Raw genomic sequence first — 120710 nt, forward strand, 5'->3', positions numbered from 1 at the left:
ATGACCCCCAGATCCCTTTCTGCCTCCGTGCTGACAAGGGGAGTTCCCTAACCTGTAGGTATGGTGCCGGTTGTTCCTCCTGAGGTGCATCACCTTGCACTTGTCTGTGTTGAAACCCATCCTATTCTCATCCGCCCACCCTTGTAACCTGTCTAGGTCTGATTGTAGTCTGTTGCATCCTTCCAGTGTACCCACGTCCCCCCACATCTTAGTGTCATCAGCAAATTTGAACAGGATGCTTTTTACCCCCTCATCCAAATCACTGATGAAGATGTTGAACAGTGTGGGCCCGAGGACTGAGCCTTGCGGAACCCCACTGCCCACGTCCCTCCAGGTTGAGAAGGACCCATCCACTACTACCCTCTGGGTGCGGCCCACCAGCTAGTTGGCGACCCATTTGACTATGTGGGTGTCTACACCACAGCCCCCCATCTTCTTTAATGAGAACGGGGTGAGAGACAGTGTCAAAAGCCTTCCGGAAGTCCAGGAAGACTATATCCACTGCTACCCCTGCATCTAATGATCTGGTGATCTGATTGTAAAAGGCCATCAGGTTGGTCTGACAGGACCTGCCACTGATGAACCCATGTTGGTTGCCCCTAAGCATGCAGTCCCCTGCTGGCCCCTCCTGGATGTGTGCCAGCATAATTTTCTCGAACAGCTTGCCTAGGATCGAGGTAAGACTAACCGGCCTATAGTTTCCCGGGTCCTCCTCCTGCCTTTTTTGAAGATGGGGACCATGTTGGCCCTCTTCCAGTCCTCCGGTACCTCACCAGAACACCACGAGTGCTCGTAAAGTTGTGCCAGGGGACTTGCAATGACCTCGGTCAGTTCCTTTAGAACTCTAGGGTGGAGATCATCCGGGCCGGCTGACTTGAATACGTCCAACCCCTCCAGAAGCTCCCTAACTAAATCCTCGCTAACCCGTGGCCCAGGTGTGCCTCCCCCGGGGCCCGAGGGGGGCCCAGCAGGGAGGTGGTTGTTCTGGTCCCTACTTAGGAAGACGGAGGCAAAGAAATCGTTAAACATGTTAGCTTTGCCATCTGGTGTGATGACCAAGTTTCCCATGGCGTTCTGCAAGCCCCACATTACCCAGGACCTTCTTTTTACATCCTACGTATTTAAAAAAGGACTTCTTATTGTCCTTAATCTGGGAAGCTAGTCCCAGTTCCATCTCTACCTTGGCCTTCCTAACTACCCCCCTACATCCCTGAGCAACTACAGAATAGTCCTCCCTGGTGATGACCCCTTCTTTCCATTGGGTGTAAGCCTCCTTTTTAGCAAGGAGACATTCTCGGATACTTTTGGTGAGCCACGGAGGCTTGTGTGCTCTCCTGCTCCCTTTGATCCTCATTGGGATTACCTTCCTTTGGGCTTGGAGGATCGTCTCCTTAAGAAGCGACCACTCTCCTTGGACACCTGGCTCCCTTCCCCTCCCCTCTGGGACCTCAGCACTTCTCCAACTATCCTCCTTAACTTGTTGAAGTCTGCCCTCCTAAAATCTAGGGCCGCTACCTTACTGCATGACTTTGCCACTTTGCGCTGGATGGTGAATTCCAGCAGGTGATGATCGCTGTCGCCCAGGTGGTCGAGCACCCGCAGCCCCCTCACCAGGTCATCACCCGTGGCCAGCACTAGGTCCAACAAGGTGTCCCCCCTGGTGGGGCTGTGCACATCCTGGGTTAGATGGAGGTCCTGCACTCTGGCCAAGAACCTACATGAGCGTTCAGACCTGGCTGACTTCTTCCCAGCAGATGTCTGGGAAGTTCAGGTCCCCCATGACTACCACATCCTTAGCCTTCACTACCTCTGTGAGCTGACCCAAGAATTCCTGGTCAAGCTCTTCTCCCTGGTTGGAGATCTGTAGTAGACTCCCACCGTTAAGTCCCTTTCCCCTCAACTGCCTTGTACTCTAACCCAAAGCACCTCAGAGTGCCCCGCCCCTGACTCCTTGCTAATTAACGAGGATGTGTATTCCTCCTTAATATAGAGTGCCACGCCCCCACCTCTCTTTCCTATCCTGTCCCTCCTGTACAGCCTATAGCCCTTGACATTCACTGCCCAATCATGCGTTGCGTCCCACCATGTTTCTGTAATCCCCACTATGTTCGGGCTGGTGTCAGCCAGCAGGAGGGTGAGTTCCTCCTGCCTGTTGCCCATACTATGAGTGTTTGTGTAGAGGCATTTGAGGCCTCCTGTGGGTGTGTGTACTGACCCCCTAGTCCTAGCGTTACCCTGGCCCCTATCTCTTACCTGTTTATTTGCTTCGCTCGTTGGGCTGGGCTGGGCTGTAGTTGTGGGTGCTGTTTGGTCTGGCAGTCTGATGTTCCCTCCGTCCTCATCTTCCCCTTCCCCTGACAAGCCTAGTTTAAAGCCCGCCGGAGGAGGTCCGCCAACCTAGAAGAGAACACACGTTTACCTTTAGGGGAAAGGTGGAGCCCATCCTATCCCAGCATGTCTCTCATCATGATGTGCCGGTCATGGCTGAGGAAGCCAAAGCCCTCCTCGAAGCACCATTCCTGTAGCCGCCAGTTGGTCTCCATGATGCACGTTTCATGCCGTCTGCCTCGTCCACTCACTGGCAGGATAGAAGAGAAAACCACCTGTGCGCCCGTCTCCTTCAGCACGCACCCCAGAGCATGGTAGTCCTTCATCAGGCGATCAGGGCTCCTCCTGGTCGCATCGTTAGTGCCCGCATGGACTAGGACAATGGGGTAATAATCGGTGGGCTGGATTACGGTCTGGAGCATCCCTTTCATGTCCTGAATCCTCGCTCCAGGTAGGCAGTATACCTCATGTGTCGAGGGGTCCCGGCGACAGATGGGGCCCTCCGTACCTCTCAGGATGGAGTCACCAATGACTATCACGCGACGCTTCTTCCTCCTGGCCTTCTTGCCTGTTGATGGAAACCAAACAAGATAGTAGTTAACCTGGTGTCAGGGAATACCCATGTGTGTGGAAATAGTGTACCCCAAAATGAACTACTACAGATTTAGGTATCTTGACACACCCACTTTTTAAATTCTCAAGAAGTGCTTTTTCCATCCTAAATATTATGGGTAAAACTGACATCACACACAATCTGAAAGGTTTTCTGACTTCTGTTGCACAGTATGAGACACTTAAGATGTTGTGAGGAAATAGGTAACCGTTTCAGCACTGCAAATTACATTAGCCATTTGCCAAAATCCCACTGATTTAAGTGTCAAAGACACCACTTAAATAGTTTTAGGAGTTTCTGCTAATTTCTTTGGGAACAGCATGCATTCCTAAAATGTCACTCAGCTGTTCACATCTCATTAAAGCTCCTTATCTTGCAAACAACAGTTTTGACAGAACCTAGCAAATTTCTGAGCCTAATCTATAGCCTGGGTTTTTGGTACTCTCCTAGAAGTGGAGGACTGAGGAAGGCCTAGATCCCAAGACTCCCAGTTCCTGGTTGATTGCTCTCACCATTTGGTTAGTACGAAAAGGTAGACACCACTACACTATTACTTCCTTCTTCTGTTTCTCCAGCTGCATTTTAAGTGAACATAGCTGTGGTTACTGTGCTCTATACTGACATACCCTGTCAGTGTGTGCCCCAGAACACACTTACAAAATCAAGACCCTCTGGGGATTTAGGCACAGGATCACCTAGCTGGTGAATCCCAACCAGGTTTAGGCAGAAGATGGGTCTAAGATGCTCATTCTGGACAAGATGGCCATGCCTCTGGGCCAGTGCAGCAGCAGAACTTTAGGCACCTGAGTATCTCTACTAATAAAAAATTATGCACTTCCAGCTCCCAGGCACCTAAGGAGTTAGGCAGGGATTTTCTGGATCATGCTATTATTGGCCAGAGGTACTTAAATTCTAGTTAAATTGTGCTTTATGTTCTTTTTTTTTAATTTGCCCCTGAGCTGCTCTCTGCCTCAGTTTTTCATTTGTAAAACAGGAATTTCGTAAATGTATTAGAAGTACAATAAAGACTGAGAGAGACACAGATACAATGGACTCCAGTACCAAAGTAAGTATCTAAGATAGATGGATCTATGGTAAAAGAAAGTAGTTGTTTCCCTGTAAATGTTGGCTACCCTGGGTTGTTAGTGCTTGCTGAGGACTCTATTAACTGCTATCTTAATGGTTACTTGTGGAGAAATAGTGTGTTTCAGGGCTCTATGATCAAAATGAAAAAGAATTGCTCTGAGATGTTGAAATATGGGATTCCTGAAGTAGGCTAGAACTATTTCTAGGACCACATTACACCCCGCAGCCCAGCTGATCCAAGATTAAATTAATGAAAAATGTGACCTTTCCATTCCTGTCCAAGCCCTCGGGGATTGCTGTGAATGTTCCTTGATGTTTATGTAAGATGAAACATTGGCAATTAAAAAGAAATAAAAGAACCCCCACCTTCCCAAGCTGTAGATTTTTCCAGTGTGAATGCACACACTCTTTTCATCCCTTATTGATATGAATGGCGGACTTGAAACTGCTTGGTGATCCAGTGTGCCCAGACTCAAGAATCTATATCTTAGTAGAATATATTCATACAGATGCTGATTTAGAAACCACTGAGCTATTTGACAGTGCACCTTAAGGTGAGGACATGTTTATCAATATGGGTCATCAATAAAGTGGCTATTTCCACCCCCTTCCTCTCCCCACTCCACACACAATCCCTTATCCGCCTATTGTATCCTGGACTGTGTCTGTGGGAGGTTGACGTAAATCAGTACAGCTATCTGGTAAGAATATACATCAGATCACAGTTGCTCTGTGCATATTTTGCAAGTGCTAGGTGAGCACAAGTAGTGCATATGCCTAATATAGACTGAGGTAAATCTCAGCACTTTGGGAAATTCACTATTATTTCCTCTGAGGACAGATTTCCTATTTTTTGCTGTAGGTATGATGACCTGTGTATGTTAACTATTCTAGACCAAGTCTTTCAAAGTAATTAGTGAGCTGGGGTGGCCAGTATGGGTCACGTTCTTTCTCTACAAATTGCTAGTTTCTCTAGAAAAAACTTCGTCTATAAGTCTAGGAGAGGAAAACCATGTAGTAAGTGAAGTAGGGATGTGTCCATAAGATAAAATATGCATGAATTATACTAGAACCAAGATTAAATATCAATTGACTTTATTAATCACACACCCACAGATCGGCTACAATAAATAGTAATTATAAGAGGCAGGGGGAAGGTTAGGAAATGAGGATACATGTTTTCAAATCATGAATAAGGACTTGAAATACATGTCTTAGAGGTACTAGTTTTCTTTAACCTGCTCTTCATTAAAAATGGTATAGCAGGCACATGCACAGGATTTTAAAAATTATGAGAATGGTACTGTCCATCGTACTGTGTGGACTTGAAACTGGCATTGGCTCTGTTATCCTGCTTCTGCTTCTTGGCACCTTTCTCAATTGGAGCCACGGAAGTAGCACTTTCTTTTTTCCTCCTTGCCCTCAAAACCATGGTAAAGTACACCTGTATCTTGACCTGTACTGATGGATAACCCCTTTGAATATGATCCAGTCCCAGCAGAGGTTTTCTTTCCTAATCCAGTCTGGATGTTATTTCAAGACAATAGATTTGCATCCATTTATTTTTATGAAATTGCTTCATAGATTCCAAGTGCAGCAAACGAATCAGACACAGAGATATAAACTGGGTGTTTTAAATACTATTTCAGCAGTCATTGGATCTCCTTGTCACTCAGAAGTCCACAGGTATCTGTCTTGGGCCAGCTGACCTCATTCTTAAAGGGGACTTCTTTGAACACATGCTAAGAAATCAACTTGTTAAAATACAGTGATGCAGTTGATGCTGAAGGAAATATCTGAAAATGAATTTAATACCACATGCTGCATTGTCAGTACTGATAAGAGGCTTCTGGAAAACTTGGCCCCAGGCTCACAGAATACAGAAATTAAGGAGACAAGCCACATAATCAGTAACAAGTGTTTTGTGGTATGATAGGAAAGACTACTTTTACTGTTAAGCAACAATGAGTTGTATATATAGCCTTATAGCAGCATTTACATCTACAGAGATTGTCATGGAGGCCAACACCTTGGTTAGACATTTTTAAAGAAAGTCTGCTAGTCTAAATAGTACCTCCTCACTGTTTTGAGCAATTTGTTTGTGGATACATGGTGTGTAAGAGACATGTTAAAAGGGCTAAATAGTGGCTGTTGCATCAAATTTCTCTGATACAGAAAAACGTCTGATGGGGGGATGCTATGGCTATAGTGTTGATAACTGTTAAAAAAGGCACTTGTAGCAACAGTCATGTTATGTGGTGTTATTTGCAGAAGCTTTATGGTAGTAAATTGCTCTGGGTATGTCTTTCATTGTTAGAGTAAAACTTTCATCGTTATGTGTGTCCTTGGTTGTGTGACACAGTGAGAACAGGGTTATGACTAAGCTGATTTTAAAAGTGCACTCAATTTAAAATGCATTTCCCAGGCTAGACTCAGGCTTGTACTAGAATGGTTTGCTGGTATACCTATCTGTCGACAAAACACTACTAATATAGATACTAGTTATGCTGGGATGTTTTATACTAGCTCCCTAAGCAAAATAAGCTATATTGACAAAAGCACCTGTGTTAGGATGCTAGCTGGTACATAAATTTATTTAAAATCAACATTACTATGCCAGCTTGTAACAGGGCCCCTGCCCCATTACTGAGAAAAGGTAGAAAAACCTGGGGCCTGCTGGCCAGCCAAGCCCTTGGCGACAAACTTGAGGATGGAAGGGATTGAGTAAGCACTCATCACAGAACCAGTGATGGCAGCAGCATCAGGGACCAGAGGCTTGTGCAGAAGCACTGCAGGGCCCAACAGTAGTGAGCTCTCCTGAGCCTGAGCTGGCAAGATGAATCAGAAAGCACCTGTGGAAGCTCAGCAAGGTAGATGACCATCAGGGAGCAGGGTGGGGGGGATTATATATAAATACTGGCCCTGCATCAAAGGAGGACAGTCTGGTCCTGGAGGCTGAAGGTATAGGAACCCCATGGCAGACAGGTTGAAGAGGAAAGCCTGAGAGACATCCTACTATCTCAGACAGAGGCCAGTAAGGAGCTGAGAGGGCTATCAGGGGATGAGACTTGGTATGGATGCAGGGTTTCAGACAGCCAGTATGCTGAAGAATTAAGTTGGAGCCATGGTGGGGAAGGCGCTTGGGGCAGTGCAACCCTGGCCCCTTCCCTGCCATCTGCCTGGGGTGTGCATGCACCCACTGCCAGCAAAAAGGATCAGGTCCCTCATGGCTTCTCCGCCTTCTACTTCTGGCATGCCAAATTGAGGTGTGGGTTGAGGTTGAAGTATTTTTGATACTCCAGCCAAAAACATTGCCGACCCCTGACCTACAGGCTGTTTCTGAGAAACAAACCTCACCCTGTCTCAACAAAATCATCGTAGCATGGGCTGTAGCTACCATTAGTTCCTATTTGGGATAACGCTATCCATAATTGTTGGTGAATTTGGGGATACCCTAATTTATGCATGCTTGAATGTTCACCTGGGATATATGAATGAATAAATATATTGGTTTAGGTTTAGTTTTAAGAGTGGATTTTTGTGTGAGGAAAGAAATAAGGTAAAGAATGGCTCAAGGAAAGCCACCTGTCCATAAATACTTAACAGCCGATAAAAGATAATGCTGAAACTTACTAATACTGAAGAATGAGAGAACTATTGCTGAGCTTAACATGGAGCCTTTTTTTAAGAGAAAGAACAGTTGTTAAAAAGAACCAGAATGAGATTGCATGCTTCTGAGGCTGTCTGGAGAAGGTAGGTCTACCTACATTACCATCTGGGAATAGTAAGTCATTAGGTAAAATAAACACACATGCAGACTGCTTCTTGTTCTAAAAGACACTTATATTTTGTTCACAGTGGGCACATCTACACAGTGCCCTGCCGGAACTTTGTTACTTCCAAAAGGAAGTACTAAAACACAGCTCAGTAACTGCCCATTCTATGCTCTATGCGTGCTGCACAGTTATTTTTAGCTGCTACTTCGCCATAGTGGCACGCTATAATGGAGGCATGTGTTACTATGGTGAAGTAGCTACTGGTCACCAATAGATGCATGTGGTTGCTACATTGCTGTGTACACACACCTATTGTAAAATAAACATTTGTGTTTTTAGAAGGTCAGTTGGTCACTGAGTGTGCCACTAGTCACAGCCTTCCAAAGCACCCCAGATGCCCAAACTCAGTTGGATTTCAGCTCTGGAGCCAAGAGCCAGGTCTAGAAAAGGGAGAATTGTGAATTCTACCATGAGACAGGCAACCTAACACAAGAGGGGGAGCACTCTAAAAAAGGCGTAAGGAGACAAGGATGTATCTATCCTTGTAGCCAAGACAGATGCATCACAAGGATATACCATTCAGCAGTGTTATGAACTCTTGCTTTTTTGTGTACAAATGGACCAACGCATAACTTTTCCATCCTCAACATTACAGCTCAGTCTTGTGACAAGTAAGGGTGGATGGTTTTCCTAACCACATAAATTAAATTAAGCTGCCTCTGTGTACCCTTCAAGACCTTCCCCTTTGGAACAGGAAATTGAGAACATGAAATGGCTTCATATTTTAAATTGTTCAAGTGGTGAGAGGCCAATACCTGTGGATGTCCACTATTATTTAGGAGTTAACTAAATACCAAGGTACAGGGCCTTACTTTTTACTGTTGCAGTTGTGAAATATTTGCTCAACCTTTTACAAGCTGTTTTCACAATTAGTCCTGGCTTGCACTCGTATAAATACAAGTGGAATCAGGCCCACTATGTTTTCGCATTAATGTTCTTTCAGATTTGGAAATCATGAGGCTGTAGTATACCCTATATTTTCATTTATAGGTGTCTCCCTATTATAACCGCTTTAGTGTGTGAGGCGACAAGATGGCGGGAGTCCCCACCCTTCATGTCACGGGACCAAGGAGGGGAAAGTTGCAGCGTGCAGTTTTTGAAAAATCAGACAGGTGATAGGGTGAACTTATCGCTCATCATCACGTGCGTCACCTAGGTAATATAAAAGTGCGCCTAGCTGCACCCAAGCGAGGTCATTTGTTACCTGCTCCATTATTACAAGGGAGACTAGCATGATCATCTAGCTTCCGCCTCCCGTCTGTGATTAGCAACCACCAGACGCCGTTTGTTATCACCGTGACATGTCAGCACATACTGCCGGTTGTATTCTTCTCGTCTGCTTCTGTCTTCTCTCTCCCGCGGCTGCCACTGTAAGTAATTGAAACCCTTCGATTTTTCATCACCCCACCCGCTCCTTGTCAATTGTTTAATCGCAGCAACGTGCAAGCTGGACTTGCACGACCCCACCGTCCGCTAAAAGTCCCGAAAACTTTATCTCCGGTCCTCACATACAGCAAGTAGCAGTATGACATGGCGTCATGAACAGGATCGGGACTTTTTAGGCTCACTGATCACCGCATGTCCGTGGGGCAGGGGATGCCGGCCCACCGAAGATGACACCAATTGTGGGCACACATGAACTACCACTCTGCCAGTTCAGCCCCCAAAGCTTGCTGGGGCTACATGTTCTTTAAGAAAGGCCAAAAGGAATGGGCTTTTGAGGGGTTGCCCTCAGCCTTGGGATGCCTGTTGAGGGACCCCAGAACTTTGTTCTGTCCACTCAATGAGGGGCAGACAGTGTCTCTGAAGAAAGTTAAGGGGTACGGGATAGGAGACCCCACCCCAGCACAAACCCGGGCGAGGGGGCTGCGGCACTTAAAGAGCCTTGGGGTTGATACGCCCGCAGATAACTACCGCTGCCCACCCTTGAAGGAGGGCTCCATGGGACGTGATATGGTGGCAGATCTGATAAGTGACTTAGAAATGCATGGAAAAACCGCACACAAGTGGATGGGGCCCATGTGGGATAAGACAAAATGCCTGAGTATTCTGTATCAGCACTTTGTAAATACTGTGCAGTCATACACTAATTTGGAGTCTCAACTCCATGCTGCGGTGCAACGGGCGGCCGATGAAGGCTGAGAGAAAGTGAAGCAGGTGCCGGAGGCGCCATCGCCAGGGAAGCCTGTGGCTCCGCCCTCAGCACCGCCCCCTGCATACAACTGTCCGGAGGGTGGGCCGGTAGAGGAAGCTCCATCTGCCCTTTACCCGAAACTGCCAGCTTTGCCTGACGTGCCACAGTCCATGCCCTTAACGACACCTGCTACATCTGCGGCCTACCCGATAAGTACCACTAAGATCACCATTGGGCCTGCAGGATAGCCAGTGACGAGCACCTCCTGGCGAAGTAAGTCGCGAACGGAGATACATGACCTAATCACCACCATGTCCCACCACCCGGGGGAGCTGCTGTTAGTTTGGCTGGGCCGCATGGTCATAGATTTTGGTTATGATCGAGTGGACCAAGAAGAAAGCACGATGATGCTCCGTAGCCCCACCTGGGCCTCCGGATTAGGAGGTGTTAATGCTGCCATTCACAATCATGACTGGCCAATTCCCCTCCCGGCGCTAGTAGTTATTGCTGTATCCATGACGCTGCATACGGTCTATAAGGGGCCCAAGTCCGCCACCGGCAGAGGACGTGACCAACTGATGAACTATATAGTAGGGTTCACTTATTATCACTGGGACCCAAATATTAATGCAAGAGGGAATCTTACCCCAGAACAACAGGTGGCCCTATACCCTCAGCGATACCTCTCCGATCCGGCATCAGTCCTGATACTACTGGCGGGAGTAACTGCGGCCTGTGACTTTTATTGGCCTAATGATCTGACCTCTCGCCTGTGGCTACAAACATTCTTCAGACAGCCAGTCAGTAGTATGCCTGAGGCCCTCCATAAACTGCCCATCGACCTCCCCCCCCCCGCCCCTCCTCCCCGTCTGGCGACCTCACTTCGGCTGTTATGGCCATGTCCTCAGGTGGCTCCAATTGCTACACTATTAGCCAACTGAAAGACCCCCGCGGTGCACACCAAAAGACCGTGCCATGTTCAGGTTCCTCCTCAATCAGGAAGGAATGAGTAAGCAGCAAATCTGCCGACTGGACCAGGAGACGCAAGAGAATCTAGCCGCCACCCTAGGATTCCATTGGAACAATGAATACCAGGATGGACTAGAAGCAAGAGAGAGGCACCCAAAAAACGAATAGTGGTGGCTGGCTCCGGAGCCCCACCTGGGGATGAGTGGCCATACGCTACAATATGGTACCACCACCCTTCCGACCCGGCAGCTGTCCCTACGCCCCACCGTACACTGCTGGACACAGGAGCAGAAGTCAATGTTATCACTCCCACGTTGCCCCATGTTAGTATGGGGGCCAATATCTTTGTCCAAGGACTGAATGCAACGGAAAGTGTCAAGTAGTCAAAATCCTAATCTCACTTTTCAAACCAGTGCGAGCAGCAGCGAGCTCGTTCCGAGCCGTTTTGGGCAACCAAGTTCTGTTAGGAGTGAGCGGCATAAGACAACTTCATCTTGGAAGATCCGTGTTACAAGCCCTCCCGATTAGAGAGCCCTCCATCGTGCTGCCCACCGTCAAGGTTCACCCGCACCGCCCTGAACTTCTCTGGAAAAACCTATGGAAGTTCTGGCCGATACCCACAAAAGAACCTTTAAGGGCAAGCCTTAACAATTTATTGCAGACCCTTCTTGAGAAGGGCCAAATAGAAGTCGTTACCCAATCCAAGTACCTTTCACCAGGATGGGGCATCGCGAAGCCATCAAACCCTACCCAAGCCTGACTCATTGTCGATTATAGAGCAGCCAATGATCGAATAAGAGCCCTGGCCACCCCAGCAGTGCTGTCCATCACTCAACTACTTCACGACGTACGTTTGCACACACAATCATGGGCCTACAACATTGACCTGAAAGACATGTTCTTTTCCATCCCCTTAGACGATATAGAAGGACTTCTTAATATGTGCATAAACAGAGTGATGTATAAATGGAAAGTATGTCCACAAGGCTATCGCAATTCGCCAGCAGCAGCAGTGGGGGCACTAGCACCAGTTCTCGAAAGCATAGCAACCCCAAGATCCGTATACATCTATTCATACGTAGACAACATACTAATAATTGGTGCTGACCCCACCATGGTGCAGGAAATAGGCGATCAAACTTGTGTGGCCCTCACTTAGGCCGGCTGGACAATTAATATGGAAAAATCAGTAACCAAGCCTAATAAGCAGTTCACGTTCCTAGGAATTACATTTTTACCCTCAGGAATATCAATTGGAAAGCCTGACCAGTTAGCCACCTGAAGAGAACATCATCCGAAAATGAAAAAACAGTTCCAAGAATTCTTAGGGCAACTGATGTGGGCCTGACACTTCCTGCCGCCATGCTTGCACCCCTTTGTTCGACATCTTCAAAGAAAAACATGGGGACACGCCTGGCGCTTCTGGGACAACTCTGACACAAAGAAATTTAATGAACTCGTTGAGTTTTTCTGCACGCTACCGCACCTTCAGTTTCACACCAACGGATTCCCTGTGAGTCAGCTATAACTGGTCGAAAGACCAATTATTGGTGGTAGTGTGTAATGCCCAAGGTGGTCCAATTTATTACAACTTTGCCACCATTGTGGGCGAGCAACACTGGTATGGACTTGCCCTCACCTGCCTGGCCCTCCAGTTGGCAAGCCCATTTTCAGTACAGCACGGTGTTATTTACAGGCCCGGTGCCAAGACCTTGCCTGGCCTTAACCCCAGAAGGCCATCTGCTTGCTTTGGTGGCCTACCAGTAACTTGGGCTAGGCTGGTTAATGATGTTTATGCCAAGTGGGGCAGTTGGCACTTCCAAGAAGACCCCCAGCCAGCACCGGCCTACCAGGACCGCATTCTCCTTTACAGAACAACTCAACCAGCGTGGTTAGCATGGGATGGGTGCATTAAGGGTTCCTCGAAGTACGGTGCTCCATGCCAGGCATGTGACTGGATGGAAATCCAACAGATCAACTATGATACCAATGCCCAGGCATTGGAACTTTTGGGGTTCCTTAGTGTTCTCCAACATATCTCAATGGCCCATAATCCGGCCCGACCACCGTGCATTATAGCGATTGATTCAGAGTACGTTTATAAAACCGACACCGGTGGTGCAACCCCCACTGCGCATATTCCTCTATGGGGCACTGTCTTCGAGGTTACTGATAGTCTTCACCAGCCCCCCTTAATAAAACATACTCGGTCGCACCGCACTGAGACAGAGCTGATCCATGCGAACCTCGATGCCAAGCTCCAGACGGCAACGGCCAGCGTCTCCACACCTACCGCCTCCTCGTCAGACCACCTTGTTCAGTTCTGTGGTCACCCTGGTGCTGATAGAGCATCTCGCCGATGGCAAAGACTAGGGGGCAACCCAGCTGAAGCATGAGCCCATCAGTGGGTCGCCGCCGCCACCCGGAGATGTGCCGCCTGTCAAGCCAGCAAGCCCACTGCCACAAGACACCACAAAAGAGGGGCTCTTGCCTCCATCCATTTCCGTCCCAGTAAAACCTGGCAAATCAATCTTATTGGCCCTCTACCGGGAGCAAAATCCCATCCGAAAGGGGTAGTCGCTGTCGACTTAGGAACTCGCAATGTGGCCTGTGTTCCTCTTAAACACACCACAGCAAAAGATGTGCAAGATGCACTCCAACGGATAATTCAGTGGTGGAGTGAACCTGTCGAATTGCAAGCAGACAGAGGACCCCCCTTCACTAGCAAGTTACTAACCCAGTTTGCCATGGCACAGAATATTACGCTCCACATGCATCTTCAATATCACCCAGAGAGCAATGGAGTAGCAGAAAGAGCTATAGGTCTCTTAAAACAAGCCCTTCTAACTGCAGGAAACAGCAGTTACAAAGGATGGGAGCGACACTTACCCCAAGTCCTAGCTAATCTTAACTCCGACAAACCGCACTGGGACTCTGGAGCCCCCACATCCCCTGCACCGTGGAAACCTGTTTACGCAGCAGGTGATCTTCTATGGCTCATGATTCCTAAGGGTCCCCATCCGTCAGCCCCCCTTGAAGCCACCGTATTGCAACCCGTCACTTACCCTAATACATATTGGTGTGAAGGTCCTCGTACTCACATATTAACGCACCATAATTGGCTAAGCTGACGTGACCCAAAATTGCCGTAAATCTTAGCTTGTTGTGTAGGTCTTGTTTAATTGTTATTAACGTGTTATCTTGTTGCAGGTTCTGAGCAATGACTTGCGAGAAAATTCCTTTCTGATGACATTAGCTATTGTGTCCCACAATTACGTGAATGATACGCGAGAAAATGGCACCTTCGTTGCATGTACCAATCGAGTTCCCAGTGTTCAGCAGTTAGGCCTTTCGTTTACCCCATTTACTTTTAATAATTCCTTCAAATTCACATCCTGGGCCAATTTTCCTAGTTGCCGGTCGGGGCATCCCAGCACAGTTGATGGCATTTCCCTGAATCCTATTAATTTAACAAACTCAGTGGCCCCCATAGTGTGGCTAAAAAATGGTACTGCCATAGACCAACTACTGTTATGTAACACCTCCATGAAGCAAGCAATTTTTATGTGGTGGCCAACCTTTAATAATAGCAGTTGCCACCATTCCACATGAGTTTCCCAACTTATAAGCACCCCCTGTTTCGGAAAAGTCGTTTCCCTTCCAGCAGGCCTTCAAACCTTAGTCTCGGCCTGTAAAGGAGCAGCAGTGCAGTGCAACTACCCGACTACTACCGATGTAGTCATGTACGTTGCATCAAACTTTAGCCCAGTGGCTTTCGGGCAAGTGTGTGCGCACGCTCTGAAGCTAATTCTCCACAATTATTCCAATTCTCCAGCAACCGCTCCCTGTAATAGTCGTACCCCAAAAGATGCCTTACCGCCGGGATGGGTAGGGCTTAATCTTACCACTTCTCATGCCTTTTTAGACACCCAGCCAGATCTTGACTATACATGGATGTTAGTCACCACCGCCCTCAACATGAAACAGTTTATACTTTACTGCGAGTCACCTTTTTTCCAACGCCCGCAGACTGGCTGCGGAAAACGCAGCGCATGGGATCAATTGTCCCACCTCGAACGGCTAGGCACTATATTCCCTTCAGTTGGTAACCCCCTTGCGTTAACCAAACTTGTGTATCTTAACTAAGCTTTGAGGCTTTTGGCAATTCAACAAAAACTGGCTTTGAAAAAATGGAACAAGTGATCAACGAGCTTCAACAAGCCGTTTACTTTAACTGCCTCGGGTTAGACTATCTGTTAGCCACAGAAGGCGGCTTTTGCACCACCCTAAACGACATCTACAATGGCTCTTCTCCGTCTGAAAGTGACAGTCAACTACAATGTTGTTTGTGTTTTACCCCAGCTAGCTTCAATCTCACCGATGTCCTGCAAGGAATTGATGTTGCCCTCAACCTTACTCACCAAGCCCGCGATATTAGTTCTAACTTTGACTGGATGTTTAGCTGGCTTGATGTGTTCGGACTCGGTCACTTAAAGCGCCTAGCGGTTACAGCCTTAACCGTTTGTTCTGTTGGCATTATAATATGTTGTTTATTCTGTTTTCTATTGCAGTGGCTAAAGTCGCGATTAGTACGTTTATCTGCATTTGTATACACCCACTTACCCGGTGACGAAGCAACTATGAGTTCGGCTGTACAAGAGCAGTACCCTGAAGATGAGTATGGTACCATAATCTAGAGCATCTTGCTGCCTCGCGCAAGGGGGCATGTCTCCCTATTATAACCACGTTAGTGCGCGAGGTGACAAGATGGCAGGAGTCCCCGCCCTTCATGTCACAGGACCAAGGAGGGGAAAGTTGCAGCGTGTGCTTTTTGAAAAATCAGACAGGTGACAGGGCAAACTTACCGCTCATCATCACGTGTGTCACCTAGGTAATATAAGGGAGCGCCTAGCCGCACCTGAGCGAGGTCGTTTGTTACCCGCTCCGTTATTACGAGGAGCCTGATCATCTAGCTGATTACGCTAGCTTGATCATCTAGCTTCCGCCTCCCATCCGCGATTAGCAACCGCTGGACGCCGTTTGTTATCACCGTGACATGTCAGCACATACTGCCGGTTGTATTCTTCTCGTCTGCTTCTGTCTTCTCTCTCCCATGGCTGCCGCTGTAACTAAAACCCTTCAATTTTTCATCACCCCACCCACTCCTTGTCAATTGTTTAATCGCAACAACGTGCAAGCCAGACCTGCATGACCCCACCGTCCGCTAAAAGTCCCGAAAACTTTATCTCTGGTCCTCACGCACAGCAAGTAGCAGTATGACAATAGGAAAGAGGGTTTTTGTAGCTGGAGAATAGTTTTAAGTGACGCTAACGTGCAGTAGACTAATTGTACTGCTCATTAGCATGGCTTTCATCATAACATGCTAATGCACAGTAGAATTAGTTTGCTGCACTTTTAGCATCTTATGTAGCTGCATCTAGGATTCTTTTGTATTGACACTGGGAGCCAGTATTCCAGTTTGCATGGCAACTGGAGGGGAAGAGGGATAGGAGTGGGATCTGGGGAATTTTCTCTAAAATTTAGCATTCAAAAGAAATGTTTTGTGCCTCCAAGCAAAAGGAAAGTAAGTATTCACACAGACATCTGGATCACTGAATAGTATATTACTGGCTTGACTGGCCACCCCAGTATCTGTTGACAAGGATTTTATTCTAATTTTTGGACCAATTTGTCTGGGGTATAGGAAAGGGAGAAGAATGCTGGGGTTGAATTAGGCACTAAAACAGGGCCTAAGTGACCTGGGTTCATTTCTTTGCTCTGACAAAGACTTTTTCCATGCCACTGGGGGAGTTAGGGCATTGTCACTCATTACACTGTGAACTGCTCAGTGTTGATGGGTGTTAGTGCTAGCTTGAGTCTGGAGCAGTCATACATTCAGGCCTGCAGGGGCCTGGAGGACAGAAAGGGGCTCCCCCCTGCCTCTTGGGGTTCTCCTTTGTCCCTCCCCTGCTTGTGGCTGTCCGTACTGTCTGTCTGTCCCAGGGGAGCAGGCAGGGAAGGGTTAACCTGCTTGCCTGGCTGCCACCCCAGGCTGCCCCTGCCCCACTGTGGTTGCTGCTCTTCTTTGGCTACCTAGCTCAGAGAGACATAGGGGTGGTGGCTGGGCAGGGATGTACCCTCATAGGTTACTTAAGAGTAACTATCTCAATTTTTTTCACATTTGCCTCCAATCATGGCAAAGCTTTGTTATCCAGGCAAATATACCAAGGACTACATTGCAGCCTCTTTGGCCATATCCAGATGAGCGGTTTTTTTTTTCACCCCAGGATCTCTGGGAGTTTGTCTTACTAACAGCTTGCTTACTAAGAACACTGGGGTGAAGGTGAAGCTAGGAAGAAAAGTCAAATGGCTTTTCACTGTTTCTGTTGCTTTGTGGACAGGGACAAAGCAACTCTGTAGACTCTGTTTTTTTCTCTGCTGGGAAATAAGCCAGGCTTGTCTGAATAAGGGCACCAGAATTTGTCCTTAAGCTCTACCCAGAAGACAGATAACCCTGATGATTGGTTGAAAGCTTTTGTGCATGCTGCATGATTAGTTATCTTAAATTTAGTGCAAGTCGAGGGAACTGCACTGAGCTCTCTGAGTAGTTCTGCTTGGGCAAACTGAAAACAGGATGAATTGTGGGTTTTTGGTTTTTTTTTTAAATAAACAAAAAACTTCTAGTACATGCTGACACTGGGGGAAACAATAGAGGGTTAGATAAGCCATGCAAAGACTGAATGTATTTCCATACTACATTGGTTTTTTTTCCAGGAACTAATCTTCATAGGGACAAAAGTAGTATTGTTCCTTTGTGCCAGAGCTAGTTAACCTGTTGTAGAACACCTGAAAATAGTGGAATAACTTGTCTTTGGTGCTTTTAATAAAAGTTGCTTAAAATAGTCTTACTCTTACAGGCCCAAATCAAAGCTACAACATGCTGTACCTGTGTGTGTGGCTGTGTACAGATGCATGTGTACGCTGAGATTGGGAAGCAGAGATTGGATATCTGAGCCAGTGCTGGATATGAGTGTTGTCTGCATGGTGTTCATCACCTGTCCTCATTCCAAACTTCCTGTACCTTAGGGAAGTTTTAAAATGGTGTATTGGGAGGATGGGATGACAGGACGTTGGGTAAACAAACATAAATCCACCATGTTGTAGAAAATATATTACCCCTGCACAGATTACACGGATATGAATTATCTTTCCCTGGCTAACCTATTAAGCAGGCTACACAAATGCTTGACTGGGATGGTTTAGTCAGGGATGATCCTGCCTTGAGCCAGGCATTGGACTAGATGACATCCTGAGGTCCTTTCTGTAGTGATAGAAGCTATAATTTAGTAATGCTCCCTGTCATGGGGTCTTCCCCAGGGGTGGCCATGAAGTCCCTAGACACTCCCTGCCTCCCTTAACCCTTGTTACCTCTGCTTTCTTTGGAGCCAATCTCCCCTTCAACTTTCCTGCCATGCCTTGCTGTAATTATGTCTTTATAAGAAGAGAGGCTGCCCCAGGGCTCCCCAGGCAAGGCCTCATACTGAAGAATCCAAGTGTCACTGCTTATCACCTTAAGGGCTAATTACGTGGCCTCATCTTCTCTGCCCCTACAGTCTCAATCCCTAAACCACTGGTTTTGCTTAACCGAGCTCGGTATCAGTCTGGAGCCTTGCTACAGCCCTGCTGCTTTGGAGCTCATCTCATCCTCTCCGCTATAAGTAGCCATGCCCAAGCCTCATAGATGTTACGAATCCCTCACTCACTAGCCCCTGCTGGGCTCAGGCCTCTTTCTCCTTCTACCCACACCCAGACACTTTGCCCATCTTAGCTACTCCCAGGCACTGCCATGGGTCCCTGACCCTGTTCCCACCTTTTAGAGGCCCTGGGCCACTAGCCTGTCTCCACCCTCCTTTGAGCTGTGGGTCTCTGCCTCTACCAGTCTCTGGCTGTGGCCCTCCTTAACTTTTGACCCCTCTTCCTAGGCCAGGTGAGATCTCTGAGTTCCTGGGCCCTGGCAGTCTCTGGCTATGACCTCTTCTCAATCTTTGGCCACCAAACTGGGGCCTTGACCCCACTCCTAGGCCAGTCGAGACTTCCCAGGCTATAGGCTTTCTGGCCTTACTTGTTTTTGCCCCTCACAGGCTGTGGGTCTGTGACCCTGGTTCTTGCTTCTCACAGGCTACAGATCTGTGATCCTGGCTGTGGCCCTGCTTCCTGGCCTTGGCCCCTATCCAGTGGGCCCTGGCCCCGCTTCTGGGCTAGTTGAAATCTCAACTGCCCCTACAGTCTCAATTCCTAAACCACTGGTTTTGCTTAACCAAGCTCGGTATCAGACTGGAGCCTTGCTACAGCCCTGCTGCTTCGGAGCTCATCTCTCTACAGTTCTCTGGGCCTAGATTGCCTGCCCAGCTCAAGCCCTGCTTTTATTCTGCTAGTCCAGCCCCTTTAGGTCATGTGGCTCCTAAATGCCCCCTGTCACACCTGCAGGTTGGTTTTCGCACAGCCTGCCTTCTCTTAAAGTAACAAGAGCATTAAGCCTCCTGCTGTACCCCCTAACAGAAGATCACAGAAGTTGGGAATTGGGACATACATAGTCCCTTAGCTAGCTAGTTAGTTAAGGGACATGGGTCTGCAAAGGTTGCTTACTGCTCCACAATAAAGTTCATTGTTTAGTTCTTCTCATTCATGTATGCTTGTATTTATTGAACTGGGGGATCACACAGGTCAGGAGTTGTAAATGAGACAGAACTTGAAAGGATTTGAGTTCTAAACTGAAAAGGAAGTTGCAGCCACATGGAAGGACAAGGGTCACTTAGATGATCTTTCTGCAGTTATAGTCTGCACATTTATGATCTTTCTGCACAGTGATGGTCTAAGGACTATACTTGCTACTGGTTGTGGATGAGGATGAAGTGGATCATGGGCGATGCATAGGGCGTGCATGCAGGTGCACATGCACCCCTAGTGTGGCAGTGCATCCCTGCCAACAGTGCTGGCAGCATCTGTGGGAGCTCTGCGCTTACTGCTGCTACACTCCCACCGTCACGCTCCCACCACCGCCGTGTCCCCCCAGCCACTAGGGGCTCGCGCTGTTCATGAAGTGGATTTGTGCAGCATGTTATACAAATATTGATGATGTTGGTCATAGAAGTGTTGCAACCTCTACCTGCCCTTCTACTATCAGGGAATATAGAAGAGAACTGGAGGGTCTTCAGACAAAGGTTTGAGTGGTACCTAGGAATCACAGGGGCAGAAGAGAAAACCAAAATGTAACCAAAAAATGGAGAGAGTAAAAACCAGACTTCAGAACTGGCACTAATTTTGAACTGTTAGCTTGATGCACATAAGACATGCTTATGGATTGGGCTCTGGGGCATCCAGCTCTACATGCTGGGATCAGGGGGCTGGGGACCTATGCCACCTCCTTCTGGTCCTACATGCTGGGATCAGAGTCCTCTGCCCCCTATGTCCAGTCCCACTAGCTGGGATCGGGCCCCAGGGCCTAACACTGCCTCTGCTCCATCCTACATGCTGGGATCAGGCTTTGGGGCCCTGTGTTGCTTCCACCCAGCCCCACATCCTGGTATTGGGGCCTGCACTGCCTCTATCTGGCTCCAAACACTGGATTAGGTCTCATGCTGCCTGTGTGCCCAATCTAGTGTATACAGTCATGCCCTGTGGGTCTCACCACACATCTGTGGGGAGCCCCATGGGCCAGGTGACACGGGGCCAGAGGATGAGCACCCCTATTCTAATAATTTCCAGTGTGGTAACCACCAGGGGTATGTAGTCACAGAAGGATTTTGGGTTTTTTGTATTGTAGCAGGGTATTGAAGGGTATTTGGGTAGCTGTTTCAAAGATATTGTTTATTTCTCTCCTGGAGTGTCTTATTGTATGAAGGCAGATTTTTAAGTGGGTATAACAAGTGTTCTCTTCAGAGCAGATGTGGTAGTATCTGAGGGCCTGACTGTAGATTATAGCTATTTTTGGTATGCTTGGGATGATGCTCAGTGCAGACCATGAAAATATCATCTATGTAACATGGGTACAGTGCAGATTTGATGGTGTATTTTTTTTTCTAGAAATTCCTCCTCCAGTTGCTCATGAAGAGTTTGGGGCCATCTTTGTGCCCATGGTTTGGAGGAAGTGCCAATTGTTGAAACTGAAGTTGTTGTGGGTAGGCGTGGATTAACACCAGGCCAGTGGTGATGCATATGGGGTGCACATGCACCCCCTGAGAGTGCTGGTGCACCCCCTGACAACAGCATTCCCAGGCAGGTGGGGCAGGTGAGCGCTGGCTAGGGAGTGCCCCAGGAGAAGCGGTCCCTCCATGGCTGATACCATTGACTTGGAAGTGCCAGTGGTGTGCCTGGAAGTGCCAGCACTGTGCCACTGCCAGTTGCAAGTCAGCAGGATTGGCCGCAGGGACCCCCACCACCTCAGCCTGTGGGATTGGCTCCAGGGGGACCCCCCTTCTCCAGTTGCTGACTGTATTCTGGGGGGGCAGGGGAGCAAGTGCCCCTTCCAACTCAGGAGGCACTAGTCACCCATGGCCTAGGCCCAGGAGCCTCTGCCAATCAGGAGTACACGGGGGTGCCAGGAGCAGCATTGCCCAGGAGGGCATCCTGGCTGTAGGCATATGGGGCGGGCAGCACGCACTTCCTCCTCTCTAGCTGAGCCAGGGCCAGAGGCTAGGGGCAGGCACAGGGCTCCCTGCAGGTAGTGGTGGTTTCCTGGGACCATCTGCTGCCAGGAGGCCCCATGGGCGGCCCCGCTCCCACTCCCTGCCATCTGTGGGTGGCAAGCACCAGTGCCATTGGGACAGGACGGGACAGCCTCGTCCCACCCTGTCCAGGCCAGCAGAGAGGCGGGTGGACAGCCGGGGGTGGAGCTCATACCCCCCTCTCCCCTGCCCCCACAAGCTGGCCCTGGCCCAAGCCCATTCCATAGCGCTGGGGGATGACAGCTCCAACTGTGCAACACCCACTAAGGGGAGGGGATGGGTTGGGGCTGGAGCTGTCTTCACTTCAATGGCACTTGCACCCCCTGGTTCACCCTAGATATGCCTAGGAAGCCAGGTGGGCCCAGCCACAGCCCTCTGGCAAGCACAGAGGGAACCTGCCCTTGCTTGGTGGGAGGGCCTTTAATTTTCTGTTTGCCCAGGGCCCCAGTAAATGTTAATCCACCACTGGTTGTGGGTGAGGATGAAGTGAATGATTTGTGCAACATGTTGTAAATCTGTGTGTACTCCACAGAGTGTACTCCATGTTTTTAAAGGTATTTCAGGCAGGCTGCTAGGCCTTTGTGGTGTAGAATGTTAGAGTACACGCTGGTAACATCCATCACTGGTGTGGGAATGATTTGATAATGTATTTGTTTTATGTGAGGTAAATTTACTCTTATGCAATTGGTGTGGTGGAAGCCCACAGTCAGCTGCATTGTGCAGTGCAGTGGGAGTGATTCCATAGGCAGAGGAAGAAAAAATTATATGTGGGGGCTGAGCCAAGTGGTGGCTCCTGGGCTGGGCTGTAGTGCTGGCCTCTGCAGCCTGGTCTGGTCAAGCCCTGTCAGCTGTGAGCCATGAAGCCACCTGGCAGCAGTGTTTGCAGCTCAAAACAGCTGGTGCCCTGCTTCTGGAGCTGTACCTCCCTTGGGAGCAGCGCAACACCATGTCAATACAGTCAAGGGGGTCAGTACAGTCAGTGTCTTGGGACATATCCCTATTTGTTATATTGTAAATTAGGCTCCCTTTGTGTGAATTTGAGTTATGCTTCATGTTCCAGGAACAAATGTACAGCATAAAGCGAGGGCAACCTGTATTTGGTATCATAGAATTGTTTGTTGGCCTCACTGATTTAGTTTTGAAAGCTGAAGATGAGTATAATAATGCTCCACTGTTGTTCACTGGTTTGCTTACTATTTCAAACCAGTTGGATTTTAGGGATTGTATGGCTTTTCTCTCCTGAGGGGGAGAGGTTATTGTAGTCCTGGCTTCAGTTGAGAATTTCACTGTTAGCTTTCTTGTTGAGCCTGTGCTGTACAACAGTGGTGCATGGGTTATTTGTTACTGTTGGTGCTGTGGGCATGGCAACCTCCTCTTGTATCCAAGAGAATCGAGAACTTTGGTCTAGCAACAAGATCATTATAATCCTGATTCGAGCAAAGAATGAGGAATCAAGAGCAAAGGGAATTCACATGGTGTATGGGAGGGGGTACAGGACACAACATGCAGATTTCATGCCATGTACTATCCGTAAAAGCAAGGCACTAGTTGGTGGTTGGTCTGGTCTCCCAGATTTCCAAGAATAAGATGGAAGGAGGAAGAAATGGAGCAGCATGTCTCCTGGGAGTGTAGCTTTGCAAAAGAACTGTGGGACAGAGTGTGCACCTTTATCTGTAAAGTAACAGGAGCAAAGACTTTAACCAAGGCCACTAGACCATATGGCCAAAGGGCAAGGCAACAGACTGGTTTTGCTTTCAAATGACTCTAAGTAGCTTTTGGATTGACTTATGGAAGACCAGAAACCTGCTGCCTTTTTAAAATTTTGAGTTGAGTTACAGAATGCCTGGGGACTGGGACTAGGCCCTCAGTGAACTACACTCATATTACCCCAGAGCCTGCAAGCTTAGGGAAAGAGCAGGCCAAAAGTGCATGGAAGCAGACAGACTGGTGATTATTATTTAAGAACAATTAAGACTGTTTTGTGTTATATTGCAACAGACTGAGGAAACGGTATCAGACTGGAAAGCAAAAGCATTGTAAATGAAGTTGTGCCTTTTCTGTATGAAGGGGAACAGACAAGAAGGAATGTTTAAGGGACAGGTTTGCATTAATACACAGAATGGGGTGTAAAACAAAGTTTTTTTCAGTTATGTAATTGGTGGGGGATGACAAATACATGAAATATTTTCTGTTTTTATACTTTTATAATAATAGGATGGTATTGCATCTCACCATCCAACCAAAAAGAGATAAGGCAAATCCCTTTAGTGGGTTCAGTCTGAGCCTTTTACTCAAACCAAGGAGCAGATAAATTAAAATAAGAAATATACTTGTCTTATGGGAGGGAATACATTCCAGATACATTCCTTCTAGCCAGCTTTCATATAGGATAAAACAATCTCTCTCCTGTCTTCTCTGAGAAGGAAGAACCAACCAACAGTGAAAGAGCCAGTTTTGAATAAGTTGCCCATACACCCTGGAAACCCTTGACAGAAGAGGTGGAGCTGTGTCACCAGGCTTGCTGGGCTCCCCAAGGATTCACAAATTTGTGTAGGTCCCAATCCAGGCATGTGGGGCTGGGCCTGAATGGTGCAGGGCCCAATCTGGTGCCTGATCTGGGCATCTAATTCAGTGCCAACCCTACAGGTGATGTGGCCCAGACTTGGCCCCATGCCACTCAGCAGGCCTGTGAGGCTGAGGAGCTGAGCACCACTGCTGGCAGCAATAAGTAATAATAAGTGACTTGCCACATGCAGATCTTGTCCTTTCTCTACCTCCAGAATTGTGGTGAAATGGTCTCCTTTCTTCCATGTTTTTGTTCTTAAATGGGGTCCAGGTGGTTTTTCCTCCCAGTCACAATTCAGCTTTTAAAAACATCCTAACTAATCCGTCACCACAGAATGTATTGGGTACAGAGGCATTCCCAGTCCCATTGCGCCTGCGTGTTTGCAGCAGAGTGCATGTGTGTACACAGCGGTGTGTATACGGAGCAGAATGAGTGGGAATGCAGAGCACGTATATGCAGCAGTGTCTATGTGAATGCAGAGCATATACGTATGCAACAGTATGTGTGCGAATGCAGAGCATGTGAGAATGTAGCAGTGCGTGTGTGTATATGAATGCAGCAGCGTGTGTATATGCCCACGGCTCGGGGGGGGGAAGTAGATGGTCAGCGTACACCCCGCTGCCATCTTGACTGCCTCTGTCGGCCAGACATGCCCCCGCAACCCGCATGCGCACTCCTCCCTCACCCCCAGCTCGCGGTGCTGATTTGCATGTCGCTGACGATTGGCGGAAGCTGCTGGTGCCATCACAGTGTTGGTGGGGGGAAGGATGCTCTGCCACGACCCTGGGTGCTTGCGACTACCTGAGAAGCGCCCGCGCTCCCAGTCCGCGGCAGTCGCAGCGGCGCCTGCGCTGTTGCCGGTTGCTGGCTTCGCCCGCCCGGCGCCGGGATGCTGGACGACGAGTGCGGCTGGAGCGTGTCCTTCGCGGGCTGCGGCTTCCTGGGCGTTTACCACATCGGGGCGGCCACCTGCTTGCAGGAACGGGCTCCACGCATCCTCCGTGACGCCCGCCGCATCTACGGCGCCTCGGCCGGGGCCCTCACCGGCGCCGTTCTGGTGGGCGGCGGCTCTCTCGGTGCGTCTCCCCTAGGACGGCCTTTCTGGGACCCCGCGCCGGGCTGGGGGCTCCCGTGCGGGGGACCTGATTCTTCGCCGCTTCCACCGTAGTCCGCAAGGGCTCGCCTCGCCTGTGCCTATGTGTTCAGAGCTGGGAGAGGGCTTGAGTTGGCTTTCATGGGCTCTTCTGCACTAGCCTCCGAACCCGGTGGCTCAGGGCTTCCTGGAGGAGAAGGCAGGGTTGGATGTAAATGGCCTGGTTTTACAGCTTTTTCCTTGCTGCTTGTCCTGTCCCCTGTTGCCATGGAGAAACGTGGCCTCCATCCTCTTTGGAACAGGTAGGAATGTGGTCGCCATCCTCTGGAACTGGAACTGCCAGCAGCATCTGTGGGTGGTCACCAACTGCTGGTCGGTACTCAATACCCCCCCCCAACACCCTTACGGGAGCTCCCTGCTCACCGCCACCTGCAGGCGGTTGCCATGCCCCCCCAGTCTCTGGAAGCACAGGTCATTCATGTCCCCAAGTCTTGCCTCCCAGGTTCCAAGCATTTTTGTTGCTCTGCACTGGGCTCTTTCCAACGTGTCCAAGTCTCTGAAGCGTGGGGCCCATAATTAGACACGGTGCTCCAGGTGGAAGCCTTACCGGTGCTACCTAGAATGGAAGAATTGCTTCCCTTGATTGGCTGTTCATGTAACCCAGTATGCTACTGGATTCTTTTGCAATGAGCACAGTATTGGCTCATATTCAGCTTATGGTAACTCCTGGGGGCCTTCTCTGCACGAATGCAGCCCAGCCGGTCACTCCCTAGTCTGTATTTATGCATGCAATTATTCTATCCCAGTTGTAGGACTTTGCACTTGTCCTGGTTGGTTCTCCTGTGATTGATTGTGGATGATTTTTCCCTTATAGCTGGGTCATTTGGGATCCTAGCTCCACCCTCTGAGGTGTCCTGCGGTCCCATTCATCTTGGTGTTATCCAAAAATTTGTTAAGCATGGACTCAGTCCCATAATCCAAATTATTAATGGGGACCTTATTTTCTACCTCCTCCCAACTAGACATTGAGCCACTGATAGCTGCTTGTTGAGCATGGTGATCCAACCAGTTATGTATCCACCTTGCACTGTATTTTTGTCTACCCTGTATTTCCTTTGCTTGTTAATGAGAATGTTGTAGGAGGTAGTGTCAGAGACCTTACTGAAGTCAAGTTATATCACATCCACTGCTCTCAGCTTGTCATCTCATCACAGAAAGAAATCAGGTTGATTAGGCATGACTTGATCTTGTTCTGCTTGTTCCTGATGACCTTGTTTTCTGGATGTTACACAGTGGATTCCTTGAGGACCTGCTCTGTGATCTTTCTGGATATTGAGGCTAGGCTGACTAATTCCTAGGATCCCCCTTCTTTCCTTTCTTAAAGATGGGCACTAAATTTGCCCTTTTCTCAAACATCTGGGACTTTACCTACCCTCTACAAGTTTGCAGAGAGGTTATATTCCATTTGGCCCTGCCAAGCTGAAATCATCTGACTTCTCTAAGTAATTCCTTATTTGTTCTTTTGTTCTAGCTGTTTATTTCCTTCCCTGTCTTTGCTGCCAGCTGTGCTTGTAATCTGGTTGCTGTCCTTGCTTGTGGAGATGAGTAAAAAGCATTAAATAATGCAGACTTTCCTTCATCTGTATCTAGACTGCCTTTTCATTCCGTAAGGGACTTATAGTTCCTCCTACTTCTTACATACTTGTAGAATTCCCCCCTCCTTTTCTTTTGACTCTTGTATCCCTTGTCAGTTGCATCTGAAATTGTTTCAGCCTTCCTAATTTTCTCCTTGCATGCCTGTGTGATACATTTATGATCTTCCCTAGTAGTATGACCAAGTTTCCACTTTTTTGATTGGATTCTTTTTTGAGTTTTAGTTTATTGAAGAGATTACTGTTTTGTCAAGCTGGCCTCCTTTTGCACTTCCTATTCTTCTATTTCATCAGGTTTGCTTGCTTTTATGCCCTTAAAAGAACCTCCTTAAAGTACAGCCAGCTCTCCTGAACTCCTTTTCCCTTCAGACTTGCTTCTTGGGGGACCCTGCCCACCAGTTCCCTGAATTTCCTGAAGTCTGCTTTTCTGAAATTCATTGTCTTTTTATTCTACTGCTGTGCTTCCTTCCTTCCCATAGGATCTTGAACTCCATCAGTTTGTGGTCTCTGTCCCCTGAGTTGGTTTCCATCTTCACATTCTCAACCAATTCATCTCTGTTAGAGTAGCAAGTCAAGAAAAGCTTCCCTCCTTAGTTGGCCTCTCTGCTATCTATATCAAAGTTTCCCCTAACACACTCCAAGGATTTGCTGGACTGCTTGTGCACTGCTGTGCTTCCCTTCCAGCAAATGTCCTGATAATTTAAGTCCCCCATGAGAACCAAGTCCTGCCATCTGGAAATTTCCATCAGTTATTTAAAGAAGGCTTCATCCACCTCCTTGTGTGGTGACCTGGAGCAAATGCCCACCGTGACATCCCCCCTCCTTCTCTCTCCTCTGACCTTTACCCAGAGGCTTAAATAGGTCTAATCTTCCAGCTCATACTGCACCTCTGAACACATGTATATCACTTTTTTGTGTCAGGCAGTATCTCCTCCTTTTTTCCTCTGCCCATCCTTCCTGAACAAGTACGCTTATCCATTACTGTAATCTAGTTATGTGAACTATCCTACCCTGTTTTTGTAATCTCAATTATGTCATAATTTTGTGCTTGTCCTAGGACCTCCAGTTCTTTCTGTTTTGTTCCCTATGCTTCTTGCATTAGCTCATAAACACTTTAGGTATCTAATTGCTTCTTACATTTAAGCAGTTATGTATTTCAGTATGTATTAAGTCTCTTATCTTTACATTATACTAGAAAATGTAGAAGTCACATTTCTAATTTACTAGATTAATGCTGTATTTTCTTACATGTTACCCACACCTTTTTCTCCAAACCCAGCTTCTGCAAATTGGGATGAGCATTATATGTGAGAAAATGGCTCCAGAAATTTGGTACTGTGAGTGGTGGTAGTGTTAATTGCAGAGTCTTGGGGGAGACAGCTCTCTCTCCCCTGCTGCCAAGTTTTCAGACTCATAGGGAGCTGGATGATATGGCTCTACAGGCTGAATCAGGTCAGGGTATGAGGTTGGCCCATTGTCAGACCTAGCATGTGGCCCCATATCCAGCCTACAAGGTCTGATCTGGCACATGGATCCAGAACCAAAGCATGGCCCTAGACCTGGCACACAGGGTCAAACTCGGCATGTGGCCCTGGACCTGGCATGGGGGGGCGGGGTCTGACTCTGCATGTGGTTATCATCCTACTGTGCCAAATCAGGCCATGGCCCATCAGTCCACAGGCTCCATCTAGCATACAGGGCTGAAGCAGGCTCAAGAACAACTGATGATACTTGGATCAGCAAGGTGACATCTTTTTTTCCCCCCCCCTTTTGTGCAACCTTTAAAAACAGGGTTATTGTAGAACTGTGAATAATTTTGAGGGGAAAAATGTCAAAGTCCATTTTTCCAGGTGCCTGTTAATTCTTGTGGAGAAGGATGGGAATCACACTTCTTGTATAGTACTGCAGCTTGTTGGAAAGAAAGTGAGAAGCAGCGCAGGCTGGGAGCAAAATTGCATGTGGGGAATGACTGACAAGCAGGGTAGCAAGATCTGGCCTTAGAGTAAAGAGCATGTGGGGAAGGGAGTGATATCCTTATGCAAGAAGACCCAGTGAGGGTCCTCATTTACTTTTAAGATCTTTTTCTCCCACACAGCAAATAAGGCCTACGTTTTATGCACAGTTTTTGTAGTTTAATGTATTTAGTTTTTCACAAAACTGGGATTTTTCACTTGTTTTTTCTTCATGATGTCTCATGAAACTTTTTTTCCCCCTGTGAGTTTCCATAGATATTGGCCCATGGAATATCTAACATAGGTTTGTTAGGTGTTGTATTCAGATTCTGCTTCCTGAAGATGATGGAACATTCTTAACTTCCATTAACTTCAAAGAAACTAGCATGCACAATTGGGGAGCTAATGGATAAACAGCCCCTGTTGTGTCAGCTACGCTAGATTTTCTGTATCTGTCCTCAATCTCAAGAACATATTATTCCTGCCCCCTGTTTTGATCACAGGGTGAGGAGGTTTCAAGAGCTTTTTCCATTCCTTGTCTATTTTCATCACTCACACAAACTACTTTTTGAAATCTAGAGGCTGATCTCTGATATTTCCTTTAAAAGAGGTAGAGAAAAGTAGGGCAATGACTGGCTAAGAAGGAAGCATGGCTATTACATTCTTAACTTTTCAGATACTTAATTACAGCATGGGCCCTGTGTACCAGGAAGCTTTAGCAATCCTTTTTTAAATCCAGTCTGTGACTGCCCCTGCGGTGATCTGCATGAGGCTGATCCCTACCTGCTCCTGCCTGGGGTAGCTTGGATCATGCTCCCCACCTGTACCTGCCCTTCATCCACCAAAATCACCATCCCATCCCCAGCACTGGCCAGTGTGCACAGCTTCCTAGCAAGGCTGCCTTCCACACTGTTGCCCACAGGTGGCTGTTCATCATGCCAGGCGGGTGGAGTGGGTGGAAGACAGCTGAAGCTGGATGCCCATGTGCTGGAGCCACCCAGCTGCAGCTTTTACCCTTCCTCCCCAGCTGGCTGGGCATGTGCCTGGCATGCACCTCCATGGCTGCTGCTTCCCTGTGCTACCTGCAGCCCAGAGCAGCACAGCAGGAGCAGGAGAAGGAGGAGGAACCACTGGAGGTGGGGGGAGCTGAGCAGTATCCAGGTGGTTGCAGCAGCAGGAGCAGCCCTGCTGGGAAGCAGTGCATGGTGGCTGGGGCCAGGCTGGTGCTATTGGATGTGGGGTGGATGTAGGCAGGAGTGGGTGGGCCTCAGCCACATGCAGTGTGTCATGGGGGTAGCTGCAGGCTGGATGGGTGGGCAGGCCACACCTGCACCTGCAGCACTGCAAGGGTGAATTCTGCTGCATGCACCCCCGCCCCCAGCTGTCTCCTCAGACCTCGCATGTGGGGAAGCCCCCTCCCCGCCCCCACGCAGTATACAAGAGTATAATTATTTTTTTTTGAGCTGTTATGCAATCACCTCTATATATGGTACTCTAAAAAAATCAGGACAAAAATTATTTTTTGAAATAAAATTAAAATATAATAGATGTTTCATTTTTAGTATACGATTTGGGTGTTTTTTTAATCTGTAAGTTGTTAAAATGATACCTTTCAGAAAGATTGTGTGCAGCCTTGGACAGCTCACCAAAACATAAGTCGCCTACCAGCTGAAATAATTGCCTGACCCTGTTGTATAACTATTCAGGCTCATGGTGAAGATAAAGGGGTTTTGTTTTTGGTTTGGGTTTTTTGTTTTTTTTACTAAGTCTGTCAAGGAAGGGAAATATTTCATATACCCTAGGTACAGTGGCTAAAAAAGTTGCATTTCAAAGTGAAACAATAGTAGGACTTATTTGAATAGGTACTGCACTGGGAGGGGAGGCAGAGAGAAGAAAGGGAGCAGGGAGGAACATTAAATTGAAGAGTAAAACTGTTCCAGTCTAGGGCTTTGCTTGTCTTTTCATTCTATTAAAAGCAAATAAGAATTTGCTGATGTTCAGTCAGGATTAGTGAGTATTCTGGCACCCTGTCCAGTACTCTGACTCCCTGTCCATTTTCCCCACATATTTCTCAGAGACTTACTCACGATCGCTGGGTCTAATAGTTACACCCTATATCATTATAGCGTAGGCACCTGCTGCCACTTACTTTGCATGCGTGTCCTGGGAGGGCAGGAGGTTTCTCCGTCCACCTCTTCTGCTGCTTCTGGCTTGTCACATAGCTGCTGGTTCTCAACACTGGTCATGTCCTTTGACAAAGGTCTTCTGTAGAATTTTGATCCCCTTCCCTGCTGTGTCTGAAGAGGAGATATGCAATGAGAAGGTTGTTTCTTACTTGGCATATTCATCAGACAGTCTTGAGAGAGGAACTTAAATTTGTTTTTGAGTTCTCTGTTTATAGCTAGTTTTTCTGCCTTTTGAAACCATGGAAGCCAAAGCAAGTTAGGAATCTTGAAGCCCGCAAAGCTTTGTTGAATAAAGTGAACAGAGCTCGCACACTGAAGCAGGGCGGGCAGAATTTGGCCCACAGGCTGGATATGATCCATCAAAGGATTTTATCCAGCCTGCAGTGGGTCCTTCAGCCCAGGCACAGGGGACAGCCGAGGGGACTGCTGATTTTTGCAGTTCTGCCCCATGGCACACGTGGCTGATCCTGCCACCCCTGGCCACGCAGCAGAGTTGGGGTGGTATGGTAGCCGGACTTCCTTTCTGGCAGCGCCTGCAGCAGCCAATCCTTCAAGCTGCCATTGCCAGTCTCTACTGCCACCATTGGACTCAGCCCTCATGCTCATGCACTCCAACACGTCTGCCCAGTGGCGGTGACACAGGACAGAGCAGGTGGGCAGAGCCTCCATGGAAGACAGCAGGAAGCAGCATCTGGGAGCAAGATGGGTGAGGGGCCAGGGTTGGGAGACATTGTGGGACGGTGACAGCATGGGGCTGGGCCTGGGGCAAAGCCATAATCTGCTGCCCACATGTCCCTGCAATGGGTGCTGGTTCTGTGGGTAGCAGTGTGCCAGGGAGCTAATTTGCAGTTCTGCCCCAGGCCCTGGCCCCATGCTGTCACAGTTCCATGATCCCAATCCTGGCCTTACCTGCCTGTCCCGCTCCTGTTTGCTGCTCCCCACCTTGCCCATGGCTCCATCCTATCCATCTGACTGAGCATGCCTTGCCTGCATGGGTCCTGAACTGGTCTCCACAGAGACTCCAGGATTGCAGGGTGGTGACAGTGTGGGGCACAGCTGTGATCTGATCCCTGTATGCCCCTGCCCATGGTGCCTGTTGCAGGGGCATATGGGGAGTGGATTGTGGCTTTGCCCTAGGCCCTAGCCCTGCACTGTCACTGCCTTGCCCTCACCCTGGCCAAGCATGGGGCAGAGCTACTTAGGGAGTTTTGGGGAGCTGTTGTGGGCTGGGGGGGGAGGTGCTGACTCACTGCAGCCCAAATAATTGCCCACTCCTTCTCTAAAGTTATATTAACTGCATTATTCACTTACTGCAGAAATCCAGTAATGCAAAGGAAAAGTTGCTGTGAAAGAAGTTTGCCATTAAGCATCAGCAATTGTTTTAGAAGCTATTTTTTTAGAATGCCTTAATGGGTATTATAATATCTTCCCTATAGAATTATAGTTCATTAATACTTTTCACTGATCATATTATATTAAATAACCAGAATAAAGCACTAGTGACCAACCTTTCCTGCCCAGAGCATGGGGGCTGGACCTGATGATCTCATGAAGTCCCTTTTAGCCCTAAACATCTGTGAACCTGTGGCATGGGCAGCACGTGGTAGTTGGGGAGGAGAATAGAATCAGAGTGGTATTTGGGGTGGGTACAGGACTTCACTTGTGGCATGTCTGCCAAAAAAGTTGGCCACTACTGCCTTACATACTCTGTAGACTAAAACATGAAGTAAACCTCTAGGTCCTCCAAAGTGGGGTGTGGACACCCCAGGGGGTACACAAGATGATCCATTGGGGTGCGGGAAGAAAATATTAGAACTTCTATTTATATTTATATAAATATACGTATATTGGAGGTGCGTGCTCAAAAATTTTTTACTTATAGGGGTGCGCGATCAAAAAAGTTTGGAGACCACTGCTCTTGGTGACCAGAATAGAGTGTTGGCAAGCATACTAGCCAATTTCAAAATTATTGCATGACTTACTGTAAGTAATTTGGGTTAAGCAAAAATAGAATGGTAGGGATTTTCAGAAGGTCTTAGTTGCTCTAATTTTGCTCCTGTTTAAAATAAAGTTCCTAGGTATTTTTATTATTAATAAGACCAATGTTGAGTGCTTTCAGAAATCTCTTATGAGCCTTAATACTCATTCTCCTCTAAGTAGTAATAGTTGCTTTGACTTTATTGTACTCAAATAAGAATAACTTTGAAGCAAGTACATTATAGTCTTAGCACAGTAAAAGGTGCATGAAAATCTCAGCTAAGTGTCTTAGAAGATTAAAATCTTACCTGCTAAAATGTTGTCTTCACTTTTAATCAGAGTACCAATGAAGGAAGATACTTTCCAAATGACAAAAATACATGTATACATTGTCTTTAGACTAAAATTAGCTTCTTAAAGTTCAGTGATTGGCCGCAGGGGGGGCCCTGGTTTCCCCTCCGACCCAGGAGGGACTAGTCACTGAGCCAGGAGGGTATAGGGGGGCCCCCTGCATATTCTCCGGCAGACCCAGAAATGCACCAGAAGTGTTTTTGGCCCACTTCTGAGTGTGCTGCTGAAGGTGCTGGGGAGCCCCCTACACTCCTGTGGGACGCTTCATCCGCCTCACCATCACAGCATTTACAAACCACCTTGTACCTTGAAGTATGTAGAAAAAACATTTTAAAGCTCTGCACGCATCTGAATCGTCAAATCTCTCCGAATCGATTTTGGAAGGTTCCAATTCGATTCGGAGAAATTAAAGGGTCTCCTGATTTGATTCAGATTTGGAGATTTGGCTGCCGAATTGGGTCAGATCTCCATGGAATTGAATCGGGGACCAAAGCTTCACACAGCCCTACTATTTAAACCAAGAAACTTCTATTTTGTGAGGTAATGCAACATTGCTCTAGGGGAATAATAAATGTCTGGGAGGTTGGTAGGGTGGGGGGCTAGAAAATAGTATAGGGGCCCAGTTACTTCAACCTAATGATTTGAACTCTGATTTAGAGTTGAAGAGCTCAGCCCTCTGATCCATTACACCGGGAACAAATCCCATTTTCCAACAGAACAATTTATAGGAATGTCCATGTTGCTTCTTTTTTTTAATCCTGGATATTTTTTAGCTTAGAATAAGGGAGAAGGTAGAAACAACTTTGAAGATTCCTTTTAGTAGCTACTAAGTGTACCTTAATCTTCAGCTTCTTAGAGGTAAATACATCAAAGTAGTTGGAGTTTTTACAGGGAAAAGTTTATTGTCATTCTCTGAAACTGAAGGTATCTGTACTAGGGACTCCCAAGATTTAAAAAGAATATACAGAATTTTGAATTAACTCTTTGATTTTTTTTTTCCACTTCAAAACCCCCTCTTTTTATCATGGGGCATAATTCATAAAATTAATCATATTTTTTCATTTGGATGGAGAGGAGCAGCAGCAAAACACAATAGCCTGTATTAATGTTTAAATGGTGAGACACTTGCTAATAGGTTTCCATTATTCCTCTTCTGCATGGGACTCAGTTTTTACAAATTTCATGGAGGAGCTGAATAAACTTTTGATTTACTTCTAGGTCAAATTCCTTTTTGACGAGAGATTTTTAGCTTTCTTTTTGGAGGTAAAGCAAGGGAGAAGGGCAGATTTCACACTGGTGTTGATGAACAGCAGCCTGATAAACTGTTTGAGGTTATTAGTTTGAAGCCCTGTAATTGAGCAAGGAAGGTGAGCTGATACTCAGTCACCTTGTGATAGGCTTAGTTATTTCCTGCAGTAGACAAGACAGGGTTACTGTAGGGCATATAACTGCTTTATCTTATCTCCAAAAGAATAATGTGGGAATGGAGGCTAAAACTGAAGGTACTACCAGATTTCAAAAGTAAAGATTTAAAAAAAAAAGTTTTTTTGAATAATGCCTTGAGTCTAAAATAGTCCAGCAAGAATGCAACCAGAAATTGGTTGAGGGCCTCCGTAGCCAGCCCTATGAGGAGAGTCTGAGGGACCTGAATCTCTTCGGTCTCCGCAAGAAGAGACTGAGGGGGGATCTTGTGGCTGCCTACAACCTTATCAGGGGTCAGCAGCAGGGACTCAGGGAAAGTCTGTTCACCAGGGTCCCCCTTGGAGTCACCAGGAACAATGGCCACAAGCTGTGGGAGGATAGGTTTAGGTTAGATATTAGGAAGAACTACGTCACTGTAAGGGTGGCTAGAGCCTGGAATAGGCTTCCCAGAGAGGTGGTGCTCCCACCTTCCCTGGAAATCTTCAAGAGGAGACTGGATAGGCACCTGGCTGGGGTCTTATGACCCCTGCCACCCCCAGTGGCTCCTTCCTGCCCATGGCAGGGGGTCAGACTCAATCTGTCTAGGTCCCTTCCGGCTCATTGATTCTATGAAATCAAACAAACTTGCTAACTGGCAGAGACTCCCTTTCTTTTCTTCCTTTTGTGCTACTTTCAAAATCTTATTTCTGTCACTGGAAAAACGGAATTTATTTTTTATAACCTCCCAATGGATTTTCTTCTTGTATGAAACAATTCAAGATTCAGTTAACTGAAATAATGTTATTACTGGTTAAATGGGAAGTCTTGTGCACTTAGGATAAGATTTTCAGACATAACTAGGCACTTTTGGTGCCCTAAAGTGGGTCTGCGTTTCAGATAGTGCAGAAGACTCAATTTTTATCAAATTAGACTTCAGGAAAATTGAGGGGTCTAAAGTTGAGCGTACACAAAATGAGTTACCTAGAAATCACTTTACTTTTGAAAAATCTCAGCCAGAATGCAAATCTTAGAGCTTTTAACTCCTTAATTTTCACTGTATTAATGCAAAGAGAATGGGAGTAATGCAGTAGCATATGTTACATCTGCTGATGAAAGTAAAGTTGAATCACAACTCTCTTTGTTCTGTTGCCAGTTTAGTTGGTTCCTGTGTGCCCATTGACAGGTCATATGGAACATGATTTTCATGGGCATTGAGCAGTACAAGTTCTATGGAATATGTGGAGCAGTGTTTGACTAGCACCTCTGAAAAATCAGACCTCAACCTTATTGTATCTTTTTTGCCTTTCTTACAAAATGGTGTTTACTTTTTTCCCCCCTACCTTTTAATGGGACAATAGTTGGATCAGTGTGCACATCCTGCTAATCAGACTAGTAGAAGGCAATTAATGTGTTTGGATTGCAGCCTTTGTGATCAGAAACATTAGTCAAGTATTTATTATAACATGGTATCTCATCCTGATGTCTGTATTGGAGGAAAGCGTGCAATTGATTATATTTTCAAGTTTGTGTAATTTTGTTTTTTGGTTTGTTTTTTTTTATGGTCAAGAATGCTTTCAGTTGCTGAGAGAACTTCTTGTTTGTTTTGCTTAGGAGCCTACATTTTATAGAGGCCATATAGGCAAAATAGGCATTTACTGTCCTGAAACTGTATACTTTTTGACATTTGATGTAACTTCCTTTGTGGACAAAATGACTGGTCACACTTGTTGTGTTCAAGTGACATTTGCAAACTAAACAATGAGTTGATAATATTGCAAGTAAGACTTAAACTTAAAAAAGCATATTTCTTTGGTTTTGACATCTCTGAAATTTTACCTTAAAATAAGCACATAAAAATGCTTTTCTCAAGTATTTATTTCCTGAAAACAGTATTTTAAAATGATGGTGCCTCTTCATCTGAACTTGTATCATACAGTTACTGCACCATGACTAGTATAACTGACACCTTACCATGATCAAAAATGAATAATTTATATTTTTTAGATAAAATTTCTCTGCAACTTTTTACATGACTCAGCAGTTCCTGGAACCCAACAGTAGAAGCAGGTACAATTATACTAAACATCTTGAGGTTAGAACTATTCAGATTTTAGTGATTGTTTAAGGATATCTTAAAACTTCATTCTATGCAGCAAATCTTTGTAGACAGCAGACTTCTGTGACAGATGCATCAGAAATGGTGTGAGCTGGCTGGTCCAAACTAACTCTTGTTACTGGTATTTGGCTTCAGTGAGCCAGAATAAATATAATTAAAATTGTTGCATTTCGGGCACAAAGAATATATATGAAAATTTGTAACTTTTTTTCTCATAAATTTACCTGGTCATCAGGGTTGGGTACAAAATGCCATCAGTGCCCATTTACTTCAGTGAGGCAAGGCTGATACAGTTTTGTAAGTTCTGAAAAGTATTTCATCCTATTAGTTTGAACACATCATGTTACTCAAATTTATCATTTTTCTTTTTTCCTTTTGAGCAAATCTATTGTAAGCACTAGGAAGCTCCTTTACACAATTGAAGAACCTTAAATATTTACCATAAAGCATAGCTAAACTTGTTTGTCGTAGCTTCTAGGTAGTTTTATTTGTTAGGATTATTTACGTTACTAAAGGGTAACTTTTTTGCTGTAGTTTGATCTGATTGATGCAACTGAATGTCGTCGTACACTTCTAGGATGGGGGCGTTAAAGTCAGTTGGCCCTGCGGGCTGAATCTGGACTGTGGGTTTTCACTGGGCCAGATGACCTGTGTGGCATTAATTCTTGCAGCAGCCAGAGCTGCTGTTTCAGCAAGTGTCAGTTAACTAGGGCATTAATACTGTGGCCACCCTCCTTCCCCTTGCTGTTGATTTTTAGTTGGCAGGGGTGAGTAGAAATCTTGGGGGTTTTTTGTGGGTTTTTTTGGCAGCAGACTGGTGGGGGACGCAAGTAGTGTTATTTGCTAGCCCTGGGTTCCAGGACAGTATTGAAACAACGGGTCCAGCAGACTAAGCATCAGGTCCCATGGGCTGGATCTAACTTGTGGAGGTGTGGTTCAGCCCACAGGTAGCTCTGTAGGCAGAAGGGCTCACCTCCATGGGCCATATGTGTGACACCTCTGGTATAGTGTATATATATGATTAGTGCTTGAAACGTTTGTGGCTGTAAGATTAATCAGTTGGAAGAAATTCAGAGCAAAAGAAATTGGATCTCAGTTGAATATTTGTGAACTACATCTTTTTTGGATATGAAGATTCTATACATAAATATTTCCCAAACGGATCAGCATACAGCTGCTCCTCCCATCTACCTGCTAAAGAAAATCAGTTTCCCTAAAATTCTGTAGTATAGGCAAGCCCTTATTTTTGTGGCATCTCTTCCATCAGTGAGGATGTGCGAACTAAAATAAATAGCTGCTAACACTTCTTAAAATTTTGGTGCATATAAGGCAAGTTGTATTTTAACAAGTGTTAGATGCTTAAGGTGAACTCAGATTTCCTATTATTTTCAGCATCCCTAGTGTTTTAAACTGACATTAAAATGGCTGCCCAATCTGTGGTATGAATCTTCATTAATAATGCATAGCAGTACACAAACAGAAGGCTCTATTAACCACTTTTTCCTAATTGCTCAAAGATGAGCTAGAAATATTGGCTGTCATAGATTTTTGTAATGAAAGCATCGTAGCATTTAAGTACACTCAGTATTTTTAAATGACTGAAAATAATTGCCAGTGGTTTCAAATAAAATGATTTTTTTTTTATTTTTCAGCTGAATCTTGTGCAGATGTTTTGGTGTTAGCCAAGGAAGCCAGAAAACGAAATCTTGGTCCTCTTCATCCTTCATTTAATATAATGAAGATTATAAGAGATGGGCTCATTAAAAACCTTCCAGAAAACACTCATCAGTTGGCATCAGGCAAACTCTGTATTTCCCTAACCAGAGTGTCAGACGGTAGCAATGTGTTGGTGTCTGATTTTAATTCTAAGGAAGAAATAATTCAGGTAAGTATTGCTGCAGTTTAGCTTTCTAACTTTTTAAAATCTATTTTTACATTGAATTTCTGGTGCTTAGTCTTTTACTAGCTGTAGGATTAACCTCAGTAATGGTCAGTCAGATTTCTTATGACCTGGTTTGTGCTATTGCTTGTTAGGGAAACTAATTGCAAAGTTGGGTATATGGTTTGCTTACTTATGTTGGTATGAAAATTAACATTGTAAGGGTGGCCATTACTTGAAAACGCTGCATATCTTATGAAGTTGCGGGCTGTTTCATTTGTATGTTAATTATAGTTACATAGTTTCGTAGTTTCTAGGCTCGGAAGGAACCTGCGTAGATCATCTAGTCTGACCTCCTGCCATGGCAGGAAAGAGTACTGGGGTCAAATGACCCCAGCAAGGTGTACATCTAGCTTCCTCTTAAAGACCCCCAGGGTAGGAGCCAGCACCACTTCTCTTGGAAGTTGGTTCTAGATCCTAGCCGCCCTGACCGTGAAGTAGTGCCTCCTGATATCTAGCCGAAATCTACCCTCTGCCAGCTTCTGACTGTTATTTCTGGTCACTCCTGGCAGTGCTCGGGGGAACAGGGACTTCCCCAGTGCCTGCTGGTCCCCCCTGACTAGTTTGTAACAGGCCACTAGATCCCCCCCCTCAGCCTTCTCTTGTGGAGGCTAAACAGGTTCAGGTCCTGTAGCCTCTCCTTATAAGGCCTGGACACAGTACTCCAGCTGCGGCCTGACCAGTGCCACACAGAGGGGGAGTATCACCTCCTTGAACCTGCTTGAGATGCATCTGTTGGCCTTCCTGACTGCATCCCCACACTGCCGGCCCATGTTCATCTTGGAGTCAATGATGACTCCAAGATCCTTTTCCGCCTCTGTACTGACAAGAAGGGAGTTCCCCAACCTGTAGGTATGGTGCCGGTTGTTCTTCCCCAGGTGCATCACTTTGCACTTGTCCCATCCTATTCTCATCTGCCCACCCCTGTAACCGGTTTAGGTCTAATTGCAGCCTATTCCTCCCTTCTAGTGTGCCCACATCCCCCCACATCTTAGTGTCATAAGCAAATTTGAACAGGGTGCTTTTTACCCCCTCCTCCAAGTCACTGATGAAGATGTTGAACAGTACGGGCCTGAGGACCGAGCCCTGCGGAACCCCACTGCCCACGTCCCTCCAAGTCAAAAATGACCCATCCACTACCACTCTCTGGGTGCAGCCCTCCAGCCAGTTGGCAACCCAATTGATTGTGTGGGTGTCGACACCACAGTCCCCCAGTTTCTTAATGAGAACAGGGTGAGAGACAGTGTCGAAGGCCTTCCGAAAGTCCAGGAAGACTATGTCCACTGCTACCCCTGCATCTAATTATTTGGTGATCTGATCATAGAAGGCCACCAGGTTGTCATTATGTAATGAGCAAAATGACTGACAAATGATTAAGGAGTAATGCTTCTGTTTTGAGGACTTAATACTGTCCCCAGGGAGACAGAACAAACACACAACAACTGGATTTTCAGGATTTGTACCTAATGCTGTAACTAAAGTGTGAACAGATGTCACATTTGAAGCCCTAAAAGTGCTTCCAAGGAGCCCTGGTAATGGGACAAGACAGTGTGGAGGCCTGATGCCTGCCTCCAACCCCTACAGGCAGAGGCTAGCTTCTGGTCCCACAGGGGATGCTGGGCAGAAGCAGCCCTGCCTTCCCAGTGTCAGATGGTAGCTGGAGCTGCCCAGGCCCAAGCACAACTTGTCCAGGGCCTGTCACGTGGTGCTGGGCAAGCAGGAGGGGCCGCTTCCACCCAGCATCTCCTATAGTTCTTGGGAGATGCAGTCTGAGCCTGCAGGCCTTGGGCGCCACCAGCCAGCAGAGACCAGGGCCCAAGCACAGCTTTCCCAGTGCCTGCAGTTCCATACTGCGTTTTCCAGGTGTCACGGGGAACACTGGGTGGAAGCAGCCCAGCCTACCTTCCTGGCATTGCTTAGTAGGTCCTAGCCAAGCTGCTTTTGGGCCCTAGTAGGGGCGATGTGTAGGGGGCTTGGGCAGGGAGGTGATTGCCTAAAACCCTTTTTTTTTTTTTAAATGGGCTATGTTGCCAGAGTCCTTGAATATTGTCTCTCACTGTTGTAGTAGAATATTGGTGCATCATCATAGAATAGTTTTCAGTACTAGAGAAACTGACACAACTTACCTGTATAATCTGCTTTCTTTCTCTAGGCTTTAGTTTGTAGTGCATTTGTCCCTATCTATTGTGGCCTAATTCCACCATCATTTAGAGGTGTGGTAAGTCTGCATTGTTCTGTGCTAAATGCTAAAAATACGTTTGATTGTGTAAAATTTTGAAAGACTGTGTATGAACTTTTTGAGAATCCAAATTTAAAATGAACAGAACTTTCATCAGAGTTCATGTAATTGGAGCTATATTTGACTTCAACTTTTGAAATTAATAAGAAACATTACATACGAAATAGGAGACAATAGCTACAGGAAATATTTCCCTTTAAATTGAGTTAGGTGACAAGCTCTGGTGACTAACATAAAACACCATGTACGCCAGTGGTTCCCAATTTTAGGCTCAAGACACCCCTCCCTAACTTTTGTGAATTGAATGGCACTTTTTGAGAATCAAAACTAATTTATTACAGTGCTTACCTCCACGCAGAGGGGCTGGCCAGCAGGTGCAGGGGAATGGCCAGGCAAGAACTGAGCCTGAGCCTGCATTAACAACTTACTCCCTCACATCCTCATTTCTGGGCATCCTTCAGAGGATCTTGCATCACCCAAGGACCCCCCAACACCCTGGTTGAGAATCCCTGACTTAAAGGTGGGAGGTTACAAAGGAAAATGTTTTACTGGCAACGTCTACACTGAACTACCCACTTGACTGGTGGAGGACTAGTCCCTTAGGCTATTGCTTTGAAAAATGTCACCTGACAACAGACTACACTTGCACATCTGTGTATTTTACAGCACATATGTCTACTTTAAATGCAGATGAACTGATACAAGTTTAAATTGCATGTTTAAGAATATATGCACTGAAAAGACTTGATCCTGTTTTTCTCTGCACTAACTTTTTAGTAGAGGGAGGTTTTTAGCCACTTTGAGCAAATCTTGAAAGTAAAGATTGCAAAGTGGTTGTCTTAAAACAGCATATTTTATTACTGTAGGCTAGAAATGTGAGACTTCCCACTGAAGTATGTTTACACTAAAGCATTGTGAGTAGCCATTATTTGGACTTTATAGGGAAATGTGCAGCTTTGTCAGGCTGTGATTTGATAGAAATTAGAGGGTGTGGGTACATTCTGGCAGAGTTGATGCTACTACTTTATTTTTGTGTGTTAAACTATAATGTTGCATTAGATTAGTTTTGTGTTCAGCTGCTTTTTTTATTGGAAGATGAGGGGTTGAGAAAAGGGGAAGACACTGAAAGAAAACTCAAGCCATTTCAAGTAATGGTTCGTTGCAACACTAGTAAACATATGTTTAATGGAAGATCTCTCATTTCTAAGAGTGGCCTTGAAATATGTTGCCTTACAGTAGTTGTTTGAAACTTTTTCCCTTTAATACTGAAGTTAAAATAGCAGAGAACATTTGTGTTTATCTTGAATCACAGAAGCACATTCCAGAACTGTCTTATTTTTGTTTCTTAAACTCTTCTGTATCTTATCTTGAAATATATCTGGAACAATGTATTATGACAACAAGATGGACAAAATCTAAAATTTGGGTGAATCCATGTTAATTTGACTAATTAGTCCTTGTGCTGGGGCACTACAGGTATTGAAAAGGGCCTAGTTTGGACTAGAAAACATGAGTGTAAGTGCTGTATTTGTATGCCCCGTGTTCTAAAAGTCTGCCGCCTTTTCACCTTCCCTGCCCAATAAACTGAACTAGTTCTAAAGTAGTACTAGATTTCTTGTTTGCAGAGAAACAATCGAGAAGAGTTAGAGTAAATGACTCGGAATGAAAACTCTTGAGGGGTTGGCTTCAAATGTTCTCATTCTCTTTCTGTATATAGACTGAGATTAGTTTGTCTCTCTTTTGCCATGATGGAGGGGACTAGCCAGCTCAGTTAGGAAGTTGGATATTATAAAAAGCCCCAATCCTGCAAATGCACACGTACCTTTTGTGTTTGCTAGATTGGGCCCTGAGGCTTTAAATCTGGCTGATTTATATGGCTCATTTAGCATAAAACCTGACATTCCTCTCTGCTTGGAACTTCATACATGTGCTTTCTTGTGGGAATGTGCCTAAAAGAGATTGGGTAGGGGATGTTTTCCATGTATTGAAGATCTGGGTAATAACTTATCGGCAAAATTAAATGCTGTATACATTCCAGAATGATTCTAAAATTTTGTGCATTGGACTCTGTGAGTGGTTATTTGTATTGTCATTCGTTATGAATATTTGGTTCTTAGTAGAAATAATTAGATTTTGGCAGATCTTAAATATGAACACCATGGGCCTCATATTGTCTCAAAATTTTGCAGCATCATATATACCTGAAAGGCCAAACCAGTACATAGAATTTATTTTTAAAATGGTTAAGATAAAATGTTAGTATTTGTAATTAACGTATTCAGTAATTTGAAATAACACAATGATGTAATATTTTTAAAAACGTAAGTGTGAATGTAGGTATTTACAGTAGTGCTTGCTTGAACATATTTCCCATTAGTAATTTATTCTAAGTGTATTGTGAATCTCCTTTTTCCACCTTAAATGTGTGCAACCTGGCTAAAAAAAAGAATTTCATATCAATTAATGTTATATAGCTCTTTATGTAGAGGGCAGTCATCCTTTGATCACTCTCCAGCACAGATATGGGAGGTGGAGAATGAAAAGGCACTACTTTAAATGTAAGTCAAGTCATCCTTGGCACATGTATCTAAGCTTGGCTGAATATAGTGGATATTGGTTACCAGAGAACTGGTGGGGATATTCCTCCTCAAGTGAAACTGCCAACAATGACTAAAGAATTTGGGAAGGACAAAAGAAAAGAGATGAGACTTTAATAATGAAAAGTCTACTAACTTTTGGCAGAATGACAATGTGGAACTCCAAAAATTGGTGGTTGGGTTTACTGTGGATACAAGTGAAATCTGAAACTACTTAAATGCATTATGAAATTGGCTAGATCTCAGGTATCTGATAAGCCTTTCAAACTTCTAAGAGCAGCATTAAGGTTCACTTGTAAATGTTTGAGAGTTTTTATAATTAATATCCTGAAACAGACTTGCAGAAGAAACTAATGCCTTTTCCTTAGTTACAAAGACCAGGGAATTCAACTTAAGGTTCCAGTATGTATCATTTTTCTTCTATAGTTGGTTTTCATTTTGTGTTTCCATTTGGGTATGAGAGCCCCAGTAAATAGCTTTTTAAGAATATTGTTTCCTCTTCAACACAGGGGAAACAAGGGAGAGAGATTATCATTAATAGTATCACACTTGGTCACAAAATTTTAGATCAAAATATTTGTTTTTGAGACGCTTTAAAAATGCAAATTCGGAAGTGTCATTCTTGAGTGCATGTGCAGAGAGAAACTGTTTTAATGTTCTGTGGTAATGTCTTGGATGGTTCTTAATAAGACAAGTCTTTTTTTATAAATTGTCTGATGTTCATTTCTCTCTCTCTCTTTTCAGCGATATGTGGATGGAGGAATCAGTGATAACCTACCTCACCATGCATCTAAGAATACCATCACAGTCTCTCCTTTCTCTGGGGAGTGTGATATCTGCCCAAAGAGTAACTCCGCAAATTTTCATGAAGTGAATCTTACTAACACCAGCATTCAGTTCAGCTTAGGGAACCTATATCGTTTAACACAAGCACTTTTTCCACCAGAACCCAAGGTAATATGTTGCCCTTGTGCATGGTTCTTAGTGTAATGTTTTCTACGTAAATGCTAATCCTTGGAAAAACAGTTGGGGTGGCTTGGTTCTTAGCCTAATGTCTAGCCAAATAAACTTTTTTTCCTGATGGTATCTGGTGGTGGTTTCTTCATTCTTCATCTGGACAAATAGTTTTTTATTTTAGTCTCGAAGTACAAGACTAAAATAAAATCTGTATTGTTCTGTTTTTGTGTTCTTATGATAATACCTTTAGCACTTTAAATTGTTTTGTGCAATCAGCACTAAAAACTGTATTCAGAATGTGTGTGTTCATAGCTACTTTGTCCCATCATTCTCCAGCACAGATTTTGGAGGTGGGGAATGAAAAGGCACTCCCTTAAACATCAATCAAATCATCCTTGGCACACCTATCTAAGATTGGCTGAATATAGTGGATATTGGTTACGACAACTGGTGGGGATATTCCTCCTCAAGTGCAACTGCCAACAGTGCCTAAAGAATTTAGGAGGGACAAAAGAAAAGAGATGAGACTTTAATAATGAAATGTATACTAACTTTGGCTGCTTCAGAGGGTTTTTTTTCTTTTTGGTTTGTTGCAAACAATTTTGATGAGTGTTTTTACACTTTAGTCTTCAACTTGTCATTCTGTATAGACTTAAAAAAATCTATTTATTTCTTTTGTTTGTCCAGGACTTTGAAAGTGTACAATATTGGGTGACTTCGTGGTGTACCTGGTAACTCCAGTTGTCTTGTGGGAGACCCAAGTTTGGGATTAATATTGAATCAGCCTCCCTAGAAAAATTAAGCAGCACCAAACATACAATTTTGGGAAGTGGCAAGGAAGAGTGGGTCAGAATGCACTCAGCTAAACCTTCTGCTTCAGTGTCGGTCACTGATCTGTTTATCTGTGCTTGTTAAAAAGCCAGTTAGGGAAACAAATTCTTACAAGCTTGCTGTTTGATCTTTGGTTTAGTTAGAAGAGCATTATTCTAAGATAAGAGATGGCTCAGGAATAACTTGATGCACAGCATTTGTTTGAAAGATCTTCATTTAAGTATATCATCACATTAAGACTGAGTTCATCACTTCAGAACTCTTACTCTTGGTAATGGCATTTTCTCCCTTAGAATTAGTGTAAGTGAATAAAGTGGTCATTCTTTCTGTAAACTTAGTTTTCAGTTAGAATCTTCCTCCTTGTGGCTTGCTGACAGGCTGTCCCATATGTTTTCAGGTTTTAGGAGAGCTCTGTGAACAAGGATATTCAGATGCTCTTCGATTCTTGAAAGAAAATGGTATGTTGATATTTATTGTGACCTTAACTTGAAAAAGAAGGTAAGAATAAGCAAGGATCCTTTGAGTCAAACCAGATGAAATCTTGAAAGTCTGTAAGATTAGTTCTACATTTCTGTAGCTAGAAAACAGTACTTTAGTAACAACTTACTGTATTTGGTTGAAGACGAGATCCAACCCCCCCCATCAGGATGGGGGAAAACAGGTCCTCGTCTTACATTTGCATACAAGGAAACCTCATTAAATACATTTGTCTATCATTAAACTGCTGCCAGAAGCAGTGTACGCTCAGTAATGGAAACCAGCTATGAAGCTGATTAAACGCAAACAACACTGAGCATGACTATAAAAACACGTGGTCCATATTGAGCAAATATGCTGATGGGAACTGTTGTTGTTATTTTTTGGGTGTGTTTTTTTTTTTACCTTTAAAAAAAAAATCCAGAGAACTGGCACTGAGGCCTGGAGGTACTGTAATACTAGACTGGCACTGGGAAGGTCAGAGAATTTGGGAGGGACAAGAAAAAAGATGAGTCTTTAATAATGAAATGTCTACTAATTGGGTGCTTCAGCCCTGTCACTCTCCCCTTAGTGCCAAAGATGCTTGATCTTAGTTGAAAGGCCAAGATGCTGATGGGAACCTCCCACTTTTTGCAAAAATATAACTACATCTAACAACTTGTCAAGTGACTATTGTGGTTCACTTGGCAGATCAAAATGTACTTTGACAGTTTAACTATTGTAATCCCATTGCACAGTTCGCACCATGTATCTATCACCATTCCAGTGCTATCACTCATTGTTCTTTCAGAGGGCTTGCCTCTGAAAACATCTATGCCACTTTCTTCCCCACCATTTGAAGTCTGCCATTTCTTTCCCATGTTCCTCTTCTGTCTTTCTGTAGTACCAGTACATTTTACTTAGCCCCATCTTAATGCAGTCCTCGACTGTGGGGTTCAAGTATCTGTTTTATGAGCAGGTTCCTGGCTTTCCACAGGACATACCAGAAGCAGATGGGAACTTCCCACAAGAATAGGTTATATAGTCTGTCTGAATAAAATATGGTAGTGCTCATTGTACAGTCCCCCAGTTTCTCTCAGTTCCTCTTCACTCTCTCAGCTGAACAGCATTTTTTTTTTCCCATTTCCAATCATTTTTATTTCTTCACCAGCCTTAAATGGCTGGCAAACATCACCAAATGCATCCCAGAACAGTTTACCCATAATCCCTCTGTTAGCCCCTCTCTCAGTCTGGTGCATACGATTAGTGTAGCCCACCCTCTATGAAGTGAAGCTGGACAAGATTGCCCTGTGTGTCATCTGTATATACATTTTTGGAGGATCCCAGGACTTGTGACAAGAACATCTGGTTGCAGTCATGAGTTGGAGGCTAATTAGCACATGGATCCTTTGTGGTGTGTATCTGGAGTATGCACACATTCTGAACAGTGCTGAGCTGCGGGGTCACCATGGTTTGAAATGCTGCTGACTGCTGAGGCCCAGTCCAGTGAACTGTATGGTAAATCATGAGCCCTTTGGCTTTGGGGACACCATGACCCGCAGATCAAGTGTAGTCCCTGTTTTTATGAGTCTTTTGGCTTTAGATTACCATGCAAAAGGCCTACTGTAGTCATCCAATGGAAGAATCTCAGCTACGTGCTTATTTTTTATGGAGATGAGGGTTTCCTTCCTGACTTGCTCCTTTGGCCTTTTGGCTAAGGGCAGGAGAGATTTGGGGGCATCCAAACTCCAAGGTCTCCTCGTTTGGGGCCTGCATGTAGGATGTCTGCCATGATTTGGGAGTGCCTGCAGCTCCAGGCTGAAGATTCTGGGAGGCAGGATACTTGCTGGTGGGAGTGCCACACACAGACTTGAACAACTGAGCTCTGCTCAGTCACTAGAATTCAGAACTGATTTGGCTAATTTAGCCTGAGACATGACATTTTTAAAGAAATTTGTACTATATATAAGTAGGTATGATAGTGCTGCTTAAATGTGTGTTTATGTATTACCTGTGCTAAAACTTGCAGCAGTTTAAAAAATGGTAAAACACATCAATTCTGAACAAACTAAGTCTATGGGTACCCATGTTGAAAGAAACAGAAAATAATAATTTTCTGTTTCTTTCAAAGTCGATGCTTTTTGCTCCTCGCTTCCATGTGCTCACAGAGAGCAGGGTCTGATAATAACAAAGGGGGAAAAAATTGTGTGGGAAGAAGGCGTTGGGATCACCTGACCCAGCACCCCCCATTGTAGCTGTGGGAGGAAGACAAAGCAAACCTTCTATAATTAGATTCTATACCTGGATAATTATAACAAATGTATACATTCTGCATATTTTAGAACTGACATGTTTCAAACTTACACCTCTACTAATACACCATGCTGGCATACTGGTGTCTAGGGGCTTCCCCAGCTAGGCTTCTGCCTCTCTTTTGCTCCTCCCCAACATCTTGGAGCCATGCTGGGCATCCAAACCCCATGCCCAGGGACACTTACCCACAGCATTTGCCAGGCAGGAAGCAAGCAGGCAGGTGCAAACTGACAGCAGTGAGCGGTGCTTGCCGCTCTCCATGCTGAGCTCCACTGCTGCAAAATATGATATAATAGTTGTGTTCAGGTTATAAAATAATCTAAAAAGAAAATACCATATTTTCTCATACATCATGCCCCAGAATATAATTCATACCTCATTTTTTAATGGCAGAATGAAGAAAATAAAATAGTTTTTTTGAATTATGGGTAGAGTTAATTGAGCAGGGACAGAGCCTAATCTTCAGCTGACTCCATCCTCCCTTTCCTGCTAAACTAAAGCTGAAGCCCTACTTGTTTCTGAACCCTGGTTTCCATAGATGGACTTACGATTTGAAAAGAGCTAAAGAGTCTCCAAAGCAGTGAGCTAGGAAGAGAGAGAGGCCAGGAGCAGCTAGCAGACAGCAAAATTGCCATAAGATAGGTTAACACCTCTGGAGTGAAGATCAATGAGCTGTTAAGTAATTGACTTCTTCAGCTACTTGAATAGTAATGCAACAGATACTGTATTATTGAGTAGGTATGAAACCAAGCTGCTTCTTCTGTTTTGGTCAGAAAATCAACTTCCATGCTTAAAACACATACCCCAATTTCAGGGGGGAAAGTGCATGTTATATGTATGAAAAAATGTTACATAGTAGTCCTAAATGAATTAACTACTTCCCCGCTTTCCATGTCCCTTCCCTCTTTTCCACAGCTCTTGAGAGTTATGGAGGATTAAAAAAAAACAGTATATGATAGGGTACGCTAGGGAGATCATTGAGTTATTGGGAGGCAGTAACAACAAAGGGATTGGCCTTCGTAACTTTCAGGGGAATTTGAAGATGTATCTGAAGGTTGTAGAGTAGAGCTTGTGATACTCCTCAAGGTATAAGAAAATGGGTTCACTGTAATATTCTTAAATTCATTTGTTAAAGACTTAAATCTTGCAGGCTGCAGTATGAACAGTGTCACCTGGGAAAGGTTTTGTAACTGAATAGCCCAGATGATGCCAAGTACAATAAAATCTGATGATTTCCATGTTATATAGAGACTGTAAAGAATGGCATTCTACTATGAAGAAAACAATTACAAAGCTTCAGTGTGTAAATATTACCCACTCTATCTTACTATATGAAGCTTGTGTGATTTTTATAGATGAATGCTTAATACACAATTTAGACTTCAAAAATTCAAAGTGCTTACCCTGTGAACATTATTACACTGGAATGAAATAATTAGACAAAACTTTTGCTTTGTATTCTTATATGCACTCTTTCCAAACATAGAAGATACCATACTTATCCAAATCTAAGACTACTTTGAATTTAAGGTGCCCCTCCCCCCAATGAAATTTTAGATATAGAAAATTTATAATTTTTTAAAATAATTTTTCCATTTGGAGAATCAAATTATTGGAGGATCATCTTAAATTCATTCCCCACACTGCTGCAGCAGGACAAGCAGTTGTAGGGGGAGCATGTGGTTGGGAAGTCAAGTGGCCTGACTTCTGCCCCCCAACTATGCCTGTATTCCTTGGGGCCTGCTTCTTCCTCCCCTCCCCCACTGCCTCTACCTCTGTCCCTCACTTACCCCTCCCTCCCACTGCTGGCCCCTGCCCCTCACCTCCTCACCACTGCTTACCTTCTGGTCCTGGCCTCAGCTGCACAGAGCATGTGGTTGCTCCAGCCCTGGCCTTGTCATGTAGCAGTGGGAGCTGCAGCAGTTGCTTGCCCTCCATTGCCCTCCACTGCTTTGTCCTTGAGTCTAAGATGTTAAATGGTGGTGGGGGGGAACCTTGTCTAGGATTGGAATAAATCTGGTAATTCTGTAGTATGATACAAATAATCCTCTGTCTTGTTGAACCAAGAAAAGTTGAGGATTATCCGGTGCTTTAGGCATCAGCTAGCTTAGCAAGTACAATAGGCTGTGCAGATTTAAACTAAAGGGTTAGCTTAATTCGTTAAGCCAGTTATTTATCGGAAACTTCCTGATCCTGGCCTCCCAGGGATTTTGTGGTTCCCTTTTCCCTAGGACAAATAGATATTCATTTGGACACGTTTACTTTCTTGTTACCTACTTTCCGCCTTCAGGCACCTCTGGTGCCATTTGGCTTGCACTTGACCAGAACAGGGATAAATAATCATATTATTAACTGGCATGACTATTCTTTGCTGGTATGTCATTGATGCATCTGTTAGGGGTTAATATACTGCGACCAGTGGGCTTCCGCTAGCCGCTGTGTGGTGGCTCGGGTCTTCCGGCCAGATGTTCTGCCTCTTCCAGGCCTTTTGTTATCGTCGGGGTAGCTCTACCTTCCCGCGTCAGTGACCCCACTCTCGCCTGCCATGTCTTGGTGTTCCTCAATGGGTGTGCTCAATTTGGCAGGTCCCTCGGTGCCCAGGTCCAACCCGGCGGTTGCTCATGGGGCTGTACCACCCCTACACCACGGCCTCGCACCACCTATGCTGAGCCACCTCGGTGAGATCTTGGGGTCTTATTTGCAGGTCTTGCCCACCTTCCTGCGAGTTAACGCTTTGTGTGGGAGGTCGCGCACACTCCAGCTGAGCCTCACTCCTTGCCCCCGTCCCACGAGGAACTACCTCACAAGAACTCCTGTCTAGCTTCCCTATGCCCTGTACCCCAGGGCCCTTACCGAACTCAAACTCCCCAACTTGGGGTAATTCACCCACCACCACACCACAAAAGAAAATGCCGTGCTCCTCCACCAACCCACTGTTGCTTCCACTTCTCTTAGCCCCTTAATGTAGTGAGAGGCTTCTCCCCACTATCCGTCACCCCTGAGTTCATGCCCATCCATGGTTGCCCTCCTGGGCCTTGGTGGCGACCCCGCCCCGATTACGACCCCCATCTGGATCATCCTGAGCTCTTGCCTCCCGGTGTGGCATCCTCCACACCTCACCATCCTGACACTCCACCTGAGTCTCGTTGTGCTCCCGCAGGTGCCTCTGGTCTTCCTCCTTCAGGCCAGCACTCAGTCCACCAGCGAACGGTGAGGGACGTTGATGGGGAGCTCATATCCCCGATGAACCTTGCCCCTGGCTCACCAGCCTCCTTAGGATTCTTCTTCGGGGCTCGCTTCTCCTCCGACATCTGCTGCAGCTCTGTCTCTGGGCCATCTGCCCCCTCCGCAGCGGCCACCGCCATTTTTATCTTTGCCGGCCGGCGTCTGACGCTGACGTCACCGGCCAGCCACAGCTGTACATAGAGGTGGCTCATGAGCCACGTGGGTTCCTCTCGCTGTTCTCTGTAAGCTTCATCCTGGACTGTGGATAAGTATCCTATGTTACCCTGCTTCCTGGGACATATACTTTCTGCACTAGTACAGCTGGATCTCCCATTATAGCCTTGCAGAATTAAGCCTGAAACAAGATTTGTAGTATGGGTGCAGGCACTGTTTCAGCTTGAACCAATGCGGTTCTGTAGCATAGACATAGCCCAGTACACTCATGCATACTTGCAACTTGCTTATATGTAGGAGTTCAGTTTCCTTGAATTGTTTTTAGTTCACTGTTTCTGAAAGGTTTTAAATTGCTCTGTTTCCCGTTGCTCTTTCAGTGGTCCAGTTATTTTATTACACAACTTCCCATAAAAAAAAAAAAAGAAAAGAAAAACAAGACTGACTTCAAGAATCAGCACCCCCACCCCAATCCCAAATCCCAGTTTATTAAAACATGAGATTTATTTTACTTTTTAAATTCTTTTTTATTTTATTTCATCCTTCAGGTGGCTGGCTGACTTCATTTCACCACCCTCCCCCCACCCCCATTTCCTTTCCACCTCCTAGATTCATGTTCCTGTTCTGTGCCCCTCCCCCAACCCATTTCTTATGCACCCTCATCTAAAGCAGGGATAGAAGCCGGTCCTGGCTCACCAGCCCTGTCGTGGCAACTCACAACTACAGCTCCTAGTCAGGCCTCTGCTTGCCAGCCCTCTAGTGGCAAGCCACAGCTCTGCAGCTAAGGGACAATCAGAAAATGTTTTTACTTAGCCTTAAGGTATGACTGCTCCAAATTTGAGCTAGCGCTAGCACTGATCAACATTTGAGCAGCTCAAAGTACAGCATGTAACAAGTCCCTTATGGTAACTCATCAGTTTTGTAAGATGAAGTTGGGCTGGCAAAATACTTGGATACCTCTTGGAAAAACTCTCTTCCAGTTGTTTGTGTGCCACTCAATGCTTTGAGCCAGCATGCCAAAACAAAATTGAGTTGCTTTAGCTGTTTTCTTTTGGATGATATGTTAAATTTAAATCTTGTCCCCTTACTAGTGATTGCTTCACATGATAGTTACTCTTTAAGCTCAGATTGTACAGGTATATTTTGGAGACCTAAACGTCCAGAAATCAAACCACTTAAGTGATTTGGAGACCTAAAGCTCCAGAAATCAAACCCCAGGAACTCTCAGCCCTACCATTTGCTTGGTAATATAACTATGCTTGCTTTAACTTGGCCAGAAACAATGAAGGGGAAGCAACTGTCCAAGTGTTGCTGGTATAACCCGTGCAAATGAAGAGAACTGCATCCATAAAAACATTAAAACAGTCTTTTAAAAAGTGTAATATAGCTGTCTGATACCCCTTGCCAGGTTACAGCTTTTTAGGAGCAAATCCTTGTTTATCGTCTATCTATAGTTTGGTTCTTTATGAAGTGTGAATAACATTTTTGTTGCTCATTGACCAATTATTAAAGAACTCAGAATTCTGTTATGAAAATTGTCAGAAATCTAAAGTCTTGGGTTTTTTTCCCCCCCTTACCCCTCAGGTATTCTAAATGAATCAATTTATGTTGACTTGCCATTAGCAAAGAGAAACCCTCAGGATCTTATAAACTACCCTAAGTTCACAAAGAAGAAAAATATGCCAGGGAATAATACTGAAGAGAAGATGGCAAACATGGGAAAATTTAATGACCAGCTGAAGCAAAACATGTGGCCACTGGATGAAAGAATAGTTGAGACCCTACCTCCTAAACTTCGCAAAGGTATAGTCTCAAGCATATCTGCTGTTAATCAAATATACCAGTTGTGTTTTTATAAATGACTTCAGGTATATTTCACCTATCAGTAAGTTCTGGTAAGAGAAAATATTAAATTTTCATGTCACACAAATATTTTAGTATAAAATCTACAATTTTTCAGTTGAAATAACCCAAAGATGCATTTTAAATTAAATTAGAAGGCACATTTATTGCTGCAGAAATTGGCCTTCTCAAGTACCCCGAGTTGACAACCCCTATCCTATGGATTAAATCTTTAATCATAAATGTGGTGAATTATAATTTACTAACAAAACCTCAGCGAATACGAGTTTGGTTGAATCATCAGAACAAATCTTTTTGTTCAGTAATTAAAACACTGTTGTAAAAGAAAACATGTTTTCAGGTTTATAGAAAAGGTTTTAGGGAAGCTTCTTTCTAAATTTACCTTCTTTTAGCTAGGTGCTCACAGATCACAAATGGTATTTCAAAGGCTTAAGATGTACTAAAATACAGGCAAACAGAAGTGCACCTTAAACTAAGTGCTTGTATAAGATGGGCCTGTACTTTGACTTACTAGAATAGTGCAGAGGCAGAAAAGGATCTTGGAGTCATTATTGATGCCAAAATGAACATGGGCCGACAGTGTCGAAACGCGGTCAGGAAGGCCAACCGTACCTTGTCATGCATCCACAGATGCATCTCGAGCAGGTCCAAGGAGGTGATCCTCCCCCTCTATGTGGCACTGATCAGGCTGCAGTTGGAGTACTGTGTCCAATTCTGGGCGCCGCACTTCAAGAGGGATGTGGACAACATGGAGAGGGTCCAGAGGAGGGCCACTTGCATGATCAGGGCTGGGCAGGCCCTACGAGGAGAGGCTAAGAGACCTGAACCTGTTCAGCCTCCACAAGAGAAGGCTGAGGGGGGATTTAGTGGCGATTTACAAACTAGTCAGAGGGGACCAGAATCCCTGTTCCCCCGAGCACTACCAAGAGTGACAAGAAATAACTGTCACAAGCTGGCAGAGGGTAGATTCAGACTACACATCAGGAGGCGCTACTTCACTGTCAGGGCGGCTAGGATCCGGAACCAACTTCCAAGAGAAGTGGTACTGGCTTCTACCCTGGGGGTCTTTAAGAGGAGCCTGGATGAACACCTTGCCATGGTCATTTGACCCCAGTACTGTTTCCTGCCATGGCAGGGGGTCAGATTTGATGAACTGCTCAGGTCCCTTCTGACCCTACCAACTATGAAACAAGTTACGTGAAGAAGCATGGGAATTGTAAAAGGCAATACAGCTGGATTTTTTTAGAAACCTGGGTTTTATTTCCAGCTCTTCTGTGGACTTCAGGTCACCTGCCCAAGGTCACGTAACCTCTCACAGAAGACAGAGAACTTAACTTTGTTTTGTAGGATGATGGGGAATAAGATGTTGGTGGTCACCCACCTCTGCAAAGTATTCTGTTATGTACAGCATGAAAATCATTGGGGAGGGCTATAGTTTACAACACACATAAACCTGTCACCCTTTTCTTTATAATGCAGTAGTGCAATATTTCTTTATAATGTGGAAAACTGCTAGCTATACTTGACTATGGAAAGGGTTTATTCTACTACTATTGTTTTGTGACTTAATATTGCTAATCAATTCTGTTTCTGTTTTTGGCATTGTAACAGAAGCTAAGAAAGACTGTGTATCCTTAGTGCCTTATTATGTCAAAGTTTTGTAACGGGCATCTGTGTGTCCTCTAGCAAAGGCTCTGTTGTTTCACCTCTAGCAATTTGATATTCAATGACTCTTCCTTCATTGTCATACTGTATAGGTGCATCTACATGTGCAGTTAATGCAAAACAATAAACTTTGTCGGAGTTTGTTGCTTCCAGGTGCCACATTTACATGTGTACCTGGGACCACAGCATGTTGAGCCAGACCGGAGCAGCCCTGGCTAGCAGAGACCCCAAGGGGGTCAGCCTGTTAGCCCATGGCTGTTCCAGCCTCGCTCAGTGTGCTGCAGAGGTGCTGGCTTGGGCATGAGGGTGCTTCAGTGTAGGGCTAGCCAGCAGGCAGCGTCTGTACTGAAGCACCCCTCATGCCTCAGCCAGCTCTGTCAGCATCTAAGTTATTTATAGCAGAGGCACTAAATAATGCTGCTATAAATAACCTACGGTGGTCTTTATTAGTTTACTCTGACCTAATAGGGTTGCACATGTAGAAGCGGAGACTTTATTGCGGAGCTAATCAGGCAGCTCTGCAGTACCTCTTAAGCCTGGATAAAATAATGGTATCAAGGAAAATCTCAAGAACGCTTAAAATCTTACTTTATACTACAATTGTTCAAAGAAACACACACCCAGCATGTCACTTCAAACTGGTGAAACATTATTTCTGGTGAAACTGTCCTTTTATTTGGAAATTAATTCTGGATGCTGACAAAGGCAAATGGGAACAGGCTGCAAGTGTATTTGAAAATAAAGTGCTAACTAAAATATTTGGTGTAGTACAAGAAAACAGAGTATGGAGAAAACCTAATCAAGAGCTTTACAAAAGACTGGATGTCTTGAGCAAGGTAAGAGTGCAGAGAATAAAATGGGCAGGGCATAGTATGATAGGTAATGAGAGAAGGCATGTGAAGAGATTTTGGAAGCTGAGGTGGAGGGTATTAGACCTCAAATACACCAAAGCAACAATGGGAAGATAACATAAAAAGTGATCTGGAAGGGATAGGGAAAGATGCAACATGGTGGAAGCAGTTCGCATAACACAGGAAGAGGTGGAAGGCTTTAGTTAAGGTGGCTACAGGCCCTTGAAGCTTGTGGAACTAGACAGATAGAGAAAAGAAACTAAGGATGTTATCAACCCTAGGTGACTTGGGATTTTTTTTTCAGTTTAATCTGCAAATAAACATAAGACTGTTTACAAAGTACACTTATTTTTCAGCATTACAGGAAGCTTGTAAAGAGAAGTGTGGGTTCTATGCTCAGCTCTCTAAACTCTTACCAGTGCGAGTGATGTCTTACCTGATGCTGCCGTATACATTGCCAGTGGAGTCTGCCTATTCTGTCGCCCTGAGGTAACGCTGTGTTTTGGACCTCTGTAGAAACCTTACTTCGGAGTAATTAAGTATTTTCTTTCATCTTTTTGAGGTGATGTGCTTGTTGGGTGTGTGTTTAGTTTAAATGATTTTAAGATTACTAGACCTTGGGACCAAGGGTGTCACAAGCACAGTGAGTCTCAACCACATTAGACTCAAGGCATTATTAGACTTGAGGCATGCCTCAGAACATGCCAGCTCTTAGTTTTCACTAATTTTTTGCTCTGTTATTTTCCATAGGCAGTCTTTTGTTGTAAATAACTCAGACTACAACAGGACACAGTTGTTTTGACACTATGGATTCCTTTTTGAAATCTTTGGGTTTATTTTGTGAGTCATGTACACAGCTAACAGTGCATTGCAGGGTAATGTGCGGCACCCCTAAAAAGAAAATCATGACATTAGCATACATTCAGATGATGTAGGTTCCCAGCTAAAATGTTGCTTCATGTTGCAAGCACCCTTCTAAAAAACTCTTAGCTGATCCACCCTTTTTAAACAGCTTCCAGATTGAAAGCTGGATTGATTAGGAGAATTTTTTCCAAAATTCCATTCAGCTTACTTACGTTGCTGTGACATTTGGTTTCTAATAAACAACATCATAAAAAGATTGATATCTGTAATTATATGCATATTTTTTCCAGTGTTTATTTGTAGATAGTCAGTTCCTCTCTAAAACAGTATACCAAAAATAGTAGTAGACATTTTGCTGGTGGTAATCTTGTCTGTTTTATAAGTAACCATAATGTCTTGAGGCAAGTTATCATAACACTTCAAAGACAGTCCTTTTAGCATGCTGTCCATAAACAGTCTCATGTATGTAGCTTCATTCTCTGGTAATGTTTCACCAGTTGGTAGGTGTCATGTCTTTTTCTTCACGTGATTACAATATAAAGAATGTTAACTTTGTAGTGACTTCACACCAGATTCTGCATCAGTTTACTTACCTTCAGTCTGCCTTTTTGCTTTGCTTCTGGGGAGAATAAAGGGTGCAACTCTATCCTTGAGAATCAAAACTGGTTCTGTAACTTACAGCATTAGACAAAGAAATGGTGGTTTTCTGCACTAACTTGAAGTATGTCCCACTTCATGAACAGCTAAATGTAATCATAATAATGCTATACGGCAAAATGTGGGAAGGAAAAATATCACCCCTAACATAACTAGCTTTCACAAACAAAGAAAGGAATTATTTGTAGTTTGTATTCTAGAACTCTCAACAGAAAACCAGTTTCATTTTATAACTTATGTTAAATCTTGTATTTTTCCTGATTGCAGAGTAGTAGACTGGTTTCCTGATATTCCCGATGATGTTCGATGGATGCAGGGACAGGTATATCGGATTGTTGGTACAGTTTGTTCTCAAGCAAGAAATAAGCTGCTCCGCGCATGCAGGTAAATTTTTTACAAATAGATGCATCTTTTCTACGTCTGTTATTATCAGTCAAAACTTAATTCATTTTTTTAAAAGGATGCAAGTATCTTGAGGATGAGTTCTAGTAGTGAAAACAAGTATCAAGCCTTTCATCTGCCTCTCTGAGCCTGAACAGGCGTCCTTGCCTGTTTGGGCTGCCACTTCTCCTGCTGCGTTGGGGCGTTGCTGCCCTTCCTGCAGGATCACCGGCCCCACACAGCCTGTTATACCCCTGGGCTGTGGGGGCTTGGAAGCACAGGCTGCTTTGCCCTGGGCCATGGGGGCTCAGAGAAACCCGAAGTGTCACCGTGGGCACTTCTGGTTTCACTTTACTTTACAAGCTGGCATGCTGGTTAACAGAGCATGCCGGCTTGTAAGGTGCCAGTTAGTGGAGTTTTTCCTGTAGTAAGCACGATTTTTAAGTAAGGTTTCTTTTATAAAGTGGTTCATGCTGTGTTTTCAAGACTGATAGTAACTCAGACAGTTGCAGCTGAAACATTCAGTGCGCCCTTCTCCCATCTTTTTACCCCCAGTCTTTGCTATGTTTCTGAATATGGAGTCCTTTAGAAGACATTCATTCAATTTTTTTCTGTGCGGAGTATTTTGAACTCTTCTTCATATTGTCTTTAGTAGGGTAGGCTTTCTGTCTGGTTGGCTCTCCTATCCCTTCCTAACACTGTTACAGTGGAAATCTAATTCCAAATGCATGCTACCTTACTTAGGCACAGGGATGGAGAGCTACATGAAGAGCTGTTCTCAATCCTTTTCCCAGAAGAACTAGAATCTACCTAGAAATTAACAACTGAAGTAGTAAAATGCATTCTAATGTTTGATATCCAGGTTGTAGCTGTATTGGTCTAGAGGCAAAAGAAATCAGAACTTGTGGTAGAGGTGATATCTTTTATTAGACCATCTAGATTTTTGCAAAAAATATATATTTAATTGCAAGCTTTTGGGCACAAGCACCCTTCCTTAGGCATAGGAGAAAACATTGGAAAAGTTCTCCCAGGTCGAAATGACAGTTCACATTTCATAGTGGAGTTAAAGGTGTGGTAAAATTTCCTGTTTGGCACAGTTCATTTTATGCATGTTAGGCTCAGAAAAAAGTTGGAATAGTCTATTTACCTTCAAGTTGTTTTGGTGACAAGCAGGATGTAGTCATATTTCCTCTGGTTATGATGTTTCATATTTCACAGAAGAGAAAAAAAGGGATGGAATCCTCTTCTGGGCAGGAATTGCTTATGTAGTGTGGCTGAGCTTTGTGATGATGCCAGTTACCTCAAACAAAGGCAGGAGCAGGGTCTCAGGTTTCAGATGGTAAATCTTGCTTCCTCCTTGTAAATTTTATAAAGATTTCATGTAAAAAATCAGCTGAAATTTGATATCTTCCATATGTCAGGTTTTACCACCTGAGAACCCTGCTCCTGCTTTTGTTTGAGGTAATTTGCATCATTGCAGAGCCCAGAGATACCTCACCACATAAGAAATTCCTGCCCAGAAGAGCATGCCATCTTTTTATTCTTCTATGAAATATGAAAACTCATAACCAGAAGGAACTATGACTCTATATCCTGCTTACCACCAAACAACTTTGAGGTGAATAAACTATTCCAACTTTTTTTTTTGAGCCTAACCTGCATAAAATGAACTATGCCAAACAGGAGATTTTACCACACCTTTAACTCTCCTATGAAACGTGAACTTTCATTTCTACTTGGGTGAACTTTTACAATCTTTTCTCCTACGCCTGAGGAAGGGTACTTGTGCCCCAAATGTTAAATCTAAATCTGTATGGCGCCACTGATACTTTAACTGAAGTAAAAACCTCATTGAAACATTGCTAACTTTTTTTTTCTTTCTTCACAGTAAAGAGGGCTTTGGTTCACTAAGAAAATGTCACACTACCCCACCTACTATAGAGTTGCATTCCACTTGCTGTTGTCTTAAAATCCCACACTCTTCTGCAGACCTAGAGAGTTGGCTTTGGGATTTTCCCTCTTGCATAGACTTAACTGGGAAGCAAGTTTCTGCAAGCAAAGAGAAGCTTTCAGAGTCAGATTCCCATCTTAATTGCTTCACAAATTCTGAAGAATCTGGAATGGAAATGGACTTTGACTCTTCCTCAGAAAACAGTTTCCAGACGGCCTCAGAAGACTAATTTTGAAGGAAAAAATTTGAATGTTCTGGATTCTCTGTCAGAGAAACTTGAAACCTGAGGAATTAATTTTCCTCACCTCCTGCCAACAAATATAGAAAGATTTTATTTTGTTTACATGAGGATGACAGATTTGCCTTTGTGGACTATACAGTTCTAAGGGTTGAAAAAAAAAAAGTTACTGTACAAAGTAACTATCCATATCCTGGTTAATGAGTTAACCACAGTCCATTAAACTGGTGATTTAAGATGCATCTAAAAAGAGATTTAACTTCAATCTACTTGTACACGCCAATTTAAAATAAAATTAATACCAATAAATGGCTTGTATGCTATAGAAAAAAGCCTTTAAAGCAAACATTGCATTTAAAAACCCAGTCTTTTTATAAATAGTTCTTACATTTTTAGCACTTGGGTGGAATCAAGCAGCTTGTACTTTGTAAGGGGAAAATGTAGGTAGGACTTTTTTGAGGGCCTCCAATGTCTGTGCATTTGCTTTATGTTTAAATGTATTGCTGAAATTGTGGGGAAATGTTACCCATAGGGGTGTGTGAAACAGGCTGTATTCAATTTGGATTCAGCCCAAATCGGGGACAGCAATTAGATTTGTTGATTCGGATCACTGCCCCGATTTTGGATTTGGCCGAATCCGAAGATTCGATGCTGATTCAGAGAATCAGTGCTTCGGCCATAGACACAGCTTTAAAATGTTTTTTTTTCTACATACCTCAAGGAACCAGGCACGGCTTGTGAACGCTGCGATGGTAGGGTAGATGGAGCATCCCACAGGAGCGTGGCAGGGGGGCCCCCCATGTGCTCAGTGGTGCACCCAGAAGTGGACTGGAAATACTGTTGGTCCACTTCCGGGTCCACTGATGAGCATGTGGGGGAGTGCCCCCCCAGTGTGGTGATCCGCCACTGAGGGACTCCAGGTGCCCCCCACCAGACCCAGGAGACACCACTTGCTGAGCCGGGGTGTGTGTGGAGGGGCCCCCCAGTGCACTCCCTGGCAGACCTGGAAGTAGACTGGAAGTGCTTGTCTGCTACTGTGAACTTCCCTCCTCCCCCCCGGCATTCCTGTGAGATGCTCCATCCACCACACCATCTCCACATTCATGAGCCACCTGGTACCATGAGGTATGTAGAAAAAACATTTAAAGCTGTGTCTATGTCCAATTGTCGAATCTTTCTGAATCTCTCCAAATCGATTTGGAGGGTTCCAGTTTGATTTGGAGAGATTAAAGGGTCTCCTGATTCTATTCAGATTCGGAGATTTGGCCACTGAATTGGACTGAATCTCCGCTGGATTGAATTAGTGACCAAAGCTTTGAACAGCCCTAGCTGCCAGCTTGGATTACAGTACATACTATAACATAGAATTTATACTATAATCGGGTTCTACATTATCCCTAACCATTATCTAGAGATGATTCATTGTGAAGGTGCATCTTTTTCCTTAATTATCAAGAAGGGAAAAAGTGGATAACTGGGCAAAATTTATCCAAAATGTAAACAGGCATAACTTTATTGACTTTGATGGAGCAAGGCACATTTTGCCAGGGTTTGATTCAGGCCCTTTATCTTTAAACAGATTATTTAAAAATGAATAATAGATGCAGAGGCTGTTTTGAAGAGTTGCACTGAATGGTGCTAAAGAGAGCAAATTAATATCTCAGAACTTTGTGGTGTGTTAATATGCCATAAATTAGAACAGTGTTGTGTCTTTGCACTGTGATTTGTTGCTCAGTGACTCTTACTTACTGTATCTTCTGTATAATGAAAGGGAAGCATGTGTTTTTTTTTTTTTTTTTCTTGTTGTGTAAGGGACCATTGGGGTGGGATAATTTCTTCAGACATGCTCTTTCTCAGGTCAGAAAGAACAAAGCAGAGCTCTAGACAAATGCACCTTGGATACTAACCAGTCTCTCTTTTTTGCGTGCTAAAGAGCTGCACGCCTGTCTAACTGCATTGTATTTAAAGCTATGGGGATGGAGAGCGAGTCCTCTCTACCTTGACATTGTGCAACTGTTCTGCATAAGGGTGTCAGTGTGGTTTCAAATCTTAGATAGACAGTTTATGAGCACATCTGATAAAACTGATAATAAGATAATAAAGCCATGTATTATGGCACAAATCCTTACTTTAGCAATATACTTTGGACAAGTAAAAAACCAGAAATCAGATGGACATAACCTCTTGTGACTTTTGAGACACAAAGTTTGTTTGAGAAAGATTTAGTAGCAAAGAGGCACTGTATTAGTGTTTTGAATTTGGGGTAACTCAGCTGAACATCCGGGAGATTGTAACCTTAGAACTCTGAAAATATTTGCTGGGAGAAAATTAATAGTGTAGGTCAAAGATTGACTGAAGGTGTTTTTGAGATGGAAAGGAAGGAAGGTTCTACAAACTGGTAAAAGTATTGTGTAAACTTTAAATGTGTGTAGGTCTTTTGAGAAGGCAAAACCTTCACTTGCCTGATTTGGATTGAATGTTAAAAGCTGTTCCCCTTCCCCCCCTCCCCTGAAAGTCTAAACGTGTTATATTTTTATTCTTCAAATTAATTTAGGATGCTTTAAAAACATTATTTAAAATGTAAAATGTATAATTTAATAGGATATTGAAGGACTTTTATATTGTAATTACTCTTCGGTGCTATTTCACTTCAGATGGTACTTAACTTTTTTATTGGGCTCTTTACATGTATGCCTTTCGATCCTGCAGAATAAACAGGTAAAAGAAAAATACTGAGATAACTACTAATTTTTAAATAAAAGGTACAAAATATGATTTTAAGGTGTCTTCATTTGTAAGGTACAAATTAATGTTATGGAGGGCCTGAGCTCTTGTGTGAGGAAAAATACTGCTGTGGTGTGGCTTATTGTCCTCATGAAAGGATATATTTTTAGACCACAATTTTGCACACACACACGCCATGCTTAATTTTTATACACTTGAGTAGTCTAATTGAATTCAGTGGGATTAATTCACATTCACAAGTGTGTGCAGGAATATTGTCTGAGTTTCCTATAAATCACTTTCTATCACAAGTATTTGCCTCATTCTATGAACTTCCTTTTCATAATCATAATAGAGGCTTCAAATTGGCAGGGATGGAATTCACACTTGTGTAAAATCCATCAACTTGAAATTAGTCACACTGGGTTTAAGTCTCTCTTGTGAGAGATACTAAATAATAACTCCCTACTTCTTTTCTCTTTACCCTTAGTATTTTGTAAACCCTTATCATTACCCTCAAGCATCTCTCTTCTGAACTGAATAGACTTAGCCTCTTTGGTCTTTCCTCATATAAAAGCCCTTCTATACCACTAATCATCCTTGTTGCCCTTTTCTGTACCTTCTCTAGTTCTATATATTTTTTGAGGCGGGGGAATAGAACTGGGCACAGTATTCAAGGTGTGGACGTATCATAGATTTATAAAGGAGCACGATGATACTTTCCATTTGTTCACAATTCCTTCCTTAATTGTCTCTAACATTTGTTTGCTTTTTTGACAGCTGCTGAGCTCTGAGCTGTCCACAGAGACTCCCAGAGCTACATCATTATTTACTGCTAAGCATTCACCTTTGATCTTAGACTTCTAGCATTAGTATAAAAATGTGTACTTTCTACTGCCTGGTTCATTATTTCTATGTGATGGTTTACTCAGTAAGGGTATCTGTTTGTGCTTGTCTTCACCCTGTTTCTTATCCCCATTTTTTTACAGTTTCATCCCTATAAGGTGTGTCAATCTGAACTGTGCACTGTACTGCACCTGTCAGCTTTCCCTGTTTTTAGTTTAAAAGCTGCTTTACTACCTTTTTAATGTTACATGCCAGCAATTTGGTACCATTTTTGCTGAGGTAGAGCCCATGCTTTCTGTACAGGCTCCCCATTCTAAAAGGTCCCTCAGTTCCTAATAAGCCTAAATCCCTGTACCATTATGAGCTAGCTTCAATCCTTATATAAACCACACATAGTACAGCCATCCAAAAGAAGTGCTGTGTTTGATGCATTTGGAACTTTGTCTTGGTATTGGCTTTCTACCATCAATAACCTGCAATGAACATTAAGTTACATATTTGGACTAGTTAGGTAGTAAATCCTCACTTTTATAAAAGGGAGGTGGCAGCTAATGTACATAGTTTTTGTCTCACCAAAAGTTCAGAAATCCTAGAACAGAGCCCAGAAGAGAATCTGCCTGCCTTAACTTCAATCTCAGCTGGACTCAACTCCTTTTCTTTGATACATATTGTAGCACAGATCTTGTGGGGATGCTTCAGAAAACAAATTAAGGGTACTAGTTTGTAAGCTTTTGCAGCACTTCCAGGATAGCATTTTTAGGCCATTATGAGAATTTTCAGTTTGTAAGACTGGCACCCTAACAGATTTTCTAGCGAGTTTAAAAAACACGTCATCCTATACATCAGGGTTGGCAACCTCTGGCATGCGTGCCAAGCATGGCACGCAAAGCCATTTTTTGCTTGGCACGCCACGGCCAACCCTGGCTCCGGGTAGCTGCTGCCAGCGACAGAGCCCAGGCTGCTCCCAGCAGGGCTTGTAGTGTCCCAGCTGCCTGCTGTGAGCAGCTTGGGCTCCTGGCTGGCAGCAGCTCCCCAGAGCTGGGAGGCTCCAAACAGCTGTGCTGGGCTCTGGCATCAGCTCTACACCAGCTAGTGCACCCGCGTGTAGGAGCGGGCGGTGAGGGAGGGGCCTGAGGCAGCGCAGCCCCGGTCTCTACCCCGCTTCCGGCACAGAGGTGATATCAGGGTTCCAGAGCTCTGCAGCTGTTTGCAGCCACCCCCGGGCTCTGGGCAGCTGCAGCAAGCAGTGGGCAGGCTGCAAACAGCTGTGCTGGGCTCTACAGCTCTGGCATCAGCTCTGTGCTGGCAGCGACTGCACGCACATCTCAGGGTGGGCTGTGCTGCCCCGCTGTCTACCTAAGTTTCTTAGGTAACCAGATTGGAAGTACAGTTTTTACATGAATCCAAGACAAGTTTTCCCCCCCGCCCTGCCTCAGTTGACATAGAGAAAAACAAGCCTTACCTTGGATACATGTACCAGTGCTCTGTTGTCTTTCCAGGGCAGCAGCTACAGCTGCTGCTGGTTGGAGTTAGAAGCCATTGAGCCCATGAATGATGTGTGCCTCCAGTGCTTGGTGGGGCACAGTAGCGGCAGGAGAGTGGTGGTGGTGGCAGGAACACAGCGGAGATAATCGTGAGCCTGGGTGACAGCCGCAGCGACTGCAGCTGCCCAACAGTGCATGGAGCTACACGATGCTCTGCCAACTCTGGCCACGCCCATCTGATGGGGCAGTGGCAGTGCGGGTGCCACGTAGCCGGCACCGGGCCCTGCTGCCCCCTCCCCCCCACTGCCCTATGCTGTGAAGGAGGGCTCCGCCATGAGGCCCCATAGCCCCTGCTACTGCCAGTGAGTATGAGGCTTTTTTTTTTTTTTCAAGTGCTGGAAGGCTGGGGCTGGGTGGGGCAGCCATCAGGGGGTTGGGGGTGCAAGCGGGGGTTGGGGCTGGGTGGGGAAGACATGAGGGGGATGCAAGAACTGGCAGGAGATGGGGCCAGGCGGAGCAGCCATCAGGGGGGCTGCAGGAGCCGGCAGGGGATAGGGCCAGGCAGGGCAGCCATCAGACATGCTAAGGGAGCAAGCAGGGGTGGGGCATGTGGCCCCTGCAGGGGAGGCATGTGGCCCCTGTTGGGGGCAGTCCTTGAGCTGTGCAGGGGGGCTGCATCCTGCATAGGGCAGGGAACCCACTCCTCCTGAGCAGCCCCTCTTCACAGTCCCTCCACAATCCACCCACAGCCACCCACATTCCCCCATCTCCCCAGCACATGCCCTGCATGCCCAGCTCCCAGACAGCCTGAGACCTGCTGGCAGGAGCCTTGGCTGCATGGACAGATGTCCCCACATCCTAGTTAGTGAAGGGGTCACGGAGCTCTAACTGCTCTATGGTAAGAAAACCAAAGGCAAACAGCAAAATATATAGCTATTTAGAATTCATTTTATTATGATGATAAAGACACTGGTAGGCTTCCAAGTTGCTTTAACACTGTAGATATATCAATAAAACATTGCCCAACTGATCACTGTCTCTGTCTCTTGCGCGCTCTCTCTCCATATATAGTGATCTTTTGTTTTAATTGGGGAGCAACATGGATTTCAGGGTATTTTAGAGTGACTTTGGGATTTTTTTTATCAGCAATTTCTCAGTTTTCAAGTAGGGAACACCAGAATTCCTGCTAGGGAGGCAAGTGGCAGGACCCAGGCAGAGGAGCCTACTCAGAGCTGGCACCTTGAACCCACTGGAGGTGGCTGACGTTCTGGCCAGTTGGGGCCAGGAGGACATGCTTTGACAGCTCAGAGCAGGCCACCGCATCCAGAACATCTTCCAGGCGATAGCTACTCAGATGGCTGGGCAGGGGGCACACATGGCAGTAGTGCCTCACAAAAGCCAACACTGCAGTCACAGCCCACTGGCAGCTGGCCCAGAGGGGCAGATTCCTCTACTGGCTGTGCAGTCCCCATCTGGGTCTGGTAGGTGGGCAGGTCACAACCAGGCAGCAGCCCCCACTGCCAGACTGCTGCAGTGGGTAGAGGGTGCAGGGAACTCTCAGGGCTGCTTCAGCAGTCCAGCTGGCACAAGGGGTAGTTTCCCCAGGTACCTATTAGCTGGGGGTCAGAAGCTCCTTAGACTGAGTAGCCCTGAGCTACTTAACAGGGTATCTTTTTTGTACTGATGGGGCCAGCACAGGGCAGCTTTTTACATTGCTGGCAGTGTTACTAATTTTGAGGAGCTGTGTGCAGTGATAAGTGCCACACACAAAGAAGGAACTCTGTGGGCAGAGTTCTGTGCGTGTGTGCACGACTGGGAGTCTGAGGCACAAAAAAGGAGAGGTGTGAAGGAGAGTGTGTGTGTGTGGGGTGAATCATTATGTATCTATGTGTCTGGAAGGTAGTGAGATTGGTAGATGTTTTAATGTGTGAGAGAGGAAGGTTTGTGTGTGAATTCTGTAGACCAGATGGATTGAGTTGGTTTGTGGTTGCATTCCGATTGTATGGTACACATTATGCCTGTTGGTATATATATTGTCTATGGACCAGCCAAACACTGAATGAGAGTGAAGTCTAAGAAGTGAACAATGTGTCTGAGTGCCTGGGAGGCAGTTATTGGAGATCTCTCCCCACTGATGCATTCATAGGATTTTGGAAGACAGATTGCTGAGCGGAAGCCAGGGTCAGAATCACCACTGACTTGTTGCCTTACCCAGTGTGCAATTCTGCAGGTGTTCTGAGGTGAATATTGCCTCTCCTTTCCTTTTGTGTTAGTCTGTGTACCCCTATCATTGTGCATTGTATACAGTTACAGTATAGGATTATAGGATCATAACATAGGATAATAGCTGATAGTGTTATGGTTGGTTGTTGTTATTAATAAACCGAGCATTTGTAAACTTAATTTGTGTGTCTCACCTTAGGATTAGTCAGGGTCCAGGTGCTGTATGACAGACAACAGTGCCTGGGTCCTTCCTCACTCTCTGCCTGCCTATCATCTGGGGTAGTGTCACTAATTATTGAGTGGTTTGTTAATTTGGCCCCAACACAGGACTGGCAGCAGGAGCAGAGGCATGAGGCACCAAGTGACTAGGGAGGAAGTCACGGGGATCATCCTGCCTGCCCCACCCTTCAATGATTAGATTCTATACATAGAAAATTGTAATACCTTTATCATTTCCCATGTATAGAATTTAATTATTGTGGGGAGGGTCATCTTAAATTCAAAGCTGTGTTGGATTTTGGTAAATATTTGAAATTCTCCTTGAGACATTTCTTGTGTTTCTAGCGTTTAACAATGTTAAGTGTTTTTAACATGTGGAGAGTAGCTCTTATCAGTTGTGAAGAGCATGTCATGGTAACCTTTTCAATACAGAATGTTCAGTAACTTGCTAATTTAAAAAAAACACTCTAGGAATGTTTCAGTGTGTTTGTTATTTTGGGAAAAGGTTACAAGGTTAAAATGAACAACCCTGGGACAGATTAGTAGAACTCAAGATACCAAGACTGCCAATAGATGCTACTAACAAAATGGGAGCATCTGAAGTGGATTAGTGGTCCTTAAGTGGAAATAATTAGGTAGTCTATGACTTCTGCAATCTGTGTGCATACAGTATTGTGAATAAATTGGAAAGGAACAATTGAAGACTGAAAGCCATATTTGGCTCCAATTGTCCCTGAAATAAAAAGGTTGCCAAGATTGTGAAATGACTGGTTTTCATGTAACCATTTCTTTGAAGAACACTATTAGCAGTATTCTTAGAATCTGTTTTGGAAGAATAACGCCCCCTCCTCCCCCCCCCCGATATACTCTCTGCTGTTTCATCCAATAGCGCAGAATGAAATTACCCTATCATATGTATTCAGCCAAAAGTAGAAAAGAACAACAAAGTTTATAAGGTCCTTGGAACACCATAAACTGTTACATCAATGTACCCTTGAATCTCACTGAAGCCATTTTCCCCTGATTTTTAGAGGATGTCTGGTTAAAATATGGGTATATATCTTGCAAAGGGTGAGATTAGTATGGAATGAGGCCTTTTTCTTTTTTTTTGGCTCAACGTCAGATATAATTATATCTTTGATCACAGCAGAAGTGGATAACTGTAGAAATGATGGGATATGAAGCAATGAAATACCAAACTAAAACCCCTGCTCAGCAGCAGACTAACCCAGAAAGTGCCTAAAACTCACTTGGCACCATAAGTCTTGCTTCTGTGCATGCCTGGAACTCGCTCCATCAAAACCTAATTAGGATCCAGAAACAGGGTTGTCCCCTGCTGATGTCCCTTAAGGAAACTGATGTGGAAGGTGTACGGTGACCACTTTGTAGAGGTGCTGGTCACGTACTTCTCTGATGGAACAACTATGGGTTAGTGCATTTACCAAGGAAGTGGGAGTGCTGGGTGCAAGACATTCAAACCCACATCTCCCATGCCTTGAGGGTTTGTCCTAACAACCAAATCCTTAGCCAGTGGCATGGTACTCACCTGGGAAGGTGTGGATGGAAAATTTTGGTCTTTGTCCCCGGAATACATCGTGCAATGATTGTATTAAAGAACAACAGGAAGAGGGACCTCAGACCTAACCCCACTTCTTCCAGGTGAGCCCCCAACCACTAAGCAGCATAGTCGCATTTCTTCTTGCACTCTCTTTCTGCCCTCATGAATCTTACCTTTATTTCTGAATAGTGGGCATAGGTTCAGCAGGAGAGGTGAAGGGTGTCCTTCACCCAGCCTAGTGATTAGTCTGATGGTTATAATCCCTTAGGCAGAGGAAAGGCATTCAATCAGTCTCTTAGCTAATGCTCTTATTAAAAAGCTATTGCCAGTACCACCAATACCACTTGCAGTCATTCTTTAAAGCAGTGAGCCCTGTTCTGTTTTTTCAAAGGGTAGAGGTAGATACTAGGGCTGTGCAAAACGGCACTGTTCCATTTCAACCCCCATTTCAATGTTTCAATGGCATAGCATTTCATTTTGAATTGAAACCGCAGTTCTGTTTCATTTTGTTCCATTGTTTCGATGTTGTTTTGACATTTCACCCATAGGCTATAACGGGGAAGCTCAAAACAGCCTATAACTTTGTTGTTTTTGGCCTGATTTGGATGAAATTTGTAGGAATGGTAGTCCCTTGAGGGCATGAAGCCTGCCAAGTTTCAAGGAGATAGGTGCAGGGGTTTCTGGGAAACTGTACCTCAAAGTCTTGAAAGCAAAACTCATGTCACGTGTTATGTGTTAAGGTGCAGCAGGGTGAAAGCTGCAGGCTTGCTAGCCCCTGTTGAGGCCACAAAGCCTGCCAGCTTTCAAGGAGATAGGTGCAGGGCTTCTGGGTTCTGTGGCCCTGCACCTCTGGCTGCTGACAGGCAAAACTCGTGACATGGGTGTGTGACTGTGTGTTAAGGTGCACCCTCACTCAAATGACACCAAGGCACAAAGCAGGGTAGTTCAAACAATGCTGCCTTTTATGCAGTTTTTCCACCCCTCTCCCAGAGCACTGGGATTGGAAGGGACCTCAGGGAAGGATGAGAGTCAATGGCCAGCTACACAGTCAATAATGAAAGCCCTCCTTCCGCCTCCCTCTCCTTACTTTAGTTTGTTTCCCTGAAGGCAAACTCAGCTTGAGCTTCGAAACTTGGGAGCCTAGATATCTGCTGAAATAGAAAAGTTGTCAAACAAATACAAGCAGTGCCAAAAGCACAGTGGAGCTGAGACTATTTTGGAGTTCTGCTTCTGAGAAATTAGGTTTCTCACATCTTAGTTGTGCAACATTCTACTGATTGCAGTTTGCATTTGGAATAAAGGTCTGCTAACAAAACAGAGGTCCTGAACCATATAAAAAACATGCCCAGGGTCTCTTCCAATGAAAGTCTGTCATTGACTGGACTCTGTATGAGCTGATCCCAAAATTGACAGATAACAATTTGCCTCCTTTAAATTAATATATCAAACTGAGAGAAGAGACCAAAGTGTATATGTGTGATTATATTTCATTGGCTTTATATACCATACATAACAGAATAGCAAGAGGATTGCAAATATGATCTCTACGTCATAACTCAAAGTTTCTTGTTTCAGTCCTTTGCTTCTCTTTGTCCTCCATTCTGATTTCTTTTCCTTTCCTTTCTTTTTGTTTTTTTTCATCTGGTTTCTTTCTTACACCAAATCCCAGCTCCTAATGTAGCTCCTAATCCAACATTTTTGTCATTTGATCCATTCAGATGAGGAGCAGTTAAAGAGTTAACTCTTCTTACCATCCAGTCAAATTAATAGGAGTTGGGAGCTGACACTGGAGTAATTGCATCAGGCTTCTGCATCAATTGTACTGTGCTCATGTTGGGAAGGTTAGTGCAGTACCAGCCCTGTAACTTTTTGTGACATGAAATCTCGCACTCAAGATAAACAGTAAACAAGGGAAAGGCCACTTATGCGAGCTGTGTTTCCCTCTGTTTTGTCACATACTGATTTGCTAATAAGCTACCTTTTTATTTTTAACAGTTTTGTTACTACCCATCCACACATTTAAAAATCCTTATCTCAAAAGGAACCTTTGAACTTATCTTCCAAATGTGCTTGTGCTGGTGACAACCATAGGTATTGCCCAAGTCTTTAACAGTGTTGTGAACTTGTGCTCAAATGTTCTTTCAGCATTCTCATAGCCACTAGATACAGCAAATTAGGCCACACTGTAACTGATCTGGCTTAAATGCATTTCAGAAGCACTACTTCTGAATGTACCTTCCACACATTGACCTAAAAATGGGGCTACTGGCTAATGGGTTAGGGTTTCACTTCCCTACTCCAAACTCTCCTGCCTTATAATTTGCTGAGTGAAAGTAATGAAGCTGGGTTGGGTTGAGTGGGATGCTGTGGCATCGCTGGGAGTAGGGGTGGCCTGGAACTTGTGCCGTCACCGCACCCAGCCAAGACTGGATCTGAACAGTTTAAACCAGTGGTTTTCAATCCTGACTCACAGCACCCCTGAACAGGCTTGTGGCAGCCCTTGCAAAATGCCTGCTCTTCATTTGCCCTCTTTTTTTTCACCTCTGGAAAAATAGTGGAGTTTTTCAGTTTCAAAGAACATGGGAAACCCACACCTACACACTACAAGCTCCAGCTTTCTCTTGGGTGTCGGTTGTTGCTGTGTTGGTTAAAGAGATAACCAGACAAGGAAGGGTCTTTGTGTAAAGCTAATATATTTTATCTGATACCAGGCTTTCTCTTGGGACTCCTAGTAGCTGACCTTGCCCAGGATCCCTTGGCAGCCCAAGGTGCTCCAGGCCTCCTCCTGGCTGAAAAACCCTGGGACCAGATCCAGGTGTCCCAAAGACCCGCCTCTGCAGGAATTCCCTACCCTGACCGTGAGGCAGGGAGTGGAGCAGGAAGGTTGGGGCGGGGCTTCTCCTACACGCCACTTCCGGAGGTCGAGCTCCTCTGCCTCATCTCTTCCGGCCTGCAGGCCAATGGGCGCAGATGCCGCGCTGCCTATCATAGTCACCCTCGTGCCGCGGCCCAGGCGCTGAGGGAGGCATTGCGGCCTCCGCCCATCTGCTCACCCGGCGCTGCAGCAGCCATGGGCACGGTGCAGGCGCGGGTAGGGCGCTCCCTCTCCCCCTCCTTTAGTTGCGCGTGTTTGGAGGCCGCGGGCGGGGGCCGCGTCCGCTCCGAAACCTTAGTGCGGCAGCCGGGCCTGCCCACTCCCCCTCCTCCGCGGGGAGCACTCACTGCCTGCCCGGACTCCCCCAACCTGGGCCGCCGGGATCGGGGAGGGGTAGTTAGTAATGGCCGTAATGGGAAAAAGCTCTTCCCCTTACTGCAAGCGCAGGGAGGGAGTTCCTGGCCGGGCCGCGTCACGCGGGGGGCGGGGCTTGAGCCTGTCAGGGGCGTGGCCGGATAAGGCCACCGTCGAAAACCAGGCGTCTGCAGTAGGGGCCGGGCCTCCTGGGGCCCTGGCGATAGGGAACGGACGCTAGCTTTGTTTTCTGAGGGCAGAGGAAAGGGGGAACGCAGAGTCTGCATCTTCGGAGGCGCCTTGAGCCTGAATAGCTGGAGAGGCTCTGGCCCTGTTATCGCGCAGAGAGCCGAGGCGCTGGTGGGCGAAGTTGAGCCACCGCTTCTTAGCAGTCCCTGCCCACGTGGATGCGGCTGGTTTCCATGGGGAACCCAGGAGGGGCGGGGCTGGGGTTTCCAAGGAGACCCCAGGAGTGCCAGGGCAACAGGTGGATCTGGGGTTTCCGTGGAGACCTGCTGAAGAGTGCTGGCAGGGCTGTGGTGCTGCCTTGGAGCTGGGGCCAGAATTTCACAGGAGTGATGGGGACGTGCAGGCAGCGATCGTGGCTCTGCCACGGTTCCAGACCACACTATCACTGCTGCAGAATCTCAGCCCCTGCCCCAGAGCGGCTCCCTGCCCAGCCACATGGCCTGCCAGCACTGTTTGAGTGGTCTCCATGGAAACTGGCACTATCACAGTCCTGCTTCTCTTGGGGTCTCTGGATACTGGCCGTGACACTGGACAGGGGCTGCTGGGAAATGGAGTTTAGCTGCTGACTGGATCCACCATTTTGCCCACCTATGCTTTTTTGCCTGTGGAGTTGGCTGTGATTGGAAGACTGGTCCTGTAGCCCTGCAGCCCCCTGCAGAGAAAGCAGTGCTTCCCTGCCCACACATTGTCTTGGGCACTTTAAGCAGTTGCTTCGTTGGGAGCAAGAATGTACTAAGTGCAGGATTGGTCCCTTGTTATGGCCACCATGAGCATACCTTATTATAACTCATAAAGGCAAAACCTTGGGGTGAAAAAGTAAAGCTTGTGTGCAAAGGTTTCACCAAGTTCTAACAATCAGTGATTTGATTTGAATTTTAAAACAGAACCAGGTTATCCCACAGCTGGTTTGAATGCTTTCCTTTGAAAGAGCCAATACCAGTTGTTGTGGGGGAAAAGATCCTAGATTAGCTCCATCCTGAGAATGGCAACTCTTAATGTTCCAGAAGATTAACCTGCTTGGAGTGCTGTGATGTCAGCTGTGCTGGTGACAACCCTAGGTGTTGCCCAGGTCTTCAGTACTGCAAATGTGTGCTGTCATGTAACTTTTTTTCAGCATTCTCTATACGGAAAACAAGACCACATTGTGATGGAACTGATCTGTCTTAAATCCATATCTCAAAAGTGCTGAATGGCAGTGTTGCATTTTTAACTGTTACTTGGAGGGAAAGCTGGTGACAGTAAAGACGCTCATTTTCACAAATCAAAAAAGATGTAACGCATAAAGCAAAGTGGCCTGCTGAAAGCCTCTTTTCATTTGGGCAGTCAGGTATTTGGCACCTAACCCCCAAAAAACCTGGTCTCTGAAATGTTGTATATTGCCTAATGTTCTGAAAGCCTCTCTTAAAATAAGCTTACCTGCTGAAAAGAGGTTCTTTACAACTGATTTGTACAGTCTTTTTGAAGGGCCTGTGAGTAAACAGAAAAGCTGTGTGTTGAAAATTTTAATCTAAGGAAAGATCTTTTTTTTTTTGCAAAACTGTATATATGTGAAGAAATGCATCCGTTTTTTGGCGAGCATAACACATGCACGGTGTCTAACTGAGGGAAATGCTCATCCTGGAAATCCTTTATTGTATAATAAAACTGATTTTTTAAAAAAAAAGGCAGCATATTCAATTCTCAGCATTTTATCCCTTCTATTACAGTTCCGTGATTCATTATGATGGGCAGGGTGTCCAGATTTAGAAAAAATATTCTCATTTGCTATAGAAGAAACAGCTCTTCTTAGTACAAATTATTTAAGTTATAAAATAGAAAATACATTTTTATTTTTCTGTGTTGTTTAGAGTTTGGACCCTCTTCCCATGAGTGGACCTGATTTAGGTGCTTTAGGAGAAGAAGCTGAACTAATTGAAGTTGAACCTGAAACCAAACAGGAAATTCTTGAAAACAAGGATGTGAGTATTTAAGCAAAGGTTCTGAATTTATGTATGTATGTATTTATTTTGTATGGAATGTCATAAATCAATATTTTAATTGGGATGTAAAAGAAGTAAATTAAATCTTATACTTGATGTTCCCTTTGTGTTTTGCACAAGAGAAATATTGTTAAAATACATTTAAAACAATAAGATCATGATAGAATTTGTTAGAATGTCCATTTTTAAGAACTTTTTTTCCATTGGCTTGGTTCATGATAAACCCTATTAGAAGTTTGATAACATTTCTTTCCTTAATAAAAACAATGTTTAGTCCATTGCATGGCCCACCATTATTATTGAAGATCTGCCAGCAAAAGTTAGGTGGCTGCTATTCTTTATTTTATAGAATTGGGGGAGGGAATATTTAAGCATCTGCGGTCTTTTGGACAGAAAGCCTGAAGTTATACATACACAAAAAAAAGTTGGAGAAATAATGAGGATGTAATGTATATGGTCCATTAGTAGATAGTAAACTAGGTGCTCTGCTGTCTAGGAAAAAATGGCTAAAATCATCTAAGATCTCAGCATTAAAGACCATACCATGTATTTTAGTCTACAGTATTTAGGTTGTGAGGGATTATTTGATAGGTACCCAAGTAATTCATTCATTTTTTACTCTGTATTTAAACTCTTTGCTTATTGTAAATGGTAAAGGAATTACACCAACTATTATACTGTTGGTCTTGTTAATTGTTAATCAGTATATGATTTCAGCTAATGAAATATCTCTGTCTTTCATGTTATTGTGACAAAGTATTTAGCAGAATTCACAGATTCAATCTGACAGTCCACACCATGAATACTTCTGCTGTGACCTTGAATTTATGACTTCAGGGTTATTAACTGTGTGCCTTAGTGCCTGTGCTACTGCAGTCCCCGGCTAATGACTGATTTATCTATAAAGATTTGTGACTAAATTTCTGAAAATTATGGGAGCTATCAAGAACTCCAATTAGTTCTTTATTTGGAGTTAAATATTTGTTTTTTTCCATGCACTTCCTGTTGAAGTGCACATGCTCTAGGATTGCTGGTTATTATATGTTAGTGGTAATTCATTCAAAAATCTGGTAGTCTTGTAACTTTATTCAGATAGCAGTGTTATTTCTGTCTCAGAGCTTTTAATTTCCTCTTAAGTAGATGTTTAATATTTTGTTAATAGTCATCTGTTATGTTTAGGTGGTGGTTCAACATGTACATTTTGATGGACTTGGAAGAACCAAAGACGATATTATCATGTATGAAATCAGTGATGTTTTCAGGGCTAAAAACCTGATTGATGTAAGTATGGCATGTTTATAAAACACTACATTGTCTTGGAAAATGGCCATGCATTAGATACCAGTTAGAGAAGTAAATCTACAGTCTGAAAGATTTTAAAATGGTTGGGAAACATAGTTTAGCATGCAACATCTTTGTTATTGATAATTACCAAGGAGGAAAAGGGCTTTTAAATCCCAGGTTCATCACGGACAGAAAAGGAATTTATTTTCTCATTAGGTTCAAGATTAATGACCAGTGGCAAACTTAAAATGCTACAATGCTTTTTTTAGAGTCACTGTCAAGAGTGGAATCATGCTTTATGTAGCTGATTATCTCAATTTGATGACTTAAAAAAAAAGATAAGCTATGTTAGTTTTCACTCTGGATGGCAGCCTTAACTGTGGATCCGTTTAATACCATTCAGAAGGGTGTAACAGGGTTTTCTGGAACAATATTGGTGTGGTGATTTGGAGAACTCTTACTGCTGCTGTCCATACTGCTCTTAGAGCTTTTCAACATTGGAAACTTGATTGCCCTAATGATACTGTTGTAGTTTTGCTGGTCAGTTTACCCATACAGGCAGCTGTTACTTTCTGTAGACTGGAGGCTGAAGTATTTTACATAAAACATTTTGTAAGCCTTCAGCTCAGCATTTAACATACGATTTTATCTACAGTTTCAAAAACAAAGTTGTAGTATATAGTTGTTTTATGTGATGAATGCGTAAGATCTTATCCTGCCATGTGGTGTATGTGGGTTTTTACCTTTTTAAAAGCATGATTTGAAGAAATTGGATACAAAAGAATGTTTTATAAAGGTTATGAAGCAAGCCAATAGAGGCAGACGTTTGAAGTGGATTCTCTCTGTGTTTATCTTCTTGCACTTGGCTACTGAAGTGGTTCCTGCATCAGTCTTTCAGGAGGTGCATACATGTCCTTCAAAGTCTGTGAATGATGCATGGATCTACTTGCATTTATTTTTTATTGAGATTCAAGGCTGAATTCCTTATCTTATTCTCTAGGTAATGAGAAAATCACATGAAGCTCGTGAAAAGTTGCTCCGACTGGGAATTTTTAGACAGGTGGAAGTTCTGATTGATACTTGTCAAGGTAAATATTGCGAGTTATTACGTCTCATTTATATTTCCTTTTATATAGAGAGGGCAAGGGAGAGAGGAAACAAGCTTCTGTCAGTGTTTATAATACAAATCTCTTCATCCATAGTTACAGAAACTAGGGCAAGGGTGAAGAAACACTTGAACACTTGCTCAGTATTGTACTGGAAATATGTGGTAGAGCCAATAAAATCCATATCCTTTGATAACTTTAACTCCCAAACCATACACTGTTCTTGCAACACCTTATATTAGGCACAATATAACCTTTTTCATTCACAGCACATTTTTGTGGTAAAAACATAGTACTGGATTATTTGGTAAATGAACTGTATCAAAATATATTTCTGCCTTGTAACAGAGCTAAAGTTGCATAGAAAACCTCAAGTTTGGCATTTCCTAGCTTGGGTTCAGAAGCTTTACAACCTTATTAATGTTCTCTCTGTATAACCATATGATGTATGTGGAGCTGTGTGTATTACAGGTAGGGCTCGTAACATAGCCTACCTTTTAGGTTGCCTGATACTTTCTACTGTAAGACCGTACTTAGGGTTGTTTATAACTTTGTTAGACTTCAACCATTCAAACTGAAATGTTTTGTATTTGCCTACCTTAGTCTGAATACACAGAAGCATATGGGTCTATAACAAGTAGACATAGTCTTCTACCAAACCCCAGAAGTCCTCAGTCTTTGCATTCCTTTGCTGTGAACAAATAAATTTGTTCAAAACAAAAAGTGTGTCTAATCCCTTTATATGAATTGTATCTACACAGAATAACAACCTGTCACTGCTGTTAGCTACTCTGTTAGCTCAAGTGGTAGAGGACTGTATTTTGGAGTTCATATAGGAAGATTCTTCCATTTTGATAGTAAAGGCATGTATGAAATGGGATCGTTGTACCTATGTTAGTGGACAGGTATCTATAAATAATTCTACACAAGCATAATATGTGTTATTTGGGAACTTAAAACTCTTGTTTTGACTTATTAATTAATCTCACTTTACAGAGAGAGAAATGGGTACAAAAATTACACGCACACTTGGCATAGAAATCAAATGTCTTGCTTAATGTAAGTTAGCAAGTCCTTGTGGCAGTCTGGTCTCCCACTGAAGTCTTCAGTGCTACCTACTAATTAGCCCTAGTATTCCAAGTCATATTTTTAGACATTTCCAGGAGAGAAATAACAGACTGGTTAGATGTGGGTCATCTGTTCTCCCAGTCAACATTCTATGTAATCCTGAAGCAATTAATTTTGCAATCATATAATGAAATTGTGCTGCCTTTCCTAGTTGCAAACTCCAGGTGTCAACATTCAGACATAGCGAAAGCAGAGCAATGAAACTTGTGTTATACTGTTTCTAATAGTGATTCACTTTCTGTTGCTGTTACTTTTTCCAGTACCTTTCAGAAGTAGAAAAAAAAATCATTAGGTGCGTTATATTTAAAAATACATTGTATATAGTTAGTGATTTGGTAAAGATCAATATAATATATATTATAATATATTAGGTGATAATGGGTTTCTTAACTGTTGTACATTTTATTTTTTAGCTATTAGATGCTAGCGGAGCAAATCTTGATCCAACATTATCGAAAAAAGCCTATTTAATTAGGGAAGTAGTCTGTCACTGAAAATAGGTCTGCAATGCTACAGATTACTCCATAAAAGTGTGACATTGTAACTGCTTAAAGCAGGGGTTGGCAATGTTTTCTGGCAGGGGGTCAGAGGCTGGAATGAGTTAGTTTGAATCAAAGGATCATTAAGATATGGCTGCTGTTGCCCCTGCTCAGCCATGGTGTGGTTTGGCAAAAGCACTCCTGCAGGAGCCCTTGCTGTTTGAATATGGCATAGCATGGGCAGAGCTTCTCCCTCTGCTGGAACCGTAGGCAGCTGACTGAGGTGGAATACAAAAAGAGCCTCCCTATTGTCAAAAGTCACCTATGGCATGGTTCTGCCAGCCCTAGGTTGCCAACCCCTGACTTAAAGGAAAGAGGGGGTTGCCTTCTGTCTACCATTACAGTAGAATAGCTCAGTTAGAACACAATTTGACCACAGATTTTTTTAATGGATTGCACCATGCTTTCTGAAAGACACCTGGAATGCTATATTGGGATTATTGTTCCACTGACTATTTCACATATACCTAATACTAAAAATAAAACCTATGCCTATTAAAACCCTGCTTTTATTAAGTAGGTATCAAGTGCCATGTTATGCTAGCTATTACTTAAAGGGTTGGTGTTATAAAAGGTAAACTTTTTTGCTTGAATCAGATGTTAACAAAGACTACTTTTCTGAGGCTAGCAGTCTCCTTTGAGCATTTAATTCAACTAGTTTCACATTCCAAAGGAATGTTTTTTCAATTAACTTAACTTAAATTGTCTTTTATCCAGCTATAAAGCAATATTGTGCAAACAGAAGACTCTTGAAGAAATAATAAATGTATTTATTTAGGAGATGATGCCCTTCCAAATGGTTTAGATGTAACATTTGAAGTAACAGAATTGAGAAGACTAACTGGAAGCTATAACACTATGGTCGGCAATAATGAAGGCAGCATGGTATGACTGGTTTTAAAATGTTGCAATTTTTTTTTTGTCAGGCAACTTAGTTAATTTGTCAAACCTGAGGTTAGCTTATGGGTTGTGTAAATGAGAACTTCATCTTAACCAATTTATTTCTCTAGTATGGCTTTGCTAAGAAGTTTTAGCCCTTACCTACATGGATAAGTCTGTGTGATGCATCCCCTCTGTGCCTGTTAGCTCCCCAAATGGAAGTGATGTGGCGTGACACGTGGGCCAGTAAACTGCCTGTTGCAGAACATACTGACATATATGCAGCTCTCCATGCTAATGTTGCAATCTTGCTTTGAGTTTGGAAGCTGGCTGGTATGGAATGTCTCAGCACAGCAATGCCTCATATTGCTTATGCGTAGTGTCCCTACAGTTCTCATTCTGGACCTGCACTGAGAATATCCAGCAGTTTTTACACAACGGAATAAATTTTTGTTCTGCCCAAGTTAGGTCACATTTACATTCATTTGTATCTTATGCCTGTATCTAGATTTTTACAGGATCTGGTCCAATACACAGGTTCTCATTTAGCCAAGTGGTCAAATAGGTACATTTGAGGGGTTGTGTTTTGAATTGGAGATTAATGGACTCTTTTTCTTGTATTTTATAAATTAATTAAAATATATGTTGAGTACAATTACCTTGCTTTATGTACTTAAAGTTTGAACAACTTGCTCTCTGCCACACCAATTTTAAATGGACTTTTTTTGAAGGAATATTAGGTTATCTTACTTCCAAACTATGTTTCTTTTCTTTTCCTTTTTTATTTTAAAGATCAATACCAGTTGTTACATGATAAGAAGTATAGGATTTTCCAGATCCTAATATGGTAAAACGTATTTGCATTGAATTCATATTTTATAGCCAATTACAATAGAAGGAACAGGCTAACTTTAATTTCAGTCCTGTCTGAAAATTGTTTACTAATTGATGTTACAATTAATACCAAAGATTTTCAAAGTTGCATGAGAGTGGAGGAAAAAAAAATTCTTCACCTCTGATGCATTTTAAAATATCCTCTACAGCAGCGTTTCTCAAACTCTGACAGATCGCGCCACTGATTTAAAATGATACAACCTTATGTACCACCAGCAAATTTTTCAGTTCAGCCTTAAGTACCACCAGCAAATTTTTGTCATATAAAGTAATTATAATAAATCTGTTAATGCATACCACTGGCAGGTTGTCTGCATACCACTCGTGGTACCTGTACCACAGATTGGGAACCACTGCCCTACAGAAAGTTTCTCTGTTTTTCCCATACAGTAGCTCCTCCTTCTGTTTGTTTTCATTTATTACAAAGCAGTAGAGGAAAAAAATATAGAATCATAGAAAATTAGGGTTGGAAGGGACCTCAGCAGGTCGTCTAAGACCAGTCTTCTGCTCAAAGCAGAACCATCCCCAACTAGATCGTTTCAGCCAAGGCTTTGTCTGTCTGGGGCTTAAAACACTCCAAGGATGGAGATTTCACCACCTCTCTAGGTAACCCATTCCAGTGCTTTACCTCTCTCCTACTGAGAGTTTTTCCTAATATCCAACCTAAACTTCCCTTGCTGCAACTTGAGACTGTTGCTCCTTGTTCTGTCATCTGCCACCACTGAGAACAGTCTAGCTCCATCCTCTTTGGAATCCTGCTTCTGGTAGTTAAAGTCTGCTATCAAATCACCCCTCAGTCGTCTTTTCAGCAGACTAAATAAGCCCAGTTCCCTCAGCCTCTCCTCATAACTTGTGTGTTCCAGCCCCCTAACCATTTTCTAACCATTTTCATTGCCCTCTGCTGGACTGTTTCCAACTTGTCCACAACTGTTCTGTAGTGGGAGGTCCAAAACTGGACACAGTACTCCAGATGTGACCCTCTTCAGTGTAGAATAGAAGGTAATAATTACTTCCCTCCATCTGCTGGCAACACTGCTTCCAGTCTGGCCCATTATGCTGTTAGCCTTCTTTGCAGCAAGGTTACACTGTTGACTGGTATCCAGCTTATTTTTCCCTCTAACATTTTCTGCAGCACTGCTGCTTAGCCAGTTGCTCCCCAGCCTCTAGCAGTGCCTAGGATTCTTCTGCCCTAAGTGAAGGACTTGGCACTTGTCCTTGTTGAACCTCATGAGATGTCTTTTGGCCCAGTCCTCCAGTTGGTCTAAATCGCTCTGAATTGTTAGCCTTATCCTCCAGCGTATCTACTATTCCTTCCAGCTTGGTGTCTTCTGTGAACTTGCCGAAAGTGCACTCCATCCTGTCTTCCAGATCATCAGTGTACGTATTCAATAAAGCTGGCCCCAGAACCAACCCCTGGGGCGCTCCATTTTATACCAGATGCCAACTAGACCTTGAGCCATTAATGACTACCCGTTGAGCCTGACAACCCAGCCAGCTTTCTCTCCACCTTACAATCCATTTATCCAGCCCATACTTCCTTGGCTTCTTGCATCAATGCTGTGGGAAACATCATCAAAAGCCTTGCTAGAATCACGTTCACTGCTTTCCCTGCATCCACAGAGCCATTTATGTCATCACAGAAGGCAATCAGGTTGATCAGGCATGACTTACCCTTAGTGAATCCATGCTGACTGTTCCTGAACACTTTATTCTCCTCCAGAGTGCTTAGAAATGGATTCCTTGAGGACCGGCTGCATGTTTTTCCCAGGGACTGAAGTGAGGCTGACATGTCTGTAGTTCCCTGGTTCCTCCTTCCTCTTCTTCAAGATGGATTCTGTATTTATCTTTTTCCAGTAATCTGGGACTTCCACCCAGTGGCATGAATTTTCAAAAATAATGGCCAGTGGCTCTGCAATCACATCAGTCAACTCCCTCAGCACCCTTGGATGCATTGCATCTGGCCCTATGGACTTGTACACATCCAGCTTTTCTAAATAGTCTTGCCTGCCTCTTCCCCAAACTGTGCTGCCCAGTGCAATAGTTTGGGAGCTGACCTTGCCTGTGAAGACTGAGGTAAAAAAGTACAGTAATTGAGTACTTCAGCCTTTCCCTCATCATCTGCCACTAGGTTGCCTCCCCCATTCAGTAAACGACCCACATTTCCCCCAGTCTTCCTCTTGATGCCATACTTGTAGAAACACTTGTTACCCTTCATGTCCCTCACTAGCTGCAACTCCAATTGTGCTTTGGCCTTCCTGATTTCATCCCCACATGCCCTAGTCATGGGTTTGATCTTCCACTTCTTGTAAGCTTCCTTTTTGTGTTTAAGCTCACTGAAGTGTTCTCTGCTAAGCCAAACTGGTCTTCTGCCATATTTGTTATTCTTCGTGCACAATCTTAATACGAACATATCTTAAACTATATGAAAATATGACTTGTAAAAGCGTGATGTTGGTCTCCAGGGGACTGACATCGCTTAAATGCAAACAACTAACCAAAATTCAAGAAGTTTGTCCTGTTAAATTCATTTGAAATATGTAGAAATTGTGAATAAATAAATAGCCTGTTATATCAGTGTGGTAATGGTGAAGAACTGCCTAACAGTCTTAATTGCAAAAATAAAACTGTATATTGTATCTCTGATCTCTGCACTTTCCCAAGGGCTTTTAGACCAAGACAGCTTAAATTTGATAGGATATGCTGGTCTTATTTTATACCTTTTGGCACCTTTTTGTGTTTCCTTAAAAGGACATCCTGTAAGAACACCCCAGAGAAACAGCAGTTGCAGCTTTCAGTAGCAGATAATTTTTCTACCTTCACAGCAAAACTGAGTTATGCTGTCATATAAAAAAAAAAAATGAATTTTGGGTATGAGAAGCCAGGGAAATGTAAGTGAAATGCTTCCAATGCTTAACAATATATTATGTTGTCATTGGAGCTGCTTCAGATTTTTTAGTTTACCCACTCCCAAATGTTTGTGAAATATCTCTTTATTCAAACTTCCATCAGATTATTGTTATGTTCCTGATCAAATCTTTCCCCTGTCAGGCAGATTTCCTGGTGGGCTTCTGGGGAGTCTTGACCTCCAGGCTCTGCAGCTCTGGGACTGTCCTGTAGGCTTAGGGCCCGAGGACTTCTGGGCCAGTAAAGTGTCTTTGCCGCCTTGTTCCTGAGTTATTGATAGTGTTAAATTGACATGACTACCAAATTGCATCAGCAACTGCTAGGGTCCCCGTGAGAATATTTTGTTCTGGAAATACCATTTGTTGATGTTCTTGATGCAGTAACTTGGTTTGCAGAAAATTTTGAAAAATTAGGCTTTGTTTGGAGGCAGAATGAAAATAAATATCAAAATATCAAGTTTTCTCATGAACTAAAAATCCTGAGTTTCACCTGGTTTTAATAGTCAGCACTTGTTGATGGACAAGAGCAGTAATATTGTGTCTGTGTTGAGTATATATATTTTAAGTGATTTTATTATTTTAAATCTTTCATATTACTACATAACCATTTATTAAAGGCCACATAGTTTTTGGTCTTTAAATGAAACAGAATTCTTAACTAAGGTTAGACACAGAGTTTTCATTTTTCCAGGACAATTTTTTTAAATTTAATTGTTCAAAATTCCAGTAAAAACATGTTTTTAAACCATGAAAAACTAAAAGTCATACATTATGGTACTGAATATCAGAAAGCAATACCAACTATATAGACAAAGATAATACTGAGATCAATAATTTTCATTGTCAGTGCTGACAGAAGTGTAAGAACTATATGAAGAGCCTAATTATGGGCAACTAAATTGGCTTTTAAAAACCCCTCCACCTCTAATCCTTTGCAGTAGAAACGCAGGTAAATTTGTCTGCGACATAAGTGTTTCAGTGTCTCTGATTATTTTAGCAAAATCATATAGTAGATATCAAACCATTTTCCATTCTTCCTAGGTCCTTGGGCTCAAATTCCCTAATCTCTTTGGACGTGCAGAGAAGGTGACCTTCCAGTTCTCCTATGGAACTAAGGAAACTTCATATGGCCTATCATTCTTCAAACCACAGCCTGGCAACTTTGAAAGAAAGTAGGGAGCACACAATTTTTTAATATAATAGTGCTGTGTCATTGCATAAAATTAAAGTGAGGTTATATTCTGAAAAGTAACAGAAATATTTAATAAGTTTTCACAATTTATTCTTAATGGTTTATACTGATTTGGGGTGAAAGCAGCACAAGTTAAGGAAAAACTGCTTGATTATGCTATGGTATATTGGGCCTAGTCTCTTGATTTTTTTTTTTTTTTTTTTTTTGATTTTTTTTTTAAGCGTAAAGATCCTTACGGCCAGCCCTGCAAACTTAGCTTGGGACCTGGATGTCACTGGGGTTCTTTCTGGCTAATGGTTAGTCACCAGGAAAAAAGATTCTGTAATAGGAATTTAATTATGTAGAGTATCCACAAGCCATTTTTTTTCCTCACATAGTTGTGTTGGCTGCAGATTAATAGGTCTGTATGTAATGAAAAATTGATTTCATTACAAGAATAATCAGATGAGATTCAGAAACTGCAAGGGAGCAAGTATGCTGAGTAAAGAAGCTCTTTAATTTCTTGCCTGGTAAGACCTTCACTTTGAGATGTTTAACTGTAAAACTGAACAGTTTTTTATTAATCTCATGAAAAATAGAGATACCCTGGCAACCTAGGTATTAAAGTGGTAGCAATATTGCAGTTGTTAATATGGGTTACAAGTGATTGTAAGCAAAATATGATTTGAGAATCATGTTTCACTCACATTCCCCTTGGTTTTTTGTTTTTCACTGTCAGCTCAAGAAAATTAAGTAAATCAGGGCTGTCTAATTGGCAGACTGCATGCAGCCTGGGAGGGCTTCAGTTGTAGTCACTGGGCTCTTACCCAACTGTCTGTCTGAGGGGCAAGTGGTGAGGCCCTGTGAACACGGGGGCTTGAGATGAAGCCCTGTGAGGAAGGGGCGTGAAGTGGGTCCTGGTGAGCAAGGGGTATGAGGGTAGGTCTTGCTAATATGGGGACCGAGTTAAGACCAGGTAAGCCTTTAGGCACCTGAGGCCACAGGCGGGCCAGTGGCCAACTGGGTGGGGAGACTGAGGAAGAGCCCTAAGTAAATAACAGGATGAGTTAGGAGCCCCTCATTGACAGCAGCTGGGTAAGTGACCCAGTAAGAGACCAGAGGCAGAGCCAGCCCAGGGTTCTGCAAACAACCCAGCACTCGCTTGGATGAGGGCCACGGGAGAGGCCCAGGAGGCCGTGCACTTGCTGGCCAGGGAGTGCAGGGAAACAAGCCCAAGGACCCTCTGGGTGAGGGCAGGGTGAGTGAGGCCCTGTGGAAAAGGAGGGGTGGTATGAGTGTGGCCTCATGGGGGCCAGTAAGAGAGACCATGTTAGCTGGTGGAGTGAGAGAGGCCTCAGTGAGGGAGCTGGTACAAGTGCGGCCTGTACAAGGCGGAACGCGAGAGCCTAACTCTATCCTGAGCTGGGCCCGGCCTCAGGCTGGAGCAGAGCACAGCTTTTAGGAACATCTGTGAGCCTTGGGATGCAGTACAGGGATGGTTAGGCCCAGGAGAACAGGACATTGAAAGGGCAGCCTCCCATCTAATTAAGACCCTATTCATTTAACAGCAAGGTGTGGTAGGTGAGAGAGGTGGGTGGAGTGCCCAGAAGAAGGTGAGAGACTAGCACTGTGGTTGGTCAGTGAGTTTCCACTTCGCCACACTCTCCCTAAGCTCTCAAAACCCTTGGAAATAACTAAGGGTTTGTCTACACTGTACTGACTGCAGTATAGCAAATCCGTACCAAAGCCATCTTTTACCCCAACTTCTGTCTGCTTAATCCCTACTTGGAGTGTATTCTGTGACTTCATATGCAGAACAGTTTGGAAAAGAGATTGGGAAGGATTGTGTAGTCAACAACAGCAAGGTTTGAATGAATTTTTCACATTTGATGCTGCTTTATTTACTCAAATCTTAGTGACCTAATCTGAGAACTTCAAAGCTGCTATGAGATTTGAACATCCACTTTGCACTAATTTTAATAGAGAATCCTGAGTCCAAATGCCTTGTATAACTCTGAAACATGAGCAGGATTGACAAAGTTGCTTGAAAGGGAGAGCATCCAGCAATTTAAAAGTCATAAAATGTCTTTATTCCTTTTGTAGAATGTTTGAGTCGGTGAACTTGTCTGAACAGAAGAAAAACCAGTTTGCCTACCTAGTCAGGCTAGCTACCATCCACTAAAAAGCCCTGGCTTTTCACATTTCAGAGACAGCAATTATCACCTAGGCAGAGCTCCATTGCTTTTGTTCTCTCACTTGGAGACCAACATTCAAGTTTATTGCACTACAGATATTTACCTGCATGCACACAATCTTGATCTGCACCCTCTCCCCACACCATAGTGCCCCTCACTCCCGACCTGCTGCCCCTAATAAGATAGATAGAAATCCTATTACCTGCCTGGAGATTTCTCTTAGGAATCCTAAACCCGCCTAGGCACAGCACAGGGATGGGGCTGCTGGCCCTCAGGCAGCATCTCCTGACAGCTCAGCCTCTCGAGCACAGGCGCTGGCTCCTGTGCTGCCCTTCAGAGGCAGCACCCACCTCTCCTGCCCTGTAGCAGCCCCTGCCTCCACCCTGACCAAAAGTCAGGGATTTTACTTCACTCAGTTTGTGGGAAGAGGGGGAGGGTGATCCAAGCTAGATTGGTATTTGGCTGGAATTTGCCTGGAATTACACACAGGACTTATATTGCTCAAGAGCAGCGTGACGTCCAAACACAAACACCGTGTTGTGCAAACACAAATGTGCTGCACCAAAAAAAGCCACATAAAAATTTTCAGGTGTTCTGCATTAACGCCAGTGTCGTTTACACACGCCCTATAAGAATGCAACAGCATCCTTTCTGTTAAAAGCAGAACTTACAAAATGAAAACAGTCATTGTTTTCAGTTGCTTAATTTATCAGATCAAAGGCTGTAAATTGAACCACAGATGTATCCTAATCTAGATTTTTTGTTTTTGTGATACAAACAGCTGGCTACCAAAGTTTTAATTGCAGGCAGGGGCACAAAACTGACAGTAAAGCTTTTAAATTGTACTTTAGACTTCTAATAAATACATACAAATGCTGAGGCTTATTTTGACTAGTTAAACCTGCATTTTACAGGTACTTGTTACACAGACAGGTGGCCTCCAACAACAGCAGGACATAGATTGCTTCCTAAGAAAAAAACTTTATAAAATTTTACTTCCTTTAATTTCCACATTTCAGATCTCCATGTAGTGTTATGTTTTAGTTTTTCAGTAAACCTGTATAAAGTAACCGGGCAGTTCCCTTGGAGCTCTCTTCGTGAAACTGACAGAGGAGTATCAACAGAATTTAATGTAAGTAGTAGCACATCTGTTGCTCATTTTATTCCAGACATGAATGGCGTGTGCCCCCGGTGGCTGGGGGGAGCATGGCTGTGGCATGGATTGTCTTTTCGCAGGGGGTGTACTGTCATGTGCAGGGGGTGCATGTGCACCCATGGGCACCTCCTACGCGTTACCCTTGATTGCAGAAACTTGTGGAATAGGAATTTACCTTTAATTCAGTTCAAGGTTTAGAGGCACAGCTTTCTATTTTATTTTTAGATTTCTAAAATATGCTTTTTTATATGCTCATGGCAGTGATAGATTTGGCATAACATGAAAGAGAACATAAATTCTGAGATGATCTGTGAAAAGATTAAAAAGTATTATTTGGGATTGAATGTCACTTCACCAGTAGCTTAAAAGGAAATATAGGTTTAAGTTTACAAAATATGAAGCCTTTTCAGAGAGGTGGCTAGCTGCCTGGGAGATTGTATCAGCACGACTGGAAATGTTCTTTATTTTGGGGAAGGTTGTTGCATGGGCCAGTTCATATCTTGGCTTGGGCAGAGTGAGTGTTACTCTGAAGTGAAAAATGAGTTTCCCATCTTAAGTTTGTGTAGCAATTTGGAAAGGGTAAGCACTACCCATCTTCCATGTGTAGAAATAAGGCTTCAGAATTTTTTTATCAGTGTGTTGCTGGTATTTTATAACGCTGCCTTTTTTTCGTGTACTGCTCATGTCTTTGTAGTTTCCAATATGGAAGACAAATCATACGCTCAAGTGGGAAGGTGTTTGGAGAGAGCTTGGATGTCTCGCAAGAACAGCATCTTTTCCTGTTCGAGAAGAAAGTGGACACTCTCTTAAATCTTCTCTCTCTGTAAGGCTTTTTCAGATCCTGTGTGGTATATAAACTTTTTGGAAAAGACAGTAACTTGTTAATGATGTGCAGTTACCTTGTCAGTGGTGCCAGGAGAATTTTTTTGGTACCCTTACTGGAGACTAACACAAAAAATTATAGGATTATTTTTTTTTTTACTGAGATACTGCCTAGTTTAACTACATTTAACCAGTCGCTGAGTAGGTCACTAGATGAAATACTTATTTTGCTTGACTGTTGAATTTGGAATAGCTTAGAGCAGTAGTGCTTAATTTTTTTCCCTGGTGGGCTGGTTGGGCAGTGCCTTGTCCGTCTGTGGGCTGGTTTCTGCCAGTAGTCCTGATTGAGCACCAGGGCCGGCACAGTAAGCACCATCTAGCCACATGGAAGGGGTGAGGGGCAGCCTGACTGTAACCCTGTTCTGTGGGGAAAGGGGAGTGTGGCTTGACCCCTCAGAGAAAAGCATGTGTGGCTGGGCCCTGCAGGGGGAAAAGAGGCATGGCTTAGCCTCAACCTAGCCTGGTTGGGGAGGGAAGAAAAAGGGGGTGCAGCTTGCCTCTTAGGGAGGATAAGAAGGTGTGGCCTGGCCCTGTGGGGGAAGGTGCATGACCTGCCCCCCAAACCAACCCCCTAGGCTTGGGGGGGGGCAGATGTGGCCTGTCCCTGATCCAGATGTGGGGGAGGGGGTATGGCCCAGCTGCAGCTGGGCTTAGGGTTTGGGAATTTGGTCTGGAAGGGTGACCATATTAATGGTTCAAGTTTCCCACTGCCCGGGGAGCCACCGTGTGATGGGAGGTGCGGGTTGAGCTGGAACTGTACTGGGCGCGTGGTGGCACGGCACTGGGAGTGAACTATGGTGAAATGGGGTGGCTGCAGCATCTTCTGTAGCCCCTGCTCTGAGCCCAGTCCCTGGAGAGAAGAGCCTGTTTCCAGCCTGCAGCTTCAGCCCACCTGGTTGCCCCACGCAGATCCAGGGGGCACATTCTGCCTCCCATCCTCCCGGGGTGCAAGCAGCAGCAGGAGCTGTCCCGCTCAGATGAGCTGCACCTCTGTCCCACACCTCGCCTCAGCTGGGCAGTGCCTGCTCCCTCCCTCACTGTGGGGGTGGGGGAGAGTTGATCTGCCCCCCTCCCCTTCCACCACAACAGACTTACCAGCTGGAGGCAGCTCTCCAAACTATGTTGGAAATCGGATCAGTGTCGGCCGATATGCCTCCTTAAAAATCGGATATCTATATCGGCCCCAAAAATCTCTATCGGTCCACCCCTAGAAGGCGTGGCATAAGATGCAGTGAATTTGCTGGAACGTGGTAGCTGCTGTATTTTTGGAGCCTTCTCATGCTAGTTAAATAATTGTTGAATCTTTTTCAGCACGCCATGGTAATCGATTCTCGGAACTCTTCAATCTTGCCGAAACGAGGTGCTCTGCTGAAAATTAATCAGGTAGTTCTTAATTTACCAGTAGCTGCTAACATAGATGCTGTGCATGTGCATGTAGAAGGTGCTTATTTTGTTGCTTCTTGGTACTCATTTCTGACTATATTTTTTTTTAACACAAGTATCAGTCAGGGTAAACAGTAGGCCTGTGCGAAGTGGCTAGTATTTGCTTCGGATTCGGCCAGTTCAGGGGTCAGTGATTCTATGACCCTAATTCTGGTGTGTGCACAATCCATCCAATACAATTTCTGTGGTTGTCATAACCCTTACTTTGGGGACAGCTGATTTTTAAATGGTACACAGTATTTGAAATATCATCTCCCTCTCTTCCAGCAAGACCTGTAAGGTGCTGCAGGACCCACTCTTGTCAAATAAGAGCAGCACAGACTAGGTTCCTAAGCAAAGGAGATGTTTTTAATTTAGGGCCTTAAGGTAACAGGAACAAAATTTGGAAACTGCAGGGGAGCCCTCAAAAACCCATAACTAATAAAAGGCCTGGCATTAATTCTCTCAATTTAGGGGTGTCAAACTCATGGCCCCACAGGCCAGATGAGTCATGTGTGGCTGGTCTATGGGCTGGATAAATGGTGTGGAGCTGTCCACATGGGCTGGTTTCAGCCTACAGACCCATCTCCCCTTGTATGCTGTCCCTAGCATGCACACAGTGCCTGTGAGGAACCAGTCTGGGATATATGTCAGGATGTCACGCGTTCAAAGCAAAATCTATTGTTGCTTTTTGTTCAATTATTCTGTGCTCTTAACCTTACTCTGGTATAATATAACTGGATGTTACAGTTTCTTTAGTAGATATGAGACTTTCCTAGCGTTGGCAATACATAGGGGTGCACAGAGGTGCATGTGCACCCCCTGAGATTGGCTGCTGCTGCTGCTGGCAGTGTCTGCGGGTGGTTGCTGATCACTGATTGGTGCTCACCCCCCTCTCCCCCCTCAGAGCTGACCCTGCTGTGGCCATCTGCGGGATCTCCCCATTTGCTGCTGCCTGCGGGCAGTTGCCATGCTCCCCCAAGCCGTGGGAGGCACGTGATGTTCATGTTTTCTAATTAAAGGAGCCAACTGCTTGATCCTGGGTGTCAAACAGAATAGTGCACTCCATTTTGTCATTATTAACAAGTGGTATAGAAAACAAGTGGTATAGAAAGCAACTGCCCTGTTTAATGTCTGGGGTGGAAAAAAAAAAGTGTTTTGACGTTTGCTTGCCATGTGCTTTTTTACACTGGTATGGAATTCAGTTGCTCATCAACATAGAAGCTGCTGTTGCTTACAGAGAGAACACTGCTGGTGGTGACATGGTTTTCCTTCCTAGGAAAAGTATTAAACCTTGCATGTTCAGGGTAACTTTTATTAAGGTTTCTGTTTATACAGGAGCTGGCTGGCTACAGTGGTGGTGATGTGAGCTTTCTGAAAGAGGACTTTGAGCTTCAGTTGAATAAACGAGTTTTTTGGGATTCGGTAAGTATTTACATATTCAACAGTCAGTTAGCAAGTAACAAAAGTAACTTGCACCTTTGATGTTATATACAAAAGGCAAGTGCTGCTAAAATTACCAGCGACTAAAGCTGGAAGTTGTAACTATTGTAATTTTACCTTGAAACTAAAAAAAAAAAAAAAAAATCCTGATTGCTAGAATTTCTTTCAGTTCATTTAATTCCTTTTATGGGTAGTCACTTGAGTTGCTTGAATTAGTTCTCAGTCATCAGATATGAGAAATCTTATCCTTTTTAAGGAAAAAATCATTTTAATGAACAAATACTGCATTAATTTATCCCTTGATAGGTCACTGTTAGCTTTTCCTTAGCTGATTGACCGATCCCCATAGATCAGGCTTCTCTTCCTTCCCATGCTTATAAAACTTCCAGCCAGTCTTTCCTGCCTAACCTTTCCTTATTGTCTGATATTTTTTTTCATTTGATTACGTCACTAAGTTCATGAGTATTCCTGCTTTTCCCTGGTACTGTCTTAATATGTGAATTATAGCATGTGTTGTGTGGTATGTATTTTATTTATCTTCTATATAGAGCATTTGAAGGCGAGATGGAAAGCCAGCCTCAGAAGTGAGTTAACAGCACAGTGCATTTTTAAACCCTCACAAACCAGGCGTAAACAGCATTGAGCATATAAACTAATTTCAGTTTATGTATAAAAAATTCCTCTTTCAGCTCTTGTTCTTCTGTTCCTTCAGGTGTGCTTCACATGTTCCTGAAAGGTGTATAGATACCAGAAGTTCCATGCAAATACTGACTCTTCTGGTATCTACCATCTTGAAATTACATATGACAGCATCCTTAATAAATGCATTTGAATGTTGGTGTGTGCATCTCCTTAATATATTAGTCTGCAGTTAGATTTATGTGGGAAATTGAACAATTTCTAAGGTAAAACAAAAAAGGTGGGGTTTTTTTTTGTTTTTTTTTTTTTTAATATGAGGGTAGTGGCAAGGCAGTGTTTACATCCATTTGAACAGGAGTGGATAGCTCCTTCTAGCATTCTCCATTGACACATCTGGTCGTGTTAAGTTTAATAGCATTTCAGATTTTGGGAGTGAGTTTTCCTTGGGTTAAATGAATTCCCTGAAACCAGTATTTTGGAGTGAGGAAGAGGCAGTAGATCCTGGTAAATAAACTCATCTTCTGTGAGTCAAATATGAACCAATAAGAGGTGAGACCTCTGTTGGGAAAAGATAAACCTTTTGAAGAAAACACATGTTTCAACCAGAAACCTTCAGGAAACTGTTTAACATGCTTTGTAAAATTAAGTTGGAGTTCACTTAAATCAGGTGTCATTATGATAGTGGACTCTTGGGGTTATTTTAATTGTGTTAGTATATAATCAACTTACTTGTTAGTATCAAGATTTCTGGTCACAAATAGAGTCTATTGATGCTCTTTCATTGTTTATAAATGTTTGTTTTTTAGCTTTAGTAAGACATTTAAAAATTCAATGGCTAACTAAAGGAAAGAAGGCAAATTAGATAGCAGTCAATATAAATGAGAACCTGCAAAGTGTAGAAAATTGATCATTAAAGGTGACGGGAAAACAATCCATGGTTGGCAAAGGTAATGATAATAAGGAATTCTTAAATTGTGTTAAGGGCAAAAAGCTACTTTGTCATAGTATTGGCCCATTACTAGAGGGCAATAGCAAAGTGGTTAATAATATAGAAAAGGTGGAAGTGTTTCATAAGTCTTGCTGGCCTATATTTGGACAGAAGCAGCACAGTGTACTTCTGTCATTTGTTCCTTAGTAACTGAGAGGAATGTTTAAACACCGTCCTCTAGGGATAGAAGTGAATTATTATTTTTTATGAGCAGGTCTGGATAATTTACACTTCAGAATTCCAGAAGAATCAGCTAAAGAACTATCAACCTGCTGATAAGTTTTAATAAATCTTGGAATACTGGAGAAGTTCCAGAAGATTGAAAGAATGCTAATGTTGTAGCAATATTAAAAAAAGATCAGGATTGCTATAGATCAGGAAGCCTGATATTATTTCCAGGCAAAATAATGGAAAACAAGATAAGGGGTTTAATTGATAAAGAATTGTAGGTAGGAACATAATGCCAGAGAGCCTGGTTTTATAGAAAATATGTCTTGCCAAACCTTGTTTCTTTCTTTGAGCTTAAGTCTGTTAAAAGCAACTATGTTTACATACCATTCCTAGTTTTCTTTTTTTAATGTAGAACTTAGTACAGCACTCAATGCTCATTTAAGATAATTAGCTCCATACAATATCAATAGAGCACATCTCTTAATTACAGTTTGTTTTGCAGAGGCCTTATAATGTTCTTCTATGTTAGATGTAATTAATGTCAGTAAAGATTTTATTTTATTTCTGAGAACAGCGTAAAATGGTAAGAGTCAGGAAGTGAAAATGGATGAGGGAGTAGCAAGCAGACTGTAGGATAACTATTTTTTTCTAGACTTGCAACTTGAAAACAGCAGTATCTTATTTTAAATGCACTGTGACTTTTTTCAAATGTAATAATACGTAGATTAGAAAGAAGGCAGTAATGATCAGTAGTTTTTCTGAAAATGTATTTCTTAAAGATTTATTATCAACATACACATACACCCTGATCACATGCAAAGTTTAGTTGAGCTAGTGGGAGCTGTGCATCTGTGTCAGGTGATACAATTTCATCAATGGGGCATGTGAACAATACTTGATAAATGCCAAGTTGTAAAAACAAACAAACAAACAAATCACTTATTTTTTTCCCCTAAGGTATTTTCGGCATCTCTGTGGGGTGGATTGTTGGTTCCTATTGGAGACAAGCCATCCAGTATTGCTGATAGGCAAGTAATGCATTGAATTCCCAGTTTTGTATTATTGTTTTGTTGTTTTCAGTAACCTCAGGTAACATATATGAAAACCCTACAGCTGCTATTTCTTTTTGCATTTAGTAGTTTGTTTTAGTCCTTAACACCTAATTAAGCAATCCCTCACTTGAGAGTCCTGTTAACACATCGCCACTCCCATTTATCATTGCCATGCTACATGGTCATACATTTACAACTTGCAGGTACTTCTATTAAATAGTGTATATTGACCACCTTCAGTACTTACTTAACACCTGCAAAATTATCCATTTTAATTTGAGGAAACCATGCATAAATGAATATCCTTGGGTGATACAACTATCTTTTAAATGTGTCCAGCTTATTCTTGTTCAGGCGTTGAAATACAATATCTGCTAAAGGTCACTAACAGAAACCATTCAGAATTAAAATTATTTTTACCAGCTATCAAGTGGAATTAATTTAACTTTAACGTTGATACAGATACTGTTGTTAAGGTGCTTTAGAAAATATTCAGATAGGTGAAACTTGCTGAGAACCAAATTCAGGATTCTGTTTCTGCTGCAGTGGTGAATGCCACCACCAGTACCTAATCGTGCAAAAGGAGCTGCATTTCTTGTGACTGCAGTGGTAGGAAAGGAAATACAGAACCTTGTAATTTGGTAAAGGAAGACTATTTTTCTCAATTTTTTTGGTTTTAAAATTCAGCCCAGTTTTGACCTCTGATAATGAATTGTATTTCACTTAACCTGTAAAACAACAAAAAGCAAAAAAGTTACCTCTAATTCTGAATTTGAATACCAAAGAATGGATAACTGGATTTTAAAATTAACTAGAACCCTTCTGTAATGGTTAATTGAAATAAAAATGACTTTGTTTGCTAGGTTTTATCTTGGTGGACCAACAAGTGTTCGTGGATTCAGTATGTACAGCATTGGACCCCAAAGCGAAGGTCTGGAACTCTTAAATCCCAATCATATAACAACATAACTGCTAGTTTTAAAAGATAGGGTTTGTATATTTGTTGCACTTAGATTCTAAATAAGTAGAAACTTTTTTCTCTCTAGCTTATTTTTTCAGAACAAGTGGATATAATCCTGAGGGTTTGAGTTTTGGGTGTCTGATTTCTGATATTACTAGATCACAATGGAAAAAAGACTGTGCCTTCACAGTTTTATGTTTTGAGTTTACTTTGCTAGATGGACTTCATAGGAAGACTTGTTTAAGATCAATTTTTAAATTCCATTTTTATCCCCTATGCATTCCTCCCTATATATTCTATTTACAACTCTCTAATATTCTTCAAAGGGTGCTAAGATTTTGAGTATATGTGGCTGTTACTAAAATTACTTATGGTGATTAATTAAGACCTACTACTCCCTCTGTCAACATCTTTAATCTTCAAACCACTCATCCTTATTTAGGGTTTTGTTGACAGGAGTAATGGGCCACTGTGATTTTTTTTTTCCAGTTCTTTTTTAAAAACAAAATGTGTTTTTAATAGTGGTTACACTGATTCTGTTACTTGATGTAGTGTATGTACAAAGTAAGTTAGGTTGATAAACAATCTGTTCTGAGATGGAGATTTGAGAGCCAGGAACTTTCCTCAGTTTTTTCTTTATTCTCCTGATGATTTGCTGTGATCATAGGTTAATTGCTTAATTTTCTCAGTTTCTGATCTTTAAAACAAAGATAGCTTTCTTAGAGGTACGTATGGTAGAGAATCAGTTATCTGTAAAGTCACTTAACTGGATTCTTTGTATTAAAAGAATCAGTCTGCAGGTTGGCTTTTGCTTGTTGGTTAGACAACTGTGTTACTCATTTACTAATGCTTTGATTTTTTTTTTTTTAAGGTTGGTTGTAGCCATGTTGGTCTAAGGATATAGGCAGACAAGGTTCTTTGGGTAAACGTGATATCTTTTATTAGACCAACTAAATATTTATTTGGTCTAATTTAGTTGGACTAATAAAACATGACATTTACCCAAAGAACCTTGTCTGCCTTGAGATTTTAACACACTACACAGAAACGTTTTTACTTCTTATAAACATAAGTTTTAATATTTGCTATACAGCACAGTAATTGAAGTAAATTAAACACCACTTCATATTGTGATGTTTGAGTATATAGGAAAACTGATTATCCAGAATGATAGTGGAACTAATTGTTCTGGATAATCAACTTTTTACTGTAGTAGGTTGTCTCTGTTGAGCAGCTAACATGTTCTTGCTCCCCTGAGCCTACCTAAAGGCAAGGATAAAAGATAACTGCTTGCATAAGATTTAAAGAACTATGTAAGTGTTAATTTATCTCTTGCTGGAAGTAGGAATGGAGAGCCAATGTGGAAGAGGTGTGACCATAATAAAACAATTTAGGAGTTCCCCTTCCTTTTGGAGCTTTTCCTTTTGGTCTACTCCATGTAAATACTTTGTGTGCAACATTTTTCCATGCAGGTGATTACCTGGGAGGAGAAGCCTTTTGGGCCGGTGGCCTGCACCTGTACACGCCTCTCCCTTTTCGGCCAGGCCGGGGGGGATTTGGAGACCTTTTCAGAACACACTTCTTCCTCAATGCTGGAAACCTCTGCAACCTTAACTATGGTGAGAAGCAAGATATGCATGTAAATATTGAATTTTGTGCACCTGTCCTCAATCTCCCTCCTCCTCTCCCCAGATCCCAGGAGGGTAATAGTATAATAACAGTTTATATATAGGTTTTCTAAATCTTATTTTATATCTGGGGAGTTGAACATACAGCCCACAGGCTGTATTCAGACCACACCAGTGAGTCATCTAGCCTGCAAGGCTTCTTTCTGGCCAGACAGCTTGCCTCCAGATCCAGTCTGCAGGACTTGTCACCACAGCTTGCAGACCTACTGTGTCAGTGCTGCACTCGAGGTTAAAGCTGCCCACCACAAAGTTTCCCTTTTTTGATGGCTGCATGGCATGTAAATGGGCAGTGAAGCAGAGATGTTAACCCCTGTGTGCTGACCACATTGACACAGCACCTCCAGCAGCCATGGTAAAGGGAGGTTAAGTGGCAGTGGTGTTAACTCCTTGGTTGCTGGTACTGACACAGCAGTTGTGGTAGCCACAGTAAGAAGCCCTGTGAGCTGGATCCAGAGAGAAGTCATCTGGCCCGCAAGAATCGCTAAGAAAGACTCTAGTCTGCTAACTCAGGTGAGTTTGACAGCCATGGTTTACATAGTTTACACTGTAAAAATTATAATGGGCAAAAGCATAAGCTAAAAAATAGTAGGCTACATTTTGGTCATCTTTGCATTTGTCAAGTTAGCAGGTAGAGTGGTAATTATAGTAGATCTCTCTAAATCACTTTTAAAAATAAACTTTTTACGCCCAGGAACTTTTCAGGGTGCAGAAGCCTGTCTAGTTAGGCTAAACTCTGATAGTTGTTTGTGTAGTACTTGCTTTGCTAGACATACTAGGTTTTGGAGAAAAATAGAGGAATCAAATAACAGATTCAGAAGTTAAGGCACCATAGTGTATCTTGAGTACGGGGTAATTATTAGGGCTTTGTGAAATTTCCCTGGCTGTTCCGTTTCGACTTGTTTCGAGCTTGAAACAGTGGCTCGGTGACTGGTGTCTTCTGGGCCTGGGGGGTACCCAGAGTCCCCCCGTGGCTGATTTACTAAGCTGGAGTGGCGCAAGGGGGGCCCCGCCGCACACTCAGTGGCAGACCCAGAAGTGGCCTGGAAATACTGTGTTGCTAGAGAGAGACAGTACTTCCAGTCCACTTCAAGATCTGCCGCTGAGCACGCAGGGAGCCCCCCCCACGTTCCTGGGGGCGCTCCATCAGCCCCAGCACTGTAGTGTTCACAAGCTGTGCCCGGTACCTTGAGGTATGTAGAAAAAACATTTAATGCTGTGTCTATGGCTGAATCGTTGATTCTCCAAATCAGCATTGAATCTTCAGATTTGGATTCGGGCAAATCGAATCAGGACAGTGACCCAAATCAAATCACTGTCCCCTGATTTGGCCCAAATCAGAATCCAAATCGAATAATGCCTATTTCACACACCTCTAGTGTCTTTCAGCAGCATCAGGCAACAAAAGTTACCATTCATTTCCTACTTGCTAGTCTAGCAAGTGGGATTCATCAATACCTTTTGTTTTCTATACGCTTTTATTTTATTATTATATTAATTTGTTCCTTTCAATTAATTCCTCCCCCAAAATCCTCTTTTTGTTTTTGTTAGTCTATTTTGATTCTTTTCCTTCAGTAAAGAAATCTGTGCTTGATGAAGTGCAGTTCATAGACTCATCTATGAAAAGTAGTTCTTAAATTTAGCCTGACAGACTTTTTCAACTCGAAACCTTGCTAAGATATATTTCTCTAACTATTCAGTTGGTCTACTAAAAGGTACCAGATTGATCCAAAGAACCTTGTCTGCCAGTGCCGTGTCCTTCGACCAACACGGCTATAATCTGCACCTCTAGGACCTTTGACGCCGTCTCCCACCCCATCCTCATTTAAAAAAACAAACTAGGCGACTGTGGCATTGATGCCTACACAGTTACATGGATTGCAGATCGGCTGAAGGGTCGTATTCCCGAGGGGGATGGTGGATGGGTCATATTCGACATAGGGGGAAGTGGGCAGCAGAGTCCCCCAGGGCTCAGTCCTTGGGCCTGTGCTGTTCAATTTCTTTATCAGTGATTTGGATGACGAGGTGAAAAGCAGGCTGTTTTAAATTTGCTGATGATACCACAATTTGGGGTGAGGTGAGCATGCTAGTAGGGAGGGAAAGACTGCAGCAAGACCTGGATAGGTTACAGGGGTGGGCTAACAAAAACAGGATGCGTTTCAATACTGACAAGTGCAGGGTGCTGCACTTGGGCAGTAGTAACCAGCAGCAAGCACACTTATAAGATGTGAAACTCCCTTCTTGAGAGCACGGAGGCAGAAAGGGATCTTGGAGTCATTATTGGGCTGACAATGCGAGGTCACAGTTGACACGGGTAACTGGACCTTGTCATGCATCCATAGGTGCATCTCAGGTAGGGCCAGGGAGGTGATCCTCCCCTTCTACGTGGCACTGGTCAGGCCACAGCTGGAGTACTGTGTCCAGTTCTGTGCGCCCCACTTCAGGAGGGATGTGGACAACATTGAGAGGGTCCAGAGGAGGGCCACCTGCATGATCCGGTGAGAACAGGGCAGACCCTACAGTGAGAGACTGTGGGACCTGAATCTGTTCAGCCTTCACAAGAGAAGGCTGAGGGGGGACCTGGTGACCATCTATAAACTCACTAGGGACCAGAAGGGTTTGGGAGAGACCTTGTTTCCCCTAGCACCCCGGCATAACAAGGAATAACCATCACAAGTTGTTGGAGAGTAGGTTTAGATTAGATATCCGTAAGAAGTACTTTACAGTTAGGGCGGCTAGGATCTGGAACCAACTTCCAAGGGAAGTGTTGCTGGCTCCTACCTTGGGGGTCTTTAAGAAGAGGCTTGATGTCTACCTGGCTGGAGTCATTTGAGCCCAGTTTTTCTACTGCCCAGGCAGGGGTTCAGACTTGATGATCTATAAGGTCCCTTCCCACCCTACTTCTGTGATTCTATGACCTGTCAGTCAGCCTGGTCAGCTGACTGGAGGGACACAGGGCCCTGGGCACATCCAAGCTCCAGGGCTCAGGCTGGCAGGGAGAGTTCTCTGGCAGCTGCTGGAGAAGAAGCTCCTGCAGGAAAGGAAAGAAAGGCTCTGTGACAGTTTGACTGCCTGAGATGCTAGTGCTACTGTGGTACTTATCTGTTGTTGTTTGAAGTAGTGGATCAGGCTGAGACTGTAGGGGAGGAGGAGCCAGCCTCACTGGGGCACACGACCATGTCGTGTGGAGGCCCCAGCACCAATGAGGGTGCACCTTAACAAAGGCACACAGTCACATGTATCATAAGTCTTGCTTGTCAGCTGCTTGAGGTGCAGTTTCCCAGAAACCCCTGCACCTGTCTCCTTGAAACTTGACAGGCTTTGTGGCCTCAGCAGGGGCTACCCTCCCTCCCTGCTGTTTTCATTGAAATCAGGCAAGAAATGACAAAGTTATAGGCAGTTTTGTGATTCCCCATGATAGCCTATGGGTGAAATGGAACAGCAAAACTGTTTCAAGGAAGAACTGTTCTGTTTCGTTTCAAAACAAAATGAAAGGTCAAAACGAAACATTGTCCCTTTGAAACGGAAGTTGAAACGAAATGGTGCTGTTTTGCACAACCCTAGTAACTAGTATGCTGCTTTTCTTCCCATTCTTTCAGCTTCCTTTTCTTCCAGAGTCCATTCAATGATTTACTAGGGTTCGTGGGGTGCAGCTAATATTAGTGATACTTGATATCTGATATCTTGAGGGAAGAAATACCTTCACTCATACAGTGAAGGTACACTGCATGCCCAACTGAACAGTAGATGAATCTATTACTGGAGACTTGCTGAATTCTAGCTCTAACTGCTGGTATAAGAACCACAGAAGTTGGAGAGGAAATGTTGACCAAGTTCCTGATTCTCACAAGCAGATTAGTTCTTGCCTGAGTTGCTAATTATTCCCCAGTTCTGGGTACTTTATTTACTTTATTTACAGTAGTTAGACACTAGATGCTCCTAAAATTCAGTTACATTGTCCAGAAAGTGAAAAGCTATTTTGATTCCTATTCTAATGTTTCTTTCACTTCTCAGGTGAAGGCCCCAAAGCTCACCTCAGGAAGCTGGCTGAGTGTATCCGATGGTCGTACGGTGCTGGAATAGTGCTCAGACTTGGAAACATTGCTAGATTAGAACTTAACTACTGTTTCCCCATGGGAGTGCAAAGTGGCGACAGGTTTGTTTTTCACAGAATTATAGAGCTGGAAGGGAGCTCAGGAGGGTCATCCTTGTTCAAAGCAGAGTTATCCATGTCTAAACCATCCTAGTCAAGTGTTTGTCTAACCTGCTCTTAAAAACTTCCAGTGATGGAGGTTCCATAGCCTCTTTTACTAATCTGTTCCAGTGTTTACTTACCATTGCAACTGATTTTTCGAATATTATCTAATTTTAGAACTTTTTAGATTACCTAGAACCTTATTCAGTTGTCTGACTTAGAAAGTTATTTTTTGTTTGTTCTTTGACTAGTTATTCTCTGGAGACTTTCTCAGCTCTGATGCGGTTTTTTTTCCAGCCAAGTTCTTCCATGTTGGTTTCGGAAGTATTTCCCCAGTTAGAGCTCTATTTCAGGTTTCAAAGTTCAATGAATTTTTAATTTATCTGTTGAAAGTACATGAGCAAATGTGTGGCAGGATTTATTGCTTTACAATGAAGGTGCACATGCTGAAACACCTCACGGAGTTTTAACAAAATTGGACAGATATCAGTCTTTTCAGCTGGGATTTCACAGCTAAAAAGTGTAAGCTTCTGATTGCTAGGTACAGATAATGAGGAATGTGATTATGATAAGGAATTAGATAAGGAGTTGTTATAATTGCATTTTTGCAGCCAGTTCTAATATCCTGCATCAAGCAGCCTAAAATGGAAAAAAAAACTTCAGAGTCCTGAACCTGACTGTGAAATACTGTGGATATCATTTTGGATATTGAAATTACTTTTCCTTACCGAAGGTGTAGTTGATGATTTTGAACATCATGTGATCTTTGAAGCTTTTATGATGTTAAATTTCATTACTTCATATGAGTTGCAGGTGATGGGAACGAATGATGAATATGGTCCATAATTTTTAATTACTGGCAGGCAGTTATCCATGGAAAATTGGCATGGAAATTGTTTATTTAAAGGATCCTTTCTCAGGTGTTCTTTCTTAAATATATTTGAATTGTAGTTTTCCAAAAGCTGAATGCAGTAAAAATCTGTAGGGGAAGGGAATTGCTCAAAGAAGAACTTAATGACATGTATATCACTAATTCTGCTTTTTTTTTTTTTTTTTTTTAAACATTTTTCTTTCAGGATATGTGATGGTGTCCAGTTTGGAGCTGGAATAAGGTTCCTATAATACAGCAACATTTCACGCTGATATCAGAAGGAGAGAGCACTTGGAAAAATGTATGGCTCAGTATGGTCTGGATTTTTTTTTCTTGAAGACTAAATATGCATTTCATAAAGCTTTCAGACTCCACCATAAAAAATGAAGGTGGGGAATAAATAATTATGGCACAATAAAGAATTATGCCATAAAGGTATGTTGTACATCTGATTTTTCTCAAGGATGAGGAGTCTGTGGTATGATTTTATATATGTATATACACACACTTTAACTTTGTAGATTTTACCAAGGAGTTCATGCTCTGAAACAAACAACACCCCCCCCCCCCCCCCCCGAATAAAAAAAATAGATGCTTTGGAAACTGATTCTGAGACCATTCCAGAAAACAGGTGTCATTAGACTTATTTTTTTTCAGTACTCTAACATCTTCAGCTGCAAGCCACACAAATACGGGGTGATCTACTACACATATAGCACCAGACTGTTAGGAAATATTAAGCATTATTTTTTCATGCTTCCATCAGCATCAGGTTTGAGGAGGAGGGAGAACACCCTAACACATTTGTGCATCAAACACTACTTGGTGTGTAACGAGCATAATGGTTATAGTTGAAGGTAAGGACTCCGATTTATAATAATGTGGAAGGAGCTTTGTTGCATTTGTTCCCTATTAACCTGAGCTGCCTTTTGCAAAGGTTTGAATCCAAAATTCAAGAACACTTATTGTAGAAATCAAAACTGGTTTTTTTTGTTTTTTTTTCAGATTTTCAGCGAAGTGGGTAGCCTTAAATATTTTGCAACTGGTATTATAAACAGGTTTGGAAGGGCCAAGATCAAAGCTGTTTTGATTTTTCTTCAGTAGGTCACAAAAAAGCCTCTTTCACCTTCTGTATTTGAAATCAGGCAACACTCATGTCTTTGGTTTTATATTAAAGGGCAATCCCTGACTAATTATTCTTTTAATATTAATTTTAGTTTAAAGTGATGATATGCCATACAGCTAAGTATATTTTCCTGTTTTAAATTCTTATGCAAGGATCATGATTCCTTTTTTCCTGTTCTAATGACTTCACTTTCATAACACTTTACTAGTTTTTATTTTGTGTAAATTAAGAGCACCCATCCTAAATTGTCAATACAGCCTGCCAGGATATAAAATCTATTTGCCTTACATTTAAATATACTCCCTTATCAGTCTGTTTTTCTTGATCTGAGCCTTTTTTAAAGCCATTATCTAGAACTACTCCTCATAGATAAAATAAACAAGGTACTCCTTGGGCATTCATCAAGGACAAATACTTCTGGTTTGCTCTGTCCTGCTGAAAAATCAAGTTTAATACACTGCAAATTACTGTGATTTTTATTGACTAACGTGTTAAATCTATTATTACATTTAGGGTTTCAGCAGCTGGTAATATTTGCTGCAGTGTGATTTGAAGTACACCAACATTTTTAGTGTAAGAATGGAAATATTTGTGTTAAAATATGAAAGTAGTATGGGTTACACTTCAGGATGTAGTAAGGTGTTCTTTTGTTGTGGGAATTGAGGGTTTATTGTGTTCAGGTTGCTAACATTAGATGTGTTCAACTATCTTAAAATCGTACTTCATGGATAGAGGGAAAAGCTTTGTTGGCATGCAAGGCTTGTTGCTGGAGGGAAAGGCTGGCTGGTTACAATCTCCTAGTTTTAGGGCTGGAAAATAAGTTCTAATACTACAAAACCAAACCAAACAAAAATAAATACCCTCCCCCCCGAAGCCCTTACCAGTTAGTTTAGAAGTTAAGATGACCTACCTGATTTGCATACTTGGGCAAGTCTATGAAACGGCTCCAGTTTTCACACACAGAAATAAGTTAATTCCAGACTTAAATTCCAGAAAACTCTGGTCTGATTTAAATCAGTAAGCTATAAGGGAAACAATGGCCTTCCTATTAGCATATAGTGAATTATGAGTTGACAAGCTGTGTTTGAAATCATATCTAAAACCCTTGAAACCCTGTTGTTTTCATAAAGTACTTACACTAGTATGGTTACAAGTAATGCCCTTCCTCTTGTAATGTATTACTGAAGTCCCCTAATTTGGGTAGAAAATAAGCATGTAAATTGTAAAGCAAAATTCCAAAGTCTAATATGGTACAGTACTAAGCAAAATCAGTAATAGAATGGCTCTAAAACAGGAGTGGGCAATTCTTTTGGCTGGAGGGCCACTTCATGAGTTTTGGTGAGCTCTTGAGGGCTGCATGGTAGCCCTGCCCCTTAACAGGTTCCTGCCCACTGGTTGTCACCTTAGAACCAGAAGTCCCGCCCCTGACCCTTGCCACTGGAAGTCCTGCCTGCCCTTCTCCCCCCTCCCCTCTAAAGTAATCCTTTTGGGGGGGGGGGTGCCATCTTGCAACCAGAAAAAAACCAAATCATACGCTAAAAGTCAAACTCCTACGATAACATTTTAATTTTATTACAAAAAATATTTTTGTCATGATTTGTGTTTGCGTACTGTATATAGAGGTGACTGCATAATGACTCAAAAAATAAACAAACCTACTAAACCTTTGAGGAGGTTTAGACTAGACATTAGAAGGCACTACTTCACAGTCAGGGCGGCTAGGAGCTGGAACCAGCTTCCAAGGGAAGTGGTGCTGGCTCCTACCCTGGTGGGGTCTTTAAGAGGAGGCTTGACGTTTACCTAGTTGGGGTCATTTGAGCCCAGTTTGCTCTCCTGCCCAGGGCAGGGGTTTGGACTAGAAGATATACAAGATCCCTTCCGACCCTACATTTATGAATCTATGAGTAAAGTCCTACTCTTGTATTTTGGGTGTGGGGTGTGGTTGGGGGTTGTGCGTGTATGGTAGGGTAGAGGGGGTTTGTGAGGGATGTAGCTGTGTGTGTGCGGGGGCAATAGGGTATGCTGCAGAGGTGTGTGTATGTAGGGGTAGCGTGTGAGTGTATGGTTTTTGTTGGGTGTGAGGGAAGATGGGGGTGTGTGGGGACCCCCCTCTTCCTTCCATGGTTCACAGGCCCTGCCGCCAGCAGGTGGTGTGTGCTTGGGGAGCTTGTGGTCTGCGTAGATGCTGCCACATGCGGCTCTGGCCAGTGTTGCACATAGAGGCAAGGAGCGCAGCCAGGTCGGTCTGCCTCTACTGCATGGGGCTCCCCGTGGTGCACATCCAGCTCCTGGCACTCACGTACCCCTAGATGAAGCTCCACATGATGGAGCAGCTGCCTTCACCACCCTCTGCTGTGTAGGTCCTGGGACTCCACCAGGAAGCATAGGGTGGGGCTCTCCTCCACTTGTGGTGGAGTCCCAGGACCTCCAGGAGTCAGGGAGCAGCTGAGGCAGCTGAGTGGGGCTATTATGCGGGGCTTCCCCCAGTGGTGAGGGAGTCCCGGGAACTGCATGTGCGTCTCTGCGCAATAGAGGTGTGCCATCTTGTTTGTGCTTCTTGCTACCATGTGCAGTGCTGGGCAGAGCCATGCGGTGCTGGGCGTCAGCACCTGTGCAGGCAATGAGTGCCCCAAGCACCTACCGCCTGCTGCTGGCAGAGGGGGCTGTGTGCCATGGGAGTGGGACGGTAGGGAAAGGACATGGCTATCATTGTCTCTCCCAGATTCTTGTCTGCTCCACAGGTCAACCTTATGTACCTGTCTAGCCTCGAACATCCGGTCACGTGCCACTCTGGCCCAGATGTTTGGTGGTGTTCGCCTGTCCATCCCAGATGTTTCGTCGAGTAGGTGTTTCCCTCTGGCATAGTCTTCCCCCAATCTCTCCTGCCACAACTTCGGATCTTATTTCAGTGGCAGGTCCGACCACTGGGAGTCTCTTGATGATGGGATGTCTGTCTGGCGGTCTTCTGCGAGGCTCTACCTCGCCTCTACCTCACCCTTACACCCTGCCTTGACAGGTCACAGATGTCCTTCTGGCCAGGTCCCTGACTGTTGAGCCCCCCAAGTGCATTCGCTGTGAAGGTCCAATCAGCCTACAGGGCCCAACCCCCAATATACTACCTGTGCTTCACAGCCGTTTAGTTTTTTTATGCGGCTGACAACCCCCTTTAGGTTTAAACAACAATCAGGCTCCACAAGCCCAGCACCTCAACCCCTCCACCAGCGGGAAACGTAAAATGCAAATAAAAAAAAAAAATACTGAGGCACTTAGAGAGGCCCTCTGCCCCTCGACCCCCAACTCTTCTGGCCTAATCACCAATACCGGCCCTCAGGCACCAAGGTCCCTATTCTGCCCTATATGGGCAGACGGACACCTGTCCCGACGTCCCGTTGGGTCGGCTGTATACCCCTGGGGCCCGTACTTTGCAGCCCCTCATGCTGCTTGTGCCACCCGTCTCCTGCCTGGTGCACCTCCCCAGGACTTACGGAGCCCTCAACTGTCCCACCTGGTCTGGTGTCTTGAGGTACGCTGGTCTCTCTGGCTCCTCGGCTGTGGCCCCTGGTGTCGGGATCTTTCTGCTCCCCTCTGCCCTTTAGTCCGGCTCATCGGGAACTATCTCCGGCTCCTGGCTCCTCCTGCTGCTGCCAGCAGTGTCTGTCCCGCACCGTGTTCTACTGTGTTCTCCCCCGCTGGGAGAAGCAGCTTCCAGCCCCTTTTCCCCCTGTAGGGGTCAAGGAGAACCTTCCCTGCTGGTGCTCCTGCTATTCTCCTTCTGCTGCCCTGTACAGGAGGGATCGTGTTGACAGAAGCGGTGGGGGTGTAGCTCTCTATGTGAAGGAAAGCTACATGTCCCTGCAAGCTGATGTTGGCGACTAGCATGGACAGCTAGAGACCCTCTGGGTAAAAATTCGTGGGGAATACGGCACAGGGGACACAACGGTGGGAGTCTACTACAGACCTCCCACCCAAAGTCCTGAGCTTGACCAGGAGTTCGCCCGGGAACTGACTGAGGCCGCTTGCTCCAGGACCTTGGTTGTCATGGGTGACTTCAATTACCCGGACATCTCGTGGGAAGATCACTCAGCAAAATCCAAGCGGTCGCAAAGCTTTCTCTCGTGCGTGGATGACCTCTACCTGATTCAAGAAGTCTATGGGCCAACGAGAGGCAAAGCGCTGCTCGACCTGGTACTGGCTACGGGGGACGACCTAATCGGCGACCTAGTGATCGATGGGAAGCTGCGTGACAGTGACCACGAGCTGATCACCTTCACCATCCGCCGTAAAGCTGGCAAGTCAGTCAGCAACACAGAAGTCCTTGACTTCAGAAAAGCTGACTTTGACAAGCTCAAGAGGCTTGTCGGTCAGGCCCTTAGGGACCATGACGCCAGGGAGATGGGAGTTCAAGAAGAGTGGTTGCTTCTCAAGGAAGCGATCCTCAATGCACAAGCTAAATCTATTCCAACGGAGGAAAGGCAGCAAGAAGGCACAGCAGCCCTCCTGGCTCTCCAGGGACCTAGCGGAACTCCTGCGGCTAAAAAAGAAAGCCTACAAAGGATGGAGGACGGGATTCACCTCCAAGGAGGATTATTCTGCGTTGGTCCGGTCCTGCAGGGAGCAAACCAGGAAAGCCAAGGCTGCAACTGAACTCCAACTAGCTTCAAGCAGCAAGGACAACAAAAAGTCCTTTTTCAGATATGTGGGGAGCCGGAGGAAAAGCAAGGGCAATGTTGGACCCCTGCTAAACCAGATGGGGCAACTGACAACTGACGCCCAGGAAAAAGCCAGCCTATTAAATAGGTACTTTGCATCAGTCTTTCATCAGTCCCATGGGACGCCCATGCCTGCTATGGGACAGGGAGATCCGGGTGCTGGGGATCCCCTACCCTCCATCAATGCTGACCTCGTGAAGGAACATCTTGAGAAGCTGGATACCTTCAAGTCAGCAGGCCCTGACAATCTGCACCCCAGGGTACTCAAGGAGCTGGCGAGCGTCATAGCCCAGCCCCTGGCGCGGATCTCTGAAAACTCCTGGCGCTCTGGTGTAGTGCCCGAAGACTGGAAGAAGGCCAATGTGGTGCCGATCTTCAAGAAAGGGAGGAGAGTGGATCCGGCTAACTACGGGCCCATTAGCCTGACTTCTGTCCTGGGGAAGATCTTAGAAATGTGTATTAAGGAGGCCATCCTTGAGGGACTGGCCCAGACTAACATCCTAAGGGATAGCCAGCACGGGTTTGTTGCGGGTAGGTCTTGTTTGACCAATCTCGTTTCCTTCTATGACCAGGTGACCTATCACCTGGACGAGGGAGAAGAGATTGATGTCATATATCTCGACTTCAAAAAAGCTTTTGATCTGGTATCCCATGATCACCTCTTGGCCAAACTGCCCAGTTGTGGCCTTGGCTCCACCACGATCCGCTGGCTGGGATATTGGCTCCGTGGTCGGACCCAGAGGGTTGTAATGGATGGCAGTCACTCATTGTGGTGCCCTGTGACCAGTGGGGTCCTTCAAGGTTCTGTCCTGGGACCCATACTGTTCAACATCTTCATTAACGATGTGAACATTGGAGTCAGGAGTGGACTGGCCAAGTTTGCCGATGACACCAGACTTTGGGGCAAAGCATCCATGCCAGAAGATAGGCGGGTGATCCAGGCTGACCTGGACAAGCTCAGCAAATGGGCAGATGAGAACCTGATGGTGTTTAACACCAAAAAATGCAAGGTTCTCCACCTTGGGAGGAAAAACCTGCAGCATCCTTATAGGCTCGGCAGTGCTACGTTGGTTAGCACTACAGAAGAAAGAGACTTGGGGGTCATAACTGACCACAAAATGAACATGAGCCTGCAATGCGATGCTGCGGCTAGTAAAGCGACCAGAACGCTGGCTTGCATCCATAGAAGCTTCCCGAGCAAATCCCGGGACGTCATTCTCCCCTTGTACTCGACCTTGGTGAGGCCGCAGCTGGAGTACTGCGTCCAGTTTTGGGCTCCACAATTCAAAAAGGATGTGGAGAAGCTTGAGAGAGTCCAGAGGAGAGCCACATGCATGATCAGCGGTCAGGAAAACAGATCTTACAAAGATAGGCTGAGAGACATGGGACTCTTTAGCCTGGAAAAGCGCAGGCTCAGGGGTGATCTGATGGCCACCATAAGTTTATCGGGTTGCCCACCAGGATCTGGGGGAACTTTTGTTCACCAGAGCGCCCCAAGGGTTGACGAGGTCGAAAGGTCATAAACTGCTGCAAGACCATTTCAGGCTGGACATAAGGAAGAATTTCTTTACTGTCCAAGCCCCCAAGGTCTGGAACAGTCTGCCAGCGGAGGTGGTTCAAGCACCTACATTGAACACCTTCAAGGTAAATTGGATGCTTATCTTGCTGGGATCCTATGACCCCAGCTGACTTCCTGCCCTTTGGGCAGGGGGCTGGACTCAATGATCTCCCGAGGTCCCTTCCAGCCCTAACGTCTATGAAATCTCTTCCTTGCTGGCAGCCCGTTTTATTTCAGCTGTCCGGCTCTTGTGGCTGATGTCATCGGCCAGCCACAACTGTATAAAGGTACAGCTAACAAGCCATGCAAGTCTTGCCTCTGTCTCCGGCTTTGCCGCGGATCCTGCTGCAGGTAAGCAATTCCCATTTTCTTTTCTTTTACTTCCATTTTCTTTTGAGGGTTCCTGACCCTGGGGTTCCCCCCTGGCCTTTTGGGGTTTTCCCTTCTGTTCCTCCCCGTTACACCTTACTTTTGTCCATTCACTGTATGGCTTAGGTGAAGTGCAAAAAACCCCTACTCCCCACTAAGTAAGGGAGTTGCAATGTGTCCTTACTTAAATTGTCAAAAAGAAAAATAGTCACCTAAATGATTGGTGGTCCCATTGCAACTAAGTAGCTTGACTTTTATAAACAGGAGAGCATGACCAGCACCTTCACATGGATTTTTAGCCTGCTCAACAGGACCTCTCTTTGTCAAGATTAGACTCATACCAGCTATCGTGCTGCTTATTGGCTACTGTCAGTGGGATGAGTAGTATGACTTCTCTGATCGCACAATAGGGAATTTTTGTTATAATTATGCTGGGAAATCTGTAAAATAAATAAAAATGGAATGCATATTAGAGTGTCTGCTGTTAGTATCCTGTTAATTTCACTACTATGCTGTGAATACCTACCCATAGTTAGGGACAGGACCTTATAGTAAATATTAATCTGTCTGGCACAGAAACCAAGTTTTCACTAAAGACTGGCCCAAAATACTCAAAATCAACCTGTACTCGGCCAAACCTGCACACAAATTGAATAATTTTTACTTCTATGCAAGAATTACTTTTTGAGTACATTTCAGCTATTTGAAGTTAGTCTGCAGCACTAGTTAATTGGCATAGTTCCTGTGCCCAAGAGAGAAAATGATTAATGTTAATTGCTTACTATAAGAGAGAAAAAAGAGAATGAATTTTAAAGTATACTATGGCAGGGGCGGGCAGTTATTTCGGGCAGAGGGTCACTTAGTGAGTTTTGGCAAGCTGTCGAGGGCCACAAGGGTAGCCCCATCCCTTGACACTTCCCTCTTGAGTCGAGTAGCAGTTTCTGGGAACAAACTGGTGCTGAGCATTGGGAGAAAGCGGCTGCTCACCCTCCCCATGGCAGGCTTCCTGTGCTGCAGCTGCTCAGAGCCCATGTGGGGCTGCCTGTGCCTGCTCTCTCTTGCCACTGCTGCCTTGTGGGGTGGCAGTGACACAGCAGAGAGGTAGGACAGCCCCGTGTAGACTGTGAGTAACTGCATCAAGAAATGCCAGCCCCAGGGGTGTAGGAGGATGGTACTTTTCTCCTGTGCTGAGCACCAGCTCGTTACCTGCTGCTGCTGCTCAGTCCAGGTGGGTGGGGTCAGGGCTGTGCGCTGCTCTTGCCTGTACTGTGGGGCTGGGGCAGGGGAGCCAGCGGGAGCTGGGTAGGAGCACAGGGCCCACGCTGGTGTCTTGGGCCCAGAGCAGAGTGGCAGGAGCACAGGGTTCCAGCAGGCCGGGGCTCTATGGAACCGAGTCATCTTCCCCTTCTCCCTGCTGATGCAGCCCAACCTGGCTTCACAGATCCCTGCCAGCCCACGCCTCGTGCTCCTACTACCCCAGCCCGCTCTGCGCCCTGCTGGTGCTGGCCCTGGGACACCAGCACAGGCCCTGCACTCCTGGATGCCGCTTGCTTCCACTCTACCCCGGCTGCACCACTGCTTTCCCACCTGCCCACTGGCTCCTGGCTGTGTGACTGGACTGTGGGGCTCAGCAAAAGCTGGCCTGGCCCCAGGGATTAGGAGGATCCCCACAGTCCTTCCCTGCCTCTTTCCCGCTCCCCTCCCCCACTTCTTACCTGAATTTCCCACACCAGTGCAGCCTTGGTGTCCCAGGCAAAAGTCCCTCCTAGGCAGGGGCTTCTGGCTGGTTGGGCTAGGCTGCTGCAGAAGCCTGCCAGAGTTTCCCCTGGGTCCTACTGCCTCTGGTTCCTGCCATCTTTGACAGGATCTAGGGGCAGGTAAATTATTAATTTTCTAAAATTTTTGGGTCCCCCGCGGGCTAGATAGAATGGCCTGGTGGGCTGGATCTTGCCCACCTGTGTACTATAGGCAAGGTGCCCAACAACTTGGCATGTAAGTACAAATGTAAACATAACAGCATGATATGGTACACTACTCTAAAAACAGGTATCTGCTTTGTCTTAGCATGTGTGGAACAGAAAGAGATAATTGCCTTTTTATATGGAATGAGAGGAAATCAATCATCTCGAGGCATTTATAATCATCTCTTCTATATTTTAAAATATTGAATTAAGTACTAGATTTCACATGGGATTTAAAATAGAAATACAACTTTTGGAAAAAAACTTTAGCAACATTTTAAATGTTCACCTTCCATTTTTCAGATATTAAAATCAACACTATGCAGAGATCAAAAGTAGCTACTGAACTGGTTTGTCTTAAATTAAATAATTTATTCTGGAGAGGACGTCATAATGTCCTGACAGTTTTCTTAATGACTGTATGCTGAAAGGAATTGCATGCCTGCTACCTGCTTGTGTAGGATACATACATATTCCTTTAAGGTGTAACTATTTTGCTGGCTTGTAACTAGTTTACTTTCCTGAGACAAATTGTGATTCTCTTACTTAAAGTGAGGAATAGAGATTTTTGGATGGGAAGACCTGGTGGATTTATTTGTAAATGAGCAGTTATTCACCTACCTGAATAAGGGTGGCATAAGATCAGTCTTTATTTTCAAGGAGTTACTGAGCAAATCATGGAAGAAAAATTAGATGGCCTTTTGCCTTCATGAACAGCTAAATGTAATACTGCTAAGAGCAAACGAATAATAGAGGAAACTATAGGGACTTAAGTGATTCTTTTGTTTACAAAGGGGGCTACTTGCTTAAACCCATTGTGACCAGACTTGGAATGAAAATTTCTGATTTTATAAGCATAGTTCCTTTTCTATGAGGTCCCCCCTCTCCTTCCATAATAGTATTATGCTGCCGTTCTTTGGTTTGTTGGTAAGTTATCTCTTCCCAGTAGTGACAGTACTTCCTTGATCCATTTTGCTTATGCTCTAAATTGTATCAGTTGTATTTATAAATGCTTAGAACATCAAAGTGGTTTTTTTAACCTGGATCATGAAATGTTTGCATGCAATACTTTGCACTTCTCTGGTGTTGTGGTATGTCAGTGAAGTTTTACATGCTTTGTGGATGGCCTGTTAACCTTAGGAGCCAAAATACTTTATTGATTGAGTTTCACATTTTGGTACTCTGATTTATCTGCTTGTTCTCCTCCGCCAGCTGTACATGCTTTTTTTAGTGATTAGATAGAATGTTGAAGTTCCTAGTTTTCCAGATAATAAAATAAGGCCTATTTTAAGACTTCAGTACAAGCTTTAGCAAACGAAAAGTGCACTTAGTTATGTAGCTGATCAACATTTGTAAGTTTGGCAGTTTTCTAGTGTGGATTTGGTTACCTCCTTTCAGTGTGTTCAAAGACTGAAATACAGTAAAAGCTCTGTTATCCGGCATCCCCTGGGAATGGCAGTCAATTGAGCAGCCCAGACTGCTGCTTCTGCTGCATCTTGGGCATTCTTCCGTCCCTGCTATGGCATTGCTGCACCTCCCATGGACAGGGCTCTGTGGGACAGGGAGGCGGGCCCTGCATATCCCCACACAGCCTGTTATGCCCCTGGGCCATGGGGGCTTGGCAGCTCAGGCTGCTTTCCTTTGGGCTGTGGGGGCTCAGAGAAACCGGAAGTGCCATGGTGGGCACTTCCGGTTTCACTTCATCTTACAAGCAGGCATGACGGTTAATTGAGCATGCTGCCTTGTAAGATGCTACTCAGTTTGTAAATCTGTTTTTATTTGGTGTTATGCAAATAAAATGCAGTTGATTTTCTTGCTGTTTGCCTGTTTCTCCAGACATGTATGTTTACATAAAATTGTGAGAACAAGGTAGATAAAGCATTTAATTGCCTCCTTTCTATTAAAATGAATGAGGTTACCACCATACTCTTTTCCCCTCATGTTTCTTCCTGCTCCCCAAAATATAATAGTAAAAGTGTTAGCATCAGTTAGAATAGGAAAAAGCTGTCAAGTGACCATTTTCCTGCCTGAAGGCAGGGTAGATGTGCACCTTTATAGACTAACTGAATAAGGTATATATGTGAACCCAAGTTCACTTTATCAGATGCTCCCTAACAGGAACATTCATCCCTGTGCTGTGAACCAGTATAAAGCCTCTGATCTTTGCTTGGAAGTGAATTTCATTTTAAGTGTTTGTACTTTATATAATAGTCTCATAGGACATATATCCAATTAGGTAAAGTACAATTTGACTTCTAAAATGTATCTACAAAATGAATAAAGCTCCTTAGGATCATTATGTAAAAGAACTTAACCACAAAATTATGCAACCTTTTCATCCCTAAAATTATGGAAATTACTGTTAAAATATGCAGCTTTATGCTTCAATAGTAAAGCTTATCAGGAAACTTACTAAGGGTAGTAGTCAGTAGGGTGCATGCTGCAGTCTTTAAATGCAGGAATTTCACACAAGATATATGTCTTGACAAATGTAATATTAGACACACTATGTAGCTCAGTTACAGCTCAAAGATACTAACCTCACTAAAAATATATACTATTTAGGTTAGTCAAAGTATGGTTAACTGAGCAAAATATAATGTTGCATGATTTCATGCTCTAAATCCAGGATTCCTTGGATAGACTTCTCTGTATGGAAAGGTTTTTTGTTGTATCCTGCTAAGTCCCAGTAAATCTGTAAGAGGACTTATGTGAGGCACAGACAGACACTTTGTACAGGGGTGAATTTAATTTACCTACTCAGGGTAACTGATGTGTCATATTGGCTAGGTACAGATGTTCAGTTTCTATCAGAATTGCTATTCACCCAGTAGAAACCAACAGTGTGTAGACATTCAGGCCATTTTCTTTCACAGCAAAAATGGCCACCCCAGGAGAAAAACAACCCTGAGACAACTCTTGGGAGACTGAATGTCTGTACACTTTCTACCATCTTAACTCCTGGGGAGCAGGAGGAGTGGAGCTGAGGTACAGGCTCCCTGCCTTCCTGAGACAGGGGTCACCCTAGTCTGCTCCCTCCACTTCTTTAGGCCAGGAGGTGAGGGGAGCAGCAGTTACCACTCATCCCAGTTTCAGGAAGAAGCAGGGAGCTTTGCTGGCTCCTGCAGGCTTCCCCTTGCCACAGCTGAGCAGCAGAGTGGCAATTTAAAAGCCAAACAGCTAAGACCTAAGCCGTACTCCTGGCCACCAGCGTTTAAATCACTGCCCCACTGCTTGGCTGATTAGGGTGAGGCAGACTGCTATGCCACAGGGGCAACTAGACACTTCACCTAGCTTGCCCCTTACCACTCTTGGTCAGCCCAGAGCAGTGCGGCCAGGCCTTGCTGAAGTGGCTGAGTATTCCCCATCTCTCTGCGCTCTTTGGGGTCACTGTGGAGAAATGCAAGGAACAGGGACTGTTGTCCTGAGCAGATGAACTGTGAGGGTTCCCACCACAGGAGAATGCTCCCCCTAATGCCAGTCATCTGACTAGCAGGATGGGGAGGGATTCTCTTGGGGAGGAAGCCTTCCCAGGGTTGTCTGTGACAGCTACTCCTTTTTAGCATCTGCCAACTTCCCCTTGATAGGGGAGAGAGCAGGCTGTTAAGTAATGAGGTCCCATAATGGCAGAGGTCATTGGAGAGCTGCTTATGAAACTGGAGGACCTCTGTAAACTTTAGATCCTGAGATTTTTTTTACCAGAAGAAACTTCTGGTAGAAATGCATACCTATGTGTAACCATTTAATAGATTTCATAGACATTAGGGGCTGGAAGGGATTTTGTGAGATCATTGAGTCCATCCCCCCTGCCATAGGCAGGAAGTCAGTTGGAATCATGTGACTCTGATGCATAAACTGCAGTTCATTTCTCTGGAGGCTTGCAAAAATCACAGACACACACTCAGCCGGCATAAAAGGTTGTATTTGTTTGCAAACAAAGGTCAGAGCAGAGTCAGGTACTCAGATTACTCTGACAAAGCATTGGTATTTGCAAGTGGAATTTATCTTCTCTCTCCTGAGCATGTGTGCAGACACCGGAACTCTTACAGCTACTTCCGTTTCATACAAGCATACATAGATTTCATAGACATTAGGGCTGGAAGGGACCCTGGGAGATCATTGAGTCCAGCCCCCTGCCCAAAGGGCAGGAAGTCAGCTGGGGTCATAGGATCCCAGCAAGATAAGCATCCAATTTGCTCTTGAAGGTGTTCAGTGTAGGTGCTTGAACCACCTCCGCTGGCAGACTGTTCCAGACCTTGGGGGCTTGGACAGTAAAGAAATTCCTCCTTATGTCCAGCCTGAAATGGTCTTGCAGGCGTTTGTGACCGTTCAACCTCGTCATCCCTTGGGGCACTCTGGTGAACAGATGTTCCCCCAGATCCTGGTGGTCACCCCTGATAAACTTATAGGTGGCCATCAGATCACCCCTGAGCCTGCGCTTTTCCAGGCTCTCAGCCTGTCATTGTAAGATCTGTTTTCCTGACCTCTGATCATGCGCGTGGCTCTCCTCTGGACTCTCTCAAGCTTCTCCACATCCTTTTTGAATTGTGGAGCCCAAAACTGGATGCAGTACTCCAGCTGCGGCCTCACCAAGGCCGAGTACAAGGGGAGAATGACGTCCCGGGATTTGCTCGGGAAACATCTATGGATGCATGCCAACATTTTGGTCGCTTTACTAGCCGCAGCATCGCATTGCAGGCTCATGTTCATCTTGTGGTCAATGATGACCCCCAAGTCTTTTTCTTCTGTAGTGCTAACCAACGTAGCACTGCCGAGCCTATAAGGGTGCTGCAGGTTTTTCCTCCCAAGGTGGAGAACCTTGCATTTATCGGTGTTAAACACCATCAGGTTCTCGTCTGCCCATTTGCTGAGCTTGTCCAGGTCAGCCTGGATCACCCGCCTATCTTCTGGCATGGATGCTTTGCCCCAAAGTCTGGTGTCATCGGCAAACTTGGCCAGTCCACTCCTGACTCCAATGTCCACATCATTAATGAAGATGTTGAACAGTATGGGTCCCAGGACAGAACCTTGAGGGACCCCACTGGTCACAGGGCACCACAATGAGTGACTGCCATCAATCACAACCCTCTGGGTCCGACCACGAAGCCAATTTCCCAGCCAGCGGATCGTGGTGGAGCCAAGGCCACAACCGGCCAGTTTGGCCAAGAGGTGATCATGGGATACCAGATCAAAAGCTTTTTTGAAGTCAAGTTATATGACATCAATCTCTTCTCCCTTGTCCAGGTGATAGGTCACCTGGTCATAGAAGGAAACGAGATTGGTCAAACAAGACCTACCCGCAACAAACCAGTGCTGGCTGTCCCTTAGGATGTTAGCCTGGGCCAGTCCCTCAAGGATGGCCTCCTTAATAAACTTTTCTAAGATCTTCCCCAGGATAGAAGTCAGGCTAATGGGCCTGTAGTTAGCCGGATCCACTCTCCTCCCTTTCTTGAAGATCGGCACCACATTGGCCTTCTTCCAGTCTTCGGGCACTACACCAGAGCGCCAGGAGTTTTCAGAGATCCGCGCCAGGGGCTGGGCTATGACGCTCGCCAGCTCCTTGAGTACCCTGGGGTGCAGATTATCAGGGCCGGCTGACTTGAAGGTATCCAGCTTCTCAAGGTGTTCCTTCATGAGGTCAGCATTGATGGAGGGTAGGGGATCCCCCTCACCCAGATTTCCCTGTCCCATAGCAGGCATGGGCATCCCGTGTGACTGATGAAAGACTGATGCAAAGTACCTATTTAATAGGTTGGCTTTTTCCTGGGCGTCAGTTGACAGTTGCCCCATCTGGTTTAGCAGGGGTCCAACATTGCCCTTGCGTTTTCTCCGGCTCCCCACATATCTGAAAAAGGACTTTTTGTTGTCCTTGATGACTGAAGCTAGTCGGAGTTCATGTAGTTACATCATTACATACATCGCATGTATAGTATAATTAGCCACTTAAGTATGCAGGGCGGAGAGATAAGTATGCACCAGCTAATTAAGCATGCCCAGAAACTACAACAGGTCGCCAAGAGTTCAAATTCCCCCCCCTTCAAGGACACAGATAATTGAATTCCAGCTTCTGTAATCAGCATGAGAAAGACTAGGGAGAAGCTGGGGGAGGTAAGAAACCTTGAGTAGCATTCCTTCCTATCAAGAGTGAGATGCAGGCTGTGCATTCCTAACAACTCCATCAAGAAAATCATCCACATGTTTTTTTGACCGAGTCCGGAGTAGGTGTTTGCACCACCTCTGGGGAGAGTCTGTTCCAGACCCTGGACACTCACTTCATAGTTTCATAGTAGCTAGGGTCAGGAGGGACCTGAACAGATCATCTAGCCTGACCCCCTGCCACAGGCAGGAATGAATGCTGGGTTCACAAGACTCCAGACAGGTGATCATCCAACCTCCTCTTGAATTTGCCCAAGGTAGGGGCGAGGACCACTTCCCTGGGAAGCTGGTTCCAGATTTTGACCACCCTAACTGTAAAATATTGCCTTCTGATCTCTAACCTAAACCTGTTTTCCATCAGCTTATTACCATTGTTCGTTGTTACCCCAGGTGGTGCTGAGGAGAAAAGGGGTCTACCTATTTGCTGTTGATCTCCCCTGACAAGTTTGCAGGCAGCCACCAGGTCCCCTCTTAGCCTCCTCTTGCTGAGGTCGAACAGGTTCAGGTCCCTCAGCCTCTCCTAATAGGGCCTGTCCTGCTGTCCTCTCATCAAGCAGGTGGCCCTCCTCTGAACCCTCTCCAGGCTGGCCACATCCCTTTTGAAGTATGGCGCCCAGTACTGGACGCAGTACTCCAACTGTGACCTGACCAAAGTTGCATAGAGGAGGAGTATCACCTCTCTGGGCTGGCTTGAGATGCACCTTTGGATGCATGACAAGGTATGGCTGGCCTTGCTGGCTGCAGTCTAGCATTGGCGGCTCATGTTCATCTTGGAGTCAATAATGACTCCAAAATCTCTTTCCGCCTCTGTGCTTTCAAGAAGGGAACTCCCTAGCCTGTATGTATGCTGTGGATTCCTTCTCCCAAGGTGCAGCACCCTGCATTTGTCCACACTGAACTCCATCCTATTCTCATCTGCCCACTTTTGTAGTCTGTCTAAATCTGTTTGCAGCCTCTCTCTCCCTTCAAGTGTGTCCACCTCGCCCCACATCTTAGTGTCATCAGCAAACTTGGACAGCGTGCTTTCCACCCCCTCGTCCAAGTTGCTGATGAAGATGTTAAACAGTGCGGGCCTGAGGACCCAGCCCTGGAGTACCCCACTGCTCACGTCTTGCCAGGTTGAGTACAACCCGTCCACCACTACTCTCTGGGTGTGCCCCATCAGCCAGTTTTTTACCCATCCAACTGTTCAGGCATCAATGCCACAGTCACTTAATTTTTTGATGAGGATGGGGTGAGAGACAGTGTCAAAGGCCTTCTTCAAGTCTAGAAAGATTATGTCCATGGTGACACCATCATCCAAAGATTTAGTTACTTGGTCATAAAAAACAGTCAGGTTGGTCAGGCAGAACCTGCCTTTGATGAACCTATGCTGTTTGTCCCAAGTATGATCTCCCCTGCAGGCCCTCCAGAGATGTGCTTCTTGATAATTCTCTCCAAGATCTTCCCAAGCACTGAGGTGTGAGGCTTACAGGCCTATAGTTACTTGGGTCCTGCTTCCTCCTTTTCTTGAAAATTGGGACTGCATTAGCCAGTTTCCAATCCCCTGGCACCTGGCCAGATGACCATGAATGCTCATACAGCTGGGCCAAGGGCTCCATGATGACCCCTGCCAGCTCCCTCAACACTCTTGGGTAGAGGGCATTTGGACCTGTAGATTTAAAAATGTCTAGCCCTTCCAGAAGATCCCTAACTATATCTGCAGTGACTGAAGGCCTGACAGAGCTATCCCCAAGAACCTTTTTCTTATGTCTAGTTTAAACCAGCCTTCCTGGAGTTTATGGCTGTTAGACCTTGTTATCCCTTGGGGAGTTCTGGTGAACAGCTGTTCTCCCAGGCATGAATGGCACATGCCCCAGGTGGCTGGGGGGGCACAGCTGCGGTGGTGAGTGGGGAGCTGCTGCAGACATTGCCAGCACTGTTAGCGGTGGGGGTAGGTGGGGGGAAGAGGGATGCCAAGTGCTAACCAGGGTGGGCAACCACCCACAGGTACCATTTGCAGCGGCCACCGGTGGTGTTGGTGGCAGGGTGGTGAGCAGCAACTGACAGTGTCGGTGGTGCCTTTTTGCAGGGGGTGCACCATCACAATCAGGGGCTGCATGTGCACCCCCTACGTGTTGCCCCTGCTCCCAGGTCCTGATGTACCCCTCTTATATAATTATAGGCTGCTACCAAGTCCCTCCTGAGCCTTCTCTTTTTCAGACTGAAGAGTTCCAAGTCCCTCAGCCTCTCCTTGTATGGACTGTCCTCCAGGCCTTGGATCATGCGAGCGGTTCTCCTCTGGACTCTCTCAAGCTTTTCCGCATCCCTCCTGAAGTGGGGAGCCCAAAACTGGACACAGTATTCCAGCTGCAGTCTCACCAGGGCCGAGTGAAGTGGGAGGATGACATCTATGGAAGAAATCAAACTTTGCGTTGTGGTTGAATCGGAACTGACAGAGCCAGCTTTTCTTTATTTAGGGCTATACTGTGATCACAGGGAGAATTCCATAAAGCAAAGGGAATCGCCCACTTGTCTGTTTCAAAGTATTTCTTGGACTCCCTAAGTTTACAAGCATATTTATACTTAAGACAG

The 120710-nt window shown here is 44.3% G+C and overlaps 2 protein-coding genes across 3 annotated transcripts; both read left to right on the forward strand.

Annotated features, from left to right (window-relative positions):
- Window positions 1-24965: 24965 nt before the first annotated feature.
- LOC149866481 (1-acylglycerol-3-phosphate O-acyltransferase Pnpla3-like) lies at window positions 24966-62951 on the forward strand. 2 transcript variants are annotated; one of them, XM_090043766.1, is made up of 9 exons: window positions 24966-25332; window positions 38637-38869; window positions 41076-41141; window positions 44504-44713; window positions 45945-46005; window positions 53297-53515; window positions 56448-56580; window positions 57880-57996; window positions 59882-62951. In XM_090043766.1, the coding sequence occupies exons 1-9, from the start codon at window positions 25146-25148 to the stop codon at window positions 60171-60173; spliced, it is 1518 nt and encodes a 505-aa protein (XP_089899892.1). In that variant the 5' UTR covers window positions 24966-25145; the 3' UTR covers window positions 60174-62951. The 2 variants fall into 2 exon arrangements, with proteins under 2 accessions (XP_089899892.1, XP_089899894.1); XM_090043768.1 differs by lacking the exon at window positions 24966-25332 and adding an exon at window positions 25359-25651.
- Window positions 62952-72166: 9215 nt separating this feature from the next.
- SAMM50 (SAMM50 sorting and assembly machinery component) lies at window positions 72167-102691 on the forward strand. Its single transcript, XM_090043769.1, has 15 exons — window positions 72167-72327; window positions 74562-74672; window positions 75873-75974; window positions 76978-77065; window positions 79529-79635; window positions 84468-84598; window positions 87837-87924; window positions 88643-88771; window positions 90142-90213; window positions 91591-91677; window positions 94451-94521; window positions 95409-95476; window positions 96979-97125; window positions 101206-101347; window positions 102463-102691. The coding sequence occupies exons 1-15, from the start codon at window positions 72307-72309 to the stop codon at window positions 102506-102508; spliced, it is 1410 nt and encodes a 469-aa protein (XP_089899895.1). The 5' UTR covers window positions 72167-72306; the 3' UTR covers window positions 102509-102691.
- The last annotated feature ends 18019 nt before the right edge of the window (window positions 102692-120710 follow it).

Source organism: Crocodylus siamensis, chromosome 4 (assembly GCF_052110815.1).
Source record: "Crocodylus siamensis isolate JL-2025a chromosome 4, ASM5211081v1, whole genome shotgun sequence".
NCBI lineage: Eukaryota > Metazoa > Chordata > Crocodylia > Crocodylidae > Crocodylus > Crocodylus siamensis.

Coding starts and splice junctions, on each gene's coding strand:
- LOC149866481 (XM_090043766.1), top strand. CDS start 25,146: ATGCTGGACGACGAGTGCGGCTGGAGCGTGTCCTTCGCGGGCTGCGGC. Junction 41,142..44,503: donor CACCATCATTTAGAGGTGTG/GTAAGTCTGCAT, acceptor CTCTCTTTTCAG/CGATATGTGGATGGAGGAAT. Junction 57,997..59,881: donor AAGCTGCTCCGCGCATGCAG/GTAAATTTTTTA, acceptor CTTTCTTCACAG/TAAAGAGGGCTTTGGTTCAC.
- SAMM50 (XM_090043769.1), top strand. CDS start 72,307: ATGGGCACGGTGCAGGCGCGG. Junction 79,636..84,467: donor GCAATAATGAAGGCAGCATG/GTATGACTGGTT, acceptor CATTCTTCCTAG/GTCCTTGGGCTCAAATTCCC. Junction 90,214..91,590: donor CTCTGCTGAAAATTAATCAG/GTAGTTCTTAAT, acceptor CTGTTTATACAG/GAGCTGGCTGGCTACAGTGG.